Here is a 121,896-nt window from a genome sequence, read left to right on the forward strand (position 1 = left end):
AGAACCGCAAGCTTGGCGTGTCGAGAAGATTATAAGAAGGCGTAAACGCGCGGGACGAGAACAGTATTTAGTGCGCTGGTTGGGATATGGAAGTGGATTCGACAGCTGGGTCGATAAGAAGGATATCGTCTAGTCGGAACCTTTATCAGTTTTTGGCGCAACTAGTAATCATACTGGTCATCGTATCGTTCTCTCTCTATAATCTTACCATTTCGAATGGGAACAAAGAGCTTTGGATATCACTGCTCTCCTCTTGCGTTGGTTATATGCTCCAGAATCCCAAGCTCAAAATATGAGCTACGTCACGCTATTTTCGAACGCTTCCATGGATAAATTTCCTGATAATACAACAGCGAGTTATTGCGTTGAATTGGACGTCCCGAAAACGTGGAAGATACAGAAGTTTCTCTGGCTGAGATCTCCTTCCCTACGGATTATCAAAAACAGTATAGGATCACGAAGAATAGGTATGGGATCAGATCGCAAAAGAGAACAAGAAAATTTCATTTTAAATTGGGAGAATACGACTCGTTATATGACATGTATAGATCGTTGGAAAGAGACAATCCTGATGCAAAAGTAACATGTTTCCCTGAAAATCATAGTATGTCTATCTCTATACCTCATAACGAGGTAACCGACAAATTGCGACCAGAGACGGACATAGGGCATAGTAGCTTGCTACGCCTCGGAGAATTGTACGGTGCTCTTATGCATAAGGAAACGAGGGAGGAGTTATTGGTGTTTCATTTCCCGAATACTAATTGTACATTGTGGAATTATTTTTTCACCGAGGGTATCATTCATTTGAACTTTCGCATGCGACATGATCCGACTATCGATCTCGTTTATGTTCATTGTAATATCATTGAGCCACAAGAAGATAGCGGTAGGCTCTTACCGTTGTTACGCGTCGTACAGGTGAACAATCGTAAATCATTTTCGAAATATTACACGAAGCCTTTTTATTTCCCTGTTAATATAAATAGGCTAGAACGCATCGAAATATCGCTACTTGATGAGAAGGGACAGAAAATACCCTTTCGAAGTTCTCCTTCGAGTGTTGTATTGCATTTTCGTAGACGGGGAGTTGCATTATGAAATATATTCATATTACGTCACACGAGTCTGATTTTACTATCGATCTCGCGAAACCGATAGATTCTGGTGAATGGGAGATAGGGCTTGCCGAGTTGTCTTTTAAAAATAATTTTCAGCCCACGTTCGAGCCTTACGACGGCTTATTATGGTACGTGAATGATGCGGAAGGCGATAATAATTTTTATTATTTCCCGGCTGGTGATTATCATGATAAAATTAGTTTGATGAAGCGTATCAATCACGATCAGAAAAAAGCACGATTTATTTGGGTAGATGGTTCTGGTCCGGTCTTGATAGCGGGACCCTACAAGAGTTCCAGCGGTCCGAGACTTTTCATGGATAATAGAAACCCCGTTCTCAGAGGAGGCGCTCGTTCGGAGGTAGAGCTAGATGGTGGATTACATAGACGAAGAAAAATTCACTTTCAAGGGGAACCTGAGTCCGTGACCAACGTTTTAGTTTATACGGATGTAATCACACCTCAAATTGTAGGTGATACGAGTGCGCCTCTACTACGCAATATCCGCGTTACGACAGGAATAGATGAATATCAGCATATGCTATTCAAAAAAACATATTTCTTTCCTCTGAATACGGAGCGAGTAAGCGAGATACGCGTTATGCTTCGTGATGATAAAGGCGAAGCTATAAAGTTTGGGAACGCGCCTCTTCATCTCACACTTGCTTTGAGACATCATGAGGAGTCATTATTGCTGTGATCGGGAGGCGTTCAGAAACTATTATCACCAACAGAGCGGTGGTGATATCAATTTTTTTCGGGGTAAAGTGCAGAGAGGTCATGGACTTGGAAACTTATTTCGTTCGTTCGGAAGAAGCGTTATGCCCCTAATTTCGAAAGGTGCAAAATCACTCGGCAAGCGTCTACTACATACCGGTGCGCAAGTAGCCTCTGATGTTCTTAATGGAGAGAATGTCGGCGATAGTCTTAAAATACGCGGAAAAGAAGCCGCTGGGAACGCTCTCGATTCTTTACTGAGAAAAATAAAAATGCCAAGACGGGGTCGTAAGATCACGAAAAAGAGACGTCGCAAAGATATTTTCGATTAAATATATATTACACGACGATAAGCATCATTTGTTACTTGAGACTTGATAGATGGCGGAGTTAATTCATGTACAGTCCCCGGAGGGGGTACATCCCTCATTGGATTTATTTCACATTCCCGCGACACAGACTAGCGTCGAAAAGAAAAGAATCATCAAGATAGCGCCGATTTCGAACAACTCTAGTGTGATAACATTCCGCTTCGAAGGCTCAGAAGACTTTATCGATTTGAGCGAGAGCTATTTCTTATTTCATTTACAATTAAAGAAAGGTGGCGAAGCAATTGGCGCCGATGATGATGTTGGAGTTGTAAATAATATCTTGGATTCCTTGATTTCTCAACTACAAATTAAAGTCGCTAACGAAACTTTGAAACAAGATATAAAAGTACAGTGTATTCGTCCTATCTGCACAATTTATTCACTCCGCTTGACGTGCAAAATACCACACAGAGGGCCGCAGGATGGAGAAAAGATACTTTGGGGAAAATGGATACGATCGGTGGAACTAACGCCTCGGCTAACAAAGGATATTACAACAGGAGTAAAGCCTATAAGGATGATAACGTGGTGGAAATACGTGCAAAAATCCATCACGGACTATGTCTGCAAGACCGCTACATCCTACATGACGTGCCTCTCGAGTTTGAGCTTACCTTGAATCCGAAAAGCTTTTTCATGATGGGAGATGCTGCCGGTCAATTCACCTTAACGAAAAAAGAATTACAGTTATGTACCGTACGAGTCAGCGACGATGTGAAGACAGCGATGATGGTGAATGCTCAGGTGAAATATCCGTATATCGACATGAAATTGATCACCCGCACATTTGCGGCTGCTACGACGCAGATAGATATCGGGAATCTATATAGCGGGACTCTACCTTCTCGCCTAATCATCGGAATGGTAGCTACGAAAGCCTTTCAAGGCGATGTTACGAAAAATCCTTATGATTTCATACACAATAATATGCAACGACTCGAACTGAAACTGAACGGATTTCTGATTCCGGAGGGAGGTTATGAGCTAGATTTCGATAAGGTTCATTACACGGAGCTTTACCATAACCTGATTGAAGGTACGGGTGCAATGGAGAAAAACAGAGGGCTCCTAACGCCCTAAGAGTTCGCTAGTGGTTTCTGTCTACTGGTTTATAATTTGCGCCCTGATGATTTGGATGATTGCTTTGACTTACAAAAGAGTGGTACCTTAAGTTTACGGATCACATTTCCTGTTGGCGGGCTAACAGCGGAAACTACTTTGCTCTGTTTCATGGAATTCCAGAAGCTATTTCAAATCAGTAGCAGTCGTAAAGTGACCGTGCTATGAACGGAGATGAAATAGACCAAATATTGTGGTGCTGCGAGTCAACAAAACATATTTTCCTTGGCACATTTCCTATCGATCGACTGCCGAGGCGACCCCCTCCTCCTTATGCTATCGTGATCAATTATGACGAAGCTCGAAAAATCGGAAGTCACTGGATATGCATTTACGCGGATGAGGATGAGACACATTTTCACGATAGCTTTGGCTTAATGCCGCTGAAATACGAGATTGCGTGCTTTATAGAACCAGAAAATTATACCTGCTCCATAAAGCGTCTGCAGCACAAACGTTCCAGAGCGTGCGGTCATCATTGTCTAAGCTTTATCGTCCATAAGGCGCGCGGATGGAACACGGAACGTTATTTAAATTCCTTTGGCCAAAATCACCGCAAGAATGATACGATCGTACGTCGCTTCGTCAAGGAGCTGAAGCAAGAAAATGAAATTGTATAAATGTATATGCGAATAAAAATCAATAGTTTCAAAGTTTGCTTAGTACGTTTAAGGGTGATATTCGCTACGTTCATTATAGCAATCATCTCAAAGTAGTAGACTCTAAATCAGCAGTAGCGACTTGCTTTCGGTTAGGTGATAGTGGCTACATATTACCATTATCTAGCAAGAACCAGGAATTTGTATTGAGTGACTTCGCTCCTACAGCAAACGCAGCTTACATTACGGCGGTACTGAACATCGAGTAATAAGCGGGACTAGGCAGGCTACCGTTAATACGAATTTGCATTTTGCTGCTACAATCTATGCTATAGTTGAGCGACTTTGATACGACCTCGGCACACTTCTTTGATATAGCTGCGCAGAGATGTAGCCTTGAACGCTTGCGTCTGGGACAGATGTGATGTCAGTGATCTGAAATGTTATAGCCCGCAGTGGCATAGCGTTTTAGGAGATAAATTATAGCATAGACATAGGTTTAGCTATAGATTTAATTCACTGTCGGAAAAGCATCAGTGCACTAGCTATTAAAATCACATATCTAAAAGCAGCAGCTTATGGACTTGTAAAATCGGCATAATGCAAATCACATATCCAAAAGCAGCAGCTTATGGACTAGTGGCTTCATATTATCATCATCTAGCAAGAGCCAGGAATTTGTATTGAGTGACTTCGTTCCTATAGCCCCGATTGAGTGACTTCGCTCCTACAGCAAACGCAGCTTACATTACGGCGGTACTGAACATCGAGTAATAAGCGGGACTAGGCAGGCTACCCTTAATACGAATTTGCATTTTGCTGCTACAATCTATGCTATAGTTGAGCGACTTTGGTACGACCTCGGCACACTTCTTTGATATAGCTGCGCAGAGATGTAGCCTTGAACGCTAGCGTCTGGGACAGATGTGATGTCAGTGATCTGAAATGTTATAGCCCGCAGTGGCATAGCGTTTTAGGAGATAAATTATAGCATAGACATAGGTTTAGCTATAGATTTAATTCACTGTCGGAAAAGCATCAGTGCACTAGCTATTAAAATCACATATCTAAAAGCAGCAGCTTATGGACTTGTAAAATCAGCATAATGCAAATCACATATCTAAAAGCAGCAGCTTATGGACTAGTGGCTTCATATTATCATCATCTAGCAAGAGCCAGGAATTTGTATTGAGTGACTTCATTCCTATAGCCCCGGCAAACGCCCCGCTCCTCCTTATGCTATCGTGATCAATTATGACGAAGCTCGAAAAATCGGAAGTCACTGGATATGCATTTACGCGGATGAGGATGAGACACATTTTCACGATAGCTTTGGCTTAATGCCGCTGAAATACGAGATTGCCTGCTTTATAGAACCAGAAAATTATACCTGCTCCATAAAGCGTCTGCAGCACAAACGTTCCAGAGCTTGCGGTCGTCATTGTCTAAGCTTCATCGTCCATAAGGCGCGCGGATGGAGTACGGAACGTTATTTAAATTCCTTTGGCGAAGATCACCGCAAGAATGATTCGATCGTACGACGCTTCGTCAAGGAGCTGAAGCAAGAAAATGAAATTGTATAAATGTATATGCGAATAAAATCAATAGTTTCAAAGTTTGCTTAGTACGTTTAAGGGTGATATTCGCTACGTTCATTATAGCAATCATCTCAAAGTAGTAGACTCTAAATCAGCAGTAGCGACTTGCTTTCGGTTAGGTGATAGTGGCTACATATTACCATCATCTAGCAAGAAACAGGAATTTGTATTGAGTGACTTCGCTCCTACAGCAAACGCAACTTACATTACGGCGTTACTGTACATCGAGTAATAAGCGGGACTAGGCAGGCTACCCTTAATACGAATTTGCATTTTGCTGGTACAATCTATGCTATAGTTGAGCGACTTTGATACGACCTCGGCACACTTCTTTGATATAGCTGCGCAAAGATGTAGCCTTGAACGCTAGCGTCTGGGACAGATGTGATGTCAGTGATCTGAAATGTTATAGCCCGCAGTGGCATAGCGTTTTAGGAGATAAATTATAGCATAGACATATGTTTAGCTATAGATTTAATTCACTGTCGGAAAAGCATCAGTGCACTAGCTATTAAAATCACATATCTAAAAGCAGCAGCTTATGGACTTGTAAAATCGGCATAATGCAAATCACATATCTAAAAGCAGCAGCTTATGGACTAGTGGCTTCATATTATCATCATCTAGCAAGAGCCAGGAATTTGTATTGAGTGACTTCGTTCCTATAGCCCTGGCAAACGCAGCTTACATTAATACGGCGTTACTGAACATCGAGTAATAAGCGAAGCTAGCCAGGCTACACTTAATACGAATTTGCATTTTGCGGGCACAATCTATGCTATAGTTGAGCGAGTTGAAATGATACGACCTCGGCACACTTCTTCGATATAGATATAGCTGCGCAAAGATGTAGCCTTGAACGCTAGCGTCTGGAACAGATGTGATGTCAGTGATCTGAAATGTTATAGCTTCAACCCGCAGTGGCATAGCGTTTTAAAATGGGAGATAAATTATAGCATAGACATAGGTTTAGCTATAGATTTAATTCACTATCGGAAAAGCATCAGTGCACTAGCTATTAAAATCACATATCCAAAAGCAGCAGCTTATGGACTTGTAAAATCGGCAAAATCTCAGTAGTTAGATGCTTGCTACAACTCGCAATTTATCAACTTTAGGTCGTGAGTAAAGCAAGAATTCATAGACTAACATCCATCTCAAATCCGAAGTGCATACCCGCGTAATTATAACCAAATTTAGTGCGAATCTATACGGAAATGTAGCCTAACTCACCTGCGTCATTAGGTGAAGTGCATAGCGCGATAGTTGTGATAAATGCGAAATTTTCCGAGCGTAAATTGCGTATATGCGATGTCGGCGTTTTGATCTGAAATGAAATGAGCGAATTTAAATATAGGTGATAAACTATTGCTCTAGCTAATTATTATAACCACACCGAGATTCGAGTAATAAGCGAGCCTAGATAGTCTACCTTTAACAGAAAACTTGCGTATACATTCGAATTTGTGCGACTTCGGCTATATTGCCGGTTAACATTATAGCCGCGCGCAGGACTCACCATTACGTTAGCTATTGGAGAAATCTCAACGTAAATCAATCTGCGTTCACAATTCGCGTAAGCTAATGCTGCATCGAGAAATTATAGCTAAATTGAGTTTAAATTGACACGAAAATACATTGGTCTTACCTCGTCTGCGATACCTGCATCCCTGCGCACATGGCAATACTTGTAATAGAAATGTGAAGTTTTCAGAATGCGAATTGCTTTACGTCGGAACTAAACATTCTAATTCGTAACGCCAGCGCGGCGTTTTCTTGGAAACGCAACTATATTTAGAATGTTCTAATTCCCATTATCGATGTGGCCCGACTTTTTGGAATCGCAACTATATTTAGAATGTTCTAATTCATATTGTCGATGTGACCCGACTTCTTTGAATCGTAAGCAACTATATTCGTGCCGCATTTACACGCGTCAATTTCTTGGAATAGTATTCGGCAATATGCGCGGTGCATGAGCTTTGCGTGATCGTAGGCGTTTATGGTTGTGATATCTGTATTATCAAGTTGCATTTGCAGAATTCCCCAAAATCATTGACTAATTAATGATGACACAGTGTTATAGTACACACTAACATAGTCTTACATTTATGTGTAATAACTCGAAAAAGGTGTTGTCTCGGAATTTAAGAGAGAATCGGTGGTTATATTCTCAAAACAGCTCAATACGGCTAGTTTGCTCAATAGCCTGGTGGTGAGCGACGTGAAATTATGGTCATCCAAACTAGGTTCGATTCTAGCTAAGGTAAGTTTTGACGGGGCAATGAGTGTCATGGGTGCAGCAATCGACATCGCGCTGGTTGATGCGGCACTGTGCGTCATATAGATGCGGCAATCAATGCGGTGATTTCGAGTCAATGGATGATGTGGCACTGTGCAGCAATCGACATCGCGCTGGTTGATGCGGCGCTGTGCGTCATATAGATGCTGCAATCAATACGGTGATGATGTGGCAATGGATGATGTGGCACTATAGGCGTGGCGCTTGATGATGTGGCGCAGATGACGTAGCAGATGATGTGGCAATAGGCTGATGATGTGGCAATAGGTGTGCTATAGGTGCGGCAATGGGTGGATGATGTGGCAATGTAGGCGTGGCAATTAAGGCGATGTGGCCTTCTGTGATTGCCGGGCAATAAAGCCAGCTAAGTCTACTACTCGTATCGCATCTCCGTCGTCAAAGCATCTCGATGTGTAGGCGAAAATGAATACCATATCTCTCTCTCTCTCTCTCTCCATTCGGCAGTGACATAAACGTTGCATCACGCGCCTAAATTATAACGGCATTATCAGTAAGTTACTTATCAATTTGAACGTGGATAGCGAAACGTTGTTTGTATTTTGGATGTGCAATTAGAATATCACTTCCAAGGCAGTTCATTTCTCGGCGTAGATCAGGAATAAAATGTGTATTGGAATACTACATTGCGTCCCCTTGTCTGCTATTCTCTTGATCACCCAACGTATAGTGAAATCCAAGATAATGACCCAGTCAACAAAAGTGTGTACATTCAATGCCGAAACAGGCGAAGAAAGTGCAGGAGAGAAGTGAACGCAACTGTTTTGACACTACAGTGAGGCGGTACCTTTGATGTACAAAAACTGATCGCTCTCGAATTCAAAAGATCGATTGTTCTCCTTTCCATCGGTCGGCCAGCGAGATTGGTGTCAGCGTAATTAACCAATCAAATTGCGCTTGATTATCACGCGGCTTCACCGTGACGTTTCTTCTGCGTGGCTTTTCCAGGTTCGTGAGCACTTGAGCGTGTAATGATTGTGATGTCATAAGTCATCGGATGTTGTTTACCGCTACACACTTGAAGTTTGAATTATCGTCCGTACAGGCGAATTGTATTTCCGAGACTGTAGCGATGGAGGGGAAGTGAAGTTCTTTGTTGAGATAAGTGGAGCAAGGGATAGTTCGGGTTATTTTTGAGATTTTTTACATGCTTGCTTAGATGTGTATTGGTAGTCAAAAGGTGTTTCGAATAGCAGATCAGTCGTATTAATTGCTTGTTTGCGTTAGGCTTGTAAAATAGTACTTGATATAAATGCTGACTTTGATTTTTCCGTGGCCTGAAGTGTCAGGTTGGCGGCAGTGAACAGCGTGATACTTGTCAAGTGCTTTGACCGTTATGCGTACTACCGACTTGTTGATATATATTTCAATGCTAAACCGCGGAAAAGTGTCGTTACCGCGCGCCGAATCTTGACGTGTTGTGGTTATGGCTTTAACATCATTTGTTAGTGCATTCATTTATGTAGGCTAGGTATATTAACGAAACATGGGATATGCTCAACCATATACGTTCTCTGACTGCATTATCTGTGACTGAATTTACAATCGTTACAACGGTTGCCATTTCAACTGTTCAGCCAAATACTATATCTTGTGATAATTTCTAATTAAAATTTGTGACACTCATTTCAGTTAATCTGCGAGTTATTTTATTGCAATATTTAGCCTTTATTTCACGATGGAGACCGAAGCCATGAAGTGACTGCGATATGGCCAAATATCCGTATACGTCTGATGGTGAATTGAAAGAAATGCAGCGTTGGCGAAGGCAACAGTTCATAAAATATCGTTCTCCAAGCATTGGTTCAGCCTGCAGCGACTATGTCCTTGATCAGCCGATTATCACTACTAAGGATATCTCGCTTTCTGTACATCGATGAATATGAGGCCAGTGGAATTACCCAGATATCAGTGACCAAGCCAAGCCTAAACGTGGGTTTTATCATTCACAATTGGGTTCTGAATGAAGTTAGCGTCCCACACAGTGAGCTGGCTGCTGATGGTAGCTCGGCGTTGCGTTGACCCTATTCTTCCCGCCAGACTTGTTTGATAAACCAGATTTTGTCTGCATTTCAATTCAATAACAAGAATAGTTGTATCAAACTTGTCCCCGGAAAGAACATCTCTCTGTATTTCAACTGAAATCAATGTGTCGTTTTATGCATTTTATATGACTGTCTGTCTGTATTTGACCGGTATTTTGAATGTATGCTCGTGGTGGATTTTATTAAAACTAACACGATAATGAAAATATATTTAATTGTCAATTGTGATGTCTTGCAACATACGGTTAATATATCTGCCAGAAAGCAACAATGATTCAGGTAGCCATAGGGTTACTAGCGGTCGTAAGCTGCAGTAGCGAGAGGGTTAATGAACGGCAACTGAAGGGTTAATGAGTGTGCAGCTGAAGTGCGAAAATTGTATCTTTTGAAGCATCATTTTGACATCGAATGCGGAAAATACGCCTGGCGATCGCTTCCCATTTTGTTGACTGGGGAAGCGCGCGATGTCGGGTAGCCTATAGGCTACATCGAATTCGCGAGGGATATTTGTCGCTGGCGCTACAGCAACTTATACTTGAGGATTTTGTAACGGGATCCAAGCCCCTAACCCTGGCTACGGCACTGTCCTGACCTCTCAAATACATGCTTATGCTGCCACGAGAATAATTATTCTGGTCGTTAAAAAATTGACCAACAATATCGATATAATTATGTACAAAATTAGAAAAAATGTCAAAGAGCCATATCTTACAACCAAAAGATCCATACATGGCTCGCGAGCCATAGGCTCCCGAACAGTGGTCTAGGGTCTAATATAGGGTTCATGGCTATTCTGACGAAAAAGGTTCCCAAACCCAGGTTTACAGTGTTCAGTATCACATGGCGTTGTAACGCAATAACAGGGGCGTTACACATCCGCATCCAGCCCGTCAGACCATTCCATCCGGCCCGCGAGGCCATTCTGAGTGAATTGAAAAATAATAATCTCATCACCTGGCAGATTTTTAACAGAAGCTGAGATTTTAGTACTGAATACTTCGACGTAAATAAATAAATAATTTTACTATTCCGTTGTTTGCGAATAACGTTGTTTCTCGAATAGAGTCCCGAGCCCACATATTCCGTAGCATGATAAATAATTCTATTATGTATTATTATGCATAGCAACTAATAAACCATTCCAGTGAAAAGCAAAGACATGGATTTCAACGTAACATATTGAAATTTATTTGACTGGTTCGGCCAGCGAGCGACCAAAACTATTGAATCCAACCCGTAGCCGAAGTTGAGTTTGACAACCATGCAGTGTTGGGATGACTCGAGTCATCTTTTTCGTATGACTTGACTTGACTCGAGTCACTTTGCCAAAATGACTTGACTTGACTCTGCGCATCAGAAATGTGGATTGACTTGTGACTCGGAGCAAAATTCACGAGTCAATTTCAAGTCATCAAGTAATCGGTGTTGATAAAAATCACTGTATCTTGAATATGTTCAAGACCAATCGAGCGACCAATCATTCAATAATCGTGTGTTTCACTGAGCCTCCATTGTACTCTCAAAAATGATTTGACCGCAAACCAAGTCATCGAAGCTTACAGCTTACGTTGTCGTAAACTAGTATAGCAAAGTAATTTGTAGCAAATAGTCTATTTCTGTTCTCTGTTCTTACTTTAACCAAACCTCATGTTTTATTAAAATTGAATTGGAATATATAGTTTATATAGACCTCAAACATTGGCGCAGGCTCAAATAGTACCATATCAATTGTAAATGGAAATTTATTGCATCGTATCAATTCGTTTCTCTATTCCCTAGTTTGGCTGGTAACTATAAACTGAGTCTATGCAATTACTTAAATAGTTTAAGGTGTATATTTAACTCTATATTTGTTCATCGATTCAAAATCATTGACCTCTCGATCTGTATTTTATTTCAGACAGCTAGCAAAATGCAATGACGTAATCATGCCTCATACTTCGAAAAGGCAACTTGACTTGGATTGTGACTTGACTCGTGACTTGACTTGACTTGACTCGACTTGACTCGAGTCACCTCCAAAAATCGAGTGACTGGTCTCGACTCGACTCACCTTTGAAAATCGATTGACTTGACTTGACTCGAGTCAAAATGTGCAATGGCTTGAAATGACTCGTGACTCGAAAGTAGTGACTTGATCCCAACACTGCGACCCTGTAATCTACAACGATCGGTGTTCCATCAATGAATTTGCTGTGATACATAGCATGGCAATGATACGTGGTTTATTACTAGCAAACACACATAATATAGCCTACATTGGGCATTGTGCACCAATCAAGGATAATCCGAGAAATATCAACGAAAAACCCCAATAACTTCGCTTCTACTTGTTGGAATTGAGTCACATTTGTTTTGCATCGTCTCTGAAGACAGCTCAACAATTTCATGGGGTTGACAGAACATTTAAATTTTTTATTTTATTTCCCTGTTTAAATTGAAAAATTAATTAGATCTGTGGAGCCCTATACTTGTTAGAATTGAACCAAATTTGGTGTGCAGCGTTTTTTAGGGTAACCTGACAATTTAATGACTGAATGGCTGGAATCCAGAACAAAATATTATTTTCGAACAGCCCTACTGTACAGTTCCATTCGTCTGCAACGCAATGCAAATAAAGTGTCGGTTTCGAAACTTGAAATAATTGATTGTTATTTATCAAACAACAGCAAGCCCAGGTAACCTTATGGCCTATAACCACGTCGATATGAAACTGTCCGTTCCAATCCACCCTTGTTCAAATCGGAAAATATACCGTGACCCAAAAAATGTTGAAAACCCCTCCATAAGATTGAGTCGAATATGTCTGACGATCTATTTGAGATCAATGAGCGGGAAACGATGACGGTTTACCGTATAATGTGGCTACGAATACATTGCACGTTAGCCTATACATACATTGACGCTGAATGATTGCTGAAATTTGCGTTCTAGGTATTTCCAAGAGTCTCGGAACTAAATTAGTTATCTCATGATTCCGATTGCCTCTTTCCACGTAATCAGCACATCGCAATCAATCCAGACGTACAGTACTCGTTATCGAAAGACTCTTCATTAACGTTGCAACGTCTCTGCGGACGCGTCAAATTACAAGTTACACCTGCGTCAAGAACGACAGTATTTTTGTAAGCAAGAAAAATGGTAAAGTGCAGCAGTAACAAATCACAAAACCGTACGGAAGGAAAATGGCATGTGAAACTGCGCAATAGGATTTTCAAATCTCGAATGTCATCTATCGGTACGAAGAAAATGAAGATCAAAGCTGTGCCGCAGTTTGCAGACTACTACATCGCCGAGGAAACTGTGAGGTTAGACTTGCAATAATGCTATACAGACCTTGTCCGTTATCGTAACTGATGTCACTAGCACTGAGATCCCTTTAGTCATACGCATCGAAGATATATATGTGTACTGTAAACGAGTATGGTGTATTATGCCAATTTTGAACTTAGTAAATCTGGTACTAGGGATGGCGTGAACGTGAGGTTCACGTTCGTGTTCTGTGCGTGAACCTCAGAAATTTAGAGGTTCACGTTCACAAACGAACCTTGCACTGTGAACCTTTTTCATATATTGCAATTTTCACTTCATTAAACATCTTTGGTTGAAATCTATTGGATTTCAAATGCGGGCCACTCCACGCAAAGAACTAGCAGCATAAAAATCAACACTAAACGAGCATGCACCGTGACAATCTTAAAAATCTTACTTGCTTTGTAACAAAAGTGTGCTCGAAATATCGAGTTATCCGTTTGTGAATATTTAGTGACTCTGTGCTGCGAGCTAGACCCGCAATCACACAGCACCACGATCGAAATACACTACATGTAGGTATAGTCAGCGAATGATGCTTATTCAACCAATCAATGAAATAGATATCGTTGTCTGACGTAAAAAATCTAGGACGCGTACGGGGTCAATCTTGACTTCATATGTTTATTGTATCGTAAAAACCAACCCGGTGCGATTGGAGTGTTAGCTACTGCTGTATAACTTGTTAATGTATTATATCGGTAGCAAGTATAGTGACCCGTTTTACACACTGCTCAACATCAACGCAGCCATACTCAAACGCCGAATATATTGTCCATTCTGGCCTAGACCGTTAGGGCGTAAGGTTATATTCCCTTCTTGGCAAAGCGACGGAAGATAGCGACTTTTGGGATTATGATATAATTTGATTGGTCCAGTTCATACATTTGGTGACGGTTAAAACGTCAATATGTACTTCAGCATTGTGGCATTATGTGGCGCGCGTCGTCGCTAGGTATCGTGTACAAGGCTGTCGCTCTACTGAAATGTGGGGTGGGAATTAGCAAAATGACGTCACGTTCGCGTTCACACAGAACCTGAACCTTTCAGAGGTTCACACCATCCCTATCCGGTTTCGAACCCGTTCCTGTTAAAGAGAGAATGACCCTTCAAAACAAGTGGTTCTCAACCGCTTTGACGTTGCGATCCGGTATTTCATCAATAATAAATGTGGCGGACCGGCGAATCTTCAAGAATCAAAATTGTATCAAATTCCATTTCCACAAAATGTATGAAACTTCATGGTCAATATTGGATACTTGATATAATGCTGCCTTATGATATCAGACGAGTTCGACGCGGATATATGGCCGTTTCAGCGAGGTGAAGTGTTAGTAAAAACCACCAACTACATAGAAAAACGCAGGTTTGCTGTTGAGCCGCTATTCTAATGTTAAATGTCGCTAAACGTAGTTCGATAAGAAATTATGATTAATCGTTCAAACACTTGTTGGTGTTCATAACAATTCAGTGTATGCGGCCTTTAATGGCACCGACGCCAGATTCCACGAACTATGTCAATTTATAAGTCCTTCTATCTATTATGCATAACATGCATATTTTCTGATATAATGAGCTTTCATTCGTAAACAGGCGCATTTTTGGAAGTTAGAGCTGACTCCGCTGGATTCGGACAATTTTATCGGAATTATCAGATAATCAATTTGTATGGTTCATAACCATGGTCACGCGTAAGGGAAGACGACGCATTAAAAATACGTCACTGTCATCGAACTATTTGAAGGTGGACTATCGAAATTCAACCAACTTTCTTTAAACTGAACTTTCCTTAAACGTCGCACACCGCTTTCGCATTATAACTTACCCTGAACGAGTATTAGGCTACTTCAAAACACTTTCCTAAACATACAACACTTGCAGCATACACACTATACAGTACCGTACTAAGCTCAAAGCAGACCATGTACTCGTGAACATACGGAGAAAGACGTTTTAAATTTCGGAATCAATTTGAAATTTGATGTTTAATATTTCTAATCAATGTACAAGCCTCCAACTTAATGCGTTTTGGGACTGAGATGAAATTTTGTAGGCGTACCAGCAGGAGACCTGCCGTGGACTGGCGCTCCAGAATCACTGCTCTAATGGATGCATTCACCTGATATGTATCCCAGGGTTACACATTGGTTCCTTTTATGTGTACCACGGTGCGTGATGAGCATCGGGCGGATTCGGATATGATTCGGACCGGATTTTACACCATTTTGAGACAGCTGGATCGGATTCGGGTTCTATTGCAGATTTGGTTTCGTATATTTTCGGACAGCTCAACTTTGCTTCGGACATTTTTTTTATAGTTGTGACAGACGTGACTTTTGATTTCAAGTCAAAAGAAGAAATCGTAAGCTGGATAACCAAAACGGAAAGTGTTCCTATACTTGTGATAGGCCTCCTAGCTTTCGAAAGTTGTTCTGTCAAAGGTCAAAGTATAAGTCAGTCAAAAGGTCTAAAAAAGTATAAATCGGTCAACTCTAACCTTACCCTTTATAAAGGCTACGCCCTAAATCAGTGGTTCTCAACCTTTTTGGCTTCGCGGACCCCTTTTGACCGTCACGGACTCTCGCGGACCCCCTGAAGTTTTAGTTAAATTTTAGCTCTATTATGGTGCAACCTTCATATCTGTCTCGTGCAAATATGAACTGTAGGCTTGTGATGAATAGCAAAATAATGATTTTTCATGAAAATAACATCATACTATTTATGTAGAAATTGGTAGACTTCTATTATTTCAAAGCTAATTTTGGTGCTGTATTTCATGAAGTACGTGGTCGTGTCTTGAAAATCCGCGTCTTCGTTGTGATATGAACGATGAGTGCCCAAAACCGTTTCCGCAAAGATAGATGGGGGCTAATCCAATATTAACGCATAACGCTGCGACGATACTTTTGGTGCGATCGCAACATTTATGACACCAAAATGAAGAATCATATATTTTATAAACGTATCACGTCCAGCATCTAGCGCAGGGACGGGCAACAGACTACGGGCCGGATTCGGTCCGCGACAGCATTTTGATCGACCCGTTAGAGAGTTTCCGAGGTCAAGGTAAAATCTTAATATAGAAGTATAGACAAATTTTATGCGCCAAAGAATGGATCCAAGTTTTCCAACCTGAGAAAGACTGTCATGAAACTACTTGTTCTGTTCGGTTTTACATATATATTTACGAGCAAACATTTTCGACCATGAACAATTGAACATTAACAAGACAAGGCTGCTGCATACCAATATAACTGGTGATATGAATCTGGGTTGGAGCGTAATGCTTTGATAGCAACGAAACACTTCTTGTTCATCAAAAAACCAGCCTTGTCGATGGGGGATCCGCAATCAGAATGCGCCAAATCTGATAGCCGAGCATTAGGAGCATGTATATCATTGTCCGATTTATGACGGGTTTCAGCCAAAAATATTCGGGTTCATTTCAATATGAATAATGAATATACTATTCAATTGTATATTGAAATTCTGTGCCTCCAAAAAGCTGTTCAAATAATTGTTATGTATATCACAGGATAAAATGGATTTTGGGGCGAGGTTTTAATCCCTGCATTGGGACAAATTAGTGAAATAATCCGGAACTTTTTATTTCAAACGACTGTTCACTAATTTGATGAGACTTACAACTTCAAATCGAGAAGGTTTCGCAGACATTACGAAGTCACCCTGATTGACGTTACTATCTCCGTATTTTTACTTTATCCACAAACCCCAACAAAACGTCTCTAAACAGCAATATGTTTGTAGCAGCAGGTTAATGGAAAATTGACAATGGAAATGAATTTCCACACTGCGATCGTATCAGACGATTATTACGATGATATGAGTCGTGCGGTTTTAGCAGTTGCTGTGCGAAACTGCCTCATGCTTTCTCAAATAAAAAAATGATATCAACCATACTAAAAATTTGGAGGTCTCGCGGACCCCCTGAAATTGCTTCGCGGACCCCTAGGGGTCGTCCGCAGACCCCCGGTTGAGAACCGCTAACCTAAATGTATCTAGTTATTGTTACTTTATTAGGATTTTTCGAATTCGCATGGATATATTGATGCAACTGTTCGGATTTGGACGGATAGGTCCTCGAGACTCAAGCTGTTGGATGGATCCGGTTTCTCAGAAATAAATGTCCGCTCATCACTGACCGCGTGCGATGTCGCCTACGTGATATACCAATTCGCACCATACGGAATACAATCAAAGGACATTCAAACATCATCTCAAATGATTACTATAACATTACTTCAAATGTTGACTATCTAAATAAAAAGCGACACTTCTAATTTAGCGATTTATATGGTGTGATTTCCCACGAAATCTACAGCGTCATGAGATACCGCGCTTTGAACGAACGGAAATCGAGGTATTTCACCCTAGCGTAGTGTGTAAATCAGGCATAAACAAGCATGTTCTCTTACCAAATCTCGCTCTTGCTAACATTGGGATAAACTAGTCAAATACATCAATTACTATGTGGTTTTACATTACAGGGAACGAGTGGGCTCGGTTTTCGCGTAGCCTACCACCTCGTGACTGTTAAGAGGTGATTTACGCGAACGGAATCCACTACGCCCCTAGGATATAAAACGATTTATGTATTTACTGGTTTTCAACCATTAAGTACGGGTGGAAACATAGTCTGCTTCCAGAAAGTGTCAATTGATCCATTAGCTCCGTATACCAGGGATGGGGTATTTTCCCCGTTGGACCAAATGTGAAGGAGAAAATACGCTGGCGGGACGAGACGGAGGTTTAAACTGAGCGTATAATTTTATTTCTAAATTGAAAGTAGGGAATTACACTGTTTAGACATCTTGCTATGTGGATTCGTTAAGATACGAATAGGACGGAGTATAAAAGGGTCCGAGAACCCTTCGGCTGAACTGCTATATTGGTCCAATATTTTGGATTGTAACGCGCAAAGAGCCATACAGGTCATAACTGTGATATCACAATCTAAAATTAGTAACGTATTGGTTTTGGTAACACTTGACATAGGATTCGTAGTGTGCGCCATATTTTGTCTGCTCACATGCGCATGAGGAGACAAACAGGGTGAGTGCAGAGAGAGAGAGAGATAGACAGAGTCTTTATTTTCATCCAACCAAAATACATAACACACGGCAGTGAGTGCAGCAGTAGATAACTGCGATTTGGAAATGTATGACGTTACTGTTTGAAGTACAGACCTGCAACAAACAAGATATGGAAACAGTGACTTGTAATTTAATTTTTACGGTATAATTTGCTGCAATTGGCTTTATTTTGAACGTGGATTACTCGCATGACGTAGGTACTCTACGTAATCACGGTACATGAAGAAAATATACGTAATCACGGTACATAAAGAAAATAGACTTTGTAGTAACGCATTTGCGAATCAATTTCTATAGTAGTTTTTGTCCACACATTAATATTAACAAATATATTCAGAATCGCGTCGCGGGCCGCATTTGGCCACCTTTCGCACAATGCCCGGGTCTGCCCTATAAGCTGCTATGGTTGAAATTCAGCAAATCCACCTATTTACTACCCACGTATTTACAAGGACTTCTGCAGCTCCAACTTGTAATGCGAATTGATTTCTCTCACAGGCCAACGCTCACGACAGCGACGGGCTTGTCGTCACATACGCACTGGGGCTTGGTAAACGGAAATCTCGTTAATTATCAGTGCCCCACCTATCCGAGCCTTGTCAAGCCTACCCACGAGGAACTGCTGAGAGCATGGCGTCGCGTTCAAAATAAGCGCATCAACGTCGAACGAGAACGGGTTCTTCTGAAGGCAAAAGCCGCGAGGATTGGATATCTGATGAAAAGTACCGACGAACACACCACCGTGTGAATTTTAATGATTTTAATGATTTTATTGAATGATATTATTCCTGGAAGTAAATACACCAACCACATTATGTAACATCTTGTGTCTCCCGTGTCTGCACCCAATGAGGTAGACCTACTCGACTTTTTGTTGACCTTCGTATGTCGCACTGTAGTGTTCACTGTTCGGTGTTCATACGTCGCTAGAGAGAAGATATGTACGAGACTTGAAATCTCTCATTGCATTATCGCCCCAACTACTCCAGTGTCCATCGTTGTTGGTGCGCAATTATCAAACTGCCCATATGCAGCTTGAGAATGTATATCAAAGATCAACGTCTCGGCTTGAATTGAGCAACTACACGACGATAATGCAAGCTTGACGACAATGCAAGCTTATCTGATATTATTACAATATTACATTGTCGCTATCAAGTTCCTAAGATTATAATAATCGTTGGGTTATAATTTTCATCCAATCAAGTTACACACAATGTACAATGCGACAAGATACAATGCGCTGTAACGAACAGATAGGAGGCGAGGATGTCGAACGACAAGCAGCAGTAGCGATCCTTTGTAGAGTGCTCGGGCATGGTATGGTTTGGAATGAGAATATTCCATACTCCACACCCGCCCAATCGTTCCACACAATACTTGAGAATTTTCCATACCATAGCAACATTCTTCCATGCCATATTTAATACTTTTCCATACTTTCGCAACTTGACTAAGCTCTCAAGGGATATTCTATTTTTTAATGTGTGGAAATGTTCCGGTGTATATATTCTAATAATTTTGGATGAGATTATCCATTTAAACATCCCCAGTACACCAATGATATCCCCAGTTTCTTTATATCACATGTCGTCAGCGATGTAGGAACATATATAGGCCTATATACACACGGAATTATTTGGAAATCGAAACAGAATCTCGCGACATGTAAATCTAGTGTGGTAACGTACTGCTAGCAGTAGCCTCATCTACAGAATTAGGCTACATAAAACAAAGATATTTTCAAAATATAAGATAGGTTCCCAACCTTTATTCACTTCAGAATTGCCCCTCCAATAAAATATGTTGAGACTTTCTTTTGTAAAGACTTGCTATAGGCGAAAGTTGAGAACCCCAGAATGGAACAGCACGCAATTAAATTTATGAGCAGTGAACTGGTAAGTGGTAACCGTACACGCAATGTTGCGCCTCCATAAAATGGATATGTTAGGTAAGCTGACAGAAAAATAGGAATGGTTCGATTTTTTTTTCAAATGTACAAGGTAACATCCATTTACATGCGTTTATGCCGAATATATTGCATGGGTCATAAGCACTTACCGGGGTTGACCAACTTTTATGCGTATGGTAGATATAAGCGACCATAACCTAAACACTGTGGCGCGCTACTATAACTCGAGCAGTAGGAAATTTCATCATTAAGGAGTCCGGCTATGCTATCAATTAGCGATTTCACAATCTCACGTGAGTACATATTCAAATGCATATACACATGAACTTTTATTTTAACGAATCAGGTGATTTCAATAACACCATTTCGCGTAGGAATCAATAACAACCTATATGCGGGAGATCGCGTGCCACTGTCCGATCGATTCTCGCTAATTGGACGCAAGTGATAATACGAATTGCTGAATTGCAAATGAGCGAAGAAATATTAGAGATATATACGATCAGCATTTCCTATGGACGTTTAATAAACGTTAATAATGTAAAGTATATGTTTTCCAATTGAGTTTATTCCAAACCAGATGGCCCTAAATTCCCCGCAATTGGGGTAGCCTATATTCCCTCCGGTTGGAAACACCTGTACTAGAAGATATCCGCAAATATAATTTTACATCACTACAATCATTTTGCGATCGCTATTTGTCTATTTTCGCCGCCAATCTGTGGGTCACACTCATTAGCTTTATTAGCCAACATTAAGGTGTCCGTTGTCCATTATATTAGAAATGACAAGATTTCAGGTGTGTTATAGGCCGGCATATCGTAACGTCGCTCCATGACAAGCTATATATTTTTGAATTAAATTGAGGGTTAGGCCTATGTCGAATAGATATTGCGTGATGATCATCCTCCCCAAGCGCGGAAGATTATCTCCAAGTTCAACAAATTGATCAAAATGTTCATGTAACTTCTACACTCTACAGTCACAGCGAGTCTACGATTTTAAAACTACATTGGTTATTTATGTACGTTATATAAGTTACGATAAGCGAAATGCAATTGTAACGGGTAGCGGTCGAATATCATTCATTTTTATAATATTTAAATCGGAATAATTATCAATAATATTATTTTCATTCATTCGTGCGTCGCGAAACTTAAGTTGTCTTCAAATAGACGTTGACCGGAATGGGTGAGTCATAAATCACAATTTGGGCTATGAATATAGACAGTGAGCGATTTTCTGTGGTCTGCAATCAATTTGACAAATCGAAAGTAGGATTATTGTCATGGTTCTGGCAAAACTGTCAAGTATGGAAGTATGGAAAACACGTTCCATGCCATACCATACTTGCATTCTTCCATATTCCGTACCGTAAATTTCGTTCCATACCATACCATACTACCATACCATACCATACCATACCACACCACACCATGTCCTGGCCCGATGTCACAGTTCTTTTTCTATGTTGATTTTTTGAAGCCGCGGCCCTTTCTGCTAGTTCTTTCCATTCCTTGTGAGTGCTTTCTTTCTTCGGTTTGTTTCTGGGCCTCCGGCCCATTATCAAGCTGTAAACCCGTGAACAAATCTTCACTTTCCCGTCAGGCATGCTTGGAACACGATAATTCGTCATATCAAACTTACGAAATTAGCCATACCGTAAATAATATGAATTCAAAAATGGTTGAGATTTCAATTCAATATTGTACGGCCTTTACTGGCCGTAAGTGACCGAAATTTGGTGTGTAGCGTTTTTTGGCAACGATTTCATCATTAAGCGAGTGAAATTTGGACAAAGTTATTTTTGAACAACCCTACGCCTCACGAATGACTTGTAAATTGGCTGTGCTAATTGATGTATGTGATACAAACCACATCAGGGTTTCTCAACCAAGGAGTCCACACCATGACGCTCGTTTGCCTATTCGGTAGGGGTCGCGGAGTCACTGATTGAATAGGAATGACTACTACCAGAATGCCAACGAACCGGATGCTATCGGGGGCTCATTTCTGAAAAGTCTGGTTCATTTTCCAAAGTAGGAATGAACGACATTTGATGAATGCGAAACCGCCAAACAAGGTATCAGATCAGCCGAAGTGTGATTTCAAAGCGCCACCTACAATAACGTAAGGTTGGTGTCTGGCCCCTACTATGAATACTAAAGTGTCGGGACATAGAAATGAATAAGAAGAATTTTTCTCTTCCTGTAAAACTACAAGTAACCGATAGTGCTATGTGATAAGAGTATATACAAACAGATACGCTCGTTATTTGTATTGGGCGTGACGCATGATATCACGTATCATTATTTGCCTATATCGATTGTGTATCGATAGAAATCGCTACAAAAGACACATAGAAATTGTAATAATCTTGACAGACGGAGGTTGACGAGTTCATAATTAATATTACTGCGAAGTACGCACATAGTCACCAGCATCCCACACGGGCCGTGAGTGTTGGTAAGGGTGCTGACCATTTTTTAGTTATCAGCATGCCAAGTTGAGAGGTAAGTCGCGCAACGTTATCGAATCGAAAGTTGGGGTCACGGCCATCAACACATTGGGATCACACGGCCTGCGGTATATGAATCAAGTATTCAACCATAGTAAACAAAACATATTCTAGCATTGGACACAAGTCATTAAATTGAAACTTTGTCGTACTTGTAATGGCTAACAAGTGTTAAGCGGGAATGCACGACGACGTATACTCGGTATAAATGGAATGGCGTGTCAGAAAATATCTTCCCATGCAGTATAGTATGGCCATCTATTCATGATTCAGACGAGCATATAATACGTTCCAATATGACGAGTGCAGATGGTCCAAGTCAGAGTCGCCGACTCGAAACGGCTCAGGCCAATTTTCCCATTTCGTAACGGCCGCAGGCCGCGTGAACTCAATATCAAGGTAAAATAGGCCACCAAATGACAAGTCTACTTTAAAAACTATACGTCACTGCAACGCTGTGCGTTCCAACATGGGCGCGATTTGCATAGTTGCCAGGCAAAAAGTAATATTTTATTAAAGAAATTCAAATACAGCAAAAATATCATGCTCATCAAGTTCATTTTATTTTGAACTCTGAGCTGCGATCGATACCTGACAACACTCCTCAGCGACTACGGGATCGATATTGGGGCTTGCGGGACGTGGTACTAGCTGAGAGACTATATCCACGTCAAGCTTGATCTTTTGGGGAAGCCGTGGGCCGTTTTCTAAGCGTCTCTGTCTTGGCACTGTCCGCGCCATTATACGTCAAGGCAATATACTCATTCATATCAGCTGGTTCTCTCTCGATGGAATGTTGTTGCCATCGCAAAACCCGTTTCAGCTAGTGAGGAATGGTGATGTTGGGTACAGGAGAATAGCTTATTTTGAAACAACAACGACAATATTTGAAAAATGAAAAATGCTTTATTTATCGTACTTCCAAAATCTCAAATCATATCACGGGCGGCAAAATACAACCGCGCGGGTCTCGTGTTGGTGACCCCTGGTTCAAGTCATCAGCGTTGACACTCAAGTAGAAGTAGAAATAACGCTGTGAATTTCCATCCAATTACAAGTGGACGCATCAAGTTCCGAGACAAATAGAAAACGAAAGATTTCAAAACTAGTGAAGGAAGCTGATTTAAAAAGTAGATTGCTCGCATGCATTTAGCAATGAAAGTCGCCAGATACAACCTCACGTCTAACGCAAAATGTCTATAATGCCACTGCCAATAAATAACAAAGTGGTAATATCTTAAGCTAATAGTAGGCTATATACGGGGGTTATTTTACCAGATTTTTATGGCAATTTCACTCGCAAAAGTAATGCAAACTTACCACGGAACTACTTTCCCCTTTACAGAATCCAAGTTGTTTGACTCTAAAGCTATTCAAATAGAGGTAACCTAAAAACTTGAGTACGTATTGCACGGATGCAGAACGTAGCTGAGTACTTCTGATTCATTTCTCCCGCTGTGCACGCGATGATCACACATAGCTATTTATTATTTCACTGTTGCTATGAATGAAATCTTGAACAAAAACTGATTCAAGCACTGAACGACAATCTTCAACGCGATAGTTTGATGTATTTGCTGTACGATGCGCAGCACGCTTCTATGTCGCCAGATACTGCGCCGGGTAGGCCGCAGGTCTTTAGCTGTGATTTCCAGCCGACAAAGCTCAAAGGTTTTGACCTCAGTTCCCAGCTCGCCTCCTAAAAGGTATAGCTTGTCGGCAAGGTAAACCGTGGCGTTGCGGAATTGTATCTCAAAACCTCTCAAGACTGAAATAGACAATGGCATAATGTGAATCAACCCAATTCAATCATAGCAACCCATCGTCTACAACTGGATTGGAATGTCAGGTATACTGCTCCCGATTCACTCCCGATTCTCGTATGATTCCAAATTGCGACTCCGACTCAGCTCATGAATATTTTATGAACTGTAATTCCGGCTTCATTTGAATACCTAGGGTTCCCAACCGGTGGTAATTCTCCACTTGTGGAGAATTGGTGGGTTTCTCGTGGTGCATGACCAGACGCAGTTGCAAAATAAATACATAGATACACATATATCACGAGACATAGCACCACGATTACGGTTACCACTTCAATGTGGCCTGGACGGTATGAGTCACTACTTTTAAGGCGTGTGGATCATAAAAAGTCATTTTGAATTCTGGGTAACCAATATTGGGTCACAAACACGCTCAGCACGAGCAACATGACGTGCAATAAAGCCTTTGCGCAATTTTGTGGGATACCAATACACAGTATGTTCTATGCTGTAGTAAAATGCGATTATTCATGTCCACTGTCAGGCGTCCCAGGGTTTATGGACGTATAAGCAATAAGCCAATAACTTGTCCGTGACATCCGGCCACTATTAAGCGTTTTATAAAAAGTATAACGACCAAAATTAAAACAAAATACGATCACAGTTAATTCGACTTCGGATTCACGCTGATTAAAAAAAAAAGACAACCGCCGCAATCATTGCTGCGGGCCGTCATAACTTGCACCATGAGAATTTCCTTTACGAAACAAGGTCTAACCAAGGGGTCGCCAACTCAAAACGAATCGCAGGTCACTTTTCATAATTTCGCACAGGCTGTGGGCCGCATGAATCAGTATCGATTTGAAATAGGTCACACATTTTTACTCGTGGTCTTTCATTCTATACGCGGAGAATGCCGTTCACCGATTTCCAACACTTTGCCTTGTGCCCGGAGTTTCCTTTCCTTCACCACTTAGCTGGTCTTTACTATACGCGAATCACTTTGATTTAACGAATGCTACCTTCATTTTATGACATTTACTCGTCCTGCTCTACATAGTTGCGGTTTTGCATCTGGAATGTGTAAATTTTGTTGGTTAGCAAATCCTATAACTACATGGGCGGTTTTGTTGTTGACCAGATGCAATTGAAATGTGAATAGTTGTGTAATTGTGTTCTGTCGAAACCTATGGAACCACTATGAATGTACTTGGGGATTACGTACAATTTCACGATTACTTGCAACACTCTGGTCAAGTGAATCTTTGTGATAGTGACTATTGCCCTGCACATAAAAACCGTCTGGACGGTTTTATCGCAAGTATTGCCAAACTCAACAAAAGGCTTCGATCAGCTGAAACCATTCGTCGCGGAACTAATAACGTACAAATTTCACTCAGTATATTGATATAATCGCGTACCAGAAAGCGAGGCTAGCTACTCAAATAATTATCTGAGTCCCTACATTCATGACCCGGGGAGCACACAGTACGTTCTAATATCACTAAGGCAGATTCTGCTCGGTGTGAATAATCTGGTAACGAATTGCAATTTAATATTGCATTGCTACGCTTTGAAGTCGTTAACAGACGAGCTGATGTAAGCAATATCATTGTCTAATTTTCTTGCCATACGACGCGCGTCACACGCCCATGTCACCATCACCACGCCAGGTAGGTTGCAGTGCAGCTCTGTCACAGGGATTTCCAGCTTACAGTAATCAATGGTTTCGACATCGGTTCCCAACGAGCCTCCAAAATGTACACCTTGTCGGCTAGGTGGGCCGTGACGTTACGAAATTGCATTCTACAACCGCCAAAATCTGCCGTTCTCTTGTACAGGAGTTAAAGTAGTCAATGCCGCTCCAGCCACCTCACACAGCGTACAAAAATCCTTTATGCCTGAAAGCAGCTCCGTACGCTCTACCCGTGACCATGGAAGCGAATGACGAATACTGCTTTCTAGCGAGCAGCAACTTTACAACAGTTTTTCTCTCTGAATACCCAGACAGCAACTCCAATCCTCCGAGCACACTCACCAACTTTTTGAGCAGGTAACAAAAAAACAGCTGTAAGCGGTGTCGGGGCTGTTTCACTTCTTTGACATCTCCAGAAGAAATTTCCACCATAATTGTGTAACGGACGGTGATCATAATCACCCATACGTCATTGGAGATAAGTTTGCAGTAATGCGGTGTACAAACAGTGGCGTTGTCGTTGTTGTGCAATAAATTCCAAATCGTTCCGTTCTACGAGTATAAACAGACTCCGTCGTCTACGTACAGCATACCGTTGTACTCTACAGCTGAACAATAACCGCCCATTGTTGGTGGCATTTCACCCTTCACTGCCCACAGTTTGGTACTCAGATCACACTGATAAACCCGCTTTGCAGACGAGTTAATGAACACGATAGAAGTCAGTGGTTTGTTTTCCCCGAGCGTGACACGGCAGCTTGATGATTGCCCCGAGGAATACTTTCAGATATACTGAAGACTTTTTAGCGAGTCTTCAATTAATGTATCCGCATATAGGGTTACCATATTTTAGTAATCCAAATTCCGGACGCTCTTAAGCGCCCACTAGCGGATTTCAAAATGAGGTAGATGAATATGACGTCACACCGGCAAAGTTTTGTCTATCGACTAGAGGTGGTCACGATCCGGTTCAGAAGTATGTGGTTGTGTGTTGCAAGTTGTAACCAGGGCTGAAGCCACATTTTTTTCCGCCCCCTGCCGCCCAAATAAACACTGATCTTGAGCCCACCGCGCAGGGTAATCGATGCAACATCTGGGGGCTTACTATATGCATCTGCTCGTTAAATGATTTCAATGAATATGTCAATAATATTGATTCGTTCATATATTATTATATAATTTGATCCTCTCTCCGCCCACATGATCAGAGTTAGCGGTATAGAGCTGGTGGAGCATGATGACTTCGAAAATGCAAGGAGTGTAATTGTACATCGATTGGGTCATGACCAAACGGCTTAGACCGACTCTATGAATATACGGTTATCTTGTAATTGCGATAACAACGAGACTTATTTCGGTAACTGAATGTTATTTTTATTTATTTGTTGATTGCAGTTTGCGAGGGTAGTAGGCTAGTCCCCATATTAAAACCAATAAATGTGATACTACATCGCGCGCGAAGAAAAATTTCATGTAGCTTACATGTGTCCAAAAATAATATTGTTTCTGTTGATTTAGGAAAAAATTATGAGATTACTTCAAAATTCCGGACATTTAGGCATATTTTAGAAATTCCTCCCGGACGCAGTTTTAACGGTAAATTCCGGACATGTCCGGGAAATTCCGGACGTATGGCAACCCTAGCATATATGCGCTATTCCACAAATTCTTTCTCAAGACATTGCAGATTGACCTTCTGGAAGATGTCTTGGAAGAAAACCTTCCTTTTCGAAAGGTCGGCATTGGTCCATATCGATATTACCTCCCACTTGAGCATTTCCAATGCTAGAGACCCACCATGTATCATTTCGTAACAGGATTTCACGGCATTGTAGTCGAGAACTTTGAATTGGTCGGATCTTAGGACCTGTTCGAAATTTGCTTCAAGAAGATTCTTGACGGGCGCGCGCAAAGCATTTATCTCATAGAGACAAGACAAAGAGAGAATTGCAGCAATATTTGTCATGTCAATATTTTCAGTCAGGAATTCAACGCAGAGTTCCGTTAAATCTTACAGCTGAAACATTTCCGCGGTATCCATCAGGCCTACCGCTATCTCCATGGAAATATCTACGAATCCCAGGTAAATAAAGTCAACCCATTGCTTCACAATTTCGGGGCGCATCGCCGGAAAGTCTATAATTCCTGTATTGGCTTCGTAAGTATCATTCATTAGCATCCGCTGAAATATTCCGTCGCAGCGTCCAGCACGCATTTATGTGCCATGACCTGGAAGTCTCCGCATTTGATGGTGACGTCACAGAACCTCCCGTTCGCCTTCACTTTTGACAAAAGGACACTCCCTTGCGTGTTGGAGGTTCTGCGGGTGATCTCCATGTCTTATTCTTTAATTTGCTATTCGTGTACCGCACTGCACCGTAAGAATATTTAGAGTAACGTTCTCTTTGTTTACATACATATAAGTTTACTTGATTTTCGATATCGTTCACCGAGTATGCTCCATCTGTAATCGTGTTGCTTATTATATTCCGAGTTCACGAACACGCTGCATCATAAGCTGGCTATATGCTCCCTTGTAAATTAAATACGCGTCTCCTTGAATGAAGTAAGCAACTAAGCATGACAATAATATCCAGCAATAAAACAACTGACGAAATTGTCAATGCCGAATTCTAAATACAACCAATTACAGTTAATTAATTGCATGTCGCGAGTAGATATCATCCGGACTAAAACATTACCGCGACCTAGAATAATACCTGTAGAGTTGTGCTCCTTTCCACACGAAATCACGGATCCAAAATGGATCACGCACGTGATAGATTGAAAGCGCCTATTCAAATTCATGCATCAAACGTGAGAAGCACTGGCGCATAGCATATTCAGTGAAGAGTGGAATTATGGGGCAATGCCTTATTGTTCTAATATTCAGTTTATTATTCTTACTGCACCGTAAGAATATTGACAGACTGACGTGGATGCTATTTTGCTATTATGGAGACATGCATAGCATTGTGAAATATTATTAAAGAAACATAGTTTTCATCAACATCTACTGTTGACAATGACACCATTACGGCAATAATTACGGCCATGAGTCGTTTTAAATGGGTTTAGAGTTTTTCTATTCCATACGGCACAGTATAGCGATCGCACATTCCAACTGATGGCCGGATAATAACAACTGTATAGCGAGCCGAATCGTTAGATAGAGCAACGCAATTAATTGTCATGGACAATAGGGCTGTTCAAAAAATAACTTTTTTCCGGATTCCTGCCAGTCACTTATTAAATTGTCAGGTTACGCTAAAAACGCTGCACGCCAAATTTGGTTCAATTGCAACATGTATAGGACTCTGAAGATCCAATTAAAATTTTTAATTTATTTGGGAAAGTCACACTGGATCGACGCTTGTTACAGCTTTCCAGATGCCGCAGGGATTATAACAACATTTTTGCGAGATAGCGTATATATATATAGCGTATATATTGGTATGATCCACAGCTGCATTGTGATCGAGTTTGGCATTGAGTATGTGCAGATGTAACGCCGTAACAAATTCCTCCTCAAGTAGAAGTAGAGGTAGGCTACACATAGGCAAATGCGTAAAATAGTAAGTATTCATGGCATATCTAGTTTGCCTACCAACGCTGGTCTTGGGCCTCCGTAGGGTTGCAATACAACTTATTGCGGCTTCGAATCGCATCATCACTGTGACCTCATGACCCTTATAGTGACATTGCACGTAACCATCACATCGCAATCAATATACAAATAAAGTAGCCGCTATCCAAACACAGTTCACTTGAGCAAGGAAAATAGCAAGTCACGAAAACACGTTGACGGCAAATGGCAAGTGAACATATGCAAAATTAAAAAAGGCAAAGCGGTGCCGCAGTTTAGAATAGTACTATGCCTCGCCGAGGAAACTGAGTTAAGTCTTGCAGTAATCTTATGAAAGCCTGGTCTGTTATCGTTGCTGATATAGTAGGCTACAAGCACCGAGTTGACTATGAATATACTGTGAACGAGAACAGTGTATTCTACCAACAATTTTCCAACTACACGTAAGAGTAGCCTACATCAGAGGTTCACGTTTCACACCCATCCCTGTTAGTGAGAATGAGAATGAACCTGAATCATGCATTGTGTTATATTTCAGAAGGGTGGCATGGATCTTATTTTGGCGTACCATCCAAATACTCAAAATAGGTGATTTATTACGGACTCAGAACCCACTTCCCTCCTGAGATATACTGCAATAACGACTGATCTATGGGCTAATTGATCGAATGCAACTTACTGTTCCGTTTGCCACCCACGTATATTGTACACGCATTGTACAGTGCATTCAATGAATTCTGCAACTGCAACTCCAACTCGCAATGAAAATAATTTATCGCCATAAAAATATATCTCGGTCATAGGCCAACACGCACATTCAGCGACGGGTTTGAAGCTTAATTCGCAAGTGAGCTGGATAAACGGAAATCGCGTTAGTTATGAATGCCGTAAATGCCCACGCCTATCCACGAAAGGTTGCTGATAGCATACGGCATCGCGTTTATAACAAGCGTTTCAGAGTTGAACGAGAACGGTTTCTTCAGAACCCCAGAATTCACTATCTGATGAAAAGTACCGACGAATACACCACCGTGTAAATTGATTCAAATTTGTATGTAGGCTATGATCAAAGCAAATACGCTATACCATGATACTTAATCGTGTGCCTCATTACATCAGTCATCATCATCATCATCATATTAATCATATTAATCATAATAATCGCCAATTTTATCTTACCAGAAGATATAGTCTACAATACATTTACAACGTATATTCAATGCCATAGCCAGAAATAAATTTTGGAGGGGGGCAAACTCTGATGATGTAAAAGACCCCCTTTCAAAGATCTCGAAAAATATAGTAAAAATCTATCATCATGGGCTCTTATTGGTTGATAAACCTAACTTATAGGGTAACTTTTTATCCACATTTATTATGTTATGGAGAACAATTTTTCAAAGTTAATGGATGAATTTGGTCAATAATATTCTTACTCGCAATGGTCTTGGACATCCCATAGAGACTCGTCCCCCATACCTCCCATCATGCTTCTCGAAAGCCCGACTTCATTATCATGTAGACACATGGTGTATCGCTTATGTTGCGAAGCACGAACAAATTCATGACTGAATGTTGTCAATAATATGAGTAATTTCATATCATAAAATAACCACGTGATCAGATTTACCGGTCTTCGACAGTTTAGGGCACATTAATGATAGGCATTTACAATTCAATAATTATAACAAATATACGAGGTGTTGTCTATAATTAATCTGTTGGATGTTGTTATTTCGTGACCTCCCCGCTAATATATGGTTAAAAGATATTGGAATAGCACTATACTATGCCAGACTAAACAATAGGAAGAACCTCTTTTGTGAGACATACGCTATTCCAAGTTGACATTTCAATACATGGTGTGGCATTTACTCAGATTGCGGGGACAGGACTATTGGGTGCCGACCATTTACTCACGTATATGAACAACTGACAATTCGACAGCGGACACACATATATATATCTACGGCGCCGAAATGGCTATTTTTATTTAATAAACCAAATCAATTTTTTCTAGGAGATGGGGCACTCTTAATAAAATCAAGTCATAGAAGTAACGCAATAATAAAATCGCGCCATGCGCGAAGAAAAATTTCAAGTTCAGTGATTAGAAAAAAAAATGTTTGTTATCAAATAATTCTGTACCCCTAGTCAAACTCGCTGCCAATGGGGTTGCAGCTGGAGGGATTTCAGAGATAAAGGAGGCACGCAATTATTTGTCTTCAGCTATTATTTTTTCATACCCGACGGTAAGACTATTCATGAGTTTCTGAATGGTAAGCGTCGGGCGGGTCACTTGTATTTACTTACTGGGTTGAAGCATGCTGTTTTTGGTGACCTCCGGAAAAAGTTCTCGCCACTCAAAAGATCTCGCACAAGTACCACAGCTAAAGGAGGAATTAGGCCTTCGGTGAGATGTGCACGATTCCCAATTTTCCTTTATTCATTGGGCGCGATATTTATTGCCTCTGCTCACTGCATTTGGACTCGGATTACAATGACGGGGTCATTCCTAGCGATTATCGGCGGGCAGGCTTCTAACGCCGGCGATCGATGTGGGATCGCAATTCGTGTTTGCTGAAACCTATCTGCCTTGGTGTGTCTTTTGGCTCCAAAAGCCGATGCGCAATAGTCCCGCAACCGCTGACAGCACACACGACTACAGTTAAACTCATATTCTGTACATAATGCGTATTTTTATTCAGGCCTCTTTTTTATTTTGATTCATAAAGAGGCGGGCATTCGACAATAAAAAGAAAACTACTGAAACTATACATCGCGCGATGAAAAATTTAAAGTTGAATACATCAGCTGAAAAATACTAAATTAAACATTATATTAATTTACAAAAAATGGGGTTTGGGGGGGCATGGCCCTATTTCGCCCTTCCTGGTTACGCTAGTACAATGATCCATAAACGTCGATTCGGTCCGATGGCGTTACAAACACTACGCGGCCCTTCGATCTATCAGAAAATCGTCGACTTCAGGCGTCCCTGCTGTTTGAAAAACTTTTTCGCAACAGAGTAGGCTATCCTCAATATGAATATTTCCGGGCTAATTAATGGGTAGTTCTAGTTATATAGTTATGGTTGTGGATTTTGAACCTTGAGTAGTTCTAGCTCTAGTTGCGAATTTTGAAAAGTGAGTTTTGAAAATCCAGTAGTTTCTATAAGTATGAACAGTGAACATATATCGGGCAATTCAACAAATTTCGAGGATGTGGTCTGAAGTAGCATTGCACGAAGACTGATGTCAAGTTCATTTCCAATGGCTGCGATTTCAGTATAATTGAAAATCAACATAGATTGCCAGCATAGTCAGATTACTTACTGCAATAGATCTTTAGATTCAAATATTGCACTCATCTGCTAGTTTTTGGCGGGAAGCAGCATCATGCGTCCAGCACGTCGACAGTGCAAAAGATAATAAATAGGATTTGAACCGTATCACTTTACAAAACTGCATCTGCTAACGTTTCTTGTTCAGTAAGATACCAGAATAGACATGGCAACAATAGTAATACACAGTTCATAAATATAATGGCAATGTTGACGCAGTGTTATTGCATGGCCATTGGCCACGCTGCAAACGAAGTCAAAAATACCTGATTAAAGCACCGGACAACGCCATCAATGCCTTAATCTAATGTATTCGTTACGCGATGGGCCGCACACGTCCATGTCGCCAGCACTACGAAGCGTGTCGCGCGGGCCGCAATTCTTCTCCGCTGATTTCCAGCCCACCAAGCTGCATTACTCCAACCTCAGTCCCTCGCGCTCCCCCGAAAATATACAGCCTGTCGGCTACGTGGACAGTAGTGACGTGGTGGCATTCAATTTCGCGACCTCGTAATATCTGCCAATGTCTCGTCCAGGTATTATGGAATTCGACGGTACGCGAACGGCCTCCCATGGCGTACACGTATCCACCGTGCTGAATTGCAGCACCGTCCGCTCTGCCCACGACCATGGAATTGAAAGCACTGTAGTTCCTTTCCTTCAATTTCAAAGTTGCTACAGTCCTCTTTTCTGTTGCATCGCCTCCTGTCAGTTCGATTCCCCCCAAAACGTAGACTATCGTAGGTAATCCCAAAACGAAGAAGCCCTCCGTAATTTCCAAGGCCGAATGGTACACTTCATGCGCATTCCCCGACACAATATCCACTATTACAGTGAGGCTAACGGTGATCATAATCACCCATCGTCCGGCACACACGACTCTGCTGTAATCCGGGACGAATAGGTGTCCGTTTTCCATTTGGTGAAGAGGCTTCCATCCTGCCTCCGAAAATGAATGCAGAGACACACCGTCGCCAACGTAGACTACCCCGTTATGTTCCGCGACTGATTGATGACGACGAATTGCGGCCGGCAACATGCCCACTTCTGTCCACTTCTCGCCGCGCAAATCGTATCGAGACACCGATCTCGTTAATTCGTTAATGTACGTTAAGTGAGTCGGTGACGTGATTCGTTCTTTCAATCTAGGCAACTTGCCGGCGACAAATCGCCGGACGTATTGCAGACTTTTAATAGAGCCGTCAATGATATTCTTGGTACATATATGTTTCGTAACAAAATCCCTGGGAAGTACTTGTAGATTGATCTTCTGAAACAAGTCGTGAAACCTAGTTTCTCTTTTCTTTAGATCGGCGTTCGTCCATGCCACCAGCCCAGTCCATTTCAACATTTCTATCGCGCAGGCTGAATCTCGCATCAAATCGTAACAGTAGTTAACTATCTCATAGTCGAACTATTTGAAATCGTCAGATCTCACGACTTCTTTCAGATGACCATCGAGAAATTCCTTGATCGGCGCATTCAGGAGCGTCTTGTTATAAAGACACGATACGGTGATCACTTCAGCGAAATTGTTCAGATCGATGTTTTCAGCCAGAAATTCCGCACAGAGGTCGGACAGTTTGGGCAACTGCAGCATTTCTGCAGCATCGATCAGGCCTCTTGCGGTCGTCATGGAGAGCCCCACAGATCCCGAGTAAATGAAATCGATGCATTGTTTAGCGACCTCGGGTTGCATTGCCGGAAAGTTTACAATTCCGGTCTCGGCTTCGTGCGTGTCCGTCAGTAACATGCGTCTGAAATATTCTGTCGATGCAGTCAACACGCATTTATGTGCCGCAACTTCGAAATCTCCGCATTTTATCGTTATGTCGCAAAAATCGCCGCTGGATTTCAGATTGGACAGCAAATTACAGGTGTGCGATGGACACTTCTTGTAGACGAGCACCATCGTTTTGTGGTAATATATGAATATCGTAAAACTGTAAAAGACAATGACATGGTGTGAATCTTATCAAGCCGTACGCTACAACGGTACTGTTAAATCAATAAGTCGGCGAATTCACTTTTGACTATCCTAAGATCCCTGATTTGGGCTGCCCCATCGCGAAAACTAATACCCGGTACGCATAGTTTTCACATTTTATCAACCACCTTATACTGTCTGAAAAATACTCAATTTCAAAATTTTTTATAAAGTAATTTAGACCATGTAGGATTCAAATATTAATGACGAAGTAATGCCATGTAGGTCCCCCTTGACGTCAGCTTTTTCGGGATATGTTACTTTTTAATTTTCGTGTTGACAAAATTCCACCAGAACTATTTGAAATTAATGTTACGCATAACTGATTCCGCAACGTATTGGACGCTAAACCTGGTCCTGACCAGAGCTATGGTTTCGGAGTCGGAGTTTTGCTCATTTTTTATTTAATCGAGCCGAAGTTTTTTTAAGCACGCCTTGGAATCGGAGTCGGAATCGTGAAAAGAATACTGGCTGGAGTCGGGATCGGAGTTCTCCTGCATGGCTCCAACAAGTGCTTTCAAAGATCTCATAAATTATTAATGCTAAATAAAATAGGATTTTTATGTACCAGCAATCACTGGTATTAGTCACGATATTGATGAAATTGGTCATTTATTGCAAACTGCAATTTAATTGCATAGAGCAGTGCTTCTCAACCGGGGTTCCTCGAAGCATTTACAAGGGGTCTGCGAAAGCTCTAAATTGAGAAATGGTGGATAACCTAATTTGTATTTTTTTTAAATAAGGAATTCACGAGGTCGTTTCGCTTCTTCGTGGAGTTGTAACCAAGTCACAGGTCAATCTCTCTTTTATATAGTTTTGACTCGAGTCAAGTCGAGTTATTCTCAATTCACCACCGAGTCAATTCCGATCCAAGTCCAAGTCAGTGAGTAGAGTAGAGGGTCTAGTCCAAGTCATAGCGTTGTGATTCGAGTCCAAGTAATTGTGTGCTGACTGTCCAGTTTTAAGCTCGTTCCGGTTCAACCGACATAGTTTGTGAAGATATACGGATCGCATTTTTAGGATCCTGGTCCAATCCTATTTCTTTGCACATCAGTCCTGATCCCGTTGCAATCGCACATTTTAATACCAGAGCCCAGAAATAACCCTATGTATAAAAACCTGCTTCCTAATCCACATGCCATTACAATTAGTACGGTGTATGCGGTTGAAACGATATGCCTATATTGCCATTGTGGTCACTGAAAAACAAAGATCAACATAAGATGATGGCAGAATGAACGCCAAAATAATAGTAGCCTGCATGGTTGAAAAAAGAAAGAAATTCTGTATCGATCAGAAAAGTATAGTCATCACGATTCACAAGTCTGCATCTTGAGATAACATAGCTGTATGGCAATGTGACAGACATCGCGAATCGCACGTATACGCCAGGCTGTAACAGTGTTGCTAATTTAGCGATTTTCGCGCTAGATCTAGCGATTTTTCATCCGGTTCAGCGCCAAAAATATGGATCTAGCGCCTAGCGATAAATCTAGAGATTTTTGAAAAAGTATAGCCATTATTTAGCGCTTTTTTACCGAGAATAACCAATAAATAAAACTATCAGGGGTGAGCAACCCGCGGCCTGCGGGTCATATGTGGCCCGCGAGAAGACTTTGAGTAGCCCGCGAGCTACTTACCCATTATATTATGCAAATTGAATTGCTCAGATTGTGAACTCGCTAGGATAATCAAAAATATGATTAGTCTGGCCGCGGCACTTGGGATGTAACGAATCAAATTATGCAGTATGCACATTGCACATTTACAAGTTTACGAAACAGATGATTACAAATTGGAAATCGCGTATCACATCAGTAGTTTGTCTCCAACATAGAATACCATGGGGATTTGGGCTGCTCTTCTGTCATCCCCTATTTAAGCTCGAAAATCCGAACCGTATACAATTGGCCAGCCAGGTAGTGCTGATGATGAAATTCAGGGTATGCCGAATACCCACAATATTCACAGGCATATTTCGCTTACCGAGGCTCGGCACTCATGTATGAAAATTGAACATTGAACATACGACTGCTCTGTTGTTAAACCCCTAGGAACATGGTTAGTCGAAGAAGGTAGCGCCAAAGAGGAAAAGATTCTTAATTTCGCGAAGGCCTGCTGTTGAATTCGGTGAGCTCAGCAGATATGGTTGTTGCATACATAATAGCATCTTATGAAATACGTCGGAGCCGGAGCTACCCCTCAAATAACTGGCTCCAGCTCCAGCTCCGGCTGAATTTTATGTAGAGCTCCGGATCCGGCTCCAGCTCGGGTAAAAAGCACGAATCCGGGGCTCCGGCTCCGGGCTCCGGCTTCAAAGCCCTGGTTTCAAACGCTTGGACTTGGACCTATCGATCTCGCCTTCCATGACATGCCACCCCCTTTTTTGTCGCTAACTTTTTTCTATACTATCTTCTTTCAGTTTTCATTCAGTGTACATGCCTCCTCTTTACATTGCCTATAGGCCAAGGTGGGTGTCTGATTCCATAGACTACTCCAAGTCGCTTCGTCACCTTCCTATCTTTTCATTGTATCGCATTTTTGTGGTGTATCGATCAGAATAAAATTGCTTATAAACCAATGAGGATGATGATAGGCCACATTTCCTGTCGTAGAATATTTCATAATATTTCATATGGGCGACAATGCGTTATGAACGGAACCACGCAACCCGCTACCTAAATTACATTCACCGATACGCTCGTGAAATCATATTCGGTATCCCGAAAAAAAATCTTTCGCAAATACCAATAATTGAATTTAGCTGCATTTACATGAGAATACAACAGTACCAGTATGGATACACGAGATTATCCCACGGTCGTTGGGTTGATTGAGTCTAGGGGTGTCAGTTCAGTATATGGGGGTTGGGGACTGTTAGTTATGGCAATTTCCGTACCGGGACACACGAAGACATTTAAAGTAGGCTAAATGAGACTCCGCAGTGCGCTGTCAAAATGATTGACAACTAAAAAACCGACGCATGCTGCATTCCGAAGCCTTCTATATAGATTTTCGGGTGCTTAAATGGCTGGCGCCTGATGATCCTGTCCCTGCAATCAGACCCCTCCGGCATAAATGCGACTGGCACACCTCCCGTTAAAAAGTGCTAATTTGGAATCGCACGACGAGTCTGATCAAAGAAGTTTTTTCAAATTTCGTCTGGTATGTATCAGCAATTCCAATCATTAAAGTAGGCCATAGCGTTAACTTTTACCAGGAGTTTGCTAAATAACCGCGTGCTTCAACGAAATAGGCCTGTCTGACTGTCTGACTCTCAGATACCTATTAATTTCAATTTTCAACTATTACTACAGTTCTCTGCTATTTACGAGGCCTAAATCGCGTCACTCTAAAATTGGTGTCCCGCAGTTTCCACGTTTTGGACTTTAGAGTTCCTCCAATGAGATCTACAATCGATGACCGACTGTCCCGCGTTCCGCCGTTTCCGCTGTTTCCTCGTTTTAGTGCCTACTTTGAGGTGAATGACCGACTGTTCCGCGTTCCGCGTTTTCCTCTGTTTTCAGCGCTTTAGGAATCGAGGTTTCCCGCTTTTTCCGCAGTTTCCGCGTTTTAGGGGCCATTTCCGCGTTTTCCGCAGTTTCCGCGTTCCCTCCTTTTAGGGTTACCCGTCGAAGAATAACAATCGGTTGATGTTGCTGTAATACATAAAAGCTAGAAAACCAATGTATAGATGGGAGCTCATTGACTCCTAGCTTATATCTTATGAATTGTGAATTGTGTAAAATTGTTTGTAAGCATTATATTAAGGGACTATTGCATTGCCGGTGGTTGCGTAAGAATGCCAATAATACGGTGAGGCAAAGAATAAAAAGCAACCAAAATATGATAATCGCAATTGGTGTCTGTACAAGATACAGATCGAATGCTCATCCAGTAAGTTGTAAACTCAGAATTAGTGAATGTTTTCCAAGTAGGTCTTTCCATCTATATTATCCATTTGTTTTAGATGTATGGAAGGTAATAGCTTTTAGTGATATGATAAAAGCTGCAGAGAGCACTGGCTTGCCCACCTCTTCGTCATTGTCTGGACTGAAGATGAAGCGAAGCGGTAAAAATAAACGTCAGCTGAACAAACGATTTTTGCATAGTTTTGCGTCAACTGATGGTCGAGGTAAACCCTTTTATTCTGCGCAATTTTGTTTATGCAAAACTTTTATACTTCGTAGATAGTGCTTTTCCTGCAAGGAATAAACGTAATCCAAATATTCAGATACAAGGCATGCCAATGGACGATTTTCATTTTTGCTAACGAGCGCCACCACTATAGTCAAGGGATGGCGGTCGGAGAATCTTGCTTCGTACGCGCAGATGGCAGTTTTGGAGTTGGTTTCCCTATTTATCTTCGTGGGTTGTCGATATGATGCAGCTCAGGGTATCGATGCTAAATTAAGATAAATAGCGAAAAACAGCCGATTTCAGCCGTTTTACGAAGTTTTTCGGTACTGGTTTGTGACAACTCACCTGAAGAATAGCGTCATGGCATATCAGCTTGACTTCTAAGATTTAATGTATGTGTAAAATGGCTGGTCATAACGGATATATTTACGTAATTTATATTAGTGATTTTATTCCTGTAATACAGTTTTATGTTTAATATGGACAGGTTGATTTCTTGCAAAGAACTTTTACAGTAAACAACCTATTATATTGCCTGTGACTGTGAGATAACAGACATGAATGGAGATGCGAGATCGTGGACTGTGACAGGAAGATCACACTATCATTGTTGTGGTTCTCAAATGCAACAACGACTTAAGAAAGACCATGAATCTATCTTTTCACCGGAAGAAATGGATATAAAAAATTTGACGTGAAGTCGGGCCGAATTTTTAAGTGAGTAAATTACCATAAGTGTTTCAATCAGATTATACTCTCTCCTTTTCTTTTGTGATAACGCAGGGTTGTAACCATGGCACAAGGCTCCGAGTCACAAGTCAATCTCCATTTTATAGTTTTGGCTCGAGTCAAGTTGAGTCATTTTCAATTCACAGAGTCAAGTCCCAGTCCAAGCTATAGAGAAGAGGGTCGAGTCCGAGTCATGGTATTATGACTCGAGTCCGAGTTCAAGTCATTATTTTGACTGTTCAGTTTCCAGTTAAAGTCTCGTTAAACCCACTTTTTAACTCTGTTTAGTGATATCTAATGGTTTGCATTTATAATATACTAATTTTACTCACATTTAGCAATTTCTGGTCACATTTTCAAGTATCAGAACCAAATCCCAATGGTGTGGTTACTTTACTATTCTTCGAAATTAACATGAAATGTTGGCCTTGGCCGTCCGAGTCTCGAGTCATATGAGTTGGTTCGAGTAATGCGCAATGACTCGAGTCCAAGTCGAGTCAATACACAAATTGACTCTAGTCGAGTCGAATCATTTCCGTATTTTCAGAAAATGACGAGTCAAGTCGAGTCATCAGAAAGTCGTGACTTGGGTCTGACTCTAGTCGAGTCATTACATTTACAACCCTGTGATAACATTGCTATTGACTTTTGTCTAGATAACTGGAAATACACGTGCTTGAAGGGAACATTTTAATGACGAGGATTTTGTCTTGCAGACGTCACTATTCGAAAATTGGAGCAGTTCCTGGGATATTCAAGTGGATGAAGTCGTCACCATCAAGAAGGGTGTTGCACATGCATCAGAGGTGAGATCAATGTAAACTGACATGATATGATGCTTCAAATTACTTTCAATTCTTAACAATGACTGGTACATTTCGCGAACTCGGCACATATATCAATTGGTTGGAAGGGAGAGTCCAATCACCACTTGATACTGCCTTTCCAACAATATGTAGAGTGCATTGCAGCCAAAAATATAACTTGCACAACTCATTGAAAAATGTCCAAGGACTGCTTGGCCATTCTAGAATCGCGTAAAAGTATTACTGGTTATTATGATTAGTGCAGCAAAATCCAGAGCTCAATCCCAAGCTGTTGTATCACTTGAACTGCGACAAACATTATGACCGAACATTATTAGTGATATTAGTGTGTGGCAAGCTGACAGACATTTTATCCAATTCGGCTCATTTGTGATTGTTTACTTTAAATTATTTTCTGCACTTGGTTATGCCACCGACATTAATTATTTAGTAAAAGGTACTAATTACTTGAAAAACGTAGATGTACTTGAATAACTGCTATTTTTAGTTGATCGTAAATATACCATAACCATGAATGTTTTCATTTCTGTCGGCATGTTATTAATGCATCTAACTGTATTTGTAGTGGACATCATACTCCAGAAGAAATTCCTGGTCCAAGTAGCAACAATCAGATTTCATATCTACAACAGCCATTGCTGGATCACACGTATTGTGAAGAAGATTTTCCCCTCTTCGAAAAGTCATCTAAAGCAAAGGGAATAATTCGAGATTCAAGTAGCGAGCTGGAGAAGCTGATTTTGTGCACGATTCAAGGCATCTGATGATATATGTTTCTGTATTACTCTAGATTTTCAAGTTACGGATTGGTTTTGAAGTTTTTTGATATAGTCTCATCAACAGCTGCAACTGTTTCACTTTGATCAGCTGTTAAAAATGATGTCAGAAGTGGTATATTGAAGAATTTCAATGTAAAGGCAAATTCAAAAACTTTGCCATTGCAAGACGAACTGTTTTTATTTCTTTGTCGGATTCACCAAGGCTTTGGAGTGAAAGACCTTGGTGTTCGATTCAACTTGTCCACTGCATCTGTTAGAAGGTTATCGATAACTTGGGCAAATTTTTCAGATTTTACTCTTGGGAAATCGGCAATTTGAGTGAGTAGAGAGAAAATTAGAGAACATATGCCCGATCCTTCAGATGAGGAAATTATAGTAGCACACATGCTAATAATAGACTGACACTGTGAATAACGAGTGCAGACACCATCATGCTTGTTTCTTCAGAGTGAACTTTTGGTACTTGTGAAATAAGTGCCCGGAGGTATAGGCGGCAATAGTTGTTGCACCATAAAATGGGTGTGTAGTAGGATAGTAAGTGTTTTGCATGTACATTGAAATGAGGGTGAAAAAATAACTAGGTCTGGTAAGGAACAAGTGAAAAAAAATAACCCTGTCATAAGAATAACACGGGATTAAAATATGAGAGAGTCAGTACACATGAAACGCCAAGAAAAAGGGGGGTTTGATCCGCTAAAGACGGTGGGGAGTTGATCAACGCCATAGGTCATATTATTTACTTACGCAGATACGTGGGAAAGAACATACAATGTGTTGGGTTTGATCGAATCGGGTGCACTGCTCAACACACGAGATTGTGTGCTATTTCTAAGAAATCACGGGTTGTTGGTGCAAAAGATGAAATGCAAGCGATGTAAAAAAATAATGAAAGAGGAAAATACGTCGACAGGCGACGATGGGTTTAGGTGGCGATGCAACCCCTGCGATACTACGGCGACTATACGGAAACACTCGATATTCGCAGGAAGCAAGGTAGAACTTCCCAAATTGTTAATATTATTCTACTTTTGGGCCCATGACGCGTTGCAAACCCAAATTGCACATGAAGCTGAGATTAGTCAGCGTTCAACGGTCACCTGGTGCGGCCGATTGCGAAAGCTTTGTACGGCCGAATTTCACAGGAATAAGCGACGGCTGGGAAATGAAGGCGGCTGTGTGGTCATTGATGAAACGCACTTAGCTAAGCGCCGGGCTGCCTCAGGCAAAGGACCAGCCGTTAAAGCCATTTGGGGGTTCGGTGGCATAGATAAAGCTACCGGAGAAATGTTCATTGAGATTACTTCCGACAGGACTGCTGAAGTATTTCGAAAACTCATAGTAGAAAATGTGGCAGAGGGGTCCACAATTTTAACCGATGCCTACCCTTCCTACAGGGGCATAGAGAGCTGGGGGAAGGGTTATATACACGGTGTAGTGGACCACTCCCGTTGGTTCAAGGACCCTCGGACAGCCTTTTGCACTAATGAAATCGAAGGGGCCTGGGGCCAGCTTAAATATCATTTACATAGGTCTCGTGGTTTAGCACGTCACCTTTTGGCCGATTACGTAGGGGAGTTTTTGTGGAAACGGCAACATCAAAAGACTGACCGATTCTTGGCACTCCTGCGCACCATACACAATGACCCACGGTATAATTTTGACAAATTTGATGGGTCTCCTGTATTACCACAATTGTGAACACCGCTATAAGGTTCCATGACTGAAATGACGACATCTGTTATTTTGTGTTTTTACAGACGGTAGTCTAGGGCTAGTGCGCGATTATATTTAATTTATGACGTGGCGAGAACCACCACTATCCGTGCCATGGACCTCCTTCCTCATTCTCTGTCTATCCTTATTGGTATCATTTGTACATCTGATTTGTTGCTGCATACGGCGGCGAAAGGCATGCACGGACTCGCAGATCCTGTAACAGGTAGAGCACGATCTTTCACTCAGGGGACGCTAGGTGAATTACGAGGACCTCTGCCTGATGAATGGATCACTTTAAATGATACACAATGGGAGGACTATCACTTGATGAGCATCTTCAATAAAACGGCGGAGCGACATGTATATAGACGGCCTGAGTTGTTTTATAGTAAGTCATTTGGTTACGTAGTGGCTGAGCGATTTTCATTGCAACAAATGGCGTTTCCACATGGAAGATATTGGAAAAATGTACAAGAATTTGAACGCACCTGTCTCTGTCAGCGGCGCCTGGGCCAAATCACGCCCAATATTTCCTATGACGTCCTTAAACAAACGAACATGTTCATACGTCCAATAGGGAATTATAGGATTCATTGGTTCTGGAATGGGGACCAATACATGTCGTTTCATGACCTTGGCAAGAATTACTCTATGTTTGCTCTTACCAAATTTAAACTAATTATGATGAGACTATTCGAAAGTTATTCAGCTGTTGAAGCTTCATGCCGTCAAAAGCCAATGGGAGATCGGGACAGAGCCGAAATGAATGAATTGAATAAGTATAATGCCAGTAGCAATAGTTTTACACAATGTTGGCATCTAGTACAAAAAAGAGCCTACCGGGGCGACTATTGGCAACAATTGTACTCCTGGAGAGAAAAAGGGGTCATAATAGGAATCTGTACAAGGTGTGATTTTAGAGGAGTTATCTCTGCCCTGGAACCAAATAAGGCAGATATAATCATCCAAGAAATAGTAATGACTACAGTAAGTGACTGGCAGTATGTGCGCAGTCCGTTGATACCATGCCGGGCCCAGGGGGGATGGATTAATCAGGACTGGTTTGAGCACTTATGGCCAGGGGGTGCTGTAATAGCCCATTCGTGCAACTTCTGGCCAGGAATGAATACTACTCTATGGGGTGATCTACCAACGACAAATTTTCCTCCCAGAGTAAAATGGATACAACCGGCTTTTCCAAATCTGGATCACAGTGTGTATGCTAATGGTGGCAATCAGGGCATGAGGTGGAATAACCTTTATGATGGTGTGCCGACTAGGTTTAGGGCATCTACATCAACATGGGTACCTTTTTCCAGGCCTATGTGGAAATACTTCCCCTCTCTTACTGCATCGGATGAAGCATGTAAAAATAGAATATCACATAACCAGGATTTGTGTCGCGACCCTGTGGGTGGACCCATTTTGAAGGCAGCCTTTTGGGACCATGTTCATTTTGATCCGGAGCAAAACCGACCACGTTTCCCAGGAGGCCCAATAGAAATAAAGGGAGAGATAGTATCGAGTGATAGTACCAAACGGGGTGCGCGTAAAAGACGTAAAAGGTTCCTAACTGGACTAATATGTCTTATATTTGGTGTAATATCCACAATCACCGTCATTGCAACAGTTTCATCCCAATTGCATGAGGAGACGATGGATCTTAGCCGACAAATCAATAATAGAATGATACAGGCCACGCAGAGGTCCACTGCACTGGGGAGAAAGATTAACGAACTATCTCTACTCCAAAGGGCTCAACAACAGAAACTGGATCAAACGATCGCCACCATGGAAGCAAGGGCATCACTAACAAATAAACGACTTGTACTAATGGAAAAGTACATAGAAAGAAATCGACAAATGATAATACGACAAGCCACAACATCTCTGACCTCTTTTCAAAACTATAAGGAAATGAGTGATGCTGAACTAGCCATCGACCGATTGGTTTTGGACGAATTGGCTAATTTGACTGGCAAATTAATATTTGACTCCAGCAAGGTGTATCTCACGAAAATCCGACAAGGAACGTTACGGATAAAAGAACATGCTCAGCAACTAACCGCCTATAGGGACGATTACATCAATGAGACAAATGACATTGGTGTAGAACTACGTGCTAACCGAATAAGCCTAGATCAAGCCCAACAGAGCGTGGATTTAGGCTTACAAGTTTGGAGAGAAGATCTGAATAAGAGTGTGTACATGAATATTTCTGACTGGCGATATGAGAATATTACAGTAAAGCCTTTCGAATTTGTTGGAGGGGAAGAATTTATGAAGAACTTTGGCCAAACGATAGAAGAAATGACACACGGGGCCGGAAGCTTGTTAAAATCAATAGGAGATAGCACAGGAGATCTACTACAAGACGGACTTGGCGCGGTCGGTGGTATATTTAGTAAAGGATTGGGTGGTCTTTTCTCCGGATTGGGGTCAGTGTTAATTCCAGTGATTTTGATATTGGGGGCTGGAATCATCTTGTTTTGTTGCTGTCGTTACAGCAGCCTCTGCTGTCCTAAGTTAAAATCTAAGGTACAAAGGCGGAACGCGAACACTCAATTGACAATGTACATATCATCGGTGCCTACCTACTTGAAAACAGCCAAATCGACAAGGATGTAGTACATGCATGTGTACAAAAAAAGGGTTTTGCCTTTATAAATTTAACTTTTTCATATAGTCCACAGATATACTAACTAATTTATAATACTATGAACTGTTACTGGAAAATATGGATTGTGTTGGCAGTAGCCTTAATACTGCACCAAAGATATCTGCAAGTTCATGGCGAATTATTGCCCCTATCCGCTATGAGAGTGGTGCCCAGGATCATGTTTAACCTCACTGGATGGACAACGTTTCAAAATCAAGGTCTCAGATACATCCGCCTTAATCGATTATTTAAATTAAATGAGAGTTGGCCAAAAGGTGAAACGGAAAATAATTTTCCAATATACGAAGAAACGCCCGAATTTGGTCCAACACGAGCTAGCCAAGATCGATTGTACAAGTTATTTGCACCCTCGGGGTCTGACAAGAGGTATTGGAACAATGTTAGACAATACGAAAGAGAATGCGGATGCAATCGGAAACTATCAAGAATATCTCCCGATATTACGTTGGCAGCCTTTACCAGAACCACAACATATCGTCGAAAGAATAACTTTGGTTCAGTACATACATGGAAGTATGTGGTAGGAAGGGAAGCACACGGCACTATGGCTGTGCCAGGTCCGATCCTTCGGATGATCTCTCCTAATGCTACTCCACAAGTTACTATACACCAGCTGTTGACGGTGTACAAGTTATCAGTGATGAATATCTTGGCACAATATGCAACAGTGACAGCAAGGTGTCAGCAGCGTTTAGAAGAAATCGCGGGATGGAGAGTTAATAAAGGCGAATTTAACGTATGTGTGCACGGAGAAGCCAACCGGATGCAATGCATAGGATGCTCATTTTATACAGATGATCTGGCAGTAAATATACTGTCCAGAGACTTTGTGGTCATGGAAATAGATAATAGCATAAGAGGATTAGGGACGGGAATGCAAGAAACTTATTCCTACAGTCAATGGCCAGCGGGAGTCAGATTACCCAGATTGCATCACGACATCGTGTGGTTGAAGGCTAGAAATGAAACAGGCCCCAGGGAGAGGCCAGCAAACTTTGATGGTCATACTTGGTTTAGATTGAGGATTTACGCCCTTCGCGAACATCTAAATAATGATACTCAACGGATAATGGGGAAGAAAAATTTTCCGACTATGTTGCAAGGCAGCATAGAATGTGAACGCAAGAAAAATAAGAAGGTTTGTCGTAATTCAATAGGAAGTTTGAAGACGGCCTTGGCCTTTAAGGAAGTGTTATATGATCCATATACAAATCAATCCGTGTATGCAGATCATAGCAATGGTCGCTTACAAATTGCATCCCCAAGACCTGCAGGTCAGGAATCTCCACTCAAAGTATGGCCTAAGAATCTACCCAATTGTAAACAACCCGGTAGATTAGGCAGCCTTATCCTGACTACATCATTCAAAAGCAATGGGCAAAACACAAGGAATATTGACTATTATCTAGCCCGCCTAGGAATGTTTTACGTAGAAGTAACGAAAAGACGTTTACGCCAGTTATCTTTGCCCATATATAAAATGCGAAAAAACCTGGGGAGATTGGACAGGTCCATAACGGGTAAAGAAATGGATTCCTTAAGCCAGGAACTAGGATCAGCATTGACGCAACGGAAACTGAATAGGATAAATGAGGGGCTATTAAGCTACATGGCGACGCGCAAACTGAGAGAGGCGCGACTCATTGATGGCATACGTCTATTCCGACCTAGCGTTGCCTACAAAGCTATAATATGTGCGGGAATATTGGTATATACACCTTATGCCTATAAGGAGAATATCAAACTGAAAACAAACTCCGTAAGGCCATCAAGCATTGCAAAAGTATTAACAACAAAGCCTATTAGTAATGAAGGGACCACTCGAAGTGTGGCTTCTAGTATCGAGTCTAGTACAGTGTATAATTTCACTTCCTTTGAAATGGATCCAGAACCAACAGTGAAAACGGTGGAAACCATGACAATTGTTGGGGGAAGTGTAAGAATAGCGAATCAATACGATATTAATCGTTATAACTATGATAATATAGAAGGTCATGAGGGGTTCAGCTATAACGAATATGACAACTATACTAGTTTTCAAGAGCCTGGAAATTACTACTATGACTATTATGACGTAGACGGGGAGTATGATAGTTCACTAAGAAGAAAGCCCATATCCGTTGCCGATAATACGACATCCACAAATATCATTGAAACTACAAATGCGCTATCAACGAGTGGAACTCCAACCGCAACTACAGGGAGCCAATACACAATTAAGTCAACAATGGTTACCACAACTTCTACGCCACGCACGTCTGCATACACTTCAAAAAGTACTGCGGCTACATTAACAACTACTGCAATCACGCCATATACTGGAGGGTTGACATCGGCCATTGTTATTTCCGGAACGACTTCATCGACACCACTTCCAGCCATATTGACTACTGTACATTCCTCACGCGAAAATAACACTAGCCCAAGACCAACTGCATCTATTACTACATTCTTAACTACAGTGAAAACTGTTAGTGAGCAAGAAAGAAGCATGACGAGTCCCACAAATATTTTCACAACTGTGGAACCGTCTACGGCTATATCAACACAGATGGACGCTCAGAAAAGCATTGGTATTGCTACGACAGGAGTCACCTTTTCCGAAAGTGGGTTAACAACGCGTGTACCCATGGAGAGAAGTGTAAACGCGAAGTTACAATGGAATACCATGACCTATCAAATACCAACAAAAAATGGTGAAATGTTAGGCTCCTTATCCGTGCCAATAAAGAAAACACCCCAGATTACGCAGATACCTGAGTCTTATATTCAATTAAGTCATCACACCAATCATCTCATGGACACAACAACGCCAAGAGCTCATTTCAATGTGCTGTTTGATACTACCCAAGTAGCAACGACAGTTGAAACGCACCAATATTTCGTCACCAGCAAGTCCCGCTCTAATACAGAAACAGATAATTTAAACAAAGAGCAAGATCTACAGGTAAGAACTAAATCAACGACATTGCTTTCATCAGGGGACTATCAGAGCGAACCCACATCCATAAGTAAAAATGATGTGATCAGAAGTTGGAAGAGTACTTCCAATAGTGCACTTTCTTCAATTACACCCTCTATCGAAGAAGAAGGAAAAACTACACTCAGTATACCGCATACCTTACCTACGGCCAAATATGACAGACTGGACCGAATTACGTTTGACTTCTATGGACGACTGCACAAACTACAAGAAATGGAACAAGGATATGCAGCAGGTAAAATTATTGTTGATATTAACAATAAAAAAGATTTAGAAGAATCACTTAACAATTATGTCTTGATTTTTGCGGTTAGCGTAACAATAATGGTAGGATGTATGTATTTATGTTATGTGAAATGCGGGAGAGTCGCAGCTAAAACTTATCTTAGAGAGGTTATTCGGCGGAATAACCAAAAGACTTATATTACAGCAGTAACATTGCATGAAAAACTGAGATAGATATTGTGAAATAATTACTGAATTATTGTAAAGGTAGAAGTGAGGGTTGTTATGTGTTTTGTTGTGTTCGGTCCGTTTTCACGGTTTGGACTCCATGTGAAATTAACAATTAACCTAAATTTAATTCCGTTGAAATAACATAGTTTAAAAATCATGCTGTATTTGCCTATGGAAGCCTAAAAGTGTGCGGGATTTAAGAATGTACGAGGCAAATTCGCGGTATTAACGATGCTTATGCAACGAATATTATTGCGAAACACATAATTGCGAAATTTGCGGATGGTATTGCTAAGCCAAATCAGGATTAAGTAATACGTTACTTTGTAAAATATGGGAGCATATGGCGTGATCTTCGTATGATGCAACCATAAATGACTGTGGGAATGTATATTGCAATGGCATATTGACGCACAGGAAAATATAAAATTTAGCAGAAACGGCAAAATACGACCCCAATTGATGGGTCGATCACGCCATTGCAAAACTCTTGCACAATAAGGCCACAAATGATGGTGGGAAAGGAAGCGCTGGAGTGGAAAATTGACGAACAGGAAATATTTAACTGCAACAAAATGGTGAAATTTGACTGTAATGGGGGGCTTAATCATGCCGGAGTACGAAGGATAGCGACAAAAAAATTGCTTGATGAATGTTCGGATGTACGTCAGCCCCTAATTTACGAAAATAGCAAATTGCTCGTGGAGATGGGGGGGCGGATGCAGGCATGTCAACGATCTTCCGCTCATAACCGAATATAACTCGAAGCGCAGGGACAGAAAATTCAGTTCACTCTACACAGAGCTGAAAGGCATGAAGAGCCTAGGAAGTTAGCAGGGTTTGAAAAAACGTTAACTGAGACTGATGACGAGTTGTTCAAATCTTATGAACAATCGCATTAGGACGTTATGTGAACGTTAGATAGAGTCGTTACTATACGAGACAATGACTCTAACAATTAATTGTCAGCTTGGTAATTTACCAAAGATATTATAACCGTTGTTAATGCGTGATATTAACAGTTATATAAACCCACGCTATATAATTATAGACCAGGGGCTGGATCAGACTCAGCACGCAAAAACATCCAATCCAATAATCAGCCGTCACAAGATTAGGATCATTGTTTTATAATACTTGCCCTCCTCAGAGCTGCACTACTTGCAAAGAATGCGGTACTACTATGATATAAGTTCTTTACATTGCACCATTCTAATGTGACGTCATAGAGCAAAGGAGATTGAAGATTATCTGGGCTGAATATAAAACGTCAGTGCTGACCAATCGAGTGTTTCCTTGCAAACTAAAAAGAACCATACTCATAAACGAGTTCAATTGTGGGACGGGAGACATAATTGGCTCCATACTGGGCCTACCATATTGTGGAAATTTGAACAAAAAGACATAGGACAGGCTTATCTATACTGTTTTATGGCACACAGCCAACCTGCGCGGGGTGACTGACCCTAGATAAATTTCCAAAAGGCATGGTGCACCAAGACAACAAACCTGTAGTGTTTTTACCACAAGGATGAAAACGGTTAATATAGTTCTGTCTCACTAATTGAATCGCCAATATTGCTGCACTGAATATTACCAGAAGCATTGAATCAATAGGACAAAATTATATCATCTTCTCTGTTTTCGCATTAAAATCAGGTAGCTACACTTGCATTGGGTTATGAACTGAGAAATGGACTGGCAGTTCTTATCGAGAATACGAATATCGTGGACTTCTAATTTTATAACTAACAAATAGGTATATAGCCATACTCTCCTACTACATTTTCAAATAACGTTTGCTACTTTAGGCAAAGCAATTGGATATATGAGAAATAGGGATACATTTTAAACAAATTGATGTCTAGGAAAAATTTCGATAGTACAAAAAGAAACTGATGCTCACTTTCCTATAAAGGGGAGAGAGAAAATCAACGTGGCATTCATAACTATGATATGAAACATAATTATATTTACCTGCTTCACTGGCACCTCTAATATACAAAAATAAATCCTAAATACTCAATACTGATTCAATATCGACGCTAAAAACTAGTCCGTAAAAATTAAAATGAGCCTTCGGAAATGCGAGGCGGTCGGATTTAATGACGAATATTTCACACGGAGCATATTGCAATAAAGAATACAATCTTGAAATCTATCTTTATCATATGGTGAATAATGGAAGGGACACTACATTGATTTTTAGTAAGGTGTATACGCATGTGAGCAATAGTTTCGAACAATAAAATTTTAAAATAATAATCTAATATCACGAGGTTTGGAAGCCTATATGGGATAGGGTATGACTCTTGCTTCACCTGGCTTAATGCCAGAAGTCGACTATTTTTCATAAAGCAAGCTGCATCTATTGTCACATTCACTCTGCGTAGCTGGAGTATAAATGCTTGTGTTTTACGGTTAGAATGATTGATATTGTATCAGATAGCATAATATACTGATATAAGCTAAGAAATATACCACGAAATAAAATCACGGCCCGCAAAACATTCGTTCACTCATAATGTTGCCTGTGATAAAAAGAGGCGCTGCTGATAACTGTTAAAGACGTTTGCAAATACAATCAATTGCTGCATATAATGACAGTAGGTCTGTGATTCTGTGGTTTATGGTACGAGGTTGCTGTCAACGCTTTTAGCTACTATAGCTGTTATTTACACATAAATTAAAAATGGCATCCTCGTCGTATGACTTGGGCAACGGATTCCAATGTCCTTTGGGAATTGCTTGCAATGGCATAGTGTGACGCATTCGGCGTATTGATTGACGTGGCCATGTTGGGGGATTCGAGTAGTTAAATGGCAAATTACTGAATCAACAAACCGATCCCATAAATTGATGGGACAGGTTCTATGTCCAATAAAATTAAAATTAAAATAACTAAAAAAATTGATCGCAAAATCTATTCGCTGCTGAATAAAACGCCATCAATAAAAATTGACATCTATTTTGTGGCAGCCCCAAAGACAGCATGACATTACAAACGAAAATCTAACCTAAATATAACAGTATTAGGTAGTATAAATAATTGCGGCAAAGGTGGGAATTTCAATCGGCGGTAGCATGAGCACCAATCCATTGTGTATCAAGGCTGCCTCACGTAGCGTACTGCACACTGCACAAAACTGACAATAGCAACTAGGCTACAATGAATGCCAATGATCTTATGTTGTCTGCCGCTATACATAAGACTATGGTCTCTCGAGTCACTGGTCTCAAGTGACTTGATTTGACCTGATTTGACTCGGCATAATCAGAAATAGGAATTGATCGTTAACCTAGAGCAAAATCAGTGAGCCAATTTCAAGTTATCAAATAATCAATGTATATAAAGATCGTTGTATCTAGCATATGTTCGGATTGTTCATGCCACATTTATATGATCCATAAAAGCGACCAGGCATTCAATGATAGTGCAGTTTATTCGGCATCCATCTAACATAGTGTCACGAACATATTGATTGCGGGTTAAAAAAGTCGGAGTTTACAGCCAACGCTATTGTAAGCTATAGTGTCTTTATTCAATTCCCTATTTTTTGGCTGGTATAATAAACCAAGAACGGTGCGTTTGCTTAAGGGGTTTGCTAAGTTACTTATATGTAAGCAATACAGCGCATTCTTTGTGGACTCATTTAACTCAATATATTTTTATCGGTTAAATACCGATGACTGCTCGATATGAATTACAGAAAGCTAGTAAAGTACAATGATGTAATTACGTCTTATGACTGGTAAAAACAGTGCAATTCGAATCTTAGCTTGATTCGAATCACCTTCACTAATCAGTTGACTTGGCTCGATCGAAGGCTGCAGTGACTCGAAATGACTCATGACTCGGATGTTGCAGCCTTGGGGTCGGGACATAATCAATCGGTGTTTTTGATCAAAAAGGGTTATTTTTGTTTCAAATATGGAGGGTGTCTCGACTCTGACTGGCTACGTCACTTCGGTCGCGGCTTTCGTTACATAATGGCATTTATTTACGTCAAGCAGGGAATACCGCCTCAGAAAATCTGATCTATCGCATAAATGGCTAATTTGAAACATGTCTTCCAACTGTAGGTACTTTATAACATCTAACTAGATCAGTGAGTTAGGTTTACGACTAAAATAAATAACTTGTGATATTGCGACTAAGCGTAATACAGTATTACATTTGAGACAACATCGTACACATACCTAGCTCGGTGATAGCTGACCGTAGGCTGAGGGCAATTTGGGCCGGGTACATCCATATATATTCCATAGGAAAGGTACGCCCTTTGCAAATTCTGGTATATCCCAAGAATTACGTAATCCCGGTTGAGAAACATTAACTTACAAGTTCCAAAAATTAGCTATGCCTATACACACAACTCGCCTCGTCGGTCCAAACTTAATCATTGTGGCAAATTAATTCAACAACAAGCGTTTGCCACAACGAGGACGAGTAGCACAATTAGTTTCCTGTACTGTCAAACTCATATTACGCTGCGAACCGAGTAATAGTTGAATAATAACAATTCTGCTCAAGACGCAAAAGTGATTGATCTGCTTCAATGTTTCCATGTTACTATGACTCTCGACTATAAAATATGTAACGTTCTCAACACTCCCTTAGGTAAAGCCTTGCTAATTTTAAAGAAAATGCGGGCATAGTACCTAAATTTGTGTGACAAGGGCCGCCCCAATTAATTGGTCCTTCTAAAATGTTCGACATGATAAGACGGTACTTGGGGTGAATGCAGCTATGCGCATTCAGTTATATAAATAATGAAGACCCACATTATTGTTAAGCTGGAAAACGTGGGGTTTACTAAACTTACCTAATTTTTTAGTGAATGGGACTCACGCAAACGCTGGTTTTATGCGCTCGGCGACCTAATACGAGAATTTAAAGATCATGACGGAATGATGAGATTGAGTTTGGTTTAATATTATTGTTTCAATTTTCAAAATAATCTATCCGCACATGCTCGACAGTACTATTCAGTACTAGCAGAAGTGATTTCGACGCTGCATTGGCCCAGCTATAGCGGTGAGAGGGATACGCCTATAATCTGGCTGCGAAATGCCGCGTACAACGAATTAATTTTGGATAAATAAAAAAACTGTATCAGAATTAGACCACTTGCGTTTCGCTCTAATTTAGTGAAATTGGACGACTTGACAATTCTGACATCAGATTTGCACTACACCACGCGCAAGTTAATCTTGGCATGTAAGCTGCACGAAGTGCGTAGAAACTCATATAGTAGGCCGCGGTGCATATTCTATTGTCGTTAATATAACGAATAATCAATTTCAAATGCATGGGCGAAACTTAATTAAGAAATAAATGGAAATAAATGAAGCAGTGTGTCGGGATGACTCGAGTCACTTGGAAAAAAAGTATTGACTCGTGTCTCGAAGCAAAATTTACGAGTCAATATCAGGTCATAAAATAAACATTGTCAAATAAATCGCTATAGCTTTCGTATACTCGAATTGTTTCCTCAGATCATAAATAAATTGACCGCAAATGAAACTATCACGACTTACGCTGTCATGGTAGTTATAGGGTTATTTAAGATAGCAACATCTCTCTGTTTCATTAAACGGCTCATTGATTACGTTGTGCAGTGCGTATTCTTCTATATTTTGGTCGATAATGTCTGACTGTAACATTTATCTTTACAATTACTCACGTATGTTACTGGCGCGTGACTGATACAACATCTTTTTGCGCGTATAGTTAACTACATATTTGATATTTAATTCAATGTAGGTGCTAAAATTCAATCTGACTCGATTCAGGGTCAGCCATGACTCGAGATAACTTGTGACTTGAAGAAATTGATCCCAACACTAGTACGAAGTACTGTTTCCAGAAATCTGCACTAAAACGGCATGTTCCTCAAAATTAGTTATATTGTTGAAAATCAAACAGAACCGTTGGCTTATAGCCGATGAGTAAATAAACAGGTGAAATATCACAATCAAAGGGTATACACTATCACACTAGAATAGCATTATACCATGGTGCTCGTTCGTCTGTGTGTTAACCTATACTGAATCATAAACCTATCTTTGCGATATCTGGTCTTCGGCTCTTGCATTATTGACCTGGTATATCACTGTAAATCCTATTCGAAGGTTACACCATGTTGCAAGTTCTGATACATCCTGTAGTACGCGGTAACATTTGTTGAAGAGCTCTGGTCTACAATTCTAAAAACTAAACTGTACTTTTACGTACAACTCGCTTTGTCTTGTCACATTGAAGAAGCAATGATACGACACCAAGCATGTACGACAGCAGGGCTGAGTCGCATAAATGACTTCCTGAATTAACAACCCGCACTGCATTGAGAGGTGACTTTTATTGATCAATAACAATTGTGTATGTTGTAGCTATATGACCTATGAAATTGTGAATCCACTTTAAATATTGCAGGCCATGTCGAACCGCGGCGTTGACAATTTATACCATTTTCAAACGTTTCTTAAAGTGCTGAAATACTATTCAGAAATAAGCGTGTTTGCTCATATTTTCATAGTAGGGAAGCCCATTTTAATACTAGTGCGTCGGCAACTCCTGCAATATTAATGCAGAATGTATTCAGAATGTCAGTACATGATCAAAATTCACCAGAAATAGCTTTGTGGGTCTAGTAAGCTGTGTAACGGGAGCTGTCTCAATTAATTGAACCCTCCAAAATACTAGAAATGATGGAACGATTACTAGAGGCAGTTCCAGTTATACGTATTCATTGATATAGATAACAATAAATTACATGATTTTTTTGCACTAGGCATTTTTTTGATTAAATTACTGAGCTGAAATACTGAAGTTATTGAGCGGAAATAGGACGTGAAAGGTATTACCTCATATCACGGTTTAACTATCGTGTGTTTACTTATATGTAAGTACAATTGAGAGCAAAATACAAGGTTTGTGCCCGTAACAGAAGTGATCAAATTGGTCAAATATCCTAAAAATAGAAATAAAATTGGCCAGATTTAAATCTACCTAATTAAATAAATAAATTACAAAATGTTACTGAGTAAAGCTTGAGAAAAGGGGGTGTGTTTGCCGCGATGGCCATTAGCAAGTATGCGGAACAGGTATTTTGTTAAAAAGAGCTATTATGGCATAACTACATTTACAAAAGTACGTTTTAAGTATTATTGAAGACGGCATATGAGTTATAGATACTTCGGCAGCCTAAACGTTGGCCACTAATATTAGAAAATTGTGCAAATTTTTTTTATTAGAAACGAAGGACATGATACTGCTAGAATGGTTCTTTGGCTTCCGCGGATAGTGAAACCTACATTTTTGAGTTGTATTTTGGTATAAGTGGTTACTCGAAACAGATTGGTTTTGTGGAAAAGATTATTAGTTCATTGATAGTGTATTGGCGTTGATGAACACATGCTATTTAAAAACATAAAAACAGGTGCCGTTCTATAAAAGCACAAAATAGCGTGATATGTAGCAGTGCGCGTTGGTTATTGTGTCTTTTAGAAAGGATAGTGTGTATGGACCAAGTTTGACCTGCCATGATCAAAGTCTAGATGTGACATTGTGGCAAATTGATTGGCTATGGGGTGCATTAAAACTTGACCATAAATCATTGGATCGGAATCAATCGGAAAGTGGCAATTTCAAAATTGGTCACATCATATTGTAAAAATATGAAACAAGTTGTCATGTTTGATAACATAATTATGCGAATAAGAACATAGTGTTGCGAATCAAAATACTTGGAATCGCGAAAAATTGATCCATGGGTCCTCGGCACCACTGCACTGCTGGGTTAAACCGAGCAAATATGAATTTGATCAAAATGGCGCTGATCTGAACTGTTTACCATTTGACCATTTGCCTTGTGTTGTATTTAACTTCAGGTATATAGCTTTGAAAATAAATAACCAGTTGATATAACGTCCGAGTGGAATAGAACCGTAATAACAATTAAAGGTTAATGTCTAATCTGCATATATTTGGTGTAGTGCATGTAGTGATACCGTTGACGATGGACCAAAAGCAATAAAATATCTCAGGGGTGTGAAAGTCGCAACTTACTGATTAAAATATTCAGACAGACGGATATTCATTTATCAGTTAATTAAACTCAAATTCATTGGTGGCAACGGGCACAATTTGTTCAGCTGTTAGGTGAGAATTACAGTGACATAAATATATAAACATTAACAATAAGTTTATCTGAACCGCAGGAACACGCACTAAATTTAACAATCCACGGTAACGAGTATAAAATGGTGCAAATCATTAGTATGCGTAATGGGTCATGAATAATTTGCCGCAGGCAACAGCGATGTTGCAAACTGGTAAATTGACGTTTCCAAAAAGATATCATTTCCAATTATAAATAAATAAAGTTACTACTTTGCACCTGTTGTCAGTATCTATCAAGTACTTATAAATGTCGGCCCTAAACCTATAAATGCCCTGATCAACTAATTGAAATTGAAAATAACTTGAGGCGCCAGGAACCAATTGATTTGAGTTATTCTGGATGTTTTGTCGTCTACTATGGTCATTTAAACCAGGCTGATATTGGTCTTAATCTTCCGAAACCATCAACTTATATCTTAACCTACCACTCGGATTTTGTGGGACACTGCTAATATGGAATAGCTGGCGATGAGGTGTTTTTACTTGTCCAATATTTATAGCAAACGAGCAAGTGCGCATCTAGTCAGTAATTCCTCATGTTGCGCGCAAAACATAATAGTGCACGGTGAGGTGTGTGGGCATTGGCTCCTGCGCAAATAGGTGTAATTTTGTTAAATCAGGTATATGAACTATACGATGGTGTTCAGATTGTAATTATTATAAACTAGACTATAATTACGGCACTCCATGACCATCAATTGGGCGGATGGCTGGGCTCTAAAGGATCCAGAATCATTTCACAAATTAGTTTTGATCGTGGATAATGGATTTGGAAATTTGAATAACTTTTTCCTAAATTTTTATCACGTAGTAAATAATTTCTAGCCGTCAAATATCTCGAATGCGCAATAATTATAGCAATAAGCATGTTGTCATTAGACATTGCTGCGTCACAGTTCACCAAAAGCTCGTCAAAATAAACAGAATCTTCCTGCTGGTTTCTTGGAAAATTAATGACACATGGGCTTATTGCATTTCCACAGGCCTGGTATATATAGGGCCCAGTAACCACAATACATCTCTTTGTTGGTACTATTGTGGCCATGACAAGTGCTGATGCCATGGAGCCCTCTGTCCTAGATGAACAAATTTGGACCGGAAGGTGGATTGTTGTTATAAAAAATATAGATGAAATTCTCAAATCATGCCAAACATCGCCTGAAGCAGATGAAAATGAGGAAAATGAACAAGAAATTGACGAGGCCACCTTGGAAAGCTATTTTGAAAGAAACCCTTCGATTTGGGGAGATAGTACCGATTCGGAATTAGATCTCACTGACTCGGATGAAAGTTCGAGTACCTTGTCTGGCTCTGGACATGACTCTGGACATGATGTTATAGAGTCCTACCTTTTCCCAGATCATGAATTGAGACCTTATCCGAATTCCGAATCTAGTGATTTGACAGATTCGAATGAGAGTCTGAATACCATACCCGATACGGGTGGCGTCCCTGGGTGGGCTGACTCTGACTCTGGAGTTAATAGTAGCGAATCTGATCTATCTTCAGATCAAGAACAGTTACGACCTCTAGACGAGGAAACCCTCGCGCGCTACGATAGATTTTGGCGTCCCTGGGATGATGCATAGTATTTAAGAGCTTGGTGACCAAAATGTACAAATCCATAGGGACCAGAATTGGTGGTGTGTGTATATTGACGATTTTGCATTATTACCAAAGATGTCATGTTCTCTTATTGTTGTGCAATGTTATTATGAAACAAGTTATGCTGTGTGTATCTGGTTGTTGAAAGAGTTGAGTACAAAAATAACAGCGTTAGTGTATTCGACAGCTTTATGAAGTATAGGATAAACCGGTGGCTTGCACAACGCGAGAGATTAGTGATAAAGGTCTCAGACTCTAATGTGCTCGCGGGCCATTTCCCAGTTTAGGTGACACCGCGGGCCGAATCATCAATAATCTGGATATCCGATATGTTGGCTCTAACTCAGTATTATTTGATGGGTACTGGCAGTCAGGCATTCAATAATTTGAATAAAATTTTTTTTTTTTTTTCGGTCCGGGCATACTTTTTCTAGTCAATAAATTATAAATTGTGGTGCCTGTGGGACATTAGTTCTATCTGCAAGACTCTACCTGATTATAACATTTGATCCCGCTCAGCTGGTGTCGTTCTTTCATAATCATCTAATCAATCTTAGAACGAGTGATTTGAGGGTGTCGCAACAAATCATTTTAAAATTTTTAAGTCATGAATGTCAGTTATAATATTATACAATATCCCTGACTGAAAGAAAATGTTATTCTCTCAAGGTGTAAAAATAACAAGGTGCCAGAAATTAAAAGAATGTCTGCCTCAATAACTAAAGAACAATTATGGGAGTTATCTATTGAAAATATCGAACTATGGTATGAGGAACTTCGAGGGGTGAAAAAAACAGAGAGATTACAACGATGGAATGATTTTTTCGAGGACATTAAGAATGGAACTAGACATTATGCGGAGACCTTCTTCGAAGGGATGGGAGCCGGTAATGAAAAGGTCAAAAAATGGCCATGGCGAAATGACTATCGTAGAAAACACTTAAAAAATCGAAAGGTAGCAAAAATAAAACCGTATTTGCTAAAGAAATCTGCCCCAAACAAACAGAATAGAAGTGAAGAAATAGAAGCCAGCTCCTCAACATCGACAAGTAGTCCTCTTGTGACGTCCTTACCGACGCCATCCTCAACAAGCCGCGACTTGCCGCATAATAGCAGTGTTACGTCGGATGAGACGTATGCATCTTTTGGAAGTATTATGTTTCGTCAACAACCAACTATCGCTCAACTTCAACCTACAACATCTCATCGTGTGGATGGTTAAATAAATTATCGCATATTGTTTAAATAACAAAGTCAGTGGAGTTGTATGAATGGAGTTGAACTAATAGATTCTATCCGTTTCGCATTGATGTACAATACGAATCAATATACTAAGTATTGCACGAATAAAGAGGAAACATTTTGTATTCTAGAATTATAAACAGTGAACTAATTAAAGAAGGCAATGTGTTATGGATTATTGTGTAATCCAAAAACGGACCACAAGGTTGTCCACGAATGGGCAATGCAGTTCACTCTGACGCATAGGCAGCAGATGGTAATGGAAACCATAAAAACTGCACCAGTTCGGGACCGATTGATGAGCCTCTTGTTGGGTACTTGTGAAAGGGACAATCCAAGGGTACAATATTGGCAACAATGTATGTACACCAAAGAGGACTGGACAAAGTTAGGAAATCCTTTTCACCCGGTTGGGAACAGTGAATGCAAAAGCTGCTTTCTTACGAAGAATGTTAAACCGTATTTCAAAAACACTTTGCAAGTTCTTGAACTTATAAAAGTGTGCCATGTCTATTTATTAGAAGCTTGTAGTATGCACAAAGGACTAGATCAAAACACCGAAAAAGATAAAGGAAATATAGTGCTTTATGTATTATATCCAGAAGCGATAATAACCGCTATAGCTCTACTGTTGCAACAATATCGAGGGGCAAAAAACATGCAGACATTTTGTTTTACGAGATGTCGGATGGACGCAGAATTTGAGTTCCTATTTGGAGGTAATCCCGAACAATGGAGGTTTACATACGGGTCCACAACTACTTTTGGTTATGTGGGTGGCGTTTTTGTCCTACCGATTGACCAATTGTCGGAATCAGCTCTTGAAAAGTCCCTGAAAAAAGAGGGAAAAGACAAACAAATAGTTAAAAATACCAATTCAGAAACTACATTGGTGTTTGATACTAAGCCTTCAACCAGTAGAGATAGTAGGCTTCCGGACGGACTAGGGGCTCCGAACCGAATGGTAGCTTTACGGAGACCCAGTGTCAACGGAACCCATGATGTTTCTAGTGTTAATATGGGCTGATTCTAAAATGAGCTACTAATAATTTGATATAGAAATTGTCTTCAGAAAGGCAGTAGAGACTTAATAGGGATAAGATGATCTGGACTTTTAGGGCTAGCCTATTAGATAAGCCATGATAACTGAATTATTTAGGACTGACCGGTGGTGGTTTAGGACAAACTTATCAATTCGGCACCACTACCAAAGGTCAAACTTAACGGGAAAAGTATAAAAGCCGGTTATAGTGAAGCTAGAGATTAGCAAAGGTGGAAACTATATACCTGTATTTTACGATATATATATATACTCAGTTATTAATACAGTTTCCCTTTTTATTAAAAGATTCCGATACATTGATCAATCGCTGGGATAGCTTCCACTATCACCTCCCCTAAAATAACAACCCGGGGACTATGAGAACTTGAGTGCTTGAATGCAAGACCGACCTATCTTTATTGCAAAAACTTTTTTAAATTCGAGAAGAACTTGTTACTGTCAATTATGAAGAACTGTATGATGCTTGTTTCCTAAAATATTGAATGTTATGTGCGTATTTTCGGCTGCAATTTTAGTGTTGAAATTTAGTCTGTAACGGCCCCAGACAACTTACCCTATCACAAATCACCTCGTGTTCATACTTAAATGTTATGCTAATCGAATTATTTTATATTTTATAAAGGATGACGTGAGCGTAATTTTTTCCGTTTTGCCCACACTTTGCGCTCTGCCAAGATCTCTTTGTGTGAGCCTCACACTAATTTGCTGCTATTTGAGTTATTGCTGTTATTACAATTTTTTTCTGATTATGTAAATTCTTTATTGTACTATACATAAGATGCGTAAAAATTAGCTTAGCCTCTAGTCTTTTACCCAATATTTGATTATGTAATAGTTTAGTAAAGTAATATTTTGCAAATTGCTCACATTCTTGTCTCATGGCACCCTTCCTACAATAGTCTCTATGAGACGTAGTTGTGTAATACTTGTATAAATGACCCTTGAATTAATTAGTTTCGCCATTCAGAGAAACTCGGGTCAAAACATTTCTTATGGAAGGGAAGGCAGGGATGATGAGTAATATTATCTTTTAATCATGTTTAAATTGATATGTTGTATTACTTTCCCCACTAAAAAAATCTTCAAAATGATGAAATATCGGAATTTGTTTATAAGTTATAAAAATTAATAAAAATGACTGTCAAAACCAAAAGAGAAAAGCCATATTCTAAGAAAATCTTCTAAGGAAAAAATTATATAAATAAAAACCAGAAGAAAAATTTACAAAATAATAAATCCCTTGTGGGGGGGAGAGATATATTGCCTAATAGGTATTGGGTGATTAATGGATTGATAAATGTCTTAACGAGTATGGAGTATACTTTATAAGCTATGAGTGAAAAGTAAAAGTAATTGCATAAGTCTTGAGAATTGTCATATCCTGAAAATGGTAAATTGTGCGAAATTTCTATTTGTTTGAAAAAAAGGTGAATAGGTCGTTGCAGGAAGGAAAAGAGAATGTTAGATTTTGATTATATTGAAGGTTACAATCCATTGAATTGGTGTCTTTTGTACGATGTATATGATGAATTGGATCTATTGAATCTGAAAGAATATAACAGCGAATATGAGAGATACCAGTTAAAAGAAAGAATATGGGAATTGCTTACGGACCGAGTTGATTGGGTTAAACGAACAGACAATGGCCTAGAAGAGGCAGCCCTGGATGAGGAAATAACCTCAGAAATTTTTGATATATTCAATCGTGTGGTAGAAGAGATATTTGAAATAAGAGCGAAGGAATACACCTCTTTTGGAAGAAGAGTCATGTTGTATGAATTGATTAGAGGACTTGTGATGAAACTTACAAACACTAATATAACAAAGGATGTGTACCAGGAGAGAGAATATTGTAAAGATCCGCCCCATATGGAACAATGGAATTGTCAAAATAATTTGGGAATAAAAGGCTATTCAAGTTCAATACATTGGCGAACAAAAAGGATAAGGCGTATAGAAATACATCCTTACCCCTACGGAGGGGAAAGTGTGAACATTGACTGTATAATACCGGAACAATTATGAGTAATGACAACGAATGTAAATAAGATTTTGACTTACAAAGGACACGTTTTCCAAAGGTATATAGTAACAAAGTGGTTTATCTAATTCATGAGTAAAATGAACCGAGTGGAACTACTAGTATTATGGCTGGGTATGTGTAATGCTATATATCCGGAAACAATAGAACAAAAGAAGTGTACAGCAGATGAAAGACGAACCATGTTATACCCGGAATGCATGCAAGGAAGCAATTTGGTACTTTGGTGTGACCATTCGAGTTATACAAGAATTCCGGATCCTGATAAGATATACCTGGCAAAATCTTGTCGGAACACAGTAAAGATATTCATCAACGACAGCTGTCTACGGGAAATAACCAAAGAACAATTGGAAAAATACAAAGACATAGAGGTGTTGCATTGTGGTTGGAATAAAATACAAACAATACCAGGAGGGGCCTTCTGCAAAAATGAAAAACTCAGGGAGATAAACTTGATGCGAAACTACATCACACGAATTGGAAAGGAAAGCTTTTCAGGTCTACACCGATTGGAGATTTTATATCTCAGCAGCAACCTATTGGAAGAGATAGAAGAATTAACATTTACAAGCTTGAAAAACTTGCAAAAACTATACCTGGACAATAATAAGGTAAAAAGATTGAAGAATGGAACATTCGCTCATTTGCGCCGTCTAAAAATACTGGATTTATCAAGAAACACAATAGAAGTTATAGAAGATGGGGCTTTCCAAGGACTGAGGAAATTGGAAACATTAAATCTGGATGAAAATAGACTGGTTGAATTTGATATGACAATACTTGAATCTTTATGTAATTTAGAGAGATTAACGTTGTACTATAATAACTTGCAATATTTTTCTCTGTCCTCCAATATCTCATTCAAATATCTACATACTATTGATCTTAGTTATAATCACGTACAATTTCTTAGTGATTCTTTATTGGAAAAATTACCAGATTTGGAAATTTTAAAATTAAATAGATATAATAATGGAACGCCTACCAAGAGACCCTATGTGCGTAAGCAATCAAAATTATATTATGATGAAATGAAAAGCCTTTCTAATCATGTGACTATACATTCAAAATGTACATTTGCCGTTAGTGTTTGGCTAATTACTATTAAACTAATGTAAAATGTTGAAGTATACAGATTGAAATTCGGTGTAGTATTGTAATACGGCAATATGTAACTAAACTTATATATTTTGTATAAAGGATTTACTAAAAAGTATCAAAATGTGTTTGGGATTGCGTTGCGATGATCCGGAGATACAACATACGACATGGATACCTCAAAAAGAAACACTTATAGATAAAGGATTAAAATCGCTGAAGTTTCTGTTAACAACATATACATTGACGGATCACTTGTGTGATATAATGTATGATGAATTAAATCCAAGATTACGATATTGGAAACAAAAGTACGGTGTAACTACAAACAACAATAATTGGCCTGGGAAACATCTGATGGAAAATGAGTGGGAAGAAATTTATACAGGAAGCATTCACCCTGAAAAGCCTATACAAATGGCTTTTGCAGAAATCTGCATAAATTGGGTAACAATTTTAAAAAGAGCAAATCCGGAAATGAGGGAATTTCTAAAAAAGGGAGATTCTGAAAGAGATCTCATAATGTGGATAATCTTTCCGGAAGTTCAGATCTACGCATGGGCAAAGACGCAGGGAATATCATTAAAAGAAGCCGATTGTCAATTTATGACTTTGAAAGTGCCTGCATGAAATTTAACTTTCCAATGTTTATATATACAGAAACTACTTTTGAAAAGATAATTAAGTTTTAAATAAATATAAAGACTAAAGAACCCAGAAAAAGAAGAAATCTATTCAATCTTGCTCGATGTGGTATAATATCAAGTGAACGAAAATGTATAAAGTTTCTGCGATCACGGCAACTCCTTGTTCAAAAGGCAACATGTTTTAAATGTGGACAACAAATGAATGAAGAAAAATGCAAAAGAACTATGGATGGATATAGATGGAGGTGTCTGGTTTCAAAGTGCCTGACTACCACGTCCATAAGGAAAAGATCGCTATTTGAAGGAAGCAAAATAAGACTCACCCAACTTGTAATGATGATTTATCTTTGGACCATAGATGTATCTCAACGACAAATAGCTTTTGAAGCACACGTCAGCAAGAGAACAATGGTGAATTGGACCAAGAAACTTCGTAAGATATGCTCTGGGGAGATGGAGAGAAGAGGTACTCTAATAGGGGGAATATCACAAGGAGTGGCTTTGGAAAAGAAGAGTGGTCTTGGAAGAAAGATTTCAACGATTTCTGGAGATAATTGTCCTTGATCCCAACTTTCGGACATTGGAACATTGAAACAATGTTATCACTATGATCAGTATCATTAGATATAAGTGATTTGAATCTTTTGGGGGAACAATATAGGCGTAGATAGGTATACTTGTGTTATTATCCACATGTTTATAAAACTATGAAATGTTTCTATTTAAGTATATAGATGAGTAAGAGTTATAGAATAAGCATATTATCTTGTTATTGTGTCACAGTGAGATAATGTATTTGTACGAAATAAGGAGTCATAATGCTACTATTTTTAAAAACCTGCTGACACAACTGGATGGGGTTGAAATAACAAAAAAACCTAAATGTCTCAGCGTCCTGATGAATGTGCTCAAGTCTTTTTTTGAAAAGGAACAAAATTGGTATAAAAGACCGAAATCATGTGATGGTGATGAATCATGTGCTTGGACGTCAGAGGAAGATACAGACAATGATTCAAGCCCAGATGAATTATATGAAACAGACTCAGAAGACTCACAAGATTCTGCCATAGTGAAAAACTCATCTCAACAACAACGTGTAATAGTATGGAAAGAACAGATGATACAGCCTGACGAAAACTCATGGACTATAATTACGGAAACACTGTTGGGAGTAATCAGAAGAATACCACCCTCAGGTATAAGGCGAGTAGTATATGAAGTAATACGAGGAGTAGTAATGAAATATACCAGAATTTGGATATGCATAACTAATCTTGATTATGTGGGAAGTGCCAACTCCAAATGGTCATGGCATAGCCAAAAGAATTTGGGGGTAAAAGGATATTTGGCATTGGATTATGAAACGACTGCTATGGAAGGATATATATATATTTGTTCAAAAAGAGTGAACAAAGAAACTGAGTCGATGAGACAATATCTGGAAAATTTTTATCATTTTGCACATAATCCTCATTATTAAGTATTGGGTTAAAACGTCTAAATTATGGAATTAATGGAATCAATGTTAATTGTGAAAGTTATAAAATCTGTTATCAATGGGATAAATTTAAGATTGTATAAAATTGAAATTTGATCTATTGAAAATATTGGTAATAATATGTTTCTGTTGCATGAAATTTTAATGATCTTTATTTTTATCTAAGAACAGAATGTTTATGTATTATTACTGGAATGTTGGATTAGTATGATTGTATTTGGACATTTTGATCTGTAATATTGAACGCCTGTTTTATCAAAAGCAATTACACCGAGAAGCGACTAAATTGAAACTATGGGCATTCTGATGAAAAGAGATCGTGATCCTCCTGGACATAACTGCAGTTATATCCCACCTGGAAAACACTGGGTTGAATATTACAGACTTGCAACGTTCAAACATTTTCCAAAAGAAATTCCGGTGATACCAAGTCATCTAGCCGCTGCTGGTTTCTATTGGACCGGATTTCAAGACATAGTGAGATGTTGCTGCTGTGGCATAACTGTGGAAAAATGGGACGTTGAGGATGACGTTTTTGACAAGAAGTGGCATAAGACTACGTGTGACATGGTGTCGGGACAACATGGTTACAACTTACCTATTTCAAATCGCTCTAGGAGGCTCCTTTTTGACAAAATCAGGTGCCACCTTAACCTCCCTACAAGAAACCAACAAACTAGTAGGAATGTGCAAAGAACAACTATCAAAAAGGAAGAGTGTCCATTGCCGCAAACTGTATTTGCAAACATCCGTGATCAAGAACATGAGACTCTACTACGAACTGCAAATTTGAGAAGTGAGCTCGAAAGGAGGCAAACTTTCGATAAATGGCCTTCTTATCCTGCTCCATACTTGGTAGGGGAGTTGGCAAAACAGGGATTTTTCTACCTAGGGAATCTTGATAGAGCACAATGTTTTTCGTGTTCAGGAGTATTGAGAAACTGGGCGCCTACTGATAATGTCTTAGAGCAACATCAAAGACATTTTACAAAATGCAAAATGGCAAATAACGAGTATGCGGGAAACATACCTTTGACATACTCCGAGAGAAACCAGGCGGATAACGAACTCAGAATAAAAATTGAAAGGTTAACCGATAATATAGGAGAACCTCCAGATCCATCACCAGAAGAACAACTCCAGTTGGTGGAAAGATTTCCTTGTCTTTACCCGATGAATTTACATATGATATCGTTACAACAAAGAATATCTTCATTTAATGATAAATGGCCTAGGCAAAGGATTCAAGTAACAGCAGAACAGTTGGCTAAAGCTGGCCTGTACTATCTCGGGGATTTGGACAGGACCAAATGTTTTTATTGTAATGGAGGATTGCAAAACTGGAACTATAATGATGAGCCATGGACAGAGCATGCAAAGTGGTTTCCTGGTTGTGAATATGTTTTGCAAATGAAAGGTATTGACTTCGTATTACGACTAAGAGATGAACATCCAAATCTCAATCGACCATCGCTAAGGGATGCAATATGTCTCGATGTACCACGAGAGGAGATACGTCGGAACCATAATCGACCAAGGTTATCTGGACAATACATAAACAGGATGCAATTGGAAGACATGGGATTCACGAGAGATCAAATAGAGGGAACTATAAATAGACAAATTAATGATCATTTCTCTACTGGTGACATAATCCAAGATTTACTGGAGACAGTGGATACAATTTCCACCAGTCCAATAAAAACAACACAACAACAAGTCACTAGTATATCTGAAAATAACCATGAAGTGAACACAGATAAAGAAACGAACGAAGTAGCTGTGGCCGAAGCAATGTCGGTGGATGAGATCGCACAAAGTTTGAAAGAAATACAAGAGGCTGTGCTTTGCAAACATTGCAAGAAAAACAAAAGTGAAATTACTTTCATACCTTGTGGACATTTATTCAATTGTGAAGGATGTGCAACAAATTCTGAAAGATGCAACATTTGCGGTGAAACAATACTTGAAAAGATAAAGGTGTATAGAGCTTGATTGAACAGGCAAGACTATTGTACTTGTATCATTGATATTCTGGATACAGTGTTATGTTTGTGATTATTAGCATGAATATTATCATGACAATCCGGATGGCTCAACTTTGTAACAGGAATGTGTATACATATTACAAAGTTGAGTATATGATTTTAATGTACTTTATTTTGTATTAAGATGACTAGAGTATTAGAGAATTGGGAAATTACGCTAACCAAGAAACAAATTAATGAATACTATGATGAATTTGAACAGGAATACCATCACCAAAATTTTGAAATATGGAAAAATACCCCGAAGGAAAAATTCAAACAATTAATAAAGAAATACCTTCATCATTGTTTTGCAAATGTGACCGAAAAGCTTTTTGATAAGCTTTATAACGCTCATAGTGATATTGCTCGCGTTTTTGTTACGAAAGACTTTGATCTGGCTAAATATACATGGTTTGAACTTGTTCTGAAACTACACCCGGCTCATAAATATCTACCAGAAGGATTTCTGGATGAAAGATTGCCACAAATGGAATTGCAGAATGCTACAACATTACTTCTAAATGCTCGAGAATTTGAAACTATTGCTATTCCGATTTTAGAAGACGCTTTTTCCAAAATTGTTATACTGCATGATTAAGAGGAATGTCTCGAAGAACCATAAGTAACCAGGAATTATTGCAAATGGGACATGAATCTGCTGTGTGCGACCTGAAATATTATTTTGACATGTTCTGTAAATACTATGAAGAAGATGTGGAAGTTTCCGACAGATGGTCAAGATGGGCTATGACAAGACCTAATGACATTGTCAGAATGCTGACGCTGTATGTTGACAAAGTCTACGGGAGTGCTTTATCTCCGCAAGGCAAGGCTCTGGGATATCATGCTGCTATCAAAGAACATAATCGGATTGCAATTATTACACTGGGAAACTATAGGGAAGCCAAATTTCTTTGGTACCAACATATTGTTCGAATGCATCCCATGAAGGAAAACTTTTCAGAACAATGGATAAAAGAATGTTTGAAAGATGATTAACTGAAATGATACATATACTATATCAAATTTTCCACTATATCAATTAGATATACAAAATACTTTGTGATTTCAAAAAACCGTGTGCTATGTCTACTACTACAACTAGAATTAAAATTTTAATTTATGTAATTATGATGGCTTGCTGATTAGGATTTGATGAATGTTTAATGATGTTTGGGCTTTTGTGTAAGGAATTCTAAGAGATTAAGAATTTATTTGACCTGTAATCGTGACATGTTGGAAGTCAATTATGAAAAGTACGAATATGTGCCCAAAGACCCACAGAAGAAAGAATTGAATCGAAAAAAGTTCAGACCGTGTCCATATCCTACAATACCTGACAGCAGAGTTGCCTGGCTAAGGATGGGAATTGTACATGAACGTATAAAAGAAAGGATCGAGAACTTTCCGACTATGACAGCCAATGACATGGAATACGTATTGAAGGATTTTCTTGTTTGGCTATACCGGGACCATGAGGTGGTGGAACAATTGGAATGCGCCAGAAGGGTACTGAAGCGCATTGTGGAAGAAAACTTTGGAGAAAGTCCTGCATACTATTTGTATGTATTTCTACGATATGTGTTGGCTATAGCTAATGTTGACGAAGATTGGAACATTACTAGCAGAACTATTGCCGGCTTTTCACGAAATATGTATGCTATGGATAAACGACTGAATTGGTAATGTTTCCCTTTCTTTTTATGTGTGTAAGTCTTATCGAATAATATAAATCTACACCGAATGGCAAAGCATAGATTACATTTTGAAAGGCGAAAAATCGCTCAAGAAATTCAAACGAACCCTTTAATTTTACAAGCGGGGCCATTGGACGAATCGGATATCTATGTTTGGCAAGCACTGTTGCGCGGACCATCAAAAACACCATACGAAAAAGGAACATTCCTTCTGAAAGTTGAATTTCCAACGGAATATCCATTCAAGCCTCCGAAGATTAAATTCGAGACCAGGATTTTTCATCCAAACATAAGCCGCAAGGGTACCATATGCATCGACATTCTTGCAGAAGAATGGTCACCTGCTTTAACGTTGGGGAAAGTATTGGTTTCAATTTCATCATTATTGGCTTCCCCGAACCCAGAAGATCCTATGGATGTTGAAAGCGCCAGACTGTATCAAGATGACTATGATTGTTATCAAAGAACGGCACGAAACTGGACTGATATGTATGCCAAGTAATTTACTAGGTATCTGGTATGTTTATTACCATTAATGAATATTCTGGAAGTGTGGATATATTTATAGGTGTTAAAAATGTTAGTAAGAAAAATTTCCGGTCCAATAATCATTGTAAAATTCTCTATATTAAGAAAATATGGGGGATAAAATGGTTAGAGTAAAACATGAACTTGACGTTTTCTTCGATTCCTTTGAAAAGAAATATGAACATAAAGATTTCAGCAAGTGGGCTGCAACAACACGGGATGAACTGGAAACATTTATGACACCTTACTTGAGGATTTGCAACCTGAGAATATCTGACAAGCTGTTTGATGCGCTATACAAAAAGCATCTAGCCATCTCCCGCATGATACTGTTTGAGAATTACGAACATGCAAAGTTTTGTTGGTTTGTCTTCTGTGTTGGATTACATCCTGCTTCGGATGTTATACCTGAAGAATGGGTATTAGAAAGAATGCCTTGTTCTGATAGAACCGGATTTTGTATTTATACCACTGATAAACTCTTTAATGATACTTTTCCCTCTGATGTTAGAGCTGCTATACTGATACATAAAATGAAATATAATGGCTGTGATTATGAACAATGAATGCCTGGATTGTATATTGTATTTTTTGCTAGGATGAATGTCTATTAATCATGCATGACGTGTATGCCAATTTAATTGAGTTTTACATTGAGTTACCCCATTTCCGTCTGCATGACCAAATAGAACCTTAACTGGATGATTAATTTCTTTCAGAAAATTAAAAGTATGAATAACGCGGAAGTAAATGATAAAGGTGATGTTGATGTCACCAAACTAGTTGGATCTAATGTAGCGGAACAAGACTTGATCTTTTATTTTTGGTTATTTAAAGAACGATATGAAGCAAGAATACCTCCCTCTCATAGATGGTACGAATGGTCAAGGACCCCGCCCAAATATATCAAACTTGGATTGAAATGTTTTTTCAAACGAATTAAAGAAACTCTTTCTGATGAGAAGCCCCTTGTTATTGACTACCAAGGAATAATAGAAAACCATAAAATGATAAGAGACATGGCCTCTGGAAATTATGAAAAGGCTAAACTCTTGTGGTTCCACTATATGGCTCGAATGCATCCTATGGAAAACTTGATCAAGGATGAATGGGTGAAGGAACAAGCTGAATCCACGGAACCCTTTTACCCCGAGGATACTGTAAATGTCCTAGTCCTATGAATATGGTTAAGTTCATGAATAATATGGATTTCATGTATTTCCACTGCATGAGTATAAAGCGTTATAACTGACCTACGCTATGTATTAACGGTCAGGACCCCTTGTGTTGTACAGTGTGCACAAGATATATAATCTAATGGTTCACGATTCACGGTTTATTTGATGTTTATTTCGTCGCAACTGCTGCTTTGTGATATCGTGATACAGTTAAAATATCCGTTATAACTGGCCTACGAGATACAGAACGGTCAGAACCTCTATTGCGTCTTGCATAGAGTCATTTTATTGTATTTTGTCGCACAGAGAATTGATTCCGTCACGTTCACAGCTTATTAAATGGTTTGGTCAACCTACATTCAGAAATGTTTTACAGTTTGTACTGATTATTGCCAATCGGTTGACTGCGAATTATGTTTAATACTGTGGGGCCTCGTCATCCCTACAGTATGTATATAAGGCGTTATACACTGCTACGCCCTTACCTTTAAGCAGGACCCTAGGGACCTTATCACCCCCTAGTTTAACGAAAACAAAATGCCGAACTTTACGGTGAGAATCGTTATTGGAAAAAAATAATGAAAAACAATATAAAATTTATAAAATTTTCTTTTACATAAGCCAAACATGGAATGTTTGAAGTCCATTTTTATGGAAACACTAAATTATACTGATAACTGAAACTATACTAGAGAACTCATCAGCAGTGTTCAACTAAGCAACACCTTGTTAAGGGTAGTATCGAACAGGCTGATTAATAGGCCTATGGTAATGATAATTGTACTGACGATTTGACGTCCTTAATGCTGATTGTGTTCTTGTATTATGTGATGAAATATTTTTGAAATGATAAGCTTTTCGGCAGGACAGGCCTTCGCATGAATTATATGCGTAAACAAACCTTGGAGTATTGAAAATATTTGTTAATTGTGTATGATGATGTATAGGTTAAACCATGCCTTGTGTTATAATTGATGAATGATGTGTATGCCAATTTTTAACCAAGCTTTGCATAGAGTTACCACATTTCCGTCTGCACAATTAACTGAATTGGAGTATTTGGTTGTATTAAGGTTTTAGAGTACACGTATAAGGTTAGATTAGAATTTTGGACCTAATGGTCATTGGCTGTTTGGAAACAAGACAACATTACAACTGCTGAATACTTCAATCAACATTTACGACTGTGAAAAATCTCAAATCAACATCTACAGATCTACGAACGTCGTCAGTATTACATAAGAGAGCAAAGAGTGTCAACTTTGTCCTACGAAGTATCCCGAACAAGTGTGGACTACTCGCATAACAATCGTTGTGGAGCTGCACTCTAAAAACAAAATTGGTGGCCAGTACGGGGAACTTCCGGTACTCAGACGTTGACCAATCGATGCTTTCTAAGACGACCATCGTAAAACTTGTACTTGTCGTATCCTTGCTTTCATCGTCTGTATCTCTCCTGATAATATTGGCAGCAATTTATCTGCACGTATCACCTGGAGCGTTTTCTAACCTGTTGAACGTATTTTTGGGATCTAATAGCAGCGAACCCACTGCTCACGTCCAACCCACGAATACGCCGCAGAGATTTACAATACATTTTAACGTGTCTTCGCCTGATCTACTACCTTCTGTCAACAGTACTTTATCCGGTCAATAGGAAGGGCTATGCGAAGGATGTTGAAAGCATTCAAAAGGAAAAAGTCGTCAGAAGCGACAGACGAACTCAAACAAGGGATTACCTTGCTTAAAGCAACACAAAAACGCCATGAAGATGTTCGGCGACAAGAAAGACAACTGGCTAAGGACGTGGCTGAACAAACAGAACTATTGAAAGAGGTAAAGACAGCTCTGCCGGAAACCATGAAAGGGTTAGAAAAGGCGAAGAAAGAGGTGCGAAAAGCTCAAGCGGACCTCAAAGCTGTTTGTGATGCCACAACAAAAGTTAGCGGGAAGGTCTCCACCGACGTGCTGAATGACATCCTTACGTCAGAGTTTGAACTCGGAAAGTCGCATGCACAAGCTACGCGAAATAGAATCCAATCTCCCGTTTTGACAGTATCTCCAAATGCACCGGAAGATGACCCACCAGCTTACGTTCCTCTCACTGAGCAGCAAAAACGGGACGTAAAACCTGGGCCAACCATGACGGTTCGCAAGGGTTTGGATTGTCATACTGTAACAGCCGTCTATCCTAAGCTACCAGCTTCGGGCTCGACTGCATTGTCAGATACCGACAGGGGAACGGCTCCATGTTTCCATGTGGGAAGTGGTGCACGCGCCAAACAAAAAAAACATACACCTACTAATCCATTCTTGATTGACCTCGGAAAGGGGGAGCCTCAAATGGAGTCAAAACCAAAAAAGAGTCCCCTAGATAAGTATATGGGGTATCGAGGATGGCAGGAACGTCGTAACAAGGAAAATGATTCTCGAAGACGAGCGGGAAGTGCGGATGGAGAATCTCGACGGGTGACTTTCAGAGAACAGGGTGATGCTACAGAAGATGCGGAAGACACCGGAGACGACGATTACGATTCTCATATGCGAGTATTGGCTCGAGAAATAAAGGAAATTTGGAAGCCAACACGAAGTTCCGAAGATTTATCGGATGAAGATACGGATGAGGGCCGACCTAACAACCTGACTTATCCAAATATGCCTCGTTTTACCTCCACTCCAAAAGTTAATGGGGGAAGGACTAGGCGACAACAGCAGCAACAGCTACACAAGAATTCTGGTGTTTCAGCCCCATTACTCAATGTGTCGGCTAAAATCCAATCAGAAAAAGAAATGCTTCAGCTTATGATGGACCCAGGAGACATGCCATTACTAAAGTGGATGGAAAATTCGATGCGACGAATACGCCACGGCCCTGGAAATACGGATGTGGATGTTATTCTGGCTAACGCACTGCAGAAGAAATTGAGGGCTGCTGGTCGACACAAACAGGCTACCCAACTGGGAAATTTCTTTAATACCAATTCGGGAGAAGCGGAATGGGAATCGGTGATGCGATCTCTTTCCTTATCCAATCCCCAGGGTTTGGTAAATGACGAAAAGATCATTGGAGAATTCCGCAGAAATTATCGCTGGGAGGATGAGCCGCTACCTCGGCTGAATAGCGCTTTGAAGCAACTAGAAATAGACATGGATAGTCTTATTGAGGATAATCCAGATGGATTACGTCTTTTCCGAAATTTACGACAACGCCTTCCAGAAGCGCTCAGACTGATGTTGCGAGGCTGGGAAGAGGATAAAACTTGGCGGGACGTTGCGGAGGAACTACAACTTGTTTGGAACTCCGAGTTCCTGGATGAACAAGAGACACGCCCCAGGCATCAGGAAACAAAGGAAGTGCGTGATACAAAACCATCCTTGCCGCCTGTACACATCTATAATGTTCAACCTGCGGGGCAGATAGTGCACAGTTATCCCACTCAGGGAAGGGAGGACAGTCAGCTCAACACTCCCCCTGGACCTGGTGTAACCCCACCGCCGGTGGTACAATCACCCTCGCCATTGCAACCACTGAATAACTTTGGGGGGGCAACACCTCCTGGATCACCTAGGGGGATCTCACCGCGTCAGCTTGCCAATGCAGGCCAGGAACCGTTTCCACGTCGTAATCCTCAACGTGCAGCGCGCATCAATCGACCCCCTACCCGCATCATGAATGGTAATGGATTCGGTAGGCGAGGTCAGGGCTCAAGGGCTAGGCCAGTTCAGAATGGGCGTGCGGCAGCAACAAGACCTAACGGACAATCAACGAGAATAACAGGAACTTCACGTACTAGCCCAGGACCGGGAACCTCGAACCGAAGTCCGCGAATGGCGAACACACAAGACTCCGGGATGGGTGCTGACAACTCACAGATTACTCCGTCTAGCAGCCAGGAAGCCCGCAACATTGCTGACAGCCAAGGTGAGCGATACAATTTTCTTGGAAATCCGAATATTTTCGCTCCTCTAGGCTTGTATCTAAATCCCACTCAGGGACAATCGCTGTCCGTCTGTTATTACTGCAAGGCTCCGGGACATCAATCCCGTAATTGCGTGGCTAAATTCATACTTTGGTTAAACGATAAGGTCCTTGCCAAAGATGAGGAATTAGGATGGATAATTCGGGGGCGAGCAAAACCAGTACCGCCTCATGTAAAGGCATCGGCAGAACGTAATTGGAAACCTTTTCTTGAGAGAAATGGGATTCAGACAATTGAAGGTTTGGACCGGTATCTTGCTTTACATGGCTCTCCTTCTTTTGTGCAAAGAACCGCTCTGTGCGAAGCTTATTACGATACCAGGCCAAAAAATCGAGATAGAACCCACTGGCATGATAGGGATCAATGGGGTCCTCATGGACCACCTGCACGTCCATCTGGGGGAAATACCCAAGTGGCCTGGGCGAAACCTCAATATCATGATCGCCCGCGTCGATATGATGCTTCATATTGGACGGACGAGGAGCTAAATCAAGGGGTACGACTTTCAAAAAACGCCATGGGGTGCTGATTGATCCGGTGAATCAGCTCCCAGACAAATTGATATTTCAACACATAAAAACTGTACATAACTCTTCTTTACCCTTATTTACATTTCTTGATATGCCGGATGACTCTCTACAGCCCGATTTTACGGAATTGTTTGGTAGCCAACTGTTGTATTTGGTTGATACAGCAACTGGTACGAAATTCCTAGCTGACACGGGGAGCATCCCTAATTTAATAATGAAAAAGGTCGTTATAACTAAATACCCACAAAGCTGGGATGAACGTCAACCAATAGATATGGAACTGACTGGAATAGGCGGCTCGTCCCAAGTGGACTCCTTTGTAGTGATTGATTTTGATGGACTGTCCGTTCCATTTGTGACCGGATCAGGAGTCCCACTTAATATCATAGGGCTGAAATGGATTGAGGAAGTCCAACAATTACCAGGCATCACTACCGAATTCAAAACCCCGTCTAACGCAAATGAGGAGTTATCTTTAGCATCACTACTTGAAGAGAATCATTGTGATCAGAGTAACGGAACCAAAGTTGGAAACAGTATTAGCTACACTGTAACCGACGATGGGTTGATGGATGCTGCAAACCAAGGAAGCGTGGAGCGAAAAATTACCGCTGACGCAAGTACCGAGATGGTAATCACCACTGGTGCGAACGACGAGTTGAAAATAGCAACTAACGTCACACAGAACCCATGGGAAACTATTAGTGTTGAGACAGGAATACCTGCTAACACCGTTAATGAAGACGTCGAGCGTGGAATCCCCGCTGGCGTAAATAAGGACCTGCACGAGAAAACTGGTCCCGAAGGCTCTTGCGGATGCACTTGTCCGGATAACTGTAAAAATCCGGCCCATAGATGCATGGCGACTGCCACAGCTGACATTGAACGAGGAATGTCCGCTGGCGAAAATAAATACCTGCACGAGAAAACTGGTCCTAAATGCTTTCGTGGATACACTTGTCCGAATAACTTTGATTATCCGGCCCATAGTTGCATGACGACAGCCACAGTAATGAATACTTTCCCAAAAGGTTCAAATGAAGCAGCAATTGCCGGTCAACCGGATGTACGTCCGGACATGTCCGACAAGGAGTCTGGGGATTTTAGGATGCACGTCTCCCCAGAAAAAGGGTCCCCGGCGGAAAAGGAGTCCGTCGGCGTGGCGGTAGGTGCGGGCACGCGCCGAGATCAGAGGCCTACATCGAAGGACCTCACCCTCTCTCCACCAACACCAACAACTCGGTCATCACGAATCTCAAACCAGCCTATGGTTGGGCCAGTTACTACGTACGTTTTACAGAAAGACACTCACTCACGCGTCAAGACGGAGCTCGAAAATCTCTGCGCACAATCTGTAGCGCTGGCCAAACTCCCATACAAACCTCCTGATCTGACGACTCCAGAAAATACCATTATCGCTGAAGATGTCTGGAAAGCTATCTACGCACCGTTCGCGTCCGAACTCGAGGACCTACGGGGCCACCTCGGCGCTCTACAAACCATGAAGTACAAATGCGACATCGAGCTTAAGGATCCCTCGACGAAACCATTTGTGTCTGGGCCCTATAATCTGAAGGGGGAGGGCCAGGCGAAAGCATTGAAAGAAGCGGTGGATAACTTCCTGGACTTGGGCGTCATTGAACGAGGTTTTGCCGAATGGAAGTTAGCTATCTTTGTGGTCCCTCAGAAAATGAATGAGAGACAAAAACAAGAGGACGGATGGAAGCAAGCCTGGAGGGTAGTACAGAATCTTCAACCCCTTAATGCGGCCATAAAATCAATAGAAGTACCTCCACCTCTTGTACCGGACGTAAAGCAGCTCGCCCAAGGCAGAGAAGTGCTTTCTCTACTAGATTTGAAGAAGGCCTATTTCCACATGGATGTAACGGAAAGATCTAAACAATATGTGGGTATAGCCATCAAAGGGATGCATGTAAGATGGCGTAAAATGCCGATGGGGCTTAAAACCGCTGTGGCTCTTTGGAGTGCGAATATGCAGGAATGCGTGGTGAAACCTATCACGGAAAATTATCGTAAATACATGAAGCAAAATGGTCGGTCGGATGAGGAGAATGCGACGCCTATGGAGGCCTACATAGACGACATTTTTCTTAGCACAAAAACGGTAGAAGATCACCTAATACTACTACGCATGGTATTTGAACAACTCGCCAAGATGAAACTGACGGTAAGCATCAATAAGTGTTTCATTGGAAAACGAAGGGTGAACCTTTTGGGGGCAACCTTGACGGGGAAAGAAATTGAGGTTCAGCCTGAACGAATAAGGGCTTTACGCGAACTCTCACCACCCCATAATGTATACGAGTTAAGGGGGTGGATTGGCGCGCTTCGCTATATCTCGGAGCATATACCTGAGTTAAGTTTGAAGCTGGCCAAATTCGATGCGCTAACAGGCAAGGTCCCTGCGACACAAGGACGAGTGACGCCTGTGCTATGGACCGATGAATTACTGCAGGATTTCAAAAGGGCACAAGCAGCTCTTGATGATGCTAAGGTCTTGTACCATCTAGATCCAAATCTTCCCATTTTTGTGGAAACAGACGCCTCAGATGTTGGATTTGGGTCAATTATTTTCCAGACGGAAAAAGGGTGTAAACCTCCTTTCGAAAAGGTTTATCCAATCGCTTATTACAGTCAGAAGTGGGTAACTCCAGCGGCAAAAGCCTATGATCCATGCACGAAGGAATTGAAAGCCTTAAAGGATTCGGTCGAAAAATGGCAGTCAATGTTGAGAGCCTTATCCTTTACAATAATCACTGATAATACTGGGGTATTTGGGCTCCTCAAAAGAATGACGGATAAAGCGAAAAATCCCAGCCCAAAACCCCTAATTCAAAGGTGGCTCAATCATCTCGCAGGATTCCAAATAAAAGAGGTAATTCATTTAAGTACGATGCAAGTATTTACGTCGGATGGTTTGTCTCGATCTTATTGGATGGAAATGGCTGCGGGAGAAGATGATCCACATGTTTGGGCAACAATTCCCAAGAAAAAGAGCGTTTCGTACCAACAGAAAAGACCCCGACCGGAAAAAATACAGCAGACACTGATGTATCATTGTCGTCATGAACTTTGTGACAACTTGGCGGACGGGTTCCATCCCTGGGAAGATATTTGCAGAGTCCTCAAAAAGAAAACTGGGGAACAAATGGAAATGGACGAAATACAGAGCGTCATGCAAAGGTGCGACAGAGCAATAACCTCGGAATATGGTCTGGCGGCCGCCCATGGACATACGAAAGGGACGCCCCCTCCGTACTGTAAATATGAAGGTAACGAGGTGTTGTACCACATGACTACCGAAAACAATGCAAGACAGATAATGTCCGCAGGCATTGAACGAATGAACAGGAGATTCATTCATTTGAGCAAAACAATAACGAAGAAAAGCAAAAAACGGAATGTGGTAATTTGTATGAAAGCAGCAGATCTAAGGAATGAGGGACTCGTATTGCTGCAATCAAACGTACAAGACGTGGTATTGTGTGAAGGCCCTATACCACCCACGATCATACAAAAGATGTAAAGCTGTTTTTGGCAGAGTGTAAATATGTGATATAATAAGGGTGAACGGACAAAAATTCCTATAATGGGAGCAAACGGACAAAACTGAAACGTCGTAACTAGAAAAAATGCTGAGTCAGCATTTTATATCTCGTGTGGAAAAATGAGAGAACAAGAAGAAAAAAGGATAAGTGATAGAATAAACAAGGCGATTGAATTAAAGGATCATGGGGAATCATGATGAATGACGTCAAGTAGACACACGAGTAAAGCGGGCATATACTGCACTAGTTCCGAACTTTTTTATTACTATAAGAACTATGTAACTTGTAAATGCTTGATTGGTATCACGCCACATGGCCATAGTGGCTACATACACACAAGTCAAGTCTGCTTTATATTGCTCACCCATTCATTTTTTATCTGCTCAATAAACATAGAAATAACATTCAACAGTTATGTTGGGTATTGTATATTGACAAATTATCAGATATATTGACAATTTGTCCGCTATTTGCTAGGAGCTAGCCAGTTATGCACAAAGCTATCCGGGACACAACTGGGAGTTAGCTAGCGGCTTGGTGGATGTGTCCACCGTGGAGAACTAAGTTTAAACCCAGTTTAAATGAAAGATCTCCGGGTCGCCATGACGCTTTCATATCCCGCAAATGAGCAAGGTGTCCATGACAATCTAGCTTTTTCATCAGATTTCGAAATATCCTTGTCGATCATCGATGGTCCGTGGCATTGTGGCTGGTCGATGAGGCACATATGCACCTGGAACATGAAATACTGCAGCAGTATATGGTGCACTCGACAATCATCGGACTGGGGCAGTGCAACTGGAAACATTGCAAGGACAGCAATTTGTAGTCATATTGTAAAGCTTCGTATTTGTTTATTACTAAATAATTTATTGACAAGTTATTTGATTTTAGTTTCCAGCACAATTTTGACAATATGCAATATCAAGCATTGACCCCAACAACACTGTTCTGATACTGACATGCTCAAACTCATCAGGATCTCTGATGATACTTGCAAAGTCACGAAGTCTAATTCTCAAAGCCAGTTATGAGCCCAATTTGAGTGCTTGAATAAATCTACCAAGGACCTCTGCTAGTATAAATTACAACATGCCTCTAAAATCTCTTATGTAAGATTCAGCCTTTGCTATTTCCATTACCTCTCGATTCACTGGCAATCCTGTCTACGTCGGCAAAACTGAACTCTGGTAGACCCGTCAACAACTCAGAAAATACAAGCTCCATACATTGCTGTGTAAATTGTTACTGTTACTAGTGACATCAGAAGACTAAGTCAGCAGCAGTTCAGTTAAAGCAAAAATACAGTCACACGCTAAGGCTTCTCAAACAGCTATAATGAAGAAGTAGGGTCTGGATTTCGCTAGCAATGACATGAAATCAGGCATTAGTAGTGTTGCAATAACTAACAACTCATGATTCGCAGTAACGAGTCGCCATAAAGGAAAAACAACTGCAATATTTCTGCACACAATGGTAGCCTTATGGAGGCAAAATTATGACCGCCATCCGTCCATAGGGGGCGCTAAAGCGGTGAGAATCGTCCATTCCAAGAATGCGGTCATCTCATAATTCTGGGAATGAAAGTGTGGCAAGCAGGAGTGCTATCAATGATGCTCGCAATGCAAGTTTGCCATCATTGAGCGAAAAGAATGTTCAAGAATGGCATGATCCCAACATTGAATGTAACGGCCGGAGATCTGAGTCCTGCAGTAAGTTCCTAACACTTTGATGCGTTCTCTAATTTGAGAATAAAGTCTCTCTGTTTTTCAGATGCTCCTTCATTTGAAAGCATTGCTGAACTACAAAATTCTGGCCGTCAACAACGTGGCCTGTCACAAAGTAATGGTAAGTTTATCACATATGATGGTCAATCCAACTTCCCTGTAATCGCATCATTTTTAGCTTGTGCAATGTGCATCAACTCCAGCATCCGCACACAGTGAAAACTCTTTCTCTTTGATGCGTTAAGACAAAGTTGCGGAAGAACCAGATGATGGATTTCCTCAAAGATCATATTAACAATGCCTCCAAAAGAAGTCAATCGAGTGCCCCAATTTTGCTGGAAGATATAATCAAAGATCCCTGTGAAACCTTGTCACAGCTGGAACACCTTTGAACAACGGCAAAGTCTGAACTGGTATGTTTTTGTTTCTCATTCGAACAAAGCGATTGACAGTCTAAATCAGAGGTCTCCGCCGACACTAAGGAATCATTTTTAAAGCACCTACATCACCTTCTCGAAATTAGTTTAATTGAATTGCCAATGTAATTTATTGCAAAATCGCAGAGTCAACGTGACCATGAAATTTATGGTGTGGATGGTTTTATCTAGAATGCCTATCAATCGGCTCATCCTGACTCGAGATCCCAGATAAAAGAACTAAAGATCAAGTCTCAAGCTATCTAACTGTTGCTGGATCTTGCAAGGTAATTTTGTTCATAATCTTGATGCCTATGTGGTGTGACAGTTGTGTCTTTCTATTATTGTACTGTAAGTGAATTATTGGAGGAGGGTTGGTGCGATGACATGCAAAATAAGGTCAAATACATGCAAAATAAGGTCAGTCGCGACATGCAAAATAAGGTCAGTCACATGCAAAATAAGGTCAGTCGCGACATGCAAAATAAGGTCAGTCCGCGCATTAATCCAAATCTATACTTCAACTCCAAATCCAACTCTTTTTCTTATGAAAACGAAATTCAAAATATCTTTCCTGTATAGTAGCCTACTTTCAACAGTGAAATTCCTTATCTATATCCTAAGTCTTAAGATGTTTCAATCAAAAGATAATCATGATTATCTTGATTACGAAGTCAGTCGCATGTAGAATATTATTATCAGTCGGCGCGTAAATCCAAATCCATATTTTAATTAGAAATCCAAGTCTTTCTCTTATGAAAAATACATTTAAAATATCTTTCCTATATAGTAATTTCATGATTGAGATTCCTCATCTATATCCTAAAGGTGAAGATGTTTAAAACAAAACATAATCAGACGATTATCTCGATTACGGGGTGATTAGTCGCATCTAGAATATTAACAGTCCGTGTATAAATCCAAATATTTACTTCAAATCCGACTTTTTTCTTGTGCCACTGACCTTATAGTCCGCAATCTGCATGTGGCGACTGACCGTATTTCGCATGCATCTGACCTTATTTTGCATGTGACTGACCTTATTTTGCATGTGACTGACCTTATTTTGCATGTGACTGACCTTATTTTGCATGTCGCGACTGACCTTATTTTGCATGCGACTGACCTTATTTTGCATGTGACTGACCTTATTTTGCATGTGACTGACCTTATTTTGCATGTCGCGACTGACCTTATTTTGCATGTGACTGACCTTATTTTGCATGTGACTGACCTTATTTTGCATGTCGCGACTGACCTTATTTTGCATGCGACTGACCTTATTTTGCATGTGACTGACCTTATTTTGCATGTCGCGACTGACCTTATTTTGCATGTTTTTGACCTTATTTTGCATGTCATCGCACCAACCCTGTAGAAAAACTGTGCAAGAAAAGTCTGTAAAGACGCCTTCCCAGGTTCCAGTCGGTGTCAGCGAGTGAGAGATAGATTGCAAGTATACGATATCTGCATACGAGAATGACAGGATAAATTCAACCTGTTGAAGCTTGAAGGCTGTGAATTAGAACATTCTTTAATATGATATAGAGCCAACATCAGAGCTCACGGTCTATTTTCGATTTGTTACAAGTGTTATATACTAAACTGTTTGAAAGTAAGCCTGCAACTCGTTTAGGACCATTAATATATGAAAGCTACATGACTTTTTAAGCAAATTTCAGCAAAACGTACTGGTTTTACCAATATTTGGGAGTATAGTAGATTCTAGCAAAGTCAAATTTCTTTCAAATGAAATCCAATTGTCCTAATCGGGTTGGTGTTGATTTTAATATTACAAAACCATGAAGCAAAAAGAAAGTGGCTGCAGCATTTTTATCGATCTCCGCAAAGCTTTCAACACAGTTAACCACAGAATCTTAAGATACAAGCTAGAACACTATGGAATCAGGGTTATTGCAGCAACTCTACTTGAAAGCTATACCTGGCAAACCACAAACAATTTGTTAAACTGGGGACATTAAGAACGACTACCAGAGATATAACTTGTGGAGTGCCACAAGGCTCAGTCCTTGGACCAACTTTTTCCCTCATTTATATTAATGACATTGTTAATGCATCTTTATTCCGCACAACGCTATTTGCTGATGATACTCACCTCTTCATAACCTCCAACACTGTCGATGGTTTGCATGCATCTGTGAATAGGGAACTCCCAAAAGTGTCGAGATGGCTCCAAGCAAACAGACTAAGTTTGAATGCAGATAAGACCGAGATGCTCGTTTTAAATAATGCCAGTCATAATTTCACTGTGAACATCAATCATAAACAAATCTCAATATGTGACTCAGCAAAATATCTCGGCGTCACCATTGATTCCAAATTGTCTTGGAAGCAGCATATTGAATGCACAATATCAAAACTAGCTCGGTGTGTGGGAATAATGACCCGTCTCCAATCTTTGGTTTCCTGATCAGTACTACGAACCATCTACTTCTCTCTTTTCCACTCTCATCTGCAATATGGAATCGTAGTATGGGGAAATGCATGCACAACATTTTTGTGCAGAATTCGAACCCGGCAAAACCGTGCGATACGGCTGATCTCATCTGTACCTTTATGTACCAATTTATCGACTTACTACCGTAAGCATCGAATTTTGCGAGTTGATGAACTATATCGCTTCGAAGTATCAAAAGTTGTTCACAAATATTTTTCCAATAGTCTGCCTTCTGTGTTTGATGACTTTTTCATACCTGCTAAACATGTCCATTCCCATTACACGAGATCCTCGTCTAAAGGAAACATCTACTTACCCCCACCCAATAGCAGCCTAACTAAGAGATCTATCGACTACTCCGGACCTATCATCTGGAATGCATTACCACCACATATCCGTGAATTGCCTTATAATAGATTCAAAAAAGCCCTACTTGATCACCTCTTGTCGTTACACTAACACTGTTGCCCTACCTCGCCCAGACATTGCTTCATTGATCATTTGCTACCATTGTTTGATTTTTTTCTATTTTCTATTTACTAAACATTTTTTTACAGCCAGACTTGTTCAGAGTCAAGTGTACCTGTTTGATGCTGGTGTGTTCAGACTAGATGACCTTCACGGTCTTATCCATCATTCCTATCTAATACCGAATACTGTGCACGCATAATTTATGTACCACCATCACTGCCGTTTGTTATGTATTTTGGTTCGATGAAAATAAAGACTCTCTCTCTCTCTAATAAAACTTGGCCTTGCAGAAACTTTAATAGAACAATGTGTAACGGGATACTTAAGTCATATTTGCAGTCAGGGTTGACTTTGGAGGAGAACTACTAGTGTGTAGGAGTACGCATTGTTTGAAATTAGACTGCTTGTGTTTTTACTTAGTATTACATTGTAACAGTGAAAGGCTACTTGAATATTTAAATGTTGTTACCGTAATTTTCCAAGTATAGTACGCCCCCATGTATAATACGCACCCTTAAAATGGCATGCAAATTCTGGGAAAAAGCCGGTACCCATGTATAGCCCTAGTACGCACCCTGCATTCGCAGTACATGAATAGCTGTGTTTTAGTACACGGTGGTGTTCTGTTTTGCAATGTCACTGTCGAACAATCATGACATAACCATCGCTAATCATTATGCAATCAACGGCATTGTCTCTAAACGATAGTAGAGAGCAGCCAAAGCCTGCGAGGCTGGCGACAATAGTTCGGGCCAGCGACACGACGTCTTGCGCACGAGGCCTATTACAGATGCGATTGCTAATCATACATAGGCTATACAAGTAACGGCATTGCCTCTATACGATAGTAGATAGCAGCCAAAGCCGGCGACGCGACATCTTGCGCACGAGGCCAGGATGCGATTGCTCAGGCCAACGGTTATGTCGTGCACACCAAGCCTGTTGGAGGTGCGACTGATTACGCAAGCGATTATATTTTGCGCACATGGCTGGTCGATGAATTAGCGCGCGTTCAGCAATCAATGAATGACCTAATTTCGCTCGCGTGCAAACGGCAAACCAACTCAGCAGGAGATTGCGTGCTGCGCAGACGACTCTCGTTAATTGGCAACACGCTTTTTGCTAATTGGTAGCGCGTTACACTGATGATACGAATTACTGGGCACGATAGCTGAAAGTGATGCGCGATTGGAAACAAACATGAAGAAAGGTGTAATTTCAAGTTTTTTATCGAGGGAGATTTTTTTCAAGCGTGTTGTTCCCATGTATAATACGCACCCCCCGATTTTAGGGCAAAAAATCGTGAAAATTTTGAGGATTACGGTAAATCACTCCAATAGGCTACTGGATATGAACCCAGTCTGATTCATTGTAGGCTGACATGTGAAAATTATTCATGTTTATTGTTCAGTCTTTAAGCCTTCTACTCATTTAAACAGGGTTGTGGAGTCATGAGTGGCAAATTTTTAGTGACTCAACTTGACTCGAGTCATTTTCTCAAATAACGGAAAATGGCACGACTCAACCTGAGTCAATCTGTGCATTGACCCGACTTACTCAAGTCATTGCAGATGACTCGGACCAAGTCATATGACTCGAGACTCGAACGGCCAATACTGACATTACCACACCATTGTTATTTCGTCTATTAGTACTGGTGAATGAAATTGTGACCAGAAACTGTTGAAAGTGTTGAAAATTGGTATATTATGAACGAGAAGCATTTGATACCCACTTTTTACAACTCTGCTTGTTGTTAACAAGATGTAACGCGAAACTGAAAAGTCAACACGACTTGGACCCAGAATCGATGCTGAATTGAAAATAACTCGACTTGACTCTAATCAAAACTATGTAAGTGACTTGGTTACAACCTTGCCATTAATATAGTAATAGGCTACCGTCGTATCGTTAATGACCACGAGGGCTGTTTAAAAACAACTTTTTTTCCGGATTCCATTCACTGAATAAATTGCCAGGTTACTACCTTGACAGGTGGAGGTGGATAATCCGAGAATTTTCAACGAAAAACTCAAATCACTCCACTTCTACTCGTTGGAATTGACTCAAATTTGTTTTGCATCGTCTTTGAAGACAGCTCAACAATTTCATGGGGTCGACAGAAAAATCAAAAAAAAAATTCTAATTTTTCCTAATGAATTGAACATTTTAATTCGATCTGCGTAGTCTTATACTTGTTAGAATTGGACCAAATTTGGTGTGCAGCGTTTTTTTAGGGTAACCTGACAATTTAATCAGTGAATGGCTGGAATCAGGGAACAAAAGTTATTTTTGAACAGCACTAATGACCACCTCCTGCAGTTTTCCAATGCAGGTTAAAGGGGCACTGCACTCTAAAAATGATGTGGTCTCAAATTGCAGGGCAAAACAAAATAAAAATTTTGGCCGCAGCTGTTTTCTTCAGAACGCCACCGTAATGGAGCTGCAATTTATTGAAATTTCGATAGCAACTTCACGCTCCGACAGCAGTCACGCAGAGATCGAACTTTCTATAGTTGTCAGCCGATGCTATGAAGGAAATATGTCGTACACGCCTTATGTCCTAAAGAAATAGAATACGCTAGGCCCGATTTGTACATAAATCTCCTGACCGAACATCTTCCGTTGAACGCGGTATCTAAACCACGTGTACGATATATTTCCTTCATAGCATCGACTGACAACTATATAAAGTTCGATCTCTGCGTGACTGCTGGAGCGTGAAGTTGCTATCGAAATTTCAATGAATGACAGCTCCATTACGGTGGCGTTCTGAAGAAAATGGCTGCAACCAAAATTTTTCTTTCGTTTTGCCCTTCAATTTGAGACCACATCATTTTTAGAGTGCAGTGCCCCTTTAAGCGTGCTAATCCATTAATTGCCTGTGGCAATACTGTAGCATGTACTTTGTTACTGACCACTTCTGGTGATTAGCAGTTTATAGATGTAGGTTACTCCTTCCAGAAGCGCCGACTTTTATTTTTGCATGGGGTGGCGACAGGCGCATATCCAGGGAGTGTCGAAACCCCTCCTGAAATGCAAAACCCCGTCCTTTTGAAATGACCATTCTGATGCTAATATTCAGTTGCAATTCAACAAGTCGTATTATCAGTGTTATCAATGTATCAATCAGTGTATCATGATATCTCAAGAGTTACTCTCCATCTGGGGACTTGAAAGTACGGAAGTATAGCCCCTGAGCTCCATCTCGCATTGCGTAGAGATGGAAGTTTATGCCATTTGATGTGTGGTAATCTACCATTTTGTCTTAAAAAGAGCGACATGCTCGATGGATTGTACCAAGTTTTCGTAGTATTTTACCATGTCATCTCCAAATTTGTAGCTGAGAGTTGGATTTGTTGAGGATAATGGATTGAAGAACTCTGATATATGCTTTAAGAATCGATAATATTATGTTGGCAACCAAAGTATTGTGGTTTATGAAAACCCTTGCTCATCAATGCAATTTGCAGTTTCACAACGCCATTCCGCCGCCCAGTATCAACAGATGCTGAGTCACATATTATATGACATTTTCATCATATTCCTCTAATCCAGAGGTCTCAAACTCAAATGTGCTTGCGGGCCAGTTTTCCAGTTTTGACGACGCTGCTGGCCTCCGCATTTATATGGGTATTCTATGTCTTTCCAAGTAGGCCTTATCTGGCGGGAATGAATTTTCCTATTGAAAGCGAGCCGATCCAGCAGACTGACAGTAAACACACATCGTCAAAATGTGATTTACGTTTGTATCAAGTTAGTCCTGGCACGAAAAGAATCATCACATTTATAACTATTTGAATAGAATTGTTGTTGTATTTGATATATATTAACTATAAGATATAGACACCATATGGGCGGACAAATGTATGATGCCATCATAACAGCTATCGGGTTATAATTTTCAGCTACTATGAATATTTTGAATCCAACAGATTGATCTGATCTGATATCAAAACATTTTTAAGTTGAGCATTGTAATTCCAATCCAGGATTCGGGTATATACTTCTGATAAGTAGGCTTTTAATCTCATGGCCAAATATCTTCAAATAGAGGAGCAGAAAAAATATAAATATAATATAAATATATTAATGAATGTGTCCTAGTGATTGAGATGTCGGAACGCCGAACGGCCCATTGCTGTTACATCGTTGGAGCGTACCACTACGGTACTCGGTACCTTTAAGTGGCCTTAATAACATGGTTTAGCGACCACAGATGTAACTATCAGATTGCCAATGGTTGCCATAACTATACTTGCTTAGTTAGCGAAATACCAAGCTGCGACCTTCTGATCTATTACTGTTCCCCGATACGCGATTAGTTTGTTGCGTCCATGGTTCTAACAAATTTACGGCATTCCGAGTCACTCCAAGTCCACTCGAGTCATTCATTTTGCCATCGAGTTAGCCCGAGTCTGAGTAATTCTAAGAAAGGTCGCGTCCAAGTCCAACTCACAAATTTCAGTCTATAATCCTCTAAGGGTCCGGTTTTGTCATCATGAATTGGAAATGTGGCGAAATAGTGAATGTTCCACTGCATGGTAGCGTTTGCAATTGATGTGACAGTGAAGTTTGATGAATAGTTTAGGGCTTTCGGAGCAATTTAAGAGGGATTTTTCACTTTATAACCTGAAAAGATATATGTGACTCTTATATTTAGTCAAATTAATAAAAATCTAAAATGTCGTCGCGGGCCGCACAAAATGCTCTGGCGGGCCGCGTGTTTGAGACCTCTGCTCTAATCAGTTTTCTAGACCGCTGAAAATATGTTGAGTTGTTCTACTTTCGCCTTTTCGAACAACCAGTTCGATTTGTGTCAGACAAATTGAAATTATACGATCTATACAGACTACGTCTAAAATCGAAATTAATAATTATTTATTAATTATTTAATTTTGACTGTAAGCCAGAAAACGATAAGAATAATTCAATATGAGCGATCAAAATTTACCAAGATACTATTTTAAATCTTCGCAATTGGAATTGTGTCAGTTAAATTCAAATCAGTCGGTATATATATTCTATAGTCTGTATCTACAAAAAAAGCCTATCCTTCATACCGTGAAGACTGGAAAATTTTTGTGCGGGAGGTTTTTGTTTAACCAGTCTTAACTTCAGGTAATTTTGCAATCAGGACAAAAAAGTTCATCGTTTGTGACTACAGGACACAACAAATTTTGAATTTTTTTTTCTAGTCATAACCCTAATGTACACTGTACAGTGTACCTGATCTGCACAACAACAAAAAAAAAACGATTCGCAGATATAAATCATCCCCGAGCAGGTTTGAATGGAACGTGTCAACGCCTTCTGAAACTAATCAAGTGCAACGATCTCTCACATGATGGTAGAGAAATTATCGCCGACATCGCCTCGTCTGATACGGCCTTAACACGGCATGACAATTCTGGAACACGAAAGACAGTCAAGAATTATGATTACAAACGTGCGCAGTCAATCAGTAATTATCCCTTACCGCCAACACAATGGGTTTTTACTTAGTATTGAGTAGGTCGCATCACGACAATTGGTTGCTGATTAAAACATCGATTTAGACTGCATTGCTGCATTTCCCAATGTGCGTCCGAGAAGCATAATTGCATTAATATCATGGGCACTTGAATAAATTCCAACTAGCAGGCGCACACAATAAAACACTGTTAAACTTTGCGCTCCGAGAATATTTATCACAAAAATGGTTCACAAAATATTTCAAACGCGGCTTGCGGCCCTCATCGATGCAAATAATGCACTTTAATTTATAGAAGGTGAACGTATATTTGGTCGTCAAATCGCGATAGGTAATGGTGTTTCTCAGAGCGCGCGATGTAATCTACGTTTCTAACAATGAGTTGTAATTTGTACATCTAATAAGGATCGTTAGTTTGCTGAAATCAGCATCAGTAAGCTGTGCGAAATACATTGTAGGGATCAATTTTATAGAACTGTACAATCGACCGGCAAGGTTGCGCTGATTACGAAATTGCAGGCATGCCGCAAACCAGCAATAATTACAATTACAGGGTGCCTAGTCGTACCTAAATACCCAGATTCGGCAATGGCAACTAGCACAATTTGTTTAGACGCGGGCATAAGTTTTAATCGAAAAGATACATAATCACAAACAGTTTTGCACTCGAAGATTGTTACTGTTAGGCGAAAGTGTTTCTGCGGACGGTAGCGGGCCTGCATGCGGACGCACTAAATCAAACCACTGACGATAGTGCACATGAGATATCGGTCACCCATTTCGCATACAGATGATTCTCGCTAATTTGCAGTACGTATCATCGATAATACGAATAAGTGAATCGGCATTTGAAAAAATGACGGGATTTCTAGTTATACATGAGAAACTCCCTGGCTACGCACCTGGAGTTTTGATGCTGACAACGGGCTGATTAATATCAGCTCGGGGCCTACGGCGACGAATTAGCTTGCCGCGATCATAGTTTTTGCTTATTGTACAGCTAATTCAATGCAGACTTGGACAACTAGAAAATTTTCAGCTTTTCTGAATTAGATTAGAATTAGAATTAGAGCTCCACAGTTTTTTTCAAACTAGATTAGAATTAGAATTAGAGCTGCACAGTTTTTCCAAATTAGATTAGAATTAGAATTAGAGCTACACAGCTTTTTCAAATTAGATTAGAATTAGAATTAGAGCTACTAAGCCTTTTCCAGATTAGATTAGAATTAGAATTAGAGGTATACTTAGTTCGCAAAAACTTGGAAATGGAATGAAATTGTATATGGGAAATGAATACAGCAAAATGCAGTTCACATCAAATCACAGTGCGCGGTGCAAAAGGCCGTGAGGCGATAGGCGCCACATATTTTTGTTTAATAAACAACGACAATAGCGCATTCCCATAAACATGAGAATGGTTAACTTCTGTACACCAAGCTTGGCTCGATTTTTACTATACTTTAATAAAATATTACTTCTTTTATGGTAACCATGGGCATCGCCCATGTTAGTCAGAATGGCAATGTACTAACATAAAGTTTCAGAAACTAGAATGCTGTTCGCAGACTACAAGCTACTCTAGCAGGCTATATTCGTCATAATATCTACTATGACTGCACGGTGTAAGTAATGCAATGGCGGCTTGACACTGGATTTCCCTGCGCAAGCGGGATATTCTTTTTAACTCACTGCAATAGTGCAATATGCCTCGGACACAGAGGCATTTTCAGGAAAACAATAATTAGATTAGAACTAGAATTAGAGAATACGGACATTTCACAAATTAGATTAGAATTAGAATTAGAGCATACGAACATTTCACAAATTAGATTAGAATTAGAATTAGAGCATGGAAGCATTTCACAAATTAGATTAGAATTAGATTACTGGCATTTCGCTCTAATTTAGTGAAATTAGACAACTAGAATTATCTAGTTGTCCAAGTCTGATTCAATGCAGACCAAATATTTGGTATTTTCCGTTTTCATGTCCTAATTCAGGTAGATGTTTTCTATAATCAGTAAAAGAGGTTATGTTGATGATTTTGTTCCAGCCTTATATTTAACCGGCTGCTATTCGGAATTTTCATTGAATGTCTCATCAATTTTCGAAAAATGTGTGGTTGTATGCCACTGTGAAATAATCAATCGATATTAACGTAGTTGGTTACCGGCAGTTATCAATGCAGGCTATTTTGTTGTCGATATGAATGATTTGTGTGTACTTGACTCTAATCATGTGTATTTTAAAAACAGCACTATAGCCTTTAATATAGAAATATCCTTGACAAGTGATTGGTGACCATTATGCAGGTTGTTTGTCAGGATGTGGTAAGGCATGCTGTGAGGATGCTCGAGGAATTACATCGAATGAAGCGAGATGATGATCATTGTGATTTCGTAATCCAAGTCGGAGATGATGTCTATCATACACACAAAAATGTTTTGTCGGCTGGTTCCGCTTATTTTAGAGCCATGTTGAAATATGACACGCAAGAAAGTCGCGAAAGAAAAGTTGTTTTGAAAGATGTGGATTCTCAATGTGTGAAAAATTGCATCGATTTCATATATTCGGGAAAATTTGAGATTCCTGATGGAAGTATCTTTGAACTTCTTCACGTCGCAATGATGATGCAGCTGGATGACGTAAAGCAAGCCTTATCCAATATTTTAGAGGGATCAATTACCATTGAAAATTACTTCTCTACCAAAAATGTGGCTGATATTTATGGACTGTCGAATGTTTCTTCGAGATGCAGAATATTTTTACAAGAAAACATCGTTGGAATCTCAGACCAAGCTGGATTTGAAAGTGTTGTAAAAAATGACCTTCTTGGTCTTTTGCAGTCGGGAAAATTGAAATTATGGGAAGAAGAAAAGCTTGCGATATCGCTCAAGTGGATCGACAAATGTCAAAGTAGGATCGATTATTTTCACGAATTTCTCGAAGTAATCAAGTTTGATCTAATATCCCCGGCATATTTGCAACAGATTTTAAAAACTCACCCCCGTGTAAGTAACGATTCCGAACTGAACAAGTTATTCACTGGTCATATTCTGAAAACTTCCGCTAAGGCAAAAGAAGATAATGACGCTGACAAATTGATAATTCTTTTTGATAATAACGCAGAATGCCTCCGATCCTTTAATCCAATAACCGAGGAAACAGAAAAGTATCATGATGAAATAATGGATTTCTCAGTGGGTTTTACAGCGATTTCTCTGGACTCTTATATTTATGTTTTTTATAAAGCTAAATCTGTGCATCGACTGAATTTTCTGAGAAAGAATTCAAAATGGGAAAAGATGGATGATATGATTTGCGACCATGGTATGTCTCCAAGATCAGTCTGTGCAACCGTATCCATAATCGTTATAGGAGGAAGCGATTGTATAGATAAAACTGATGTTGAAAGATTTGACCCATCTGTAAATCAATGGTTTCTACTGCGAAACAAACCGTCGGCCATTTCTAATGCAAGTCTCGTGTCATTGGATGGTTCCATCTATTGTATCGGAGGCTGGCGAGACCATGTCACAGTTTCTTCATTCTGCAGATTCACTCCATCCTCATCAGAGTGGGTGGATCTCGAGCCAATGAGATATCCTGCTGATAGCTGTGGTGCTGTTGCTGTTGATCAAAATATATATGTGACCGGTGGGTGGAGTGAAGACAAGACCATAAACAATGTAGAATGTTACAATGTTACTTCAGCCCAATGGACGTCATTGCCATCTATGAATTCATATCCTGGCAACAATACTGCTTATCGCGTCGGTAATTGGATTTTTGTAGTGGATGAGTTGTACGCGACTGATGGATTTGACGGTTCTGATTTGATTGAGAAGTACGATATATTGAACAAAAAATGGTATAGTGTGAAAAAGGCCGATGAATTACTCCGTCTCTGCGGATCTGTCATGGTGAAGGAATATGGTTGAAGCAGGAGGTGGTATATTGTAAAGTGAACTAAATATCTCTGTGAGTAGACTAATTTTAGACATGCTTTGTTGAGCTTGGAATAAGTCTTAGTTGTGCTGAAGCTTCAAAGCGATATTTGATTGCATTTGAAACTCCGTTTTGTTGAGTATGATCTGGTTATACATCTGCTTAGAGACTGCTTCTTTGATTGAGAAAATTATCATTTGTTAATTAGACAATGATCAATGACCCTTTGTCATTGCAGCAGCCCTCTTTTATTTTTCGAAACAAGAAATGGTGTAACATGGAATTGAAAGTATATGAATATTTCTCGTAACGGTAAAAGCCCAGAGGTTATCACAGAAGTATGTGTTACTACTCAACTCCAATAGGATACCATGTGTCCCAATTTAGGAGAAATTGTCCTCCTTTTTCACGAAATCGAAAATGTCCTCCTTTTTAAGACTTTGACGTACTTTATAGCTTTGACAGCCAGGCTAATGGACAGGTACAACCATGGCCTACTAAAAACAGTGGTACAAGTAAAAACCACCATGAATGACCCGAAATATATAATGTGGACATTTGATCGGGCCTTTCTCCTTTTTTATTAGTCAACACAACAGGATTTCTCGGTACCTATTTTACTATCAGCAGTTTTCTAGTCTGGTAATCTGACTTGTGTTTCGTAGAAAGTGTCCTCCTTTCTGAATCCCAATATATGGCAACCCTAAAGTAAAAGTAATGCAGCTAACTTGTACTCAACTACCCACAATTCTGTTCGGCGTGTGCCATTTTATTCTAGCTGGTGTATAGTGTGATAGAGAAATAACAAGGTATTTCAGTTCACATGCTGCTACTTATGTGAGCAAATTATTAACGCATTTATCAAACATGGATAGTTAAAAAATGTGATGCGAGACGACAAGAAATCGACTTCGACTTGTACACGTGTTGGGATTTTGTTGTCTCTAGATTTGACAAGTTGCTTTCATTTCGCGAGAATCAGATGTGCACTGCAGTCCAAATGTGTATTAATTTGTGCTGCAAATGAACCCATGGTTTGTAATTTGATATGCTCGCGGCTTGTTGGTAACATAGCGTATCGCTGGTAATCTGATGTTATAGTATGTGTGCGAAAGTGGAGCTTTTACTGGCATTAAATCCATGAATTACACGAGCTCATTAGAACAGTGAAGCTTTTCTGATTCATTTATTATAGGCCTTTACGCATGTACTTAACGCTAATAAATGGATTCTACCATGGTCAATTTGAAGTACTTGTATTTTTGAACATGTTTTTTTCAATCCCCCTTTTTCTTAGCTGAGTAAACTATTCTTTAAATTATGTCACCATATACAAGCGACTTGGTTCTTGGTGATATTAAACGCTTGCAAGTCGGTGTAAAAGTAATTATGTAGCACAGCTTGTTTGTGAATCCCGCCACATTATGACGTTGCCTGTTTGTGTCGTCATCGATCCTGCATTATTGTGGAAAATTAGCCTCCGGCGCTGATGTAAGATGGTGACAAATTTGAAATCTCAAGATGTATCCTCACGACTAACGCAAAATGACCATTGACCAGGCATGTTTATTTTTCGCATATGCAGAAATTACCAATACCGTAATAGCTATTTTTCAGATTTTATTTTGAGACATTTTGGCATGGCCGTGAAATCATGTTTGTAGACATGAATTAACCATGTAAAATGCGTTGGATTGGGTTTTCTTATCACACGGAAGTCTGGAAACGTGCAGTAATCCATCGCACAGCAAGATTACAAACCGAATGTACAATGATATTGGAGAGCAAATTCGTCTGATACAAAACTGACTGCTTCTGCGATATCTAATCTCAATAGTTAATTCACTAGCATGCTGCACACACACATTACTGCATTCACACAATTCACTATACCGCTTGTAATAGTTATTCGAAAGGGCTAGTTTGGATCACAGCATTCACTACCAAACAAATTGTTGGAAATCACGAACGTGGCTTCAATACTCGATGTATTATGATAAAATGTCCATAGGGCCTCGATCTTAATTTTTGCTTATTGTACAGCTAATTCGGTGCAGGCTAAATATTTAGTATCTTCATGTCCTAATTCAGGTAGATGTTTTTTATACTCAGTAAAAAAGGTTTTGTTGATGATTATGTTCCACCCATATAATTAACTGGCTTCTATTTGAAATTTTCATTGAATGTGTCTGCAATTTTCGAAAAATGTGTGGTTGTATGCCACTGTGAAATTATCAATCAATATTAACGCGGTGGTTACTGGCAGTTATCAATGCAAGTTATTTTGTCGATACGAATGATTTCTGTGTACGTTTACTCTAATCATGTGTGTTTTAAAAACAGCACTATAGTCTTTAATATAGAAATATCCTTGACAAGTCATTGGTGACCATAATGCAGGTTGTTTGTCAAGATGTGACGAGGCATGCTGTGAGGATGCTCGAGGAATTACATCGAATGAAGCAAGATGATGATCATTGTGATTTCATAATCCAAGTGGGAGATGATGTCTATCGTACACACAAAAATATATTGTCGGCTGGCTCCGCTTATTTTAGAGCCATGCTGAAGTATGACACAAAAGAGAGTCGCGACGGAAAAGTTGTTTTGAAAGATGTGGATTCTCAGTGTGTGAAAAATTGCATCGATTTTATATATTCGGGTAAATTTGAGATTCGTGATGAAAGTATCATTGAACTTCTTCACGTGGCAATGATGATGCAGCTGCATGATGTAAAGCAAGCCTTATCCAATATTTTAGTGGAATCAATCACCATTGAAAATTTCTTCTCTACCAGAAATGTTGGTGATATGTACGGACTGGCGGATGTTTTGTCGGAATGCAGAATATTTTTACAAGAAAATATCATGGAAATATCAGACCAAGCTGGATTCGAAAGCATTGAAAAAAATGACCTTCTCAGTCTTTTGGAGTCGGAAAAATTAAAATTATGGGAAGAAGAAAAACTTGCATTATCACTTAAGTGGATCGATAAATGTCAAAGTAAAATAGAATATTTGCGCGAATTTCTCAAAGTAATCAAGTTTTATCTAATATTCCCGCCATATTTGCAACAGATTTTAGAAACTCACCCCCGTGTAAGTAACGATTCCGAGCTGTACAAGTTATTCACTCATCATATTCTGAAAGCTTTCGCTACGGCAAAAAAAGATAATGACGCTGATAAATTGATAATTCTTTTCGATGATGACGCATACTGCCTCGGATCCTTCAATCCTATGACCGAGGAAATGGAAAAGTTCCATGATGCGGAGTTGGATTTCACGTCTGGAGTCACAGCAATTTCCTATGACTCACATATTTATGTATTTTCTGAAGCTAAATCTGTTCATCGACTCAATTTTCAAAGAAAAAATTCAAAATGGGAAAAGATGGATGATATGATTTGCGACCATGGTGTGTCTCCGAGCTCAGTTTGTTACACCGGATCCATAATTGTTATTGGAGGAAGTGGTTATACAGAAAAAGCTGATGTGGAAAGATTTGACCCATCTGTAAATCAATGGTTTCTACTGCGAAACAAACCGTCAGCAATTTCTAATGCAAGTCTCGTGTCGTTGGATGGTTCCATTCCATCTATTGTATCGGAGGTTTTCGAGATGGTGCCGCAGTTTCCTCGTTCTGCAGATTCACTCCATCCTCCTCACAATGGGTTGATCTCGAGCCAATGAGATATCCTGCTGATAGCTGTGGTGTGGTTGCAGTTGATCAAAAGATACATGTGACGGGTGGGTATAGTGAAGATATCATCAAGAATGTACAATATTACAATATCACCTCAGCTCAATGGACTTCATTGCCATCTATGAATTCATCCCATGGCAGAAATACTGCTTATCACATCGGTAGTTGTATTTTTCTAGTCAATGAGTTGGGTTACTCTGATGACGTTGAGAAGTACGATTTACCGAACAAAAAATGGTGTAACATGAAAAAAAATAATAATAATTTGTTCGAAGTTTGCGCATCTGTAATGGTGAATCTATAGATCAGTGGATCTTAAACTGTATGATGTGTTGAAACTACTTGAACGTATTTAGCAATCTGATTTGAAGCTATGTTGTGGCATCAGCGAAAATGGTTGTATGCATTATACGGAGTGACAGCTTAATTCATTGAGAAAATTGTGAGATTTGAGCACAAATTTGAAAGTAGGCTACAGTTTTGATGGTTTAAGTGAATAAAGTAAAGTATTTACGGTCCATTTGAATCAATGAACTGTTAAATCATATTCAATCCATCACGCGAACTTCAGCTAACCCAGTGGCTCCCAACCTTTTTCGACTCATCGCCCCCTTTTCAAGCTCAACACCGATCATCGGCCCCCAAATTTTGTGAACCAAAAAATGGGTTTACAAACTGTAATCACCGGCTGATTGACTAAAAAAAAAGTCAACTTTTCGGCTCGATGTTGAATTTTACACTTTTGCAAATAAATTTTCGTGGGTTGACTAAAATAGAAAAAAGTCATTTCTCCGACTTAACTCCAATATAGCCGTTTTAACGCGTCATCGCCCCCTTTGCTATTTTCGCCCCCTTTGTCCATTTTCGCCCCCCTAGACCGCCAAATATCGCCCACGTTGGGAACCACAGATCCAACTTCTATCCACAGGTTGTCAAAATAGTCAGTTTCGTTACTAAAAAGAAAAGTTGAATTAATGCTTTAAATTTCCAAGACATGGCAAAGCTATTTCGAGCGAAACAAGAAAATGAATGCTCTTGAACAGTGGCTTACTACCTGGTGTCTGTGAAGCATTTTCAATCGGTCAGTGGTGGCCAGTCGGGCCATATAAGTTGTGATCATACTTGGGTAGTGATATATCTCAACTTTCGTTTGCTGTATTATGTTTAGTTCCGCAATTGTGGCTCATTATAATTGAACACTAGTCGACCGTGACAGACATCGCGCTTCGCTCGTAGTCGCCAGGCTTCACGCTTACGCGGGAGCTTAACGTTGTTTGCTGCATGTCTTTATCCTTTCAGATCATAGTGTGATTGGGGTTATTACCTATTAGCCTGCAATAAAACTGTAGTCACACTAATACTTTGTATTGCGTGGGATTTAATGGCGACGAGGACAAATCGGATATACTATCGCATCGCAACGCAACGTAACCCCAATGTCGGAACAAGAATCCAAAGCTTCAATCAATCGATTCGATCCAGAACATCATCGCAGCAATGTTCATGACGCATTCTGTGAGTTCGTAGGCATGTTTCATTATGAATACGATGCAATAGCCAAAGAACCTCCCGCCGCAGTGCAGGACAAAGAGGGCTGGATCGAGGGCCATAAAACAAAAATATTCTTGGGTCGGTTTTCTTCACGAAATTTCCAGAGAGATTTTGAAGATACCGTACCAGAAAACGACCGTAGCACACTTAAATTCAAAGATCTGGTGAAATGTATGAAGGACCGGTATGAGCCAACCCGGAACTATACTCTTGCGAATTACAAGTTTCACCGTCTGTCTCAGGAAATGGATGAGAGCTTCGACGGATTCGTCCACCGCTTGAGGCATGAAGCAAAGGCATGCAAATTCGTATGTGAGAATGCAAACTGCAATGTCTTCGACATTATGATCAGGGATCAAATAATAGTCGGCGTCAAATCAGATGACATACGGACAAAGGCGCTCAAGAACCAATAGGATCTGAAAGCCTTGATAGAGAACGGCCGTAAGATAGAAGCGGCTTCACACTCCGCCCAGTTGATTAAGAATGAAACTGAGGCTGCAGAAGCGGCTGACATTTGTCGTGTGAATTCCAAACAACGCTATCACAAGCATAGGGGTTCAGGTGCAGATGAACAATGCAAGGGTGGTTGCAAGACATGCTCCTCTAAAATCTGTGAAGGAGGAAAATCGTGTGTGGCAAGAAACATGACATGTCATAAGTGTGGTAAAGAAGGCCACTTCAGAGGATCATCAGCATGCAAAAAGAAAAAACGTGCGGAGGCAAACCGCGTAGAATCAGAAAGTGACGTTAGCAGCTCATCAGATGATGACGCTGATCTATCAAGCGATGCCATCTCTGATGCGCCGCGAAAGAAAATGCAGAGCAGAAAAAAGAAAGGCATCAAGAGAGTCAACCAATCGCAGCCTTACCGCAAGGTGCGTAAGGTGTCTAAACCAAGATACCGTGTGAAGGTTGCAATGGCAGGAAAACCTGTTAAGGCCTATCAAGACACGGGTGCCGATTTGAATGTGATGTCGGCAAAGAGGGCAGCGAAGCTTAAACTACGTCTCCGATCCACGAAAACGTACATAAAGCCTTATGGGTCGAAGCCAATCCAATGCAGTGGACGCTACGAAGGATTTGTAACTTTCAAAAGTTCTGTGGTGAGTGCTCGCTTCTATATCGTACCTGGTAAAGAAGAGACTCTACTTAGTGGGCGATTGTGTGAAAAGCTCGGCATCATCACATTCGATGGCGACAAGGAGACGGAAATGTCTCGGAAAGTGAACAGGGTTGCGAAAGTGGACAAGCTAAAAGCAGATGTGATGAAGGCATATCCATCTGTGTTCACAGGCATAGGAACACTGAAGGATCATGAAGTTTTGTTCTATATCAATCCAGAGGTGCCACCAGTGGCCCAAGCCATACGTCCAATCCCTTTCCATCTGCAAGGCAAGTTTCAGAATCTAATATCACAACTGGAAGGTGATGGAATAATCGAAGAGCACACAGGTCCAGCGCCATGGGTTTCCAATCCTGTGCTTTCGCCAAAAAGCGATGGCAGCCTACGCATGACGATCGATCTGAGGCAAGTCAACCAGGCGATCAAGGCTACTAACATTCCTATACCAAGAGTGGAGGAAATCAAAGCAAGGCTGGCAGGCAGCATAGTATTCAGCAAACTGGACTTTGAATCAGCTTTCCACCAATTGTTGCTGGATGAGCAGTCGAGAGCAGTCACAGTATTCCATGCTGGCCATAGACTCATGCCTTACCGAAAACTCACAATGGGTGCAAAACCAGCATCAGGCGTGCTCACGAGAGCTCTGATCCCGCTCTTTGCTAATATCAAAGGGGCCCATGTCATTCATGATGACGTCATCATATCTGGAGAGACTCTTCGGCAACATGACGTAGCTCTCGAAAAGGTCATGAAACGCATCCAAGACGCTGGAATGACCCTGAACGCGGACAAATGTGTTTTCAAGAAGTCAGAGATACCTTTCTGGGGTATGATAGTGACTAGTAAAGGTATTAAACCAGATCCGGAGAAGGTCAAAGCTCTGGAGGATGCTTCCCGTCCGAAGTCAAAAGAGGAAGTGATGTCATTCTTGTGCTTCGTTCAATCATTTGGGGACTTCATCTCGCATCTCTCAAGCAAAACGAAGCACCTCCGCCAATTGACTCAAAAGCATCAAAGGTTCAGGTGGACATCAGAATGCAGCAAGGAATTTAAAAGCCTAAAAAAGGCTCTTGAAGCAGATACCGCACTGCGATTCTTTGACGTCCAGGCGAAGACATACATATTTGTGGATGCTCATGTGTCAAGCTTGTCTGCAATTCTGGCCCAAGGTCCAAGCGCAAAGGAATCTAGTATTGTGGCGTTCGCAAGTCGATCCACACGACCGGGAGAAACACGGTATCCGCAACTAGACTTGGAAGCCATGGCAGTAGACTTTGGTTTGAGAAGATTCCGCCACTACGTCACTGGAGGACCGGAAGTACTGGTTATAACGGACCACAAACCGTAAGAGGGCATATTCAAGAACCACAGGAAAGGCTCTATCCGTACCGACCGTATCTAGATGCGGCATCAAGATTTAGCCTACAAGGTGGTGTGGGAGAAAGGTGTTCTAAATCCAGCTGACTACCTTTCAAGGCATGCCCAGCCAATCGAGTTTGCTCCGCGTTCATGGCAAAATGAAGCATGCAAGTTGAAACGCACTGTTCTCATGATCCAACATGCACCATACGCGGAATCGCTTTGGGGGGACTTTAAAAAAGCATCCGGAAGGGTCATATATCGAAAAATGACCCAGATCTAAAAGTATTCCGTAAATTTCAAGATCAGCTAACCATCTCGAATGGTTTGGTGCTGAAACAGGACAAGATCATTCTCCCAGAAAAGCTCTGGGAAACAGCTATCAACAAAGCAGACCAAGGAGGTCATCCAGGAATGTGCAATCTGAAGCGACGCATCCGCAGTCACTTCTGGATCAAAGGCTTGAATGAGTTGGTGGAACAGAAAATCAGATCCTGTACGTTGTGCCAGCAATTTACACTGCCAGGCAGCAAACAGCCACAGAAACTCATTATGCCGCCTAAACAAACCTGGCATGAAGTCAGCATAGACTTGTTTGGGCCAATGCCGGATAAACGTCACGCAGTGGTGGTGCAAGACCTGACGACACGGTTTCCTGATGCGACAATCGTCAAAAGTACCGCAGCTAAGCATGTTATTCCTGCAATAGCGAACACATACGCTCATTATGGTCAACCTAATACTCATAGGACTGACAATGGCCCTCTGTTCAATTCAAAAGAATTTGCTGAATTTTCAAGTAAGCACGGAATCGACCACAAAAAGACGTATCCGTACCATCCACAAGCCAACCCTGTAGAGACTTTTATGAAGCCTCTGGGGCAAGGCGATGAAAATTGCATACGCGCAAGGTGTGGACAAACAAACGGCACTGCAAGATTTCCTCATTGGATACAGATCAACCCCCCACATATCAACCGGGGAATCGCCAGGGGACTTGATGTTGAAAGGAGGATTCCGAAACGACTTTCCAAGGAAAGTACTCAACAACAACCAAGTACAGAAGGCCTTGAACCAAGACCGTCGAACGAAATTACAAAGGCAACAAGTTACCAACAGTTCAAATAAGCGACAACCGAAACATTTTCTAATGGGGCAGCAAGTCATGACCAGAAACTACAAAAGAAGCAAATTTGACCCCATATTTGGCCCTGAGCTCTACACTGTCGCGGAGATCTTCAGTGACGGCGTTGAACTGATCAAGGCATCAACTGGTAAGCGGTATCGACGTCATTTCAATGATATTAAACCTTACTATGGAAATGGAAATACGCTCACAAAACATGTGCATGCCAATCCGCCCATTGAATGGTGGCATCCGACGGCGGACGAAGTTGAATGTTCGGTAAGCCAGCATCCTGAGGAACCAAAAACCGTGTCCGAGCCGGTGATCGTCTCTCAGGAACCAGAGGCGAATGATGAGGAGCCAGCGATCATCTCTCAAGAGGCGAGCGACGACGTGCCGAACACTCATCCCGACCGCACGGCTTTGGCCCTAAGCCGTCTGGCCGATTTTAACGCGCCCGGTTTTCTGGAAATGTACTGAGCCTATTTGTCTTCCTAAAAGGGGGAAGTATTGATATATCTCAACTTTCGTTTGCTGTATTATGTTTAGTTCCGCAATTATGGCTCATTATAATTGAACACTAGTCGACCGTGACAGACATCGCGCTTCGCTCGTAGTCGCCAGGCTTCACGCTTACGCGGGAGCTTAACGTTGTTTGCTGCATTTCTTTATCCTTTCAGATCATAGTGTGATTGGGGTTATTACCTATTAGCTTGCAATAAAACTGTAGTCACACTCATACTGTGTATTGCGTGGGATTTATTAGTTGCCTAAGCAGTGAACATTAAATTTGCGTGGTATATTCATATTGAAATGAACCCGAATATTTTCAGCTGACACTCGTCAGGGGTAATCGTCAGCAACTAGTAGAGAAATGGAAAGAACAATGTATATCAACAATCGTATCACAAAATATGACGTCACCAGCATGAAATTTCGTGAATGAGAGAGCGTTCAATGTACTATTTTTAGGTGGTACACGAACTCCTTTTGTTGACAGATTTTTGGTTGGTGTATTTTGATCAAGCATAGCAATGGCAGATAAAGCTGTTCAGATGAATGCAAATTGCACTTAAAGCTAAATAACATATGTTTTTAACATCAGCTCTATATATTGGCATTATTTGTGAAGGCGCTTTTAATTGGGTTTTATCGTATCAGCTGGGCTTTAGTGTTACAGTAACTAGACCAAAACGTCTGTGAATAATGTGTAAACAAAAACATGCATTCTTGATTTTCGAATCCATAGTGTAGTTTTGCTGACACTTCAAAGTGGTTTTTATTAAGATTAGACACGCCATAGTAACTTATTCATTTCGATTGCGTATAAGTTATGTTACAGATCAATCAGATTTACAGCTCTTTTGAGTGATAAAATTGTTGAATGTTTTAGTGACACATTCAAGAGTATCGTTTCAATGGTTTAAATGACAGAAATGAAGTTTTTTCTGGTGACACGTTGTCGCATTCTATTTGAATCAAACGAATCCAGCCTCTAACCCTGACTGCATCCTACATCTGGCCTGAGGTGGCCAAGATGTAAAGAGCGACTAGTTTTGCCAGTAATCTGTTCAAGTATAAGGTGTCTGTAATATGACCACTCAAGTAAGGGTCACCAGTTATAGGATTAGAAGTTTAGAACTTTGGAAGTTCTGTTTTTTTTAGATTGCTTAGCAGTAAATACCTCTGGGCAAGAAAGCGTGATGCCGGAAGTTGTGTATCTATCTGTAGGTTAGTGGTCTATACTCCAATGTATGTATGATTTAAATCTGACTTGTATAGTTCATACCTTTATATTACTCGACGAGAATTGGGCGTATGGGTGGAATAAGTATACTGTTTAGCATCAAATAAATTTGTGTCAATTTTTATGAGGTTTCATATTCCATCTATATGGCTGACAGTTATCGACGTAGTTTAGCAGTTTTACGTACCTATATGTGAGCCATACGAGTCCCCGTTGAAGGTCTAATGAACTCCATATTCATTTCTCTATTGGGAATTAATGGTGACTCAATCTGTAGTTGCAAAATGTAACGACATGAATAATGCCTAGTACTCCGGAAATTAGTCAAGACTTTGTGGCTTGTATCGAATCACCTCCGAAAATCGAGTGATTGACTCAAGTCACCTTTAAAAATCGTATGACTTGACTCAAGTCAAAATGTGCAATGACTCGATATGACTTGTGACTCAGATGTAGTGACTTGATCCCAACATGCAGCGCAAAGGTTTTTTGTGTGTATTGCCTTCTTTTGATCTGACAATAGAATTTTTTTTGTGTGTATGTGTTGTGTGTTCTTTCTCAATGCAACTGGCTTCAATTATGTGTACGACCTGATTAGCTCGTTACACCACTGCGACCTATCTCTAGGCATAGGGACAACTGCACACTGATCGTTGTTGATTACTTTCCACACAACGTACAGTATTTAGTGAACCAATTGCAAATTCAAATGTCTTTCAACAGTGCATTCTTATTTTTATTGACTCGAAAAACTTTTCACATGCTTCTTATCATTCTCATTATTACATCACAATTCGCCATTTGGTATTGAATCCAACTCTGTTCTCTATCCTTCATCGTGCCGGTTGCTCTGGATTAGAGGCAGGCGAAAATTTCTTCGATTCAATAAAATACGACTGTACTGTTGAAAGCCGTGTCCAAGTTCTGTACCATTAATGAGTTGCTGGTATTCAAATTAAAATGTGTTCTTGTTCACCACTTATAGAACGCATATATATTCCACTCAAATTGAGTACATTGCACATGCACATATTTGTCATAGCGTAAGTTTTGTAACGGTTATTCATTGTGAATATGAAATTTTAAAACCGTTTTATTGTTTACGAATTATTATTTCTATTTAACTTCACAATCGTATGCTTCACTGTGTAAAACGTTCCGATTATATTGCGATGGATTTATTAGTGAATTTCGTTGATTGATTCGGCATTTCCAACGAAGCCTGCCGTTCCGATTCAGAATTGTCTCCTAATAGACACTTACGCGACCTTTGACACGGACCAATCAGGTTGCAGCAGGATGTAAACAAAGATCAAGCCCGGGCAAACTTACAATGAGCTCTTATGGAGAAAGGGTGAAAAATGAAGATTTTTAGCAAAATGACATTGAATTGGGGATAGCTGGCTTTGATGAATGGTAATAACGCATAGCTAGTATGTTTTTACAGTGTTCTAACCTAGAATAAACTTGAATGGTGGCAAGCACGCATCAGCATGGTGTGTCCAAATGCATGGAGTTTTGACAATTTTTCGGATTATAAGCAACGATTGTTGTATACTATACTACAAGATTGTGGTAATGCGTATTTTGACGATTTCATAGGCTCAAGTCACGAGCAAAATTTTCAAGCTTATCTCGTGTTCAGAAATATATGGTAGAAAAATATAGCTGCTGCCACACAGCACAATTTTGGCGTATATTGATGATATGATGATGATATTGATTGAAAGCTACATGGAGAATCTATCGGATTTTTGGATTTGAGTGGAACAGTATTTTATTTTACCTCCGCGGAGAAATCTACGAAGTATTTGATGGAAGGCTACGTACACGAGGGATAAAGATTGAGGAGACAATCCTCTCTTATTGTGGAAGCAATATTCTATTGTGAACAGCCAATGTTATCACAATTTGCAGAAAAGTGAGATACCACACCCAATGGAAATATCTCAGAAAATGTAGTATTGATTCACCTTGCACTTGTAAGTCAGGGTAAGTAAGGAAACAGACATTTCCTCAGAGACTACGATGATGCAGTAGATATTGTAACCATGATTTATTTTCAGATTATAGGTTCTGATATATTATGGTTACCATACGACATACGTCCTTTAAGAGGATTTGTCCTCTTTTGACTTTTTTGAAAGTGTGTCCTCGGAGGACGCCCTTTTGTCCTAGCTTCTTTTGAGATTTTGTCCCCGTTTTTGAGAATTTTGGTCATATTCATAGCAAATTCGACTGAGATGCCATGCACCTGCTCAAGTGAAGGAAAAAACAGTATTTTGGTCGCTGGCGAGAAAATTGACATTTTTTTTGGTCAACCGCCCACAAAGTAGGAAAAATTTACCATTTTTGAGAATTCTCATCCGGTTTTGCAAGTCTGAAAAAGTGTCCTCTTTTCAGATTTCCAAAATATGGTAACCCTATGATATATGCTCTCATGTATATGCATGGATTAAGACGCTCCAACACCTGAAGCTACAAGGGCTGAAAGACATACATTGTGATTTGCATCATCATCAGTGAGCTCCATCGTGATTGCCAAGCCATCTCTCGACCGTACTCGCTACCCATCAACTCCTGCCTCAAGGTAGATTTTGGTGTATCTAGTGTCTTCGGGTTCATAACATTTCACCCACACAAATAATCCTACAACATCTGCACCTGGAAAAATGTTCATTCAACAAATTGGGCATCTAAATGAGATTCAATGCACACCACTGGAATGAATGCACTGTTGGTACACACTGACCATGGAACCGCGCAATTAGGATCTGTAGCATGCTATTAGGCATTACAATATTCGCAATGGAACTGAATTTGCACAATTGCCAAATATGTTGCGTCATTCATTTTTAATTTTTAATCTTGAATTAGAGTAAGCCAATTAGTCCATAGTTGATACACAATGTTGCATAATATGACAACGGACAAAATTTTATACTCCTTGATTCTTCCGATCAGTTGTTTAATATGAATACGATGTCTCGCCATCTTTCTTGTTGTGGAACAGTTTGGCCCTGACATTTGACGGTGTGTGGCAATCATGTGCAGGAATATTAAAATCTAGATTTAATTTCTTGATTTCAGACTCAATGGCAAATCCCTTTTCTGCCATGGTAGCATCTCTTGGTGCACCATAGCTCCATGTGAATAGTTCTCGCACAAAAGTTAGTGCACCACAATCCATCAATCCTTTTAAAGTTGTATGTAATTTTATTGTGACTGTAATCGCAATGAGCAGGGCGTTTTTTTCTTAATCAGTTCATTACAGTCAATAATCATTCTAGATTTGAGAATTCACGAATGAATGCAAATGGTGCATTTTTAAGAACCACATCTTTACATAGCCAAATCGAAATTTCATGAAGCAGTTACATACAGTTCACCCAATGGTTTAACACTATGCTTACTACAATGATAGAAATTTGACTTCAGTAGGATAAGTCGGGCAATTCAGAAAGAATTTAATGTAGTCCAGTATGTAATTTCATCAGCTTCTCCACATCTTTTGACACTATGGTGCTATGAGAGCTGAACTTCACTAGCAATAATTGTCCGTCAATTTGTAATTTTCTTGGACGAGTTTCCTGTTTTGTGCTTCTATACTTCTTCCAGAAATTTGATTTTCTTGCGTTTTATCCATCAACTTCCTCTTTCTGCAGCTTCATAGAAGATATCCATCAAGCCTGCACAAAATATATAATATGTTTGTTTATTTTACAGAGCAACACTGCTGTGCAGGCACCTATCAAGGCGTACTCATCCGACTCATGTCGACCTCTACCAATGTCATCAACTATCCATCTCATTATTGAATATATTGCTTTCAACAATTTCTATCCATTGCACACCATCAAGCACTGGAGTGGAATAATATGACACACACCTAGTTTCAGTTTGGACTCATTTTGAAACGCAAAATTGTGTCTAAATGTGACGATTCAATATTTTTGGTACAATAATGCATACATCATTTTATTAATAAAATGAGAATTCAGATGGCTATAGAAAGTCCACATGCCTTTATCCAGATTTTACATTCTTCCGTGCATGTTATCGGCTCTAGGAAAGGTACAAGCGCACACCAGGAACGGTCTGGGTAGCAATCTCCAAGTTACACAGGCTATTAGCACAGTGTTTATGCGGCATTTAACCTGATTGATTCAATACACGAGCTAGAGCAGAAAATGACGATTTCAGCTGGGAACGGATCATGTTCCCTAACATATATTATATTAATATGTTGATTATTGAATATGCAGACAAGTGCCCAGTGTAACAGTAATTTGCTAGATAATGATACAGACTGGACTATACCATATACCAGGGTTGTAACCAAGTCACAAGGCTCTGAGTCAGAAGTCAATCTCACTTTTATAGTTTTGACTCGAGTCATTTTCAATTCACCACCGAGTCAAGTCCAAGTCATCGAACAGAGGTCCGAGTCATGGTATTATGACTCGAGTCCAAGTCATTGTGCTGACTGCTCAGTTTCCAGTTAAAGTCTTGTTAAACCCACTTTTATACCTCTGTTTGGTGATATCGAATGGTTTCCATTTATAATATACTAATTTTCCTCACTTTTAACAGTTTCTGGTCGCATTTTCAAGTACTATAGTACTAGGCTTACCATATTTTGGAAATCAAAAAAGAGGACACTTTTTCAGAAATTTGCAACTTGCAAAACCGGAGTGAAATTCTCAAAAACCGGTTAATTTTTCCCACTTTGTGATCGGTTGTCTAAAAAAAAGATCATCTTTTCCGCTCAGAGCTGAAAATACCCTTTTTCTCTACACATTGCCAGGTGGATGACTAAAAAAAAAAAGGTAAAAATGTCATCTTTTCGCTCAGAGCTAAAATCACCGTTTTTCGTTTTTCAAGCTTCACTTCTGTGCTAATATGCGGCATATCACTCGCAATTTGCTCTGAATCTGCCTAAATTTTCAAAAAAGAGGACAAAATCTTAAAAAAGAGGACAAAAGGGCGTCTTCCGAGGACACTTTCAAAAAAGTCAAAAAAGAGGACAAATCCTCTTAAAAGAGGACGTATGGTAAGCCTATATAGTACCAATCGACCGAATCCCAATAGGTTGGTTCCTTTACTATTCTTCGAAATCGCAATGAAATGTCGGTCTTGGCCGTCTGAGTCTTGAGTCATATGACTTTGGTTCGAGTCATGCGCAATAACTCGAGTCGAGCCATTTCCGTATTTTGAGAAAATGACTCGAGTACTCAGAAAATCGTGACTCGAGACTGACTCGAGTCGAGTCATTACAACCCTGCCATATGCGATTCTATAAATAGAACACATATAACACCGAGTACACATAATGAATACCCCACCTATCCTGTCTCAAGATTCCTCTAATACATGCTATTCGGTACTAAAATCTTATAGTATTGCATACGACTAAGGATAATACAGCAATAGTTGCTTCATCCTAGCGTTGTTAGAAATCCATTAATTTGGACATGCCATGCTTATGCGTGCTTGCCACCATTCATGTTTATTCTGGGTTAGAACACTGTAAATACATACTAGCTATACGTTATTAACATTCATCAAAGCCAGCTATCCCAATTTCAATGTCATTTTGCTAAATATCTTCATTTTTCAACCTTTCTCCATAAGAGCTCATTGTAAGTTTGCCCGGGCTTGATCTTTGTTTACATCCTGCTGCAACCTGATTGGTCCGTGTCAAAGGTCACGTAAGTGTCTATTGTGAAGTGCCAGTATCTGAGTTGTTGTAGTTTTGTCTGTCTGAAATAGTAGACTCAAATTATGCTATTTTTCAGCTTTTTCATTTTTAATTTCTTTTGGTTGTTTTGGATCAGACTCTCAATTTTGATTTCGAATTACTAATGTTCATTCATGCATTCCTCATGACAACTAGAGTTGTTCAAAGTACATGCTGTAGGCCAAGGTGTGCCTGATTAAAAGACTACTCCAAGTCGTTTCGGCACCCTCCTATCTTTTCATCATATCGCAATCTTGTGGTGTATTGTTTCGGATTAAAAATTTAATAAAATGATTATGATGAAGTAGTCAATGATGGTAGTAACTACGGTAGTAGAAGCAACTATGTAAATATCTATCAATTAAAAGTAGAAAATGAAGATCTGTACCGCAGCGAGCAGTTCAAAAATTAGAATTGGTTATAGCAGCTTGCACCAGGGGTGACTAGGCTACTTTGAAAATTGCAGGATCCATCTTCGCGACTCACGTAACATGACTAATGGCAATATAAATAAGAAATATGTTCAATTTTGGAATATATATGCAGCTACCGTGTCACAGTGGCTATTTCTTCCTGGTGTTATGACAATTTCACATCTAAATTTGATGCAAACATTTCCCTACTCTTTGCAAAATCCAAAGTGTATGTAGGCCTATATAGTAAGTTTGTTTGTGGCATTCATGGTGTTTGTCGACTACTATGGTCTTTTAATCTACACTAATTTGCATTTTATTCCGTAACTGACTACTTGTAGCACGGTCCACTGCTAGGCTTTTTTATAAGACACCGCTTACACTGATGAGGTGTCGAGGAGCCTAGATAAACCTCCGACGCTTAGGCAGGAATTCTGGAGTAAGTAGTTTTGTTCATAATTCAAATCAGTTTATTGCTAAAAATTTCATCATTTCAATACATCACAAGACTGCGATACTATGAAAGATAGGAAGGGCTGACTAGTATTGATTAAGTAAAAAGTTGAACTCATCTAAAAATAACCATTGTGAGTAGATAGCTTAGGTGCGCAAAACCTACCTTAGTATGCTGAAAATTTAGAAGTACTTCGTTACTAACCACATATTGTAACTGGGTTTGATGGACACCGTATCATAGTATTGTAAGTTAGTTTCGGATTTCCATAGGTTTGTTACAATAATAGATATTGTGTATTGGACGCAAATTTCAATTTCGACTGTCACATAAAAGTCTCTGACAACTCTTTCCAATCTACTTCTCAAAATCAACCCTTTCTGTCACTACTTTGTAAATTATATTGCAGTTATTTTGACACCTCTTTAATTTTTGACCAGTGACCGCCTATGATCGAAAGTCTTTTTTGTTTACAGTTTAAAATGGTATCGATAGAATTCTAATTGTTGCTTGATTACATAATAGTGACACTGAACTTTGTTTCATCACAATTTTTCAGCATATGTAACATAACTAATTTTGTAAAACGTATTCCATCTGAGAAATGCCCATGAAGGAATGTTCCTTGCGTGCACGATTCCATGAAGGCATCGGAAGACGAAGAGCAGTTCTGTGTCATCACAGTCCTGGCTTATTGAGATGAAATCAAGTATCATAATTTTGTACTGATAGCCGCATCTGCCTACATCCGAGCCATGTCTTCGGGTGATGCAAAGGAGTCGAAGACTGGGATTGTCTCATTTCCAGACACTCATAGGAAAGGTAAAGTAGTGGTGAGCGTCGACGCTATCTGCACAAGCGGCCCGGGTTCAAGTCCAGTCGTCGGAGGTTATTCTGGGCTTCTTGTCCCTCGAGTTGCAGTTCTTAACAGCGACAAAAAAGCCCAGTGAAAAAGATGGAGAAAGAAAGAAATAGCGACAAAGAAAGATTAACATCGAAGAATATTGTGACATCGGGCTCTAGGCTTAGGTGGTTACCAGATTAAGAGATCGCAACTGGTCGTTTCGGCATCCTATCCAGGACCGAAACAGCACTTGATAAGCCCCCCCTCTCCATAGGGTGATGAACCGAACGCCAGACACCCTGTTTCTGCCATATTCGTTCTAATGTTAAGTTGGGTCAGCTCATTTCACCTCATTGCAACTCGTGATTGAATCGGTCAATATGATCGGGAATGCATACATGGCCTATAACTTTATATATCTTACTACATCCGTGGTGCGGTGATGGCCGATGCCGAAGTGCCCATGTGCCCATTTCTCTAATTATGCGTATTTTTTCTTGGGGGAAGGGTACCAAATAATGAAGACAATCATGCCCAGCGCGAACAAATTTGGAAAAATTGCATAAATTTTCAAAAAACACCCCCCCCCCCAATTGGAGGTTGGTGTGCGGCAGTTACGGTCCTGCTTCTATCTGTTCATTACATCGCATTATGTGTATTGTATATCGCATTGTTCATGGTGTGTGTGTCTTGGGCAGATGAAAATATAATTATTGTTATTATTGTGAAGCAACTCGAAGCATGAACTATATCTAATCTGGGATAGTCGATTTTTCTTTGGGCTGCATCACTGATTTTATGATAGTTCTATGCTTTTCAACGTGCAAATCGCTTTGAATTTCCTATCGATCGACTATGTTCTCTTCCACATTTTGAACAATAAAATAATATTGAAAAGTAGTGACTCGATTTGAGACAATTTGTGTATTGACTCTACTTGTACTCGAGTCATTGCGCACTCGAAAAATTTGGATTTGAATAAAAAAGTATTTTTGGTGAGCACAACTATAATAAATAAACAAAGAATCGGTCACCGTAAATACTATATTATTCAAATCCAAATTTTTCGGCGGCAATAACTCCGCTTCCACTGGTTGGAATTGAACCAAATTTGGTGAGAATCGTTTATATAGACATCCCAACACTTTCATTGGGTGAACAGAATATTTTCTAATATTTCATCATTTATTTTTATATAATACATTGAAACTTTCTTCTCCTGTAGCAAAGCGGTTACTGGCTGGAATTGAACCACATTTTGTGTATAGGCTTAAATTAGGTAACCTAACAATTTTATCAAGCAGCTAGTACGATTTGAGAAAAAAGTAATTTTTGAAAAGCTCTTTGCTCAGTAACGAAGTACTTCCAATTTTTCGAAGTACTCGAGTAATTTTTATCTACTTCCTGTACTGCCACGGGTAGGAACAATTTTTCGCTTCTGGTACTCCGAGCGAGATAGTGCGATGGTTATGCGTCCGGCTTCTCGATTGGTAGGTCGTGGGTTCGATCCCCGGCCGGGTCATACCAAAGACTCGAAAATTGGTATACGCAGCAATCACGCATAGTATGGAGGAGAATAAAACGGGGGCGCAGACTAGATGACCTCACGGCCATATCGCAACTCCGTCGTCAAAGCATCTCGATGGTGCAGGCGAAAAAGAATATCATATCTCTCTCCCACTACATCGAGTCAAGTAGAAGTAATACTTCCAATGAGAAAGAGACAGTTTTATTTAGTAAAAGTCCATTCAAAAATAAAATACGAGCTGCAGCGTTACGGTCCTTGGAGACTCCCGCGGATCATCCCGCCAGCTGCATTGATGTAATACAAAAGTCTTTCTAGTCGTGTCTCGGGTCACAAATAAATTGAAAACAGGTCGAGCAATAGTAGGTTGGGAGATCGGGAAATTCAGGGTCTGTTTTCGAGGAGAGCCTCTCTTTTACCAAGGTGCTGTTGTTCAACGTGCATAATGGGCTGGGCATTCGCGAAGGTGTGAAACCGCGAGCTGGCTAAAATATATTGGTTAAATGGGCCGGTGATAGTGTAGCAAGACGAGGACACAACATTGTATGGCGTCAAAGCTAATGGCATTCTTCTGTTCTGTACCAGATTAAAATGAATTGTTCACACCCAACGACAAAATGTAAGGGACCGTGCTGATTGCTCAAAGTCAGGGGCAATGTTCCCTCTAAGCTGCGCAGGTGAGCAAATGCGCAGTGCTGACACTATAGAATGTAAACGTTTACATTCTATACTGACACGGTCTCGGCGCACAACATCGAAGTTGCGCACAAATAATCCGAAATGATGACTCTTTTTTTAGTCGTTACGCACTTTTGTCCAAGGGTCTGCGCAGTGAGTTGGTGAGTGTGCGCCCTGCGCGAGCTCGTCAAAAATTAGAAGGGAAAATTGATCAGGGGATGAGGATCCAGTCATGCGCGAGTTCTTAAAGTTACCATTGAAGGTCGACACACAAAAAGTCGATCAATATTGGGTGGTAGAATCACGGAAATGACCGAACCCTGAGATTCACATTTCCACTTCTGTATGACTGTTCCTACAGATTATCATAGTAGAATTGGTGTGGCAAGGTAGTATCTGATGTTCTGGTATCGAGCTTCTGGCTGTTGCAAGATTCATCTGCAGTAGACCAATGGTTATAGGTAGGGCTGGGCACAATGATTCGAGTACTCGAATCTGAATCGAGTACTAATTTTGATGATTCGAGTCGAGTAATAAAAGACAATTTTTTCGAGTACTGAAATTATACGTATCTTGTCACTGACAGTTAATTTATCAACGAGGATTATAGTTTTCATAATATTTTCCACTGTAGAAGCCTTGAAACCTTGATTAGTCGTGTCCCAACATGCGAAACATATAGTACAAAGCTAGGAATGTTGTTGGAAATAACACATTTCCGAAGTACTGATCATCCCACAACATTTGTCACAAAGTTCAATGAAAACGGTATGGTCGAAAAATTACCAAAGTATCTTTAAAGTGATGGATAACAGACATTATATTCTTGTTGTGTCATAAAAGGTACATATAATTTAAACGTCGACATAGTATATTCTGTTATGACGTCATACTGAGTGATACTCGAATACTCGACTCGAAGCAAAATACGTGATTCAGAATCGAATCACTTAGGTACTCGATTTTGCCCAGCCCTAGTTATAGGCCTATTAGGGTTACCCTTTGGAAATCTGAAAAGAGCAAACTTTTTCAAAATATCCAGTCCTATGATACTGGAGTAAAATCCGGAAAAACTGATAAATAGCCTACCCGACTCCAAAAATGTTGGCCTACATTTTAAGTTACTTTACTTTTTTTTAAAAAGGGCAATTTTCCGGCCCACCTTACACAGTATACACAGCTGACTTACGTTGTTTAGCAATTCTATGAATGCGTGAGCTATACAACGCATTCTTGCATGTCCATTTAATTATATATTCTATCCTGTATGGCGAATGCAATGACTTAATCATACCTCGTATTTCGAAAAGACAATTTAAATTGAATTGTAACTTGACTTGACTTGACTCGACTTAACTCGAGTCATTTCCAAAAATCGAGTGACTCAACTTGACTCGAGTCAAAATGTGCAATAATTCGAGATGACTTGTGACCTGAAGGTAGTGATCGACTTTATCCCAACACTGAATCGATTACTTCGCGATACGGATGGTCTCATCTGTACCTTTAGGTACCAATTTATCGCCTTACTGTTACTACCGTGAGCATCGAATTCTGCGAGTTGATGATATATCGCTTCGAAGTATCAAAAGTTGTTCACAAATATTTTTCCAATGGTCTGCCTCCTGTGTTTGATGACTTTTTCATACCTGCTAAAAATGTCCATTCCCATTACACGAGATCCTCGTCAAAGGGAAATATCTACTTACCCCCACCCAATAGCAACGTAAATAAGAGATCTATCGACTACTCGGGACCTATCATCTAGAATGCATCACCACCACATATCCGTGAATTGCCATATAATAGATTCAAAAAAGACCTACTTGATCACCGCCTGTCGTTATACTACTAACATTGTTGCCCTACCTCGCCCAGACATTGCTTCATTGATCATTTGCTACCATCGTTTAATTTTTCTTCTATTTTCCTTTTTAACTAAACATTTTTTACAGCCAGACTGTTCACAGTCAAGGTGCGCCTGTTTGATGCTGGTGTGATCAGACTGTAGATGACCTTCACGGTCTTATCGATCATTCCTATCTACCGAATACTGTGCATGCATATTTTCTGTACCACCATCACTGCCGTTTGTTATGTATTTTGGTTGGATGAAAATAAAGACTCTCTCTCTCTCTCTCTCTCCAAAAGAAAGATGACTTTTTCTCTTTTGTGGAATGACATAAACTGAACATTCGTGAACAAAGAAATAGTGCGATATCATATCGGGTTATTGATAGCAGAATCGTCGAAATTTCAAATTCCACTACTTATTATCACGCAGTGGATAGTAGCGGCGTGTGTTGTAGCCTAGTATAGTTAACTAACCTACGTAGGTAAGTTAACTATAGTTGTATCATAGCCTTTATAAGATAGTCGTTACACTCCATTGTTCCCGGCGGTAAGTATTGGCGGGACAGCAGCACCTAGCGGTGGTTGTGTTAATCTTTATTTTGGGCGACGGTTGTCCTTGTAACGGCCCTGTGGATATACAGCTGTATCACTCAAGTATCAGCTGTATCAGTCAAGTACCAGCTGTATCACTCAGGTATCAGCTGTATCACTTCCAGTATCGCCCAGGTATCACTCTGTAATAAGTTTCACTGCGTCTGGATGCGCGAAATAATCTGTTATCTCTCAAATATCAGCTGTATCACCCAGGTACCTCTCTGCATAAAAAGTATCACGTCAAGACTACGTCGGGGATGCGAAATAGTCAGGTATAAGAACAAAATGGTATCGTCTTTTATCGAATTCGTGTCTAATATCGAAAATAATGCTGTACTGAAAATAACCGAGAATTCCCTTAAACCTCCACAATTCGTATTCTGTTCAATAAAGAGATTCGCTTTGATTCCGTTTCATTTATAACCATATGTCTCGTATCAGTACAACAGCAATAGTAGCAGCAGATATTTCCGAGGTACAACATCCGTGTATAAACAACACTATGTAGCATACACCTGGCACCATTTCGAGCTTGAAAATATAGTCCAAGAGTAGACTCAAGTTAGGTATGTTGCAATGACCCGATCATGACAAAGTCATCTTTGTACCAGTACTTCAGTGAATATAAGGTCCTACTGAATTATATTTCCTGATCACAGCTTTATGGTGCCCTTTTACATCATAATATTTTTCACACAGGATAGTGGACAAATCAATGAATCTGGCAGGCAACTGATTTCGGAAATAGAATTCCACATTGTTTTTTAAGAAAGTTAGTTCTGGATAAAAACAGGACAGCATTTCTTCGGCAGACGATTAACCTCCGTCTATTCAACAAGGCTATATGAATAATAACGATTTTGACGTTTTCTTGAATACTCAAGCACCGCCGATTGCTATTGCTTTGCATCTCACGCAGCATTCAAGAACGTGTCACACATATTCTAAAATTTCATCATGGAGATAGGGTGTTAATTGTGACGTTGTTTATCGGCATAGGACTGGACGTGTTGCAGGCAATCAAAACTTCGGCAATGTCGCAGAGTAGATAAGCAACGTCTTCTGCAGAATCCGAAAGTTCACCAGTTCGTCGGTCCCCAGACAAAGGTCTCCTTTGTCCTGAATGTGAATATATTCTTTGACGATTTACGACGAGATGAGTAACATCCGATGGCCCTAAAATGAATGACCGAGCATATTAACAACAACAGAGGCTATATTATTTGGTAGAGTGATTGCATCTTTATCGGAACTGTAAATGCAGGTTGTAACGACTCGAGTCATAACTCGACTCGAGTCACGATTTTCGGATGACTCGAGTTATTTTCTCAAAAAACGGAAAGACTCGACTCGAGTCAATCTGTGTATTGACTCGACTTGGACTCGAGTCATTGCGCATGACTCGAAGCAAGTCATTGACTCGAGATTCACACGGCCAAGACCGACATTTCATTGTAATTTCGAAGCCAACACACTATTGGGATTTCGTTTGTTGGTACTGGTGCTTGAAAATGCGACCAGAAACTGCTAAAAGTGATGAAAATTGATATATTATAAATGCAAACCATTCAATATCACCAAACAGAGTTTAAAAAGTGGGTTTAGGAAGACTTTAAATGGAAACTGAGCAGTCAACACAATGACTTGGACTCGGACTCGAGTCATAATATCATGACTCGGACTCGATCCTCTCTTCGCTGACTGGGACTCCGACTTGACTCGGTGGGAATTGAAAATGACTCGACTTGACTCGGGTCAAAAATATAAAAGTGAGATTGACTTGTGACTCGGAGCCTTGTGACTTGGTTACAACCCTGTGTAAATGGGAAATGGCATGAATACCGGTACTCATTGTAAACACGAAAAGTTGTTTCGGCGAACGGCGCCATGATAATACTGTGGCTAGATAACGCAGTAACTTGGAGTGACTAATACACTCAGATAAATATCCGACCGAATAGTGACCAGAATATCAGACCAAATAGTGGGCAAACCGGAATCATGTTCATGGTTGTTCCGCAAAACCCATATCCGCTTTGTTTCAGACATTCTTCTGCAACTAAATTGCAGTCTACCATAAAATAAGACAACTCGGTATTTTACAGATGATTTGAAGTTGAGAAAAGTATTACTGACATTACACACCTATGAATAACACCTTATGGCTGAAAACTACCTGGGAATATCAGTATTTGTTCACGAATTGCAACCCAACGGCGCTTCTTCAATGCACGATCTAAATCAAGCCGATGTCAATGGTGCAACTAATACATGATTCCCATGAGCATGATAGACAGGTTGTGCAGAGTGAAATCGATATGCATGTGGTCTTAATAGGACTGCATTCAAGTACAATTTTGAAAACATGGCTATTTTGTTGCAATAGATTATCTCTACACGGCCGTTTTCAACTGATAACGTCACAAAAGCTACAAACCGGTGTCGTGGTCAACATTACATATCCAGTAGTAAGGAGAAATGCCCCGTGGATCTTTGGGGGGTTTTCGGGGATAGAAGATCACGATGAAGATGACCAAAATTGCTCATAAAAGTGTTTTTATGTACTAAACCATCATTTTGGTCACAAGCATCGAAGTTTCCTGACAATTTTTCAAATCTGAACAACCCTAATGACCAGCAATAGCAACAACATAAGGGTACACAACAGTTGGAGATGGTAGATGATCAGTACTGACGTACGGTATCATTACTCGTTGTAAAAACAACAAATTTACAATATTTTGGCGATCGATGCCTTCACATTATTGCTAAATAACGCATTATTATAATCAATACTTACATTACAAAACAATTCCATAAGCTCTTCATCTGATATATCCATCGTAAATAGTAAAGATCTACCTCCGGCCGTAGGCAAATAATACCGAGTTGTATGAAACTGCTTCGATGTACCTCACCACCACTAGGTGCTGCTGTCCCGCCATAGTTAACAATGGAGTGTAACGACTATCTTATAAAGGCTATGGTTGTATAGTATGATTGAAGGACCATCGCCAAGCCATATGTCAGGTTATCACGAGTCAGCTCCCCGCCGGTGGATGATAATAATCAACTCATTGCCTACTTTCAAATAAGCGTAATTATTGATATCTTTTTATGTTTATAGTTAAATGGGGTTTGAACTTTACTGCTAGGCGAGATGTATGTACAATGTAGAGGAGATGTGGTACCGATGGATCAAAAATTGCAAAATGATTTCGGGCCCTCAAATCTTCAGCCGAGAATAGCGGATCTTTTGGTGTCTCAACACTTCGATACAAGCTTTGATCGCGGACATTTATATGAATATCCGCCTTTTCAAAAAATATTTATAAACGTTTAAAAATTGTTGCTCGAACGTGTCATCGGTCCCCACCCGGTGGGTCCAAAGGCCCGTGACCATGGGACCTATGAGAAATACGCTCAAAAACTCAATTTTGTTAACCTGTTTTGTTATGTACTATAAGCTAAGCTACAGAAAGCCAATGAAGAATGTTTCGTCGCGACCTTCAAGAATAAAATTAATTATATCAACTCAAATGTTGGCATAAAACCATGTTTTGATATACACCTAAACTTACAAAATTAATGCCACATACATATTACCCGCAAATCGACATTTTGACTGTCAAATACCTCGTAATAGCGATAACACACCACAGGAAACTATGATTTACAGCCTATTAGGGATGGTGTGAACCTCTGAAAGGCTCAGGTTCGTGTGAACGCGAGCCTTTTTGAAAGGTTCTGGTTGAACGTGAACGTGAACCTCATGACGTCTGGTGACGTAATATTGCTAATTCGAGCCCTATCTTTTAATGAAGTGATAGCCTATATTAATCTACACGATACCTAGCGATGACTCGGGCCAGCCTATATATATGTAGGCGAGTTTCTGTTGTTAAGTGATTAGTTGGTCCATCTATTTTGCTTGATTTGGCTATGGTACCATGCATAGGTCCCCCACCCCATAAATATTGTAATTGACTTGAAAATAGTCCACTTGAGGATGGTATTGATTCAAAAAATATGTGCCATTATATACCCTGATACAAGCCCTATACTTCACATCAAAAATTATGGCGGATTTGTTAGTCTGAAAGGTGATATAGAAAAATGCAAATGTCGATCCAAATTTACTTTAGGCTACACCCACTAAAACGTAAATCATTCATCACAGACCCCATAACTCACGCAGGTCGATTTTCTTTTTGCATGTGAGGAAAGATTCTGTCAGCATGTAATTGTAGACAAATTCAGGGAGTGTAATCATGGAATTTCATGGAGAATTTTTCAAGTATTTTCGGTCCCAGAGATCTATCGGCACCACATCTCCCCTAAATCTGATAAAGATTTGAA

The 121,896-nt window shown here is 40.1% G+C and overlaps 4 protein-coding genes and 4 long non-coding RNA genes across 10 annotated transcripts in view; 7 read left to right on the forward strand and 1 right to left on the reverse strand.

Moving 5' to 3' along the window:
• LOC145433920 (uncharacterized) overlaps positions 1–3,836 on the reverse strand; it is a 6,078-nt gene extending 2,242 nt beyond the window's left edge. The window contains exons 1-2 of the long non-coding RNA XR_013913230.1: positions 3,755–3,836; positions 209–338 (exon numbers count right to left, since the gene is read on the reverse strand). This is a non-coding gene — a long non-coding RNA (uncharacterized LOC145433920). The remainder of the gene's footprint in view (positions 1–208; positions 339–3,754) is intronic.
• Positions 3,837–39,769: 35,933 nt separating this feature from the next.
• LOC145443191 (uncharacterized) lies at positions 39,770–42,050 on the forward strand. Its single transcript, XR_013916334.1, has 3 exons — positions 39,770–39,980; positions 40,709–40,798; positions 41,385–42,050. It is a non-coding gene; the product is annotated as an uncharacterized LOC145443191 (long non-coding RNA).
• Positions 42,051–62,773: 20,723 nt separating this feature from the next.
• On the forward strand, positions 62,774–65,535 carry LOC145443198 (uncharacterized). The gene has a single exon (XM_080321193.1). It carries the CDS (start codon positions 63,641–63,643, stop codon positions 64,688–64,690), a length of 1,050 nt encoding a protein of 349 aa, XP_080177319.1. The 5' UTR covers positions 62,774–63,640; the 3' UTR covers positions 64,691–65,535.
• Positions 65,536–66,915: 1,380 nt separating this feature from the next.
• Positions 66,916–69,862, forward strand: LOC145443224 (putative inhibitor of apoptosis). The gene has a single exon (XM_080321211.1). It carries the CDS (start codon positions 67,110–67,112, stop codon positions 68,808–68,810), a length of 1,701 nt encoding a protein of 566 aa, XP_080177337.1. The 5' UTR covers positions 66,916–67,109; the 3' UTR covers positions 68,811–69,862.
• Positions 69,863–73,303: 3,441 nt separating this feature from the next.
• LOC145443241 (uncharacterized) lies at positions 73,304–110,053 on the forward strand. Of its 2 annotated transcripts, none has more exons than XR_013916357.1 (3): positions 73,304–73,321; positions 107,839–108,025; positions 109,162–110,053. It is a non-coding gene; the product is annotated as an uncharacterized LOC145443241 (long non-coding RNA). The 2 variants fall into 2 exon arrangements; XR_013916360.1 differs by lacking the exon at positions 73,304–73,321 and adding an exon at positions 106,710–107,427.
• LOC145443207 (uncharacterized) lies at positions 81,870–82,586 on the forward strand. Of its 2 annotated transcripts, none has more exons than XR_013916342.1 (3): positions 81,870–82,039; positions 82,101–82,175; positions 82,300–82,586. It is a non-coding gene; the product is annotated as an uncharacterized LOC145443207 (long non-coding RNA). The 2 variants fall into 2 exon arrangements; XR_013916349.1 differs by having other exon boundaries at positions 82,233–82,583.
• On the forward strand, positions 93,132–95,055 carry LOC145437703 (kelch repeat and BTB domain-containing protein 12-like). The gene has a single exon (XM_080314987.1). It carries the CDS (start codon positions 93,179–93,181, stop codon positions 94,811–94,813), a length of 1,635 nt encoding a protein of 544 aa, XP_080171113.1. The 5' UTR covers positions 93,132–93,178; the 3' UTR covers positions 94,814–95,055.
• LOC145443234 (kelch repeat and BTB domain-containing protein 2-like) lies at positions 96,839–99,360 on the forward strand. Its single transcript, XM_080321223.1, has one exon. It carries the CDS (start codon positions 97,215–97,217, stop codon positions 98,511–98,513), a length of 1,299 nt encoding a protein of 432 aa, XP_080177349.1. The 5' UTR covers positions 96,839–97,214; the 3' UTR covers positions 98,514–99,360.
• Positions 110,054–121,896: the final 11,843 nt, after the last annotated feature.

Source organism: Botryllus schlosseri, chromosome 1 (genome assembly GCF_051294905.1).
Source record: "Botryllus schlosseri isolate E-star chromosome 1, Bs_hap1, whole genome shotgun sequence".
NCBI classification, from domain to species: Eukaryota; Metazoa; Chordata; class Ascidiacea; order Stolidobranchia; family Styelidae; genus Botryllus; species Botryllus schlosseri.

What these genes read in the sequence shown, in the direction of transcription:
- LOC145443198 (XM_080321193.1), top strand. Translation starts at nt 63,641, where the DNA reads ATGAGTAAAATGAACCGAGTGGAACTACTAGTATTATGGCTGGGTATG.
- LOC145443224 (XM_080321211.1), top strand. Translation starts at nt 67,110, where the DNA reads ATGGGCATTCTGATGAAAAGAGATCGTGATCCTCCTGGACATAACTGC.
- LOC145437703 (XM_080314987.1), top strand. Translation starts at nt 93,179, where the DNA reads ATGCAGGTTGTTTGTCAGGATGTGGTAAGGCATGCTGTGAGGATGCTC.
- LOC145443234 (XM_080321223.1), top strand. Translation starts at nt 97,215, where the DNA reads ATGCAGGTTGTTTGTCAAGATGTGACGAGGCATGCTGTGAGGATGCTC.